This window comes from Camelus bactrianus, unplaced genomic scaffold (assembly GCF_048773025.1).
Source record: "Camelus bactrianus isolate YW-2024 breed Bactrian camel unplaced genomic scaffold, ASM4877302v1 HiC_scaffold_27, whole genome shotgun sequence".
NCBI lineage: Eukaryota > Metazoa > Chordata > Mammalia > Artiodactyla > Camelidae > Camelus > Camelus bactrianus.
The window spans coordinates 600560-744738 of record NW_027413941.1 but is presented as its reverse complement, the minus strand read 5'-3'; positions in this window follow the sequence as shown (position 1 = coordinate 744738).

Genomic DNA, 144179 nt, shown 5'->3' with positions numbered 1-144179 from the left:
TTTCTCTCCAGGAAATCACAAGGAATCTGAAACAAGATATTTAGATGTAGGCTTGGTTCACAAAGGAACTAGGGGCATTAGAGCAATGAGAACCCTGCTGCAGCTTTGCTAGTCTATTGAGAAACAAGTGCTCTTCTAACAACCATGAGAATGCTTAAACTTCCGATCACGTTGGGTAAAGCAGTTTAACACAACCAAGTCTGCACCCACATGACATACAGCACCCGGGCTTGAATGAAGGGAAAAGACGGTCCACATAAAAAAAAAATGTCCTTACATGTCTATGGCGACTTTTAATGTTCACTTCACTAACTGACTTATAATAGTTACCTATAATGTCTAGAAAACAAGAGGCCTAATACATATTCAAGTTCAGTCAAAGTATCCCCTCACTTACCACACTCCCTTCACCCTAAAAAAGACGTAACCCGAGAATTTGCTGAATCTAGGGGAACGTCATCATTTTTTGTGTGAGCTATTCACTAAAATTCTGTCTATTATAGTCGAGAGTATTTGACCATTGAAGAATTCAGTGTTGTGCACAGAGTGTGAAGTTGTAGGAAAACTGGTTCTAGGAGGGGCTTGCTCTTCTCCTATTGGCTTCATTACAGCTCAAGTTCTGATCCTCTGAAATGGATGCCTGACTGGATGGGAGGGAAGGGCAAGAGATTGATAGGTATACACAACCCTGGGTAAATGCTTACCAGGACTTCATGCCCTGTGGTCTGTGTGATTTTTAAATGTCCCTTGGGACGTGTGGATTCTCACGACCTCTTTCAAGACCATGGGTGGTTTTATCAACTGTGACATCTCTTCTCTTTTAGACGTCAGGAATATTGGGCCACTTCTTGGAGCAGAGAATAGAGTACCTTCTTCAAGTTCACGTTGACCCTCCACAGGTTTCTGCTAGGATCAGCCAGGCTCAACATGTCTCATGAATGTCTTCTGAGCCTGGTATTCTGTAAAGAAGTCTCCATGCCACTATTCTCCATTGTAGCAGAACAAGTCTCATCAATGTGTTCGCATCTCCCCTCAATCTGTGCAGCCAGCTTTTCTTCAGTCTTCTCTTCGTGTCTCCCATATAGTTGACTTCTACATTACTGAGCAAGTCTGAAAGTTCCTCAAAGCCTCACCAGTATGCTGATGACGGGCAGATCTTCCACTGTCTGACTTTTCAGTTCCTAGAAACTGACCTGTGATCTAAGCTCATTGGGCAGCAACATTATCTCGAACTTAAAGAGCTCCCCATACAATAGACCTAAGCCAAGCTCCACGGAGGGTGTCAGCCCCTACATGACTCTGACCCACCCACAGAGCTCTGCCGAGTTACCTTGGATCCAGCAGCCACAACAAGCCTCGTGGAACACACAACCATTCCACCTGGAATCCAACCGGTAACTGCCATTCACAAAGGTTGCAGCATCTTTTCAGTGTTGGGGGAGGGACTGCATCAGACGAGAGTTTCCTAAGTTAAAAGTGATTCTCTCCATTAGCATCTCATGGTCCTTTTTTTCTACCCTCTTTTCTTTAGTTCAGATCTCGATAAATAATACAGAGGGAAGTGTGTGCAAGTTATGTTTATTTTTCCACAAGTCTTTAACCTTTCTAACATTTAACAGTTCACAAAGACCGCACTATAGAAATCTAATGTTTGTGTAATAGCCATTCACCCAGAATACATATTCGTCTGTTGCTTTTCTGCTGAAACTCCCACAGTCTCAAGACATGGATCCATTTGTTTCATGGGGGCTGAAAATCCTAGAAATGAAGCCCATCCCAATGTACGCATTACAGTCTGTCTTTTTGCTCTTAGTACAGTTTTGTAGAACTACTTGTCTTTGTTATGGGCGTATGCCATTTATTCTCCATGTAGGGATGAATATCACATTAATTCTTTCTGTTGGATGTAGACTCAATCTATATAAAGGAATATGAATCTATTTTATACAAAATAGGCATTTGGGATTTGTCAGGATATGCCCTTATGAATGAACATTTTTCAATCTTTTTGCTCGCATCTGTTTTCTGAATACATGTGTGTTGAGTACATGCATGGAGCAGTACTGGGTCGGTGCGTGCTGAATGATACTTGACACCCCTTTGAGTATTTTCTTTTGAATTATCATGGTTCCTTTGCATATATGTCAGCCAAATATACTCTTTGGTTTTTGTTTGATATTTTGATTGTTTGCTTGTTGTTTGTTTTGCAAACACATTAGTCCATGCATCTCTCCATTTGCATTAAACAGAGAGTCACATAAGATGATTCTGTTAGTATAGTGCTGAAATTCACCTATGTTTTCCTGCTTCCCTCTCCCAACTTTAGGGATTTGTTGTCCTCCTTGCCTTCCACTTGTTTACTCTCTACAACTCATGGCTCTTCATGCATTTCCATTGATGTTTTCCTTATTTCCATTTCATGTTGCTACTTTTCTCTTCAGTGTAGAATTCTCAATCTTTGTTTAAAGATAAGTTTGAACTGTTGAATTCTATTAAGTTTTGCCAGTCTGTGAAGTTGTCCACATGTGCCAGTATCAGATATGGCGTTCTTGTGGCATAGGCTAATGTAGAATGTAGCTTTATCTCATTCAGATTCCGAAGTATGTCCTGGAACTCCTTCCTGTCCTGCAATATTTATATCAATTTATCAGCTGAAACACTTCCGGAGTTTCTGTTGTGACTACTTTTCTATTCAGGGTAGAATTCTCAGTCTTTCTTTTAGGATAAGTTTTTAAATGCTGAATTCTTTTACACTTTGCCGATCTGTGAATTTGCCAAGCTCTGTCGTTAATGGTAATGGCTGTCTTGAGGCCTAGGCTACCGTATAATGCAGCTTTGTCTCATTCATGATTTGGTCTTTGTCTTGGAAATGCTTCCTGTACTGTGATATTTCTGTCTAGGTATCAGCTGCAACCCCTGTGGGGGTTCTGTTGTCACTGAGTTGCTGTACTCTTCGTGCAACGAAAATTACAGTGTTGATCATGGACTTTGATGATTTGAATGAAAAGAAAGCTGCTTGTAAGCCTATTGGGATTCCACATTATTTGGATGCTGTTTGCTCCTGGTTTCGTCTAGGAGATTGTTTGTTGGCTTTCAGCAATTTTCAGTCTGATTTTTTTCCAAATACCTATACAGGGTTTCATTTTTATATCGAGGTTTTCCCTATGGGGCTCTTATGATTTCTAGTCTTTCATGCTTTGTCTTACCCCATGTTTCAACAGCAATATTGCATTGGTTTTCACTTGTTTTTCTATGTCATCTTCTGATACAGGGATTGCTTTTCCCTTGTGTTCACGGATATTCACGAGTCCCTCTGCATTATCTAGTCTGCTTAGGGCTGAATTTTGCCCTGCTATTATCTCATACATTGAGTATTCTGATTTTATTTGGCTCGTCTCAATGATTCTCTTCCCCATTTCTGGTATTGTGCCTTTTGTGGTTCTGAGACACTGGTTTATTTCAGTGTTTCTCTCACCTCGGTTTTCAATACATGCTCTGATAATGTTTCATAATCTAGTTTTTTGAAAGCTTTTTCTTGGACCTTCAATCTCTTTGAAACAGAAAATGGTACTTCCTGTTTCTTATACTATAATTCTTTATCTATACTGGTCTAGTACTATCAGGTATCTAATGTAGAATTGTAGGGCTTGATAAAGTGAAAATTTTTGTCTATTTGGTGTAGGCAATTCCATGATATTTCTGTGAGGACAAATTTTCCTGCACATTGATTCCATGTCGTTTTCCTGTGTGTGTTGTCCTGTATATCTCTAACTGCTGGTGTTGCCTTTGATGTGATCAACACAACATACTCTCATCGTTTAGAACAATCTCATTTTTATTACACTTATGTCACATTTCTGAAAGTTCAGAGGACCCTTCCCCTTGTGGAAATGGAGCATCTAAATATATTCAGCTTTGCAGGCTGTTGTATGTCATTTTGAAGTGTATTCAAAAGAGCACATTGACAGTGCCCTTGTGCTTTCTACTTCCATAAGAAAGTTCCAATCTTACCAGTTCTTCCCAGAGCTTCTCTATCCACAGAAAAACCTGTGGAAACATATCTTTGGATGCCATGCATCAGGGCCTGCTGCCATTATTGCTCACACTGCCTAGGTGTCCGCAGGGCTCTGCAATGCCAAGGCCATCCAAAATTTAGCATCTGCTTTTGGGAGATAATGCTGAAGGAAATGCTTCATCTTCTCACGCTGCGGACCTAGACAAATGCTCTTTGTTCTCTCATCCTTGTGGCTTGGGACCACGAAACAAAACCCAGGTGTGCCGCATCCTCTGCCTCATACCAAACCCTAATCCCAGTCCAGGCTATGACTTTAGATGATCCAAAGGTTTGGAAACAGATATCAATCCCAAGGCCCCCTGGATTCCTCAGACCAGATGCATGATTTCTCTGATTTAGCCCCCACATGCTCTTTTGGCAAAATGCCAAATTGTTCCTGGTCCTGCAGATGCAGTGCATGTGGCCATGGGACATTTTGACAAAGTCAACTTTGTACACTGGAGTGGTAGCTTTCACTTTGAGGTTCAAGTTCATTTTTCTCTCTTTTTAGGGCCAAACTCAATCCACAGCACACTCCAGATCGTTGAGACAAAGCATGTGTCATAATCCATACTCCTATACTTCATTTTACGCAGCCACTGCTAGCTCAAATTAGGCTGCTCATTTCTTGGCCTCAGAATCAATTTTGGGGACAATTTGTGCTGATTTATTTCAGTTCTGTCAACTTAGCATCTGCTGTGCACTCTTCTAACACTCAGCGCATCGCTTTGAATCCCATGTGTCCGGTCCCCTTAAGAGTGTGCGTCCAATTGAAACAGACATTCACCTTTGCTGCTCCATTACCAGAGGTCAGGTACTGCACTGATTTCCATTCTCTACTTTGCTTCACTTCCGTCGACTTTAAGGCATCATACTGTCTTTGGAATTAAGGGACCACTCTTTGGCAAATCTCCAGAAACAAGGGCTTGGTGAGTGGATGTTTAAAATTCTGTGTAATTGGGAGCGAGTTAGCATATGATGCACTTGTACACTGCCACCTGGGCATCAATAAATCAACACTTTCCATATATAACTCGACGAAATGGGATTCTTATTTATCTCTTTTTTCTATGCAGTCATGATGTTATGTGTTTTTCCAAAGAATACATTTTTGTCATTGAGTTGATACCTCAGGTGCAGCCTTTCAATAGTGTAATAAAATTGATTTACATATTTTGGAATTTATATGAAAATGAAGTTAGTCTTTGAAACATAATAAATCTACTTACAATCCACACTTGTCAAATTCAGGTACCATTTTGTCAGCTCTAAGGGAAATCTAGACAGATAAAATGTAAAATACCACTCGAAAATGATGAAGGGGACAGGTAAACTCTTTAATTTTGATGCCTGCAACACCAATAGGAACCATGAAATAATTATCGTAAGCATGAAATTACCCCCACACTTGCTTTCCCTTGTGCATGTGGTGCCCTTTCCAACCCATGACACATACTGACCAATGTTGTCATTTCAAGCAGTAACATTTCTCTCCAGGAAAACACAAGGAATCTGAAACAAGATATTTAGATGTAGGCTTGGTTCACAAAGGAACTAGGGGCATTAGAGCAATGAGAACCCTGCTGCAGCTTTGCTAGTCTATTGAGAACCAAGTGCTCTTCTAATAACCATGAGAATGCTTAAACTTCCGATCACGTTGGGTAAAGCAGTTTAACACAACCAAGTCTGCACCCACATGACATACAGCACCCGGGCTTGAATGAAGGGAAAAGACGGTCCACATAAAAAAAAAATGTCCTTACATGTCTATGGCGACTTTTACTGTTCACTTCACTAACTGACTTATAATAGTTACCTATAATGTCTAGAAAACAAGAGGCCTAATACATATTCAAGTTCAGTCAAAGTATCCCCTCACTTACCACACTCCCTTCACCCTAAAAAAGACGTAACCCGAGAATTTGCTGAATCTAGGGGAACGTCATCATTTTTTGTGTGAGCTATTGACTAAAATTCTGTCTATTATAGTCGAGATTATTTGACCATTGAAGAATTCAGTGTTGTGCACAGAGTGTGAAGTTGTAGGAAAACTGGTTCTAGGAGGGGCTTGCTCTTCTCCTATTGGCTTCATTACAGCTCAAGTTCTGATCCTCTGAAATGGATGCCTGACTGGTTGGGAGGGAAGGGCAAGAGATTGATAGGTATACCCAACCCTGGGTAAATGCTTACCAGGACTTCATGCCCTGTGGTCTGTGTGATTTTTAAATGTCCCTTGGGACGTGTGGATTCTCACGACCTCTTTCAAGACCATGGGTGGTTTTATCAACTGTGACATCTCTTCTCTTTTAGACGTCAGGAATATTGGGCCACTTCTTGGAGCAGAGAATAGAGTACCTTCTTCAAGTTCACGTTGACCCTCCACAGGTTTCTGCTAGGATCAGCCAGGCTCAACATGTCTCATGAATGTCTTCTGAGCCTGGTATTCTGTAAAGAAGTCTCCATGCCACTATTCTCCATTGTAGCAGAACAAGTCTCATCAATGTGTTCGCATCTCCCCTCAATCTGTGCAGCCAGCTTTTCTTCAGTCTTCTCTTCGTGTCTCCCATAAAGTTGACTTCTACATTACTGAGCAAGTCTGAAAGTTCCTCGGAGCCTCACCAGTATGCTGATGACGGGCAGATCTTCCACTGTCTGACTTTTCAGTTCCTAGAAACTGACCTGTGATCTAAGCTCATTGGGCAGCAACATTATCTCGAACTTAAAGAGCTCCCCATACAATAGACCTAAGCCAAGCTCCACGGAGGGTGTCAGCCCCTACATGACTCTGACCCACCCACAGAGCTCTGCCGAGTTACCTTGGATCCAGCAGCCACAACAAGCCTCGTGGAACACACAACCATTCCACCTGGAATCCAACCGGTAACTGCCATTCACAAAGGTTGCAGCATCTTTTCAGTGTTGGGGGAGGGACTGCATCAGACGAGAGTTTCCTAAGTTAAAAGTGATTCTCTCCATTAGCATCTCATGGTCCTTTTTTTCTACCCTCTTTTCTTTAGTTCAGATCTCGATAAATAATACAGAGGGAAGTGTGTGCAAGTTATGTTTATTTTTCCACAAGTCTTTAACCTTTCTAACATTTAACAGTTCACAAAGACCGCACTATAGAAATCTAAGGTTTGTGTAATAGCCATTCACCCAGAATACATATTCGTCTGTTGATTTTCTGCTGAAACTCCCACAGTCCCAAAACATGGATCCATTTGTTTCATGGGGGCTGAAAATCCTAGAAATGAAGCCCATCCCAATGTACGCATTACAGTCTGTCTTTTTGCTCTTAGTACAGTTTTGTAGAACTACTTGTCTTTGTTATGGGCGTATGCCATTTATTCTCCATGTAGGGATGAATATCACATTAATTCTTTCTGTTGGATGTAGACTCAATCTATATAAAGGAATATGAATCTATTTTATACAAAATAGGCATTTGGGATTTGTCAGGATATGCCCTTATGAATGAACATTTTTCAATCTTTTTGCTCGCATCTGTTTTCTGAATACATGTGTGTTGAGTACATGCATGGAGCAGTACTGGGTCGGTGCGTGCTGAATGATACTTGACACCCCTTTGAGTATTTTCTTTTGAATTATCATGGTTCCTTTGCATATATGTCAGCCAAATATACTCTATGTTTTTTGTTTGATATTTTGATTGTTTGCTTGTTGTTTGTTTTGCAAACACATTAGTCCATGCATCTCTCCATTTGCATTAAACAGAGAGTCACATAAGATGATTCTGTTAGTATAGTGCTGAAATTCACCTATGTTTTCCTGCTTCCCTCTCCCAACTTTAGGGATTTGTTGTCCTCCTTGCCTTCCACTTGTTTACTCTCTACAACTCATGGCTCTTCATGCATTTCCATTGATGTTTTTCTTATTTCCATTTCATGTTGCTACTTTTCTCTTCAGTGTAGAATTCTCAATCTTTGTTTAAAGATAAGTTTGAACTGTTGAATTCTATTAAGTTTTGCCAGTCTGTGAAGTTGTCCACATGTGCCAGTATCAGATATGGCGTTCTTGTGGCATAGGCTACTCTAGAATGAATCTTTTTCTCATTCAGGTTCCGATGTATGTCCTGGAACTGCTTCCTGTCCTGCAATATTTATATCATGTTATCAGCTGAAACACTTCCGGAGTTTCTGTTGTGACTACTTTTCTATTCAGGGTAGAATTCTCAGTCTTTCTTTTAGGATAAGTTTTTAAATGCTGAATTCTTTTACACTTTGCCAATCTGTGAAATTGCAAAGCTCTGTCGTTAATGGTAATGGCTGTCTTGAGGCCTAGGCTACCGTATAATACAGCTTTGTCTCATTCATGATTTGGTCTTTGTCTTGGAAATGCTTCCTGTACTGTGATACTTCTGTCTAGGTATCAGCTGCAACCCCTGTGGGGGTTCTGTTGTCACTGAGCTGCTGTACTCTTCGTGCATTGAAAATTACAGAGTTGATCATGGACTTTAATGATTTGAATGAAAAGAAAGCTGCTTGTAAGCCTATTGGGATTCCACATTATTTGGATGCTGTTTGCTCCTGGTTTCGTATAGGAGATTGTTTATTGGCTTTCAGCAAATTTCAGTCTGATTTTTCCCCAAATACCTATACAGGGTTTCATTTTTATATCGAGGTTTTCCCTATGGGGCTCTTATGATTTCTAGTCATTCATGCTTTGTCTTACCCCATGTTTCAACAGCAATATTGCATTGGTTTTCACTTGTTTTTCTATGTCATCTTCTGATACAGGGATTTCTTTTCCCTTGTGTTCACGGATAATCACGAGCCCCTCTGCATTATCTAGTCTGCTTAGGGCTGAATTTTGCCCTGCTATTATCTCATACATTGAGTATTCTGATTTTATTTGGCTTGTCTCAATGATTCTCTTCCCCATTTCTGGTATTGTGCCTTTTGTGGTTCTGAGACACTGGTTTATTTCAGTGTTTCTCTCACCTCGTTTTTCAATACATGCTCTGATAATGTTTCATAATCTAGTTTTTTGAAAGCTTTTTCTTGGACCTTCAATCTCTTTGAAACAGAAAATGGTACTTCCTGTTTCTTATACTATACTTCTTTATCTCTTCTGGTCTAGTACTATCAGGTATCTAATGTAGATTTGTAGGGCTTCATAAAGTGAAAATTTTAGTCTCTTTGGTGTAGGCAATTCCATGATATTTCTGTGAGGACAAATTTTCCTGCACATTGATTCCATGTCGTTTTCCTGTGTGTGTTGTCCTGTATATCTCTAACTGCTGGTGTTGCCTTTGATGTGATCAACGCACCAGACTCTCATCGTGTAGAACAATCTCATTTTTATTACACTTATATCTCATTTCTGAAAGTTCAGAGGACCCTTCCCCTTGTGGAAACGGAGCATCTAAATATATTCAGCTTTGCAGGCTGTTGTATGTTTTTTTTAAGTGTATTCAAAAGAGCACATTGACAGTGCCCTTGTCCTTTCTACTTCCATAAGAAAGTTCCAATCTTACCAGTTCTTCCCAGAGCTTCTCTATCCACAGAAAAACCTGTGGAAACATATCTTTGGATGCCATGCATCAGGGCCTGCTGCCATTATTGCTCACACTGCCTAGGTGTTCGCAAGGCTCTGCAATGCCAAGGTCATCCAAAATTTAGCATCTGCTTTTGGGAGATAATGCTGAAGGAAACGCTTCATCTTCTCACGCTGCGGATCTAGACAAATGCTCTTTGTTCTCTAATCCTTGTGGCTTGGGACCACGAAACGAAACCCAGCTGTGCCGCATCCTCTGCCTCATACCAAAGCCTAATCCCAGTCCAGGCTATGACTTTAGATGATCCAAAGGTTTGGAAACAGATATCAATCCCAAGGCCCCCTTGATTCCTCAGACCAGATGCATGATTTCTCTGATTTAGCCCCCACATGCTCTTTTGGCAAAATGCCAAATTGTTCCCTGGTCCTGCAGATGCAGTGCATGTGGCCATGGGACATTTTGACAAAGTCAACTTTGTACACTGGAGTGGTAGCTTTCACTTTGAGGTTCAAGTTCATTTTTCTCTCTTTTTAGGGCCAAACTCAATCCACAGCACACTCCAGATCGGTGAGACAAAGCATGTGTCATAATCCATACTCCTATACTTCATTTTACGCAGCCACTGCTAGCTCAAATTGGGCTGCTCATTTCTTGGCCTCAGAATCAATTTTGGGGACAATTTGTGCTGATTTATTTCAGTTCTGTCAACTTATCATCTGCTGTGCACTCTTCTAACACTCAGCGCATCGCTTTGAATCCCATGTGTCCGGTCCCCTTAAGAGTGTGCGTCCAATTGAAACAGACATTCACCTTTGCTGCTCCATTACCAGAGGTCAGGTACTGCACTGATTTCCATTCTCTACTTTGCTTCACTTCCGTCGACTTTAAGGCATCATACTGTCTTTGGAATTAAGGGACCACTCTTTGGCAAATCTCCAGAAACAAGGGCTTGGTGAGTGGATGTTTAAAATTCTGTGTAATTGGGAGCGAGTTAGCGATTGATGCACTTGTACACTGCCACCTGGGCATCAATAAATCAACACTTTCCATATATAACTCGACGAAATGGGATTCTTGTTTATCTCTTTTTTCTATGCAGTCATGATGTTATGTGTTTTTCCAAAGAATACATTTTTGTCATTGAGTTTATACCTCAGGTGCAGCCTTTCAATAGTGTAATAAAATTGATTTACATATTTTGGAATTTATATGAAAATGAAGTTAGTCTTTGAAACATAATAAATCTACTTAAAATCCACACTTGTCAAATTCAGGTACCATTTTGTCAGCTCTAAGGGAAATCTAGACAGATAAAATGTAAAATACCACTCGAAAATGATGAAGGGGACAGGTAAACTCTTTAATTTTGATGCCTCCAACACCAACAGGAACCATGAAATAATTATTGTAAGCATGAAATTACCCCCACACTTGCTTTCCCTTGTGCATGTGGTGCCCTTTCCACCCCATGACACATACTGACCAATGTTGTCATTTCAAGCAGTAACATTTCTCTCCAGGAAATCACAAGGAATCTGAAACAAGATATTTAGATGTAGGCTTGGTTCACAAAGGAACTAGGGGCATTAGAGCAATGAGAACCCTGCTGCAGCTTTGCTAGTCTATTGAGAACCAAGTGCTCTTCTAACAACCATGAGAATGCTTAAACTTCCGATCACGTTGGGTAAAGCAGTTTAACACAACCAAGTCTGCACCCACATGACATACAGCACCCGGGCTTGAATGAAGGGAAAAGACGGTCCACATAAAAAAAAAATTTCCTTACATGTCTATGGCGACTTTTACTCTTCACTTCACTAACTGACTTATAATAGTTACCTATACTGTCTAGAAAACAAGAGGCCTAATACATATTCAATTTCAGTCAAAGTATCCCCTCACTTACCACACTCCCTTCACCCTAAAAAAGACGTAACCCGAGAATTTGCTGAATCTAGGGGAACGTCATCATTTTTTGTGTGAGCTATTTACTAAAATTCTGACTAATATTGTCGAGAGTATTTGACCATTGAAGAATTCAGTGTTGTGCACAGTGTGTGAAGTTGTAGAAAACTGGTTCTAGGAGGGGCTTGCTCTTCTCCTATTGGCTTCATTGCAGCTCAAGTTCTGATCCTCTGAAATGAATGCCTGACTGGATGGGAGGGAAGGGCAAGAGATTGATAGGTATACCCAACCCTGGGTAAATGCTTACCAGGACTTCATGCCCTGTGGTCTGTGTGATTTTTAAATGTCCCTTGGGACGTGTGGATTCTCACGACCTCTTTCAAGACCATGGGTTGTTTTATCAACTGTGACATCTCTTCTCTTTTAGACGTCAGGAATATTGGGCCACTTCTTGGAGCAGAGAATAGAGTACCTTCTTCAAGTTCACGTTGACCCTCCACAGGTTTCTGCTAGGATCAGCCAGGCTCAACATGTCTCATGAATGTCTTCTGAGCCTGGTATTCTGTAAAGAATTCTCCATGCCACTATTCTCAATTGTAGCAGAACAAGTCTCATCAATGTGTTCGCATCTCCCCTCAATCTGTGCAGCCAGCTTTTCTTCAGTCTTCTCTTCGTGTCTCCCATAAAGTGGACTTCTACATTACTGAGCAAGTCTGAAAGTTCCTCGGAGCCTCACCAGTATGCTGATGACGGGCAGATCTTCCACTGTCTGACTTTTCAGTTCCTAGAAACTGACCTGTGATTTAAGCTCATTGGGCAGCAACATTATCTCGAACTTAAAGAGCTCCCCATACAATAGACCTAAGCCAAGCTCCACGGAGGGTGTCAGCCCCTACATGACTCTGACCCACCCACAGAGCTCTGCCGAGTTACCTTGGATCCAGCAGCCACAACAAGCCTCGTGGAACACACAACCATTCCATCTGGAATCCATCCGGTAACTGCCATTCACAAAGGTTGCAGCATCTTTTCAGTGTTGGGGGAGGGACTGCATCAGACGAGAGTTTCCTAAGTTAAAAGTGATTCTCTCCATTAGCATCTCATGGTCCATTTTTTCTACCCTCTTTTCTTTAGTTCAGATCTCGATAAATAATACAGAGGGAAGTGTGTGCAAGTTATGTTTATTTTTCCACAAGTCTTTAACCTTTCTAACATTTAACAGTTCACAACGACCGCACTATAGAAATCTAATGTTTGTGTAATAGCCATTCACCCAGAAAACATATTCGTCTGTTGCTTTTCTGCTGAAACTCCCACAGTCTGAAGACATGGATCCATTTGTTTAATGGGGGCTGAAAATCCTAGAAATGAAGCCCATCCCAATGTACGCATTACAGTCTGTCTTTTTGCTCTTAGTACAGTTTTGTAGAACTACTTGTCTTTGTTATGGGCGTATGCCATTTATTCTCCATGTAGGGATGAATATCACATTAATTCTTTCTGTTGGATGTAGACTCAATCTATATAAAGGAATATGAATCTATTTTATACAAAATAGGCATTTGGGATTTGTCAGGATATGCCCTTATGAATGAACATTTTTCAATCTTTTTGCTCGCATCTGTTTTCTGAATACATGTGTGTTGAATACATGAATGGAGCAGTACTGGGTCGGTGCGTGCTGAATGATACTTGACACCCCTTTGAGTATTTTCTTTTGAATTATCATGGTTCCTTTGCATATATGTCAGCCAAATATACTCTTTGGTTTTTGTTTGATATTTTCATTTATTGCTTGTTGTTTGCTTTGCAAACACATTAGTCCATGCATCTCTCCATTTGCATTAAACAGAGAGTCACATAAGATGATTCTGTTAGTATAGTGCTGAAATTCACCTATGTTTTCCTGCTTCCCTCTCCCAACTTTAGGGATTTGTTGTCCTCCTTGCCTTCCACTTGTTTACTCTCTACAACTCATGGCTCTTCATGCATTTCCATTGATGTTTTTCTTATTTCCATTTCATGTTGCTACTTTTCTCTTCAGTATAGAATTCTCAATCTTTGTTTAAAAATAAGTTTGAACTGTTGAATTCTATTAAGTTTTGCCAGTCTGTGAAGTTGTCCACATGTGCCAGTATCAGATATGGCGTTCTTGTGGCATAGGCTACTCTAGAATGAATTTTTTTCTCATTCAGCTTCCGATGTATGTCCTGGAACTCCTTCCTGTCCTGCAATATTTATATCAAGTTATCAGCTGAAACACTTCCGGAGTTTCTGTTGTGACTACTTTTCTATTCAGGGTAGAATTCTCAGTCTTTCTTTTAGGATAAGTTTTTAAATGCTGAATTCTTTTACACTTTGCCGATCTGTGAATTTGCCAAGCTCTGTCGTTAATGGTAATGGCTTTCTTGAGGCCTAGGCTACCGTATAATGCAGCTTTGTCTCATTCATGATTTGGTCTTTGTCTTGGAAATGCTTCCTGTACTGTGATATTTCTGTCTAGGTATCAGCTGCAACCCCTGTGGGGGTTCTGTTGTCACTGAGTTGCTGTACTCTTCGTGCATCAAAAATTACAGTGTTGATCATGGACTTTGATGATTTGAATGAAAAGAAAGCTGCTTGTAAGCCTATTGGGATTCCACATTATTTGGATGCTGTTTGCTCCTGGTTTTGTCTAGGAGATTGTTTGTTGGCTTTCAGCAAATTTCAGTCTGATTTTTCTCCAAATACCTATACAGGGTTTCATTTTTATATCGAGGTTTTCCCTATGGGGCTCTTATGATTTCTAGTCATTCATGCTTTGTCTTACCCCATGTTTCAACAGCAATATTGCATTGGTTTTCACTTTTTTTTCTATGTCATCTTCTGATACAGGGATTGCTTTTCCCTTGTGTTCACGGATATTCACGAGTCCCTCTGCATTATCTAGTCTGCTTAGGGCTGAATTTTGCCCTGCTATTATCTCATACATTGAGTATTCTGATTTTATTTGGCTCGTCTCAATGATTCTCTTCTCCATTTCTGGTATTGTGCCTTTTGTTTTTCTGAGACACTGGTTTATTTCAGTGTTTCTCTCACCTCGTTTTTCAATACATGCTCTGATAATGTTTCATAATCTAGTTGTTTGAAAGCTTTTTCTTGGACCTTCAATCTCTTTGAAACTGAAAATGGTACTTCCTGTTTCTTATACTATACTTCTTTATCTCTACTGGTCTAGTACTATCAGGTATCTAATGTAGAATTGTAAGGCTTGATAAAGTGAAAATTTTAGTCTCTTTGGTGTAGGCAATTCCATGATATTTCTGTGAGGACAAATTTTCCTGCACATTGATTCCATGTCGTTTTCCTGTGTGTGTTGTCCTTTATATCTCTAACTGCTTGTGTGGCCTTTGATGTGTTCAACGCAACATACTATCATCGTTTAGAACAATCTCATTTTTATTACACTTATGTCACATTTCTGAAAGTTCAGAGGACCCTTCCCCTTGTGGAAATGGAGCATCTAAATATGTTCAGCTTTGCAGGCTGTTGTATGTCATTTTGAAGTGTATTCAAAAGAGCACATTGATAGTGCCCTTGTCTTTTCTACTTCCATAAGAAAGTTCCAATGTTACCAGTTCTTCCCAGAGTTTTTCTATCCCCAAAAAACCTGTGGAAACATATCTTTGGATGCCATGCATCAGGGCCTGCTGCCATTATTGCTCACACTGCCTAGGTGTCCTCAGGGCTCTGCAATGCCAAGGCCATCCAAAATTTATCATCTGCTTTTGGGAGATAATGCTGAAGGAAATGCTTCATCTTCTCACCCTTCGGACCTAGACAAATGCTCTTTGTTCTCTCATCCTTGTGGCTTGGGACCACGAAAGGAAACCCAGGTGTGCCGCATCCTCTGCCTCATACCAAACCCTAATCCCAGTCCAGGCTATGACTTTAGATGATCCAGAGATTTGGAAACAGATATCAATCCCAAGGCCCCCTGGATTCCTCAGACCAGATACATGATTTCTCTGATTTAGCCCTCACATGCTCTTTTGGCAAAATGCCAAAATGAACCCTGGTCCTGCAGATGCAGTGCATGTGGCCATGGGACATTTCGACAAAGTCAACTTTGTACACTGGAGTGGTAGCTTTCACTTTGAGGTTCAAGTTCATTTTTCTCTCTTTTTAGGGCCAAACTCAATCCACAGCACACTACAGATCGGTGAGACAAAGCATGTGTCATAATCCATACTCCTATACTTCATTTTACGCAGCCACTGCTAGCTCAAATTTGGCTGCTCGTTTCTTGGCCTCAGAATCAAATTTGGGGACAATTTGTGCTGATTTATTTCAGTTCTGTCAACTTAGCTTCTGCTGTGCACTCTTCTAACACTCAGCGCATCGCTTTGAATCCCATGTTTCCGGTCCCCTTAAGAGTGTGTGTCCAATTGAAACAGACTTTCATCTTTGCTGCTCCATTACCAGAGGTCAGGTACTGCACTGATTTCCATTCTCTACTTTGCTTCACTTCCGTCGACTTTAAGGCATCATACTGTCTTTGGAATTAAGGGACCACTCTTTGGCAAATCTCCAGAAACAAGGGCTTGGTGAGTGGATGTTTAAAATTCTGTGTAATTGGGAGCGAGTTAGCGTATGATGCACTTGTACACTGCCACCTGGGCATGAATAAATCAACACTTTCCATATATAACTCGATGAAATGGGATTCTTGTTTATCTCTTTTTTCTATGCAGTCATTATGTTATGTGTTTTTCCAAAGAATACATTTTTGTCATTGAGTTGATACCTCAGGTGCAGCCTTTCAATAGTGTAATAAAATTGATTTACATATTTTGGTATTTATATGAAAATGAAGTTAGTCTTTGAAACATAATAAATCTACTTACAATCCACACTTGTCAATTTCAGGCACAATTTTGTCAGCTCTAAGGGAAATCTAGACAGATAAAATGTAAAATACCACTCGAAAATGATGAAGGGGACAGGTAAACTCTTTAATTTTGATGTCCCCAACAACAACAGGAACCATGAAATAATTATTGTAAGCATGAAATTACCCCCACACTTGCTTTCCCTTGTGCATGTGGTGCCCTTTCCACCCCATGACACATACTGAACAATGTTGTCATTTCAAGCAGTAATATTTCTCTCCAGGAAAACACAAGGAATCTGAAACAAGATATTTAGATGTAGGCTTGGTTCACAAAGGAACTAGGGGCATTAGAGCAATGAGAACCCTGCTGCAGCTTTGCTAGTCTATTGAGAACCAAGTGCTCTTCTAACAACCATGAGAATGCTTAAACTTCCGATCACGTTGGGTAAAGCAGTGTAACACAACCAAGTCTGCACCCACATGACATACAGCACCCGGGCTTGAATGAAGGGAAAAGACGGTCCACATAAAAAAAAATGTCCTTACATGTCTATGGCGACTTTTACTGTTCACTTCACTAACTGACTTATAATAGTTACCTATACTGTCTAGAAAACAAGAGGCCTAATACATATTCAATTTCAGTCAAAGTATCCCCTCACTTACCACACTCCCTTCACCCTAAAAAAGACGTAACCCCAGAATTTGCTGAATCTAGGGGATCATCATCATTTTTTGTGTGAGCTATTTAATAAATTTATGTCTATTATAGTCGAGAGTATTTGACCATTGAAGAATTCAGTGTTGTGCACAGAGTGTGAAGTTGTAGGAAATCTGGTTCTAGGAGGGGCTTGCTCTTCTCCTATTGGCTTCATTGCAGCTCAAGTTCTGATCCTCTGAAATGGATGCCTGACTGGATGGGAGGGAACGGCAAGTGATTGATAGGTATTCCCAACCCTGGGTAAATGCTTACCAGGACTTCATGCCCTGTGGTCTGTGTGATTTTTAAATGCCCCTTGGGACGTGTGGATTCTCACGACCTCTTTCAAGACCATGGGTGGTTTTATCAACTGTGACATCTCTTCTCTTTTAGACGTCAGGAATATTGGGCCACTTCTTGGAGCAGAGAATAGAGTACCTTCTTCAAGTTCACGTTGACCCTCCACAGGTTTCTGCTAGGATCAGCCAGGCTCAACATGTCTCATGAATGTCTTCTGAGCCTGGTATTCTGTAAAGAATTCTCCATGCCACTATTCTCAATTGTAGCAGAACAAGTCTCATCAATGTGTTCGCATCTCCCCTCAATCTGTGCAGCCAGCTTTTCTTCAGTCTTCTCTTCGTGTCTCCCATATAGTTGACTTCTACATTACTGAGCAAGTCTGAAAGTTCCTCGGAGCCTCACCAGTATGCTGATGACGGGCAGATCTTCCACTGTCTGACTTTTCAGTTCCTAGAAACTGACCTGTGATCTAAGCTCATTGGGCAGCAACATTATCTCGAACTTAAAGAGCTCCCCATACAATAGACCTAAGCCAAGCTCCACGGAGGGTGTCAGCCCCTACATGACTCTGACCCACCCACAGAGCTCTGCCGAGTTACCTTGGATCCAGCAGCCACAACAAGCCTCGTGGAACACACCACCATTCCACCTGGAATCCAACCGGTAACTGCCATTCACAAAGGTTGCAGCATCTTTTCAGTGTTGGGGGAGGGACTGCATCAGACGAGAGTTTCCTAAGTTAAAAGTGATTCTCTCCATTAGCATCTCATGGTCCTTTTTTTCTACCCTCTTTTCTTTAGTTCAGATCTCGATAAATAATACAGAGGGAAGTGTGTGCAAGTTATGTTTATTTTTCCACAAGTCTTTAACCTTTCTAACATTTAACAGTTCACAAAGACCGCACTATAGAAATCTAATGTTTGTGTAATAGCCATTCACCCAGAATACATATTCGTCTGTTGATTTTCTGCTGAAACTCCCACAGTCCCAAAACATGGATCCATTTGTTTCATGGGGGCTGAAAATCCTAGAAATGAAGCCCATCCCAATGTACGCATTACAGTCTGTCTTTTTGCTCTTAGTACAGTTTTGTAGAACTACTTGTCTTTGTTATGGGCGTATGCCATTTATTCTCCATGTAGGGATGAATATCACATTAATTCTTTCTGTTGGATGTAGACTCAATCTATATAAAGGAATATGAATCTATTTTATACAAAATAGGCATTTGGGATTTGTCAGGATATGCCCTTATGAATGAACATTTTTCAATCTTTTTGCTCGCATCTGTTTTCTGAATACATGTGTGTTGAGTACATGCATGGAGCAGTACTGGGTCGGTGCGTGCTGAATGATACTTGACACCCCTTTGAGTATTTTCTTTTGAATTATCATGGTTCCTTTGCATATATGTCAGCCAAATATACTCTTTGGTTTTTGTTTGATATTTTGATTGTTTGCTTGTTGTTTGTTTTGCAAACACATTAGTCCATGCATCTCTCCATTTGCATTAAACAGAGAGTCACATAAGATGATTCTGTTAGTATAGTGCTGAAATTCACCTATGTTTTCCTGCTTCCCTCTCCCAAATTTAGGGATTTGTTGTCCTCCTTGCCTTCCACTTGTTTACTCTCTACAACTCATGGCTCTTCATGCATTTCCATTGATGTTTTTCTTATTTCCATTTCATGTTGCTACTTTTCTCTTCAGTGTAGAATTCTCAATCTTTGTTTAAAGATAAGTTTGAACTGTTGAATTCTATTAAGTTTTGCCAGTCTGTGAATTTGTCCACATGCGCCAGTATCAGATATGGCGTACTTGTGGCATAGGCTACTCTAGAATGAATCTTTTTCTCATTCAGTTCCGATGTATGTCCTGGAACTCCTTCCTGTCCTGCAATATTTATATCAAGTTATCAGCTGAAACACTTCCGGAGTTTCTGTTGTGACTACTTTTCTATTCAGGGTAGAATTCTCAGTCTTTCTTTTTGGATAAGTTTTTAAATGCTGAATTCTTTTACACTTTGCCGATCTGTGAATTTGCCAAGCTCTGTCGTTAATGGTAATGGCTGTCTTGAGGCCTAGGCTACCGTATAATGCAGCTTTGTCTCATTCATGATTTGGTCTTTGTCTTGGAAATGCTTCCTGTACTGTGATATTTCTGTCTAGGTATCAGCTGCAACCCCTGTGGGGGTTCTGTTGTCACTGAGTTGCTGTACTCTTCGTGCAACGAAAATTACAGTGTTGATCATGGACTTTGATGATTTGAATGAAAAGAAAGCTGCTTGTAAGCCTATTGGGATTCCACATTATTTGGATGCTGTTTGCTCCTGGTTTCGTCTAGGAGATTGTTTGTTGGCTTTCAGCAAATTTCAGTCTGATTTTTCTCCAAATACTTATACAGGGTTTCATTTTTATATCGAGGTTTTCCCTATGGGGCTCTTATGATTTCTAGTCTTTCATGCTTTGTCTTACCCCATGTTTCAACAGCAATATTGCATTGGTTTTCACTTGTTTTTCTATGTCATCTTCTGATATAGGGATTGCTTTTCCCTTGTGTTCACGGATATTCACGAGTCCCTCTGCATTATCTAGTCTGCTTAGGGCTGAATTTTGCCCTGCTATTATCTCATACATTGAGTATTCTGATTTTATTTGGCTCGTCTCAATGTTTCTCTTCCCCATTTCTGGTATTGTGACTTTTGTTGTTCTGAGACACTGGTTTATTTCAGTGTTTCTCTCACCTCGGTTTTCAATACATGCTCTGATAATGTTTCATAATCTAGTTGTTTGAAAGCTTTTTCTTGGACCTTCAATCTCTTTGAAACAGAAAATGGTACTTCCTGTTTCTTATACTATACTTCTTTATCTCTACTGGTCTAGTACTATCAGGTATCTAATGTAGAATTGTAGGGCTTGATAAATTGAAAATTTTAGTCCCTTTTGTGTAGGCAATTCCATGATATTTCTGTGAGGACAAATTTTCCTGCACATTGATTCCATGTCGTTTTCCTGTGTGTGTTGTCCTGTATATCTCTAACTGCTGGTGTTGCCTTTGATGTGATCAACGCACCATACTGTCATCGTTTAGAACAATCTCATTTTTATTACACTTATATCACATTTCTGAAAGTTCAGAGGACCCTTCCCCTTGTGGAAACGGAGCATCTAAATATATTCAGCTTTGCAGGCTGTTGTATGTCATTTTGAAGTGTATTCAAAAGAGCACTTTGACAGTACCCTTGTCCTTTCTACTTCCATAAGAAAGTTCCAATCTTACCAGTTCTTCCCAGAGCTTCTCTATCCACAGAAAAACCTGTGGAAACATATCTTTGGATGCCATGCATCAGGGCCTGCTGCCATTATTGCTTAAACTGCCTAGGTGTCCGCAGGGCTCTGCAATGCCAAGGCCATCCAAAATTTAGCATCTGCTTTTGGGAGATAATGCTGAAGGAAATGCTTCATCTTCTCACGCTGCGGTCCTAGACAAATGCTCTTTGTTCTCTCAACCTTGTGGCTTGGTACCACGAAAGGAAACCCAGCTGTGCTGGAACATCTGCCTCATACCAAACCCTAATCCCAGTCCAGGCTATGACTTTAGCTGATCCAAAGGATTGGAAACAGATATCAATCCCAAGGCCCCCTGGATTCCTCAGACCAGATGCATGATTTCTCTGATTTAGCCCCCACATGCTCTTTTGGCAAAATGCCAAATTGGTCCCTGGTCCTGCAGATGCAGTGCATGTGGCCATGGGACATTTCGACAAAGTCAACTTTGTACACTGGAGTGGTAGCTTTCACTTTGAGGTTCAAGTTCATTTTTCTCTCTTTTTAGGGCCAAACTCAATCCACAGCACACTCCAGATCGTTGAGACAAAGCATGTGTCATAATCCATACTCCTATACTTCATTTTACGCAGCCACTGCTAGCTCAAATTAGGCTGCTCATTTCTTGGCCTCAGAATCAATTTTGGGGACAATTTGTGCTGATTTATTTCAGTTCTGTCAACTTAGCATCTGCTGTGCACTCTTCTAACACTCAGCGCATCGCTTTGAATCCCATGTGTCCGGTCCCCTTAAGAGTGTGCGTCCAATTGAAACAGACATTCACCTTTGCTGCTCCATTACCAGAGGTCAGGTACTGCACTGATTTCCATTCTCTACTTTGCTTCACTTCCGTCGACTTTAAGGCATCATACTGTCTTTGGAATTAAGGGACCACTCTTTGGCAAATCTCCAGAAACAAGGGCTTGGTGAGTGGATGTTTAAAATTCTGTGTAATTGGGAGCGAGTTAGCGTATGATGCACTTGTACACTGCCACCTGGGCATCAATAAATCAACACTTTCCATATATAACTCGACGAAATGGGATTCTTGTTTATCTCTTTTTTGTATGCAGTCATGATGTTATGTGTTTTTCCAAAGAATACTTTTTTGTCATTGAGTTGATACCTCAGGTGCAGCCTTTCAATATTGTAATAAAATTGATTTACGTATTTTGGAATTTATATGAAAATGAAGTTAGTCTTTGAAACATAATAAATCTACTTACAATCCACACTTGTCAATTTCAGGCACAATTTTGTCAGCTCTAAGGGAAATCTAGACAGATAAAATATAAAATAAAACTCGAAAATGATGAAGGGGACAGGTAAACTCTTTAATTTTGATGCCTCCAACACCAACAGGAACAATGAAATAATTATTGTAAGCATGAAATTACCCCCACACTTGGTTTCCCTTGTGCATGTGGTGCCCTTTCCACCCCATGACACATACTGAACAATGTTGTCATTTCAAGCAATAACATTTCTCTCCCGGAAAACTCAAGGAATCTGAAACAAGATATTTAGATGTAGGCTTGGTTCACAAAGGAACTAGGGGCATTAGAGCAATGAGAACCCTGCTGCAGCTTTCCTAGTCTGTTGAGATCCAAGTGCTCTTCTTACAACAATGAGAACGCTTAAACTTCCGATCAAGTTGGGTAAAGCAGTTTAACACAACCAAATCTGCACCCACATGACATAAAGCACCCGGGCTTGAATGAAGGGAAAAGACGGTCCACATGAAAAAAAAAGTCCTTAAATATCTATGGCGACTTTTACTGTTCACTTCACTAACTGACTCATAATAGTTACCTATACTGTCTAGAAAACAAGAGGCCTAATACATATTCAAGTTCAGTCAAATTATCCCCTCAATTACCACACTCCCTTCACCCTAAAAAAGACATAACCCGAGAATTTGCTGAATCTAGGGGAATGTCATCATTTTTTGTGTGAGCTATTTACTAAAATTCTATCTATTATAGTCAAGAGTATTTGACTTTTGAAGAATACAGTGTTGTGCACAGAGTGTGAAGTTGTAGGAAAACTGGTTCTAGGAGTCGCTTTCTCTTCTCCTATTGGCTTCATTGCAGCTCAAGTTCTGATCCTCTGAAATGGATGCCTGACTGGATGGGAGGGAAGGGCAAGAGATTGATAGGTATACCCAACCCTGGGTAAATGCTTACCAGGACTTCATGCCCTGTGGTCTGTGTGATTATTAAATGTCCCTTGGGTGGTGTGGATTCTCACGAACTCTTTCAAGACAATGGGTGTTTTATCAATTCTGATATCTCTTCTCTTTTAGACGACAGGAATATTGGGCCACATATTGGAGCAGAGAATAGAGTACTTTCTTCAATTTCACGTTGACCCTCCACAGGTTTCTGCTAGGATCAGCCAGGCTCAACATGTCTCATGAATGTCTTCTGAGCCTGGTATTCTGTAAAGAAGTCTCCATGCTACTATTCTCCATTGAAGCAGAACAAGTCTCATCAATGTGTTCGCATCTCCCCTCAATCTGTGCAGCGAGCTTTTCTGCAGGCTTCTCTTCGTGTCTCCCATAAAGTTGACTTCTACATTACTGAGCAAGTCTGAAAGTTCCTCGGAGCCTCACCAGTATGCTGATGACGGGCAGATCTTCCACTGTCTGACTTTTCAGTTCCTAGAAACTGACCTGTGATCTAAGCTCATTGGGCAGCAACATTATCTCGAACATAAAGAGCTCCCCATACAATAGACCTAAGCCAAGCTCCATGGAGGTTGTCAGCCCCTACATGACTCAGACCCACCCACAGAGCTCTGCCGATTTACCTTGGATCCAGCAGCCACAACAAGCCTCGTGGAACAAACTAGCATTCCACCTGGAATCCAACCGGTAACTGCCATCCACAAAGGTTGCAGCATCTTTTCAGTGTTGGGGGAGGGACTGCATCAGACGAGAGTTTCCTAAGTTAAAAGTGATTCTCTCCATTAGCATCTCATGGTCCTTTTTTTCGACCCTCTTTTCTTTATTTCAGATCTCTTTACACAATACAGAGGGAAGTGTGTGCAAGTTATGTTTATTTTTCCACAAGTCTTTAACCTTTCTAACATTTAAGAGTTCACAAAGACCGCACTATAGAAATCTAATGTTTGTGTAATAGCCATTCACCCAGAATTCATATCCGTCTGTTGCTTTTCTGCTGAAACACCCACACTCTCAAGACATGGATCCATTTGTTTCATGGGGGCTGAAAATCCTAGAAATGAAGCCCATAACAATGTACACATTACTGTCTGTCTTTTTTGCTATTAGTACAGTTTTGTAGAACTACTTGTCTTTGTTATGGGCGTATGCCATTTATTCTCCATGTAGGGATGAATATCACATTCATTCTTTCTGTTGGATGTAGACTCAATCTATATAAAGGAATATGAATCTATTTTATACAAAATAGGCATTTGGGTTTGGTCAGGATATGCTCTTATGAATGAACATTTTTCAATCTTTTTGCTCGCATCTGTTTTCTGAATACATGTGTGTTGAGTACATGCATGGAGCAGTACTGGTTCGGTGCGTGCTGAATGATACTTGACACCCCTTTGAGTATTTTCTTTTGAATTATCATGGTTCCTTTGCATATATGTCAGCCAAATATACTCTTTGGTTTTTGTTTGATATTTTGATTGTTTGCTTGTTGTTTGTTTTGCAAACACATTAGTCCATGCATCTCTCCATTTGCATTAAACAGAGAGTCACATAAGATGATTCTGTTAGTATAGTGCTGAAATTCACCTATGTTTTCCTGCTTCCCTGTCACAACTTTAGGGATTTGTTGTCCTCCTTGCCTTCCACTTGTTTACTCTCTACAACTCATGGCTCTTCATGCATTTCCATTGAAGTTTTCCTTATTTCCATTTCATGTTGCTACTTTTCTCTTCAGTGTAGAATTCTCAATCTTTGTTTAAAGATAAGATTGAACTGTTGAATTCTATTAAGTTTTGCCAGTCTGTGAAATTGTCCACATATGCCAGTATCAGATATGGCGTTCTTGTGTCATAGGCTACTCTAGAATGAATCTTTTTCTCATTCAGGTTCCGATGTATGTCCTGGAACTCCTTCCTGTCCTGCAATATTTATATCAAGTTATCAGCTGAAACACTTCCGGAGTTTCTGTTGTGACTACTTTTCTATTCAGGGTAGAATTCTCAGTCTTTCTTTTAGGATAAGTTTTTAAATGCTGAATTCTTTTACACTTTGCCGATCTGTGAATTTGCCAAGCTCTGTCGTTAATGGTAATGGCTGTCTTGAGGCCTAGGCTACCGTATAATGCAGCTTTGTCTCATTCATGATTTGGTCTTTGTCTTGGAAATGCTTCCTGTACTGTGATATTTCTGTCTAGGTATCAGCTGCAACCCCTGTGGGGGTTCTGTTGTCACTGAGTTGCTGTACTCTTCGTGCATCGAAAATTAAAGAGTTGATCATGGACTTTGATGATTTGAATGAAAAGAAAGCTGCTTGTAAGCCTATTGGGATTCCACATTATTTGGATGCTGTTTGCTCCTGGTTTCGTATAGGAGATTGTTTGTTGGCTTTCAGCAAATTTCAGTCTGATTTTTCTCCAAATACCTATACAGGGTTTCATTTTTATATCGAGGTTTTCCCTATGGGGCTCTTATGATTTCTAGTCTTTCATGCTTTGTCTTACCCCATGTTTCAACAGCAATATTGCATTGGTTTTCACTTGTTTTTCTATGTCATCTTCTGATACAGGGTTTGCTTTTCCCTTGTGTTCACGGATATTCACGAGTCCCTCTGCATTATCTAGTCTGCTTAGGGCTGAATTTTGCCCTGCTATTATCTCATACATTGAGTATTCTGATTTTATTTGGCTCGTCTCAATGATTCTCTTCCCCATTTCTGGTATTGTGCCTTTTGTGGTTCTGAGACACTGGTTTATTTCAGTGTTTCTCTCACCTCGGTTTTCAATACATGCTCTGATAATGTTTCATAATCTAGTTGTTTGAAAGCTTTTTCTTGGACCTTCAATCTCTTTGAAACAGAAAATGGTACTTCCTGTTTCTTATACTATACTTCTTTATCTCTACTGGTCTAGTACTATCAGGTATCTAATGTAGAATTGTAGGGCTTGATAAAGTGAAAATTTTAGTCTCTTTGGTGTAGGCAATTCCATGATATTTCTGTGAGGACAAATTTTCCTGCACATTGATTCCATGTCGTTTTCCTGTGTGTGTTGTCCTGTATATCTCTAACTGCTGGTGTTGCCTTTGATGTGATCTACGCACCATAATCTCATCATTTAGAACAATCTCATTTTTATTACACTTATATCACATTTCTGAAAGTTCAGAGGACCCTTCCCCTTGTGGAAACGGAGCATCTAAATATATTCAGCTTTGCAGGCTGTTGTATGTCATTTTGAATTGTATTCAAAAGAGCACATTGATAGTGCCCTTGTCCTTTCTACTTCCATAAGAAAGTTCCAATCTTACCAGTTCTTCCCAGAGCTTCTCTATCCACAGAAAAACCTGTGGAAACATATCTTTGGATGCCATACATCAGGGCCTGCTGCCATTATTGCTCACACTGCCTAGGTGTCCGCAGGGCTCTGCAATGTCAAGGCCATCCAAAATTTACCATCTGCTTTTGGGAGATAACGCTGAAGGAAATGCTTCATCTTATCACGCTGCGGACCTAGACAAATGCTCTTTGTTCTCTCATCCTTTTGGCTTGGTACCACGAAAGGAAACCCAGCTGTGCCGCATCATCTGCCTCATACCAAACCCTAATCCCAGTCCAGGCTATGACTTTAGATGATCCAAATGTTTGGAAACAGGTATCAATCCCAAGGCCCCCTGGATTCCTCAGACCAGATGCATGATTTCTCTGATTTAGCCCCCACGTGCTCTTTTGGCAAAATGCCAAATTGGTCCCTGGTCCTGCAAATGCAGTGCATGTGGCCATGGGACATTTTGACAAAGTCAACTTTGTACACTGGAGTGGTAGTTTCACTTTGAGGTTCAAGTTCATTTTTCTCTCTTTTTAGGGCCAAACTCAATCCACAGCACACTCCAGATCGGTGAGACAAAGCATGTGTCATAATCCATAATCCTATACTTCATTTTACGCAGCCACTGCTAGCTCAAATTCGGCTGCTCTTTTCTTGGCCTCAGAATCAATTTTGGGGACAATTTGTGCTGATTTATTTCACTTCTGTCAACTTAGCTTCTTCTGTGCACTCTTCTAACACTCAGCGCATCGCTTTGAATCCCATGTGTCCGGTCCTCTTAAGAGTTTGCGTCCAATTGAAACAGACATTCACCTTTGCTGCTCCATTACTAGAGGTCATGTACTGCACTGATTTCCATTCTCTACCTTGCTTCACTTCCGTCCACTTTATCTAAGGCTTCATACTGTCTTTGGAATTAAGGGACCACTTTTTGGCAAGTCTCCTGAACCAAACGCTTGGTGAGTGGATGTTTAAAATTCTGTGTAATTGGGAGTGAGTTAGCGTAGGATGCACTGGTACACTGCCACCTGGGCATCAATAAATCAACACTTTCCATATATAACTCGCAGAAATGGAATTCTTGTTTATCTCTTTTTTCTATGCAGTCATGATATTATGTGTTTGTCCGAAGACTACATTTTTGTCATTGTTTTGATACCTCACTTGCAGCCTTTCAATAGTGTAATAAAATTGATTTACATATTTTGGGATTTATATGAAAATGAAGTTACATTTTGAAACATACTAAATCTACTTACAATCCACACTTGTCAAATTCAGGCACCATTTTGTCAACTCTAAGGGAAAACTAGACAGATAAAATGTAAAATACCACTCAAAAATGATGAAGGGGACAGGTAAACTCTTTAATTTTGATGCCTCCAACACCAACAGGAACCATGAAATAATTATTGTAAGCATGAAATTACCCCCACACTTGGTTTCCCTTGTGCATATGGTGCCCTTTCCACCCAATGACACATACTGACCAATGTTGTCATTTCAAGCAGTAACATTTCTCTCCAGGAAAACACATGGAATCTGAAACAAGATATTTATATGTAGGCTTGGTTCACAAAGGAACTAGGGGCATTAGAGCAATGAGAAACCTGCTGCAGCTTTGCTAGTCTATTGAGAACCAGGTGCTCTTCTATCAACCATGAGAACGCTTAAACGTCCGATCATGTTGGGTAAAGCAGTTTAACGCAACCAAGTCTGCACCCACATGACATACAGCACCCGTGCTTGAATGAAGGGAAAAGACGGTCCACATAAAAATAAAATGTCCTTACATGTCTATGGCGACTTTTACTGTTCACTTCACTAACTGACTTATAACAGTTAACAATTCTGACTAGAAAACAAGAGGCCTAATACATATTCAAGTTCAGTCAAAGAATCCCCTCACTTACCACACTCCCTTCACCCCAAAGAAGACGTAACCCCAGAATTTGCTGAATCTAGGGGAACGTCATCATTTTTTGTGTGAGCTATTTACTAAAATTCTATCTATTATAGTCGAGAGTATTTGACCATTGAGGATTTCAGTGTTGTGCACAGAGTGTGAAGTTGTAGGAAAACTGGTTCTAGGAGGGGCTTGCTCTTCTCCTATTGGCTTCATTGCAGCTCAAGTACTGATCCTCTGAAATGGATGCCTGACTGGATGGGAGGGAACGGCAAGTGATTGATAGGTATTCCCAACCCTGGGTAAATGCTTACCAGGACTTCATGCCCTGTGGTCTGTGTGATTTTTAAATGTCCCTTGGGACGTGTGGATTCTCACGACCTCTTTCAAGACCATGGGTGGTTTTATCAACTGTGACATCTCTTCTCTTTTAGACGTCAGGAATATTGGGCCACTTCTTGGAGCAGAGAATAGAGTACCTTCTTCAAGTTCACGTTGACCCTCCACAGGTTTCTGCTAGGATCAGCCAGGCTCAACATGTCTCATGAATGTCTTCTGAGCCTGGTATTCTGTAAAGAAGTCTCCATGCCACTATTCTCCATTGTAGCAGAACAAGTCTCATCAATGTGTTCGCATCTCCCCTCAATCTGTGCAGCCAGCTTTTCTTCAGTCTTCTCTTCGTGTCTCCCATAAAGTTGACTTCTACATTACTGAGCAAGTCTGAAAGTTCCTTGGAGCCTCTCCAGTATGCTGATGACGGGCAGATCTTCCACTGTCTGACTTTTCAGTTCCTAGAAACTGACCTGTGATCTAAGCTCATTGGGCAGCAACATTATCTCGAACTTAAAGAGCTCCCCATACAATAGACCTAAGCCAAGCTCCACGGAGGGTGTCAGCCCCTACATGACTCTGATCCACCCACAGAGCTCTGCCGAGTTACCTTGGATCCAGCAGCCACAACAAGCCTCGTGGGAAACACCACCATTCCACCTGGAATCCAACCAGTATCTGCCATCCACAAAGGTTGCAGCATCTTTTAATTGTTGGTGGAGCGACTGCATCAGATGAGAGTTTCCTAAGTTAAAAGTGATTCTCTCCATTAGCATCCCATTGTCCTGTTTTTCCGACTCTCTTTCCTTTAGTTCAGATGTCTATACACAATACAGAGGGAAGTGTGTGCATGTTATGTTTTTTATTCCATGCGTCTTTAACCTTTCTAACAGTTAATAGTTCACAAAGACCCCACTATAGGAATCTTATGTTTGTGTATTAGCCATTCACCCAGAATTCATATCCGTCTGTTGCTTTTCTGCTGAAACTCCCACACTCTCATGACATGGATCCATTTGTTTCATGGAGGCTGAAATTCCTAGAAATGAAGCCCATCCCAATGTATTCATTACTGTCTGTCTATTTTGCTCTTAGTACAGTTTTGTAGAACTACTTGTCTTTGTTCTGGGTGTATGACATTTATTCTCTATGTAGGCATCGATATCACTTTCATTCTTTCTGTTGTAATTAGAATCAAAGTATATAACGGAATATGAATCGATTTTATACAAAATAGGCATTTGGGTTTGGTCACGATATGCTCTTATGAATGAACATTTTTCAATCTTTTTGCTCGCATCTTTTTTTTGTAATACAAGTGTGTTGATTACATGGAAGCAGCAATACTGTGCAAGCTGAATGATACTTGACACCCCTTTGAGTATTTTCTTTCGAATTATCATGGTTCCTTTGCATATATATCAGCCAACAGTACTGTTTGGTGTTTGTTTGTTTGTTTGATATTTTGATTGTTTGCTTTTGTTTGTTTTTGAAACACATTAGGCCATGCATATCTCCATTTTCTTTAAACAGAGATTCGTATAAGATTTTTCAGTTAGTATAGTGCTGCAAATCACCTATGTTTTCCTTTTTCCCTCTCCCATATTTAGGGATTAATGTCCTCCTTTACTTCTTCTTGTTTATTCTCTGCAACTCATGACTCTTCTTGCCTTTCCAATGACGGTTTTCTTATTTCTATTTCATTGCTACTTTTCTATTGAGGGTAGAATTCTAAATATTTCTTTTAGGATTAGTTTTGAACTGCTGAATTCTTTTAAATTTTGCTGATCTGGGAAATTGCCTAGTCCTGCTGTTTTTAGAGATGGCGGTCTTGTGGCTTATGCTGCTCTAAATTGCAGCTTTTTCTCATTCAAGTTTTGGAATATTTACTGGCACTCTTTCCTTTCCTGCAATAGTCCTGTCAAAATATCAGCTGAAACCCATCTGTAGATTCTGTTGTGACTAAGTTGCTTTCCTCTAGGTTCATTTAAAATATCTGGGTTGATCATGAACTTTAATTATTTGAATGATATAACAGCTTCTTGTATGTCTATTGGTATTCCAGATAATTTAGATGCTGTTTGCTTCTGGTTTCTTATAGATGATTGTTTCTTGGCTTTTAGTAATTTTCTGACTGGTTTTTCTACAAATTAATTTCCAGAATTTTTTTTTTATATATCTTGCTTTACCCTCTGGGACTCTTATGAGTCCTAGTCTTTCATGCTTTGTCTTACCCCAGGGTTCAACAGCAATATTTGCATTGGTTTTCACTTGCTTTTCTATGTCATCTTCTGATAGATGTATTTCTGTTCCCCTGTGTTCACAGTCATTCACGAGCCCCTCTGCATTATTTAGTCTGCTTAGGACTGACTTTAGCCCTGCTATTATCTCATCCATTGAGTTTTCTGATTTTATTTGGCTCCTCTTTAGAGGTTCTCCTCCCCTTTTCTGTATTCTTCCCTTTGTGATTCTGAGACACTGTTGTTCTTCAGTATTTCCCTCACCTCCATTTTCAATAATTGCTCTGGTAGTGTTTCACAGTCTAGATGTTTGAAAGCTTTTTTGGGGGCCTTCAATTTCTTTTTAACTGAAAATGGTACTTCCTGTTTATTTTACTATACTTCTTTATCTCTACTTGTCAAGTACTGTCAGGTATCTAAGTAGACTTCTAGGGCTTTGTTAAGTGAAAATTTCAGTCTCTTGGTTGTATGCAATTCCATGATATTTCTGTGAGGACAATTTTTCCAAGACTTTGATGCCATGTAGTTTTCCTTGTGTAATATCTGGTATATATATAATTGCTGGTGATGCCTTCGTTGTGATGAACACACCATACTCTCATCGTTCAGTATAACCTCATTTTTATTATGCTTACATCACTGTTCTGAAAGTCTACAGGATCCTTGCTCTAGTGGAAACGTAGCATCTAAATGTTTTCAGCTCTGCAGGCTGTTGTATGTCATTTTTGAGTGTTTCCAAAACAGCATCGTGTCAGTGCACTTGTCCTTTCTATTTCCATAGGAATGTCCCAATGTTAACAATTCTTCCCAGAGCTTCTCTCTCTGCAGATAAACCTGTGGAAACATATCTAAGGATGTCATGCATCAGGGCCTTCTGCCATTATCATGCAGCCCCACCTAGTTTTCCTCGGTGCCGTATAATGTCATGCCATTCAAAATGTGGTTTCTGCTTTTGGGAGATAATGGTGAAGGAAATGCTTCATCTTCTCACACTGTGGAATAGACCACTATTCTTTGTTCACTCATCCTTGTGGCTTTGGACCATGAAGGGAGCCACAGAGCTGTCCTGCATCCTCTGCCTCATACCAAACTCTAATCCCAGACCAGGCTATGAATGTAGCTGATCCTAAGGCTTTTGAAACTGATTTCATCCCCAAGGCCCCCTGGATATCTCAGACAAGATGCATGATTTCTCTGATTGATCCCCACATGTGCTCTATTGGCAAATTGCCAAATTGGTCCCTGGGCCTGCAGATGCAGTGGATGTGGCCATGGGATATTTCAAAAAACTCAACTTTGCCTGCCAGTGTGGTTGCATTCTTATTGGGGTCTAAGGTCAGTTTCCTCTCTTGATAGGGCCAACCACCATCCAAAACACACTCCAGATCACTGACACTCAGTGTGTGCCATGATCCATAGACCAATATCTCATTTTCCTCAGCCACTGCTAGCTCAAATTTGGCAGCTCAGATCTTGGTTTCAGAATCAATTGGGATAATTTGTGCTGTTTCTTTCAGTTCTGTCAGCCAAACATGTGCTGTGCACTCTACTAACACTCAGCGCATCCCTTTCAACCCCATGTGTGCTGTCACCTTCAGATTGTGCATCCAAGTAAAACAGAGTTTCACCTTTGCTGCTCCATCATGAGTTCAGGTCCTGCACTGATTTTTCTTCTCTACTTTCCCTTCTCCTCCTTCCAGGTTTTCTGAGGCCTCATTCTGTCTTTGGTTGTTAGAGACCACTCTTCAGCATTTGGCCTGGACCACGGGCTGGGTGAGTGGATGCTTATATTGCTGTGTTCATTGGGAGCGAGTGAGCATAAGTTGCACTGGTACTGTGCCAACTGGGCTTTGATAAATCGACACATTCCATATATAACTCACAAAAATTTGATTCTTGTTTGTCTCTTTGTTTTATACTGCCCTGGTGGGAGGGATTGCCCGAAGACACCAGCTTTCATATTGTGTTGATTCCTCAGTTGCAGTCTTTCAAAAGCTTAATAGAATTTATTTACATATTTTGGGATTTATATGAAAATGAAGTTAGGTTTTGAAACATACTAAATCTACTTACAAGCCAGACTTGTCAAATTCAGGTACCATTTTGTCAGCCCTAAGGGAAAAATAGACAGTTAGAATGTAATATAGCAGTGTAAAATGATGAAGGGGACAGGTCAACTTTTTACTGTTGATGCCCCCAACACCAACAGGAACCATGAAATATGTATTGGAACCATGAATTAACACCCACCCTGGGTTTCCCTTGAGAATGTGGTGCCCTTTATCCCCAGTGATACATAAAGGCAATTGTTGCCATTTCAAGGGGTAACATTTCTCTCAAGGAAATCTCAAGGAAATAAAAACAGCATATTTAAATGTAGGCTTGGTGCCAAAAGCAACTAGAGACATATCTATGAGAAACTACTGAAGATTTTCTAGGCTATTGAGAATCATGTGCTCTTCTATCAACAATGAGAACACATAATCTTCCAATCATGTTGGGTAAAGCAACTTAACCCAACCAAGTCGGCACACCCCATGATATACTGCACCCGGGGCTTCAATCAAGGGAAAAGTCGGTCCACATAACATGTGTCTTTACATGTTTATGGCGACTTATACTGATATCTTCACAAACTGCCTTACAATAGTTACCTATAATGTCTTAAAAAACTGAGGCCTAATATATATTCAAGTTCAGTCAAATATTCCCCTCATTTACCACACTCCCTTCACACCAAAGAAGACATAACCCCAGCATTTGCTAAATCTAGGGGAAGGTCATCATTTCTTTGTGTGAGCTAAGTATTCCATTCCTATCTATTTTAGTCGAGACTATTTGACCCTAGAAGATTTCACTGTTGTGCACAGACTGTGAAGGAGGAGGAACTCTGATTCTAGTAGGGGCTTGCCCTTGTCCTACTTCCTTCATTGCAGCTCAGGTGCTGATCATTTGAAATGGATGCCTGAGTGGAGGGGAGGGAAGGGCAAGTGCTTGATAGGCCCAAACCTGGGAAAAGGCTTACCAGGCCTTGGTGCATTGTGGTCTGAATGGTTTGTAAATGCCCCTTGGGACGTGTGGATTCTCACGACTTCTTCCAAGAACATGAGTGGTTTGAACATCTCTGCCATCTCTTCTGTTTTATACATCAGGAATCTTGGACCCGTTCTTGCAGCAGTGAATTGAGTACCTTCCTCAAGTGCATGTTGACCCTCCACAGGTTTCTTACAGTATCAGCAACGCTCAATATGTCTCATGAAAGCCTTTCAAGCCTGGTATTATCTACAGAAGTCTCCATGTCAGTATTCTCCATTGTAGCAGAACAACTCTTATCAGTGTATTCGCATCTCACCTCAGTCTGTGCAGCCAGCTTTTCTGCTGGCTTCTCTTCATGTCTTCCATAAAGTCGACTTCTACAGGACGGGGCAGTCCTGAAATTACCCCAGAGCCTCAACAGTAAGCTGATGACTGGCAGATCTCCCACTGTCTGCCCTTTCAGGTATGGAAACTGACCCATGAACTCAGGCCATGGTCAGAAGCAGTATCTCTAACTTACACAGCTTCCCGTTCAGGAGACCTAAGCCAAGCTCCACAGAGGTCGGCAGCCCCTCCATGACACTGATCCACCCACAGAGCTCTGCCCAGTTACCTTGGCTCCACCAGCCACAACAAGCCTCGTGGAACACACCAACATTCCACCTGGAATCCAACCGGTAACTGCCATCCCCAATGTTGGCTGCATCTTGTCAGTGTTGGGGAAGGGGCTGCATCAGTCGAGAGGTTCCTAAGGTTAATGTGATTCTCTCCATTAGTGTCTGATTGTCCTTTTTTTCCTTCCCTCTTTCCTTTTGTACAGATCTCTATACAAATTACAAACGGAGGGTTATGAGTCCATGTTAGTTTTATGGTTTCTCACTTCTTTAAACTTTCTAACAGTTAACAGTACACAGAGACCCACTATAGTAATCTTATGTTTGTGTAATATCCATTCACCCAGAATACATATCCGTCTTTTGCTTTTCTGCTGAAACACCCACACTCTCAGAACATGGATCCATTTGTTTCATGGTGGCTGAATTTCCTAGATATGAGGCTAATCCCAGTGTACACTTTACTTCCTGTCTCTTTTGCTCTTAGTACAGTTTTCTAGAGCTATTTGTCTTTGTTATACGTGTATGCCATGTATTCTCTACGTAGGTTTGAATAAGACATTCATTCATCCTTTTGGAAGACCCGTAAGCCTATATCACGGACTATGAAACCATTTTATTTAAAGTAAGCATTTGGGTTAAGTCACTCTGTGCTCTTATGAATCAATATTTATGAATATTAAGGCACTCATCTGTTTTCTGATTACAAGTGTGTTGAGTACATGCAAGCAGCGATAATGTGTTGATGCGTGCTTAATGATCCTTGACATCACTTTGAGTATTTTCTTTTGAATTATCATGGTCCCTTTGGATATATGTCAGCCAGTCGTACTCTTTGGTGTTTGTTTTTTTGTTTGATTGTTTGTTTGTTTCTTTACTTTCTTTTTCCTTTGATTCATCATTTGTGTAAAGAAATGCAAGTGATTTTTAACATTAATCTTTTAACCTGCTAACTTGCTAAATTCTTCAATCAGCTCTAGTCGTTTTGTGTGGAAATTTTATGGTTTTCTATATATAGAATCATGTCATCTGCATATAGTGACACTTTTACCTCTTCTTTTCCAATTTAGACCCCTTTTACTTCTCTTTCTTGCCTGATTGCTGTGGCCAGGGTTTCCAAGACTATGTTGAATTGGAGTGGTGTTAGTGGGCATCCTTGTCCTGTCCCAGATTTTAGTGGGAAGGTTTTGAGTTTTTCACTGTTGAGTGCTATGCTGGCTGTAGGTTTGTCATATATAGCTTTTATGATGTTGAAATATTTTCCCTTAATACCCACTTTGGTGAGAATTTTTATCATAAATTGGTTTTGAATTTTATCAAAATCTTTTCTCCATCTATTGAGGTGATCATATGGTTTTTGTCCTTTCTCTTGTTGATGTGAAGTATTACATTGATTTATTTGCATATGTTGAACCACCCTTGTGTCCCTGGGATGAACCCCTCTTGAGCATGTTGTATAATCTTTTTTATGTGCTGTTGGAGTCTATTTGCTAGTATTTTGGTAAGGACATTTTCATCTGTGTTCATCAGTGATATTGGTCTGTAATTCTCTTTTTTGTTGGTGTCTTTGCCTGCTTTTGTTATAAGAGTGATGGTGGCTTCATAGAATGAGTTTGGGAATATTCCTTCTTTTCAAACTTCTGGAAGAGTTTGAGAAGGACTTGTATGAGTTCTTCTTTGTATGTGTGGTAGAATTCCCTGGTGAAGCTGTCCAGTCATGGACTTTTATTTGTAGGGAGGTTTTTTTATTGTTAATTCGATTTCATTCCTTGTGATTGGTTTGTTCAAGTGGTCAGTTTCTTCTTGATTCAGTCTTGGTGGACTGTATGTTTCCAGAAACTTGTCCATCTCCTCTAGGTTATCCATTATTTTCCATGTAGTTTTTCATGATATTCTCATATGATATTCTGTATTTCTTTGTTATTTGTTGTAATTTCTCCATTTTCCTTTCTTATTTTGCTTATTTGTGCTCTCTCTTTTTTCTTCTTTGTGAGTTTGGCCAGAGGTTTGTCGATTTTATTTACTCTTTCAAAAAACTAGCTTTTGGTCTGACTGATTATTTTCTTTATTTTTTTGTTAATCTCTATTTTATTTATTTCCTCCCTGATCTTTATTATTTCCTTCCTTCTGCTGACTTTTGGGGGTTTTTGCTCTTCTGTTTCTAGTTCTTTTAGCTGGTGGGTTAGATTGTTTGTTTGATATTGTTCTTCTTTTTTGAGGAAGGCCTGTATCACCCTAAACTTTCCTCTTAGCACTGCTTTTGCTGCATCCCATAAGTTTTGTGTGTTTGTGTTTTCATTTTCATTTGTCTCAAGGTATTCTTTAATTTCAACTTTGATTTCATCATTGACCCATTGGTTTTTTAATAGCATGTTGTTTAATCTCTATGCTTTCCTTTATTTCTCCTTTGTTTCTCTGTAGTTGATTTCTAGTTTCAATGGCATTATGGTCAGTAAAGATGCTTGAGATAATTTCTATCTTCTTAAAATTGTTGAGGCTTCTTTTGTGACCAAGTGCATGATCAATCCTAGAAAATGTTCCACGCACACTTGAAAAGAATGTATATCCTATTTTGGGGGGTTGTAATGTTCTGAAAATATCCACTAAATCTAATTTTTCTATTGTATCATTTAATTTCTCTGTTGCCTTATTTATTTTCTGTCTGGAAGATCTACTTAGTGATCTTAATGTGTTGTTAAAATTTCTGACAATGATTGTATTCCCATCAATTTCCCCCTTTATCTCTGTTAGTAGTTGTTTTATGTACTTAGGTGCTCATGTTGGGTGCATATATATTAATGATTGTAATATACTCATCTTTTATTGCTCCTTTAATCATTATAAAATGTCTTTATTTATCTTTCTTTATGACCCTTGTTTTAAAGTCTATTTTGACTGAAATCAGTACTGTTACACCTGCTTTTCTGGCATTTCCATTTGCATGGAATATCCTTTTCCCTCCATTCACTCTCAATCAATATGTGTCCTTCTTCCTAAAGTGTGTCTCTTGTATGCAGTGTACAGAAGTTTCCTGCTTTATTATCCAGTCTGCCACTCTGTTTTTGACTGGACCATTTAGTCCATTAACATTTACAGTAATTAATGATAGATGAGTGTTTATTGCTATTTTGAACTTATTTTTGCAGTTGATTTGGTATTTCTTCTTTGTTCCTTTCTTCATCCTTTTGTGGTATGGTAATTTTCCTTTGGATTATCTTGGATTGTATTTAGTTTTTGTGACTCACTTGTAAGTTTTTGGCTTGTGGTTTCACTTTTTTTAAGTCTGTTAACCAATTACTGTAACTGTGTGTACTAAACAGATAGTAATGTAATGTCAAACCCATCCTACCGAGAACAAAACATTTAAAAAAAAAAAGAAAGAAAAATATATTCTATATTTTCTTGTTTCCCTCTCCCACTCAATGGTTTAGATGTCTTCTTTTACCATTTCATGGTTATTCTATTTGTAATTCATGGTAGTTATCACCTTTCCATTTATGAGTTCTCATTTCTGTAGCATCCTGCTTCTTTTCTATTTACAGTAGACCTTGCAATATTCGTTTAGCATGGCTTTAGTGTTGCTAAAGTCTTTTAGTTTTTGCTTCTCTGTGAAATTCTTTATCTCTCCTTCTATTCTAAAGGATAGCCTTGCTGGAGAAAGTATCCTTGGCTGCTTTTTTTTTTTTTTTTTCATTCTTGACTTTGAATATATCTTGCCACTCCCTTCTGGCCTGTAGTGTTTCTGTAGAGAAATCAGCTGAGAGTCTTCTCTTGTAACTCACTCTTTTTTTTTCTCTTGCTGCCTTTAGGATCATTTCTTTATCCTTCAGTCTGGCCATCTTGAATATGATATGTCTTCGTGTGGTTCTCTTTGGGCTCTTCCTGTTTGGGAACCTCTGAGCCTCCTGTACTTGGGTGTCTGATTCCTTCTTTAGGTTTGGGAAGTTTTCAGTCATGATTTCTTTAAATACCTTTGCCATCCCCTTTGTTTTTTCTTCCCTTTCTGGAACCCATATTATGCATAGATTGGCATGCTTTATATTATCCCATAGGTTCCTTAAATTGTTTTCATTGATTTTTATTTGTTTATCTCTCATCTGTTCTGATTGGGTGCTTTCTGTTGTCCTGTCTTCTAGGTCACTTATTCGTTCCTCTGTATTATCTAGCCTGCTTTGTATAGGCTTTAGGTCAGATCTCACTTCAGCCAATGAATTTACCAATTCTACTTGGCTCTTCTTTATAGCTTCTATTTTGTTTTTGGCATATTTTATGTCTCTAAACACTATCTCTTTTAGTTCCTTCAGTAATTTGATACTTCTTTTTTGAAATCTTGATTTAGTAGGCCATCAATGCCTATTTTATTGACCGTAATTTCAGGGGATTTCTCTTGCTCTTTTAATTGGGAGTGCTTCCTCTGCTTCTTCATGCTGCTCATATCTCTCTGGCACTGTGGCTTAAGGAGTATCAGTTATCTATTGTGGTCCTTAAAGGATGTTTATTTATTTATCTATCTAAAGCCTATGTGGGAATAAAACTTAAAAACGAGAGAGAGAGAGAATTTTAAAAGAATGGAGGAAAAGAAGGTTTGAAAACAGTGTATCATAAATAATAGAAGAGCAAGTTGAAGCAGAATAGGAATCGAGTTGAGATGTCTTTTAAAAATGTTAATAAAAAGAAGAAAAAATCAAAACACAATATTTGAAACATGTGAATAATAATAACAGATCAAAACCAAGAGAATTAAAAATGAAATGAGAACTGTAAACATATAGAAATGTTTAAAAAGTAAAGGTTAAAAAGGTAATAGAAAATAAAACAGATATAAAAAGATTTAAAAAACAAAGATGTGTTCTCCTAACGACTGCACTCTTAATGGTTTTATTGAGAGGTCTGTGTGTCTTTGCCCTGTTTCACGAACTCAGCTTGCTCTGTTGATACTCTCGTCTGTGCTGCTCACAGTGTCTGTCGGCAAGAAGATCGCGCCCCTCCAGCACTGGATCAGATGCTGCTCTCCTTTGTGGTGAGCGGGTGGGTCACTCCCCCTCCAGATGCCGCAGTCAGTGCTGTGCCACTTGCTCCATAGGTGGGCTCAGCTTCAAGAATAACAACTTTATGGAGATATAATTCACATGCCATAAAATGCAACCTTTGAAAGTGTGCATTAGGGTTTTAAGTACATTTCAGGGTTGTGTAGCCATCACCCCCAAAAGGAAGCAGTACCCTTTTGTAAGTCACTCCCTAACCTTCCTTTCCCTTAGCCCCCAGCAGCCACCTCTCTACTTTCTGCCTCTATGGATTTGCCTGTTCTGTGCATTTCATATAAGTAGAACCATACAGTATGCTGCCTTTTTTGATTGTTGTCTTTCATTTAGTGTGATGTTGTCAAGGCTCATCCATGGTGTAGCATATATAAGTACCCAAATTCCTTTTTGTGTTCAAATAATTTGCCATTTTTATAAATACACCACATTGCTTATCCATCCATCTGTTGATGATGAATAATTCTGCTGTAAATGCTCATGGACAAGTTTTTGTGTGAACACATATTTTCAGTTCTCTTGAGGATATATCAAAAAATGGAATTGCTGGGATGTATTCTACTTTTAACATTTTGAGGAATTGCTAAAGTAGTTTTTAAAGTGACTGCACCATTTTATATTTCCAGTAGTAATGTATGAGGAGTCCAGTTTCTCCACATCCTCATCAACACTTTTTATTACCGGGTTTATACATACATATTTATATATCATTTATCATATATCATATATATTTGTCACCCTAGTTGGTATGAAGTGGCATGACATTGTGCTTTTGATTTCTGTTTCCCTAATGCCTACTGATGTTGAACATCTTTTTATGTGCTTATTTCCCATTCGATTGTCTTCTTTGGAGAAACATCTATTCAAATTCTTTGCCCATTTTAATTGTATTTGTCTTTGTATTGTCACGTTTTAAGTCTTCTTTGTCTATTCTGGATAAATGTCCCTTATCATATTGGAAATATTTTCACCCATTCTGTGGATTGTCTTCTTACTTTCTTGATGAAGTCCTTTGAAGCACAGAAGTTTTTAATTTTACAGAAGTCCAGTTTACTTGATTTTTTTTCTTTTGTTGTTTGTGCTATTGGTGTCATATCTTAAAAGTATTTGTAATCCAATGTCCTGAAGATTTTCTCATTGTTCATTTAGTAAAAGTTTTATAGTATCATTTCTGTGATTTATTTTCCGTTAATTTTCATAAATGGTGTTAAGGTAAAACTTCAGTTTTCTTTCTTTCCAGGTGTATGTTCAGGTGTCCCAGCATCATTTTTGTAAAGATTATTTTTCCCCATTGGATTGTCATGGCACCTTTGTCAAAAATTAACTGGCTACGTGTAAGAGCTTGTTTATGGACTCTCAGTTCTTTTCTCTCAATCTATTTGTCTGTCCTTTATGCAAGTACCACACTGTATGGATTACAGTTTTGCTAGTGAGTTTTGAATGTGGAAAATTCAAAACTTTGTTCTTTTTCAAGATTTTTTTGACCATTCTGGGTATCTTGCATTTCCATATTAGTTTTAGGATCAGCTTGTTCATTTCTGCCGAAAAGCCAGAGTTGCATTGAATCTATAGGTCATTTTGAGGACAATTGCCATCCTAACAATAAGGCTTCTGATCCATGAACACAGAAGAGCTTTCCATTAATTTTAGGTCATTTTTAACTTCTATCAGTAGTATTTTACTTTTCAATATACAAGTTTCAGACATTTTTCTCAGTATTCCACATATTTTTCTTAATATTCCTAAGTATTTTATTCTTTTGGATGCTATTGTAAATGAAAATATTTCCTTCATTTTACTTTTAGATTATTCACTGCTGTTGTATAGAAATATGATTACTTTTTTATATATTGATTTGTGTCTTACAATTTTGGTCAGACTGGGTTATTAATTCTAATAAGTTTTTTTTTTTCTTTTCTCTCTCTCTCTTTTTCTTTGTGGATTCCTTGAGATTGCAATATATAATATCATGTCATGTGGAATCGAAATAGTTTTATTTCTTTCTTTCTAATCTAGAGGCTTTATTTTCTTTGTCTGGTTGCTTTGACTAGAACCTCTAGTACAATGTTGATTTTGGGAGGAAATAATTCAGTCTTTCACCACTATGTATGATTTTTGCTCCAGGTTTTTCATAGATGTTGTCTGTCAATTTGAGGAAGTTCTCTTCTATTTCTAGTTTTTATCCATTATTCTATTAATATGGCATATTACATGAACTGACTTTTGTACGTTGAACTGCCTTTGCATACCTGGATACATCCCACTTAATTGTGGCCTATTTTATATGTTACTGGATTGGATTTGCTTGTATTCTGTTGAGGATTTTTGCCTTTATATTCATAAGAGACAGTATTTAGTTTCTTGTGATGCCTTTGTCTGGTTTTGGTATCAGTGTGATACTAGTCTCATTGAATGAATTATGAAGTGTGCCCACCACTTTTTTTTAGACGAGTTTGTGAAGCATTGTTTATTTTTCTTTTTGTTTGTTTTTTTGTTTGTTTTTTCTTTAAGTAGTTGATGGAATTCACCAGAAAAGCCATAGGGGCCTAGCATTTCCTTGTGGGAATGTTTTGGATTACTATTTCAGTCACTAATTATTGTAGGATTATTTGAGTTTTCTATTTCTCCTTGGATTAGCTTCAGTCATTTATGTCCTTCTAGGAATTTATCCATTTCATCTAGATTATCTCATTTATTGGCTATATAATTATTCATGGTATTCCCTTATATTCCTTGTTATTTTTGTAAGGGCAGTAGTGACATCCTTCCTTTCATTTCTTTTTAGTAATTTGAATCTTCTCTCTTTTTTTCTTCAGTACTAGTTAAACTTTGTCAATTTTGTTGATCTTTTCAAAGAACCAGCTTTTCTTCTTGTTGGTTATTCTCTGTTGTTCATCAATTCTCTATTCCATTTATTTCTGCCTTTAGTATTTTGATTAGAATGTTTAATTCATTTACATTAATGTAATTTCTTATCAGGTTGAAGTTACCTCTGCAATCTGCTTTCTATATGTCTTTTTTTTTCCCCATTCCTCTATTACTACACATTTTTGATAAAAGGAGGCATTTTCCAGTGTGCCATTTTAATTTGTTGTTTTATCTTTTTCTTCTCCTTCTCCTCCTCCTACTCCTCCTCCTTCTCCTCCATTGCCCTGGAGATTATAATTAACATCTTGTTTTAAAGCAATCTAGTTCACATGAATGCCAACTTAATTTCAATAGTACACAAAAACTTGTCTTTGGTATCAATCTTTTCCTTCCCCCTCCTCATGCTGTCACTGTCATACAAATTACACATTTATGCATTTATAAGCCCATCTACACAGTTTCATAAGTATTGTTTTATGCAGTTGTCTTTTACATCAAATAGAAGAAAACACTTACATGTAATACTATATTTATACTGTTTTTTTTTTTTTTTTACTCATGTAGTTACCTCTAATAGTGCTCTTTATTTTTCAGGTGAGTGTCCTTTCATTTACACCTGCTGGACTATCCTTAGTATTTCTTGTAGGGCAGGCCTGCTAGCAATGAATTCTTTCAGATTTTGTTTTTGTAGGAGGGTCTTAATATCTCCTTTAATTTTTTTGAAGAATCACTTTGCTGGCTATAAAATACTTGGTGACAGTCTTTTCCTTTTATCACTTTGACAATATCATCCCACTGCCTTCTGGTCTCCATGGTTTTTGATGAGAAATCAACTGTCATACTGAGGAGCCTTTGTATATGTTGAGCACTTTTCTCTTTCTGCTGTCAAGGTTCTTTGTTCTTGTCTTTTGACACACTGAGTCTGATGTGCCTATTTTTGATGTCTCTATGTTTATACCACGTGGAGGTTGTTGAGCTGCTGGGATGTACAAATTAATGTTTTCATCAAATTTGGGAAGTTTACAGCCATTATTTTTTATATAAATTTTCTAACCCTTTTTTTCTCTCCTTCCTTCCGGTGCTCCCATTATGTGTTTATTGGCATTGTTGATGGTGTCCCACCTATCTCTGACACAGTGTTCTTTTTTTTTTCATTCCATTTTCTTTCTGCTCCACAGACTGGATAATCTCAGTAGTTTTAAGTTAACTGACTATTTCTTCAACAAGTTCATATCTACAAAGAAATCTCTTATTGAATTTTTCATTTTAGTCATTTTATTTGTATCTCTAGAATTTCTAGTTTGTTTTTAATATAAATTTTACCTATTGATATTCTCTGTACAATGAGATAGTCACATAATTTAATTCTTTAGGCATGGTTTCTGTTAGCTCTTTGAATATATGTGTAATTGCTTATTTATGTCTTTGTCTGGTAAGTCCAGTGTCTGGGTTTCCTCAGGGAGTTTCTATTGACTACTTTTTCCCCTGTGTTATGGCCAAATTTTTCTGTTTCTTTGTACATCTTGTAATTTTCTGTTGAAAACTGGACATTTAAAATATTACAATGTGGCAGATCTGAAAGCCAGATTTTCCTCATCTCCAGGGTTTATCGTTGCTTCCATTGTCATTGCTGCTGCAGCTATTTATTTAGTTACTTTCCTGAACAAATTCTGTAAAATCTGTATTCTTTATCATGCATGGCCATGAGATCAGTGTGTGTGCAGAAAGCCTAGTTGTCGTCACTGTAATAATGATTGGACAGTGATTTCTTTCAATGCCTGGAGCCAATAGTTTGAGCTGTTGCCAGGTGGCTGTGTGTCTGCATGCTTAGGGATGCCCTCAGCACCAGCAGGCTGTCTACAGCTCTTCCAAAGCCTTTAGTACTTTCTTATGCAGAACCTCAATTTCAGCAAGAGTTGAAGGTTTAAGATTTTCTCAGATCTTTCCTTGCCATGTGCCACACATTTGTACAGCATTCTACAATTCTCAGAATTTTTTTGGAGATTTTTAACAGTACCTCCACCCCCAGAATGTCTCATTACTCAATTTTGCCTTCTAAGTTTCCTAGTCAGCATCTAGTTAGCCTCTACTGGTACCACTGCCTCAGGCAGTTGTAATGTTAAATACTCACTGCTGATTGTTTTCCACACACACTCTGGGGACAGGCTGTTTGCACAGCATGAGTTTGAGATAGGTCAAATAGTGACAGCTCTCTGGGGACGGATTTTTTGGGTAACTTCAAATCACTTCTGCCCCTACCTTGATTGTGAGACTTTTGCTTTTAAAGGCCACCATTTAGGTGAGGATACGGGGATGGGGGTAGATCAAGTTACAATGCCACAAAACTCACTATCTTTATGGAGATTTAGCTGGTTTTTTCCCTCAAATAAACACTCCCTGGACTGCTGGAAGCCTTTGTTTAATTTCCAGAGTTCTGCAGAGGTTAATTTTGACAAATTTTGCCATTGTCATTGCTTCATAGAGGAGTAAGTTTCCAAGATTTTTACTCAGATATTCTAGAAGTGTATCCCATGTGCATTTGTTTTTAACTGAATTACTTGCAAGACTAACTAATTCTACAGCTCCAGCCCCATTCACATAAGAGTCCTTCTGCATGGCTTCTCCTACAGGGAGCAGTGTGCAATCTGTTGTCAGTTTATTTTTTTTCTTATTAAAGTGTAGATTTTTCAAAATATGCTCATGAATAGCCCTTTGTCATTTTTACATGATAAAAAACTTCCACTAGTCTGTGGCTATTTTTTTCCGTCTCTTTCCGTTGTTTAATGAAGTTCTCACTTTTAAGGATTTTCAGTATAGCAATATGTGGATGATGATCACATGGGTGAGACATTTAACTACTGTCTAAACCTCAGTCTTTGCTCTGATTCACTGTCTAGAACATCTGAACACATCTACTAAACCCCGTACACCAATGGATGCTGAGAGCCCTAATTAAAAAAATGCTTTTTAAGTAAAGCAAAAAATATTATCTTTGACACTAGAAAAGACAAATCTCAAATTTCCTAACTGATCTTGCTTTCTGTGATCATTAGCTACATCATGTTTATAGAGCTGACAGTTATATTGAGCTACTGATTTTATTTCATTGGATTTTAGAATGCAGAACACATTTCAGGCCCACTTATAGCACCATATGTGTATCTTTAAGGATATGTGCATATGATGATGTATTTATTTAAGTACCTTATTTTATTTTAAGTACCTACTGCTGTGAACCTCATTAAAGAAACCTTGGAACTGCAGAACTGAAATTTTTCATATCACTATCATCCCGTAGCATCTCATTTGTAATTAGATGTTGTGTGGTAGAGTATTTTTCTGCTCCCTAGAAATGATCAATGTTGAAGGGGGAAAAAAAACACTCCTCTAATAAATATCATCCAAATCACACACTTATCTGAAGAATGGCCACCATTTTAGTCCACACCAATCCATCTACTCATACTGACTCAGATTCCTCAACACAGACAATCCACCACTGAAGTCAGGGTCCTCAGCACACGTTCTATCCCCTCCCCATTCCTTGTTCTTTCTGACCTAATTTTGTCCAACGTGTCCTGCCAGGCCATTTGCAGCCTGACTGCAGTTTTTAATTTTTACCTTTGCATTCCAGGCTGCGCCTAGTGACTTCCAGAGAAACGCCAAACACCTGGCTCATCAGGAGGGGTGGGGAGGATTTCAGGAAGCTGTTACCCTAACTCACTTGCAGATCAGTGAGTGGCTGTTGTGACCATAACTTCTATATCTCTGCCATGCCGGCTGCATCCACCCCAGCAAAATAATGTAGCTCCTCCAACCACCTCTGCCTGTATTCATCTGGGTTTCTGCTTTTAGTGACACTCAGATGCTGCTGATGGGCATTATATATATATTTTTTTTTTAATTGAAGTATAGTCAGTTACAATGTGTCAATTTCTAACATACAGCACAATGTTCCAGTCATTCATATACACATATATATGTATGAATTCCTTTTCATATTCTTTTTCATTAAAGTTATTACAAGATATTAAATATAGTTCCTTGTGCTATACAGTAGAAATTTAGTTTTTTTAGCTACTTTTATATATAGTAGTTGATATTTTCATATCTCAATCTCTGATGGGCCTTTTTAAAACCCCATCTGGAACCCTTGCTGCAGAAGAGTCTGAGAAATATATTTTCAACCTCATAGCCTTTTGGTTAGGAAGTTGGAATAAAGTCTGAGCTGGCTTACCTAAATTGTCTGCCTTTGTGAGTAAAGAGGTCTGGAGTTTCAAGGCCCAATTAAATATCACAGCCCTTCAGTAGCAAGCTCTTAAAGCAACCAAAATGCTCCCATCTATCAGAGCATGACTTGCCCTTAGACACTGCTGAACATAACCACCAATGCTGTCTAAAGCATCGTCTTCACCTGGTGCACACTTTCTTTAGATGTCTAACATCCTGATTAACAGGGCAAGCTGGTTTGGATTCCCAAGGTCACAGGGAGCCTTCTGCCTGACTTTGGTATATATATGTTCATTGAAGAGTCCTCTCTCAGATCAGCTAGAGCTGCCTGGTGTGTGGTTTGCCAGAGAATGTGGGTGCAGTGCTCCCCACCAGAATCCTACCAGTTGTTTTACTGCAGGAAGAGAGAGAGCAAAAGAGACAGAACAGGAATTTCTTGTCCATCCTCAATCAAAATCACCCTCACCCAGGGATTTTGCTCTGGGACAAAAAAAAGTACAGGTCAGCAGTGATGTGGTCCCAGTGTACTCCAAAACATGGTGTGGTTGTACTGGGCTATCTTTGTCTTTCATGGACCCTGCAAAGTTCTTGGCTTTGTGAAATGGGGAACTAAGGAACTCCCACCCATGCCTGTAACTCCCAGGGTTTTCACCCTTACGGGTTTTGAGGATTTGCTGGCAACTCATTCTTTTGCACCAGGTCATTTCTCGGTTACACGGCAGTCCTGTGACTTCCTTATCAGAAGTGCTCCTTAAGTTCGGGATTTAGAGAAAGATACCATTTTACCCTGTAAGTTCATGTTCAGGGAGGAGGAGGAAGACAGCACAGATCAGAATAGCTGTTTTGCTTTTTTTTGTTGTTGTTTTCATAAGCCGTCTCCTGTTGTCGAATAGACACTGAGCAAATGAATGACTGTTACACTCCCATTTGAAGGATGAGGAAAATGACATTCATGGAGAGGAGGCAAATTTCCTGAGGTTCCAAAGACAAAAAGGGATGAGCACAGAATAAGATCCCTGCAAATTTCTTGGCTGTCATCAGCCTTTAGGTCAGTGAAAGAGTGCCGTGTGTAGTAGTAAATTCGTAGCATGCTTTTAGAAGGGTGTAGATGTTCTTGTTTTTGTTGATACAATCACACTGTTTTGTCTGGGACACTGAAAAAGGGAAATGGGTTAGAAAATTTTGGTTTCTCATCCTTGGTCCTTCCTCACCCTTACAGATATGGACCCTTCCATCTGTAGCAGGAATAAGACAGCCCCAGCCTTCCCATCTCATGAGATCAGTACTCATTCATTTCATTCCTGCCCACCAGTAGGTGGTAAAGCACAGCATGATTTTCATGTCCTGCTTCACTGATTCTTGTGAAATTAGGTGTTTGAATATAGAAACTCATGAAAGGAAGCTGCTTTTTTTTAATATAAAGTGCAGTAATTTTCTTAGCAGAGAAGGAAATTGAGGATTTTCTTCATTGAAAATCAATAGAGATTTCAAGAGCATCTGTATTTCTGATGTGTAGATGAAAATGACAAAATCTAGAGGGAGTACAGAAACACAAGGAAGATACCAAAAGTGTCTTTAAAGAGCTTTTCTAAGACTGGGCTTATAAAGAGACTGTTAGTTGACAGAGACCCTCTTCTCACCCATAGTCCCTCTCCTTAGGTTGGAAAGGGCCAGCGTTTCCCCTGTGTGCAGTCCTGGTGCTTCAAGTGATTTGTGGGGTAGGGCGGTGCACATGGTGCTTCCTTCAGTTTGTCCATCCTAAGTAACCCCTAGCAGTCAAAGGGTGAGTGTGTTGCAACCTCATGAACCAGATGCCATGCTCTCTGGGGTGTGTGCTCATCTAAGCTCATCCAGGCTCAGGTGGTGGCAGAGTTGAGAGTGGTGGCAAGAGGTCAGCCATGAGTAGCCGGGAGCAACTGGAGTCAGCTTGGACCCAAGAGGCTAGGAGTTGCAGGTGGAAATCCCAGGACTTCCCACAGCTCATTCAATCAGTTAATACTTCTCCAGCACCTGTGATATGCTTGTGCTTCCATTGTGAACAGAACCAAATCCCTGTCCTCATGAATGTGACATTCTAGTGGACATGAGAATGATACATGCAGAAGCAGATCCAGGTCAGGACACATGAGTGCTGTCTATTTTGGAGTGCACAATGTGAGATCCTTTGGGAAGGAATGTATGATACAGGAAAATGGGGGGGAGAGGATGGCCGTATCCCAGGTCTTATTTGGATCCCTGGGATGCACCTTGCCAAGTGAGGGTCCTTGGTTTGCACAGGAACAAATTCAAGAGAGAGACACAGTTCAGTAAAAGTAGATTTATTCAGAGAGATATATACTCCATAGACAGACTGGGCTGTTTCAGAAGGCAAGAGAAAGGCCATGAAGCATGGGGGTTGCGTGATCCAGTTTAAAGTAAATGTAGATACACACTCCACAGACAGAGTGTGGGCTGTCTCCCTCAGCAGAGAAAGCAGCCACGAGGTGTGGGGTTAGTTTTTATGCACTCAGTATCTTCATATGCTAATAAGTGGGAGGAATATTCCAACTGCTTTGGGGAAGGTGTTAGGATTCCCAGAAATTGGGCCACCACTGACCCTTTGACCTTTTATGGTCAGCCTTGAACCTGTCCTGGCACCTGTGGGATTGCCATTTAGCATCCTGCTGTATTTCGGTGAGTGTGTGTTGAAGCTAAAAATCTACTGGGAGTTGACTTTTCCACCGTCTTGATGCTAATGGCTGTGTCATTCTTTTAATGGCTCTGCCCAGCCCCCTTCCCTCCTGTATCATGAAGGAGCTCTGGACTGATTGCACAATTGCAGAGCAGCGGACAGAGTGGAAAGAACTTCATAAGTGGAAGGTGAAGGCAGCATTGGAAGTAGAAATCTCAAGTCAATTATAAAGTAAGGGTCTTCTTTTTGCTGGGGGTACCTTGTGTCACATTAGGGAGATGTGAGCCTTGGGGACATCAGTGTGTCGGTGGCTCACTGTGTATACTGTGTTGCTTCTTAAGTGGCCCGAGGGCAGTTGTCTTATAGGTGACCCATTCACTCAAGCAGGGGTCTCTTTGGGGATTTTCTGCATGTAAGGCTAACATGGGTCACATTGGGAGAAGGACCAGCCAGTCACAGCTTTGTCCACAGTCACCTAGTGCCCTCAAGGCTTTCATCACATGGATGCATCACCTCCCCCTGGATGGGGACAAGGGCACAAGTGGTGGGGCAGCTTCTCAGTGGTGGAGGCATTGCACTACAGACCCAACACTCAACAGCATGGACCCCTGGTTTTGGCCACAGTCTTGGCTAGATGAGGCTGTTGGGTAGCTGATCTCATGAGATGTGGTTGCCATGCTTCCATTCTCACCAAGAGCTCTACTTTTGAAGGTTCTGGTCAGAAAGCCACAAATACTCCCTAGCCCATAAACAAAGAACAGTATCTTTCACTCAGGGAAGGACACATAGAAGGAGAACAGATCATCCCAAGAGCAGGAGAGGCCAAATCAGTCCTGCCATCAGGGGTCTGACAGACAAGCCAGCTCAGTTCCTCTTAGTAGTTGTTTACTTGGAGGATCTCGGATATTTGGGTGACCTGCAGGTGTCAGGAAATTGTACACGAGGGCTTTGTAGATTTTCTGGTCCAGTGTTAACTCACCCCATTGTAGCTGTCGTGCAAGGAAACAAAACTTGGTGGACAACAGGCCATGGCCTCTGCTCTCTGGTGGAGCCAGGAGATTACAATGTTAAGTACAACTGTGGGGGCATCATTTCTATGTTGAGAGGCCAGATGGCCTTACATATCTCTCATGCTGGATGTCTAAGTTGCAGAGGGAAACTAGATTCCATCCAGCTCTCCAGCCAAAGAGGAGACCAGAATTGGCCTCCCCCACAAACTGTGAGCTCTTTGCCTCCACTGACAGCAGCATCTATAGCAAAAAGCTGTGCTGACACCAGCGTTTCCGTGTAAACATCCGAGGAGCAACAGCAATGGCCTTGTGAGGATTGGTGTGCCCAAGGAAGCAGTGTGTGGGATGGAGGGAGGAGTGCCGAGATCAGACACCAGACAGGCAGGCAGGCAGTGATGACATCTGTGCAGCACAGGTGCCATGGAACTGAGCCAAAGGGAGGCGGGTTTTGGAGCAGGGAGCCTGGGCAGTGATGTGTTTCTCATAAGAAGATCCTGGGCTCTGGATCCAAGAAGTCATTGGCTTGATTCCTGACCCCAACCCTCATCTTGGGCAAGTGTTTGAAGCTTTCTGTGCCTCTGTTTCTTGGTGTCCCAAATGGGGACAATAGTAGCAATTACATCTGAGAGTCAGGAGGGCATTTATAGATGTCATTTCATTACTCTCACAGCAGCCCACAAGCACTGTTCTTGGTCCCCCATTTTACACGTGGCAGATGGGTAGCTTTTTAATCAGTAATCACGCAGTTAAGAATGGTCAGAGCCGGCATTTGAATTTGATCCCTGTGTCCAGATTATTTCTATTCTCACTCAGTATTCCTGGAAATCTAGTAAAGTCGGAACAAACACTGCTGGGAAGTGGGTGCTTGAAACATGTTTGTCGTCTTCGCCATTGGGAAGTGTTCAGTTCATGTTCCTCACAGCCCGTCCGAGGCTCCCTGTGTCTCTGGCTGCCCCTGGTGGGGTCTGCAGGGACCTGGGCAGCTTCTCCTTGATCTCTACCCCAAGGTTCTCTGCTCTCTACAGGTTGAGTCTCAACCCTGACTGCTCAGTAGAGCTAATGTCTAAAAACAAAAAAAGGTGGGGAGGGTACAGCTCAGTGGTAGAGCCCGTGCTTAGCATGCAAGAGGTCCTGGGTTCAATTCCCAGTACCTCCATTAAAATAAATAAAACTAACTACCTCCCAAAAAAGGAAAGAAGTATTTAAAAAACAATAAACAGTACAAAGTCCCCACTCCAGGCTGGGGCATACTATTTTTTAAAGGCTCCCAGATGCTTCCCATGTGCAGGAGGGTGAGAGCTACCCCTCCACACCTCTTCTCTTGAGCTTGTCCACTCACACCCATTATCCTCTTGAAACAGGAAAACAACTTGGCTCAGCCTAGAACTTTCTCCTGATTTCTAGACTTTGATTTGCCTAATGGACATCTCTCCTGGAGCCCACAGGCACCCACCCAGAACTGAATCAGTTGTCCCCTCTCATGGCTTGCCCCTCTTCCTGCCCTTCTTATTTCAGGGAATGGCACTATAATTTAAGACACTGCCAAAGCAAGAAAGCTGCCAGGCATCTTTGACCTCTTCCTTCCCTTCCATCACACCTGTGGCCAATCCGTCCACCTGCTTAAATGTTTTCTTCTCTCTCCTCCTGGCGGGGCCTCAGCAGGCCTTCACATGAACCTGCCAATAGGTCTCCCGGCCTCTATCTTGTATCTTTCTGATCACTTTGAATGTCTCCTCTACTTTGGAGGCACACAGAGTCCTTTGTGATGTGCACCTGTGATCTCTCCACCTGGTTGCCTCACCTGCTTCCCACACCCTGTGCTCACTTCTAGACTATTTGGAGTTCCTGGAAGGGACCTGTCTCTCTTTGGCCTCCCACCTTTGCATGTGCAGCTCCCCAGGGAGAAATTGCCTTAACATTATACCTTCACCTGATCACTTCTAGGGCATCTCAGAACTCACCACAGTGGTTCCCTCCTCTGGGAAAGCCTTGGCTACAGTTCTGGCTCTCTGCCCCGAGCACCCTCTGCTGACTCTTATCCAAGCCCTCTTAACACGCCTCCTCAGCCTTCATTTCATGATGACTTCTGTGCACCTAGGAGCTCCCAGAAGCAGGGGCTGTGTCTCTTTTCTCTTTATTCTCAGGGCATGGTAGAGACTCAGGTATAATGGTGGAGGGAACAGTGGTTATTCAGAAATTTCTCTGTAGTTGGGACCTAGTGGTAACAGTCTGGTTGGAAGAAGGGCTTAGGTGATTTACCCTGAAGCCACATTTTCAATTAACATTTCATGTTGTTTTTGTCTACTATTTGAAGTGTTGAGTCTTAAAACAGAATGACGATTTCTAAAAATTACTTTACCGAAGATTGAGGAAAATGGCAGTTTTCCATATTTAAGAATATTATTTAAATTTTGTGTGACTGGGGTTGTGGAATAGAAATGCAGGGGCTAATAAAGCATTCTCATCCCGTTCCCTACCCTCAGGTCCTTCGGACAGAAGAGACAGAGGGATGTGAGGAGAAGACTTGGAGTGTGGACCATGCACTGCTTTTAAATTATGACAGTTACTTGTGCTTTATTTAACTTTCTTTTGTAATGGAGGTACTCGGGTTTGAACCCAGGACCTTGTACATTCTAAGCACGTGCTCTACCACTGAGCTATACCCACCCTTCCCCCCGATATTTGTGTTTTTAGTGGGCATAACGTGCTTGTAGCAGGTACTTTAGCATCAGACACAGTCACCTGCCTCTGACCATCACAATAATACCTTTCCCCTGAGCTAGAGAGCTAGATATTCTGTTTTCACAAGTTCAATAAATTATCTACATTTTCCTTTTTCTTAAAAGAAAGGCATTAACTCATGTTTCTCTTTAGTATCGCCTATAAATAAAATGTGATTTTATTAATCATTTACCAAAGTGTTAAGTGTAATAAATATTAAGTACAGATTTCTGAAGCATCAGTCTTCACTGAAGATCCACTTTCTGCTGTTCTCTCTCTGTGTTAGTCACCATACTTCTGGAGTTCTGGAAGCGGCGCCAGGCAGAACTTGAGTACAAATGGGACAGGGTTGAGCAGGAAGAACAAGTCTGTTCAGAATAGGAGGTGTGGTGTCCCCACGTGGGGATAGATGAGATTACCCAGGAAAAGCAGGCGCTGATTAGATGCACTTTAGTCTGTTTACTTTTGGAGTTGTCCGCATTGGCTGCATGTCGGAATCACCAGGGGACCTTAAAAAATGTTGGTGCTTGGATTCCATGACTGCAAACTCCGATGGTACTTAGTGGCCTGGGGTGCATTCTGGCATAGGGAAGTTTTTAAAGCTCCTCTGGTTATTCTAATGTGCAGCCAAGTTGAAGGAGCACTGCCTGGAATTGTGGACACAGAAGAGAATTGTGGTCCTTCCTTCATAATAACAGTAAAAATGGGGAAAAAGAAAAGGCTGGTAATTGTATAAGAAAAGAGACATTGAATTGTATCCTTTCATAACACCAATAAAAAAAATGCAAAATATAAATTAGCCGCTATGACATAGATGTAGAAAGAAAGACACATTGGTTTTTATAGTTGACTCCCATTTTTTCACATGTGCCTTCATTATTGCGGCCTCCTTTTCATCATAGACTAGGTGCCCTTTTGCTTGAACTAAGTCCTGTTCACTGCTCCCCCTTCTTTTTGGGATGTGCACAAAGCAGTGTGGCTCTCATCCTAAAGTCAGAGAAAGGGTAGAAGAAGAAGGGAAACCTTTGTTGAGGTGCCATCAGTGTTTGTGCACTGAGGTAGGCATTTTATATAATTGGAAATGTAAATTTATTGCTGCCACTCCTGCTGCAAAATTAAAAAAAATAAAACTATATATCTTTGTATCAACCTTCCAGAGCTATGAAATGATGATTTTTTGAGTCATCTGTATTATTGCTTCTTTCCATCAGCTGAGATAATTTAGAGCTGATGGTACTTGCAGTCAGCAGCAGCAGGACAGCAGGTTGTGAGCATGAATAACTCTTGGAAATAAAATGCTTTTACTAGGAGCATCTGAAAATGTCTCCAACTATAGATTTTATAAATTGAATCACAGATCTACAGAACGTTGGCACTGAAAAGGTCTGGAGGGAGCAGGTCAGACTCCTCTTTTTATAAATGGAAAAAAATGAGGTTCAGCTACCAATAGAAAGTGACATTTGCCTTTTAAAATGTAATAAGCTTCTAATAATCCCCATTATGAATAGTTCCCATTGTTTACAACTGAAGATGGCGGTCAAAGCATATGTTTGTGAAAGACTGTAAATTCAGAGATGAAAGCTGAAACTTAGACAAAATTAGATGTTCATAATGTTTTTGAGTCCTGAAAAACAAAAACGTATCATATTGGCAGAATACAAAAAATACTGAAGAAAAGTTTTTTGGTCATTTAAACTGCCAATTTTAAATTTAAAATTGCCAACTAATAAGTTTAAATTTTCATTGGAACATGCTTGTTGAAAAATTGAAGATGAAGATTCATTTCACTTTATCATTCTTCCTTATGTAAAAAAATTTTTAATTTTTTTTTAGTTTTTTAATTGAAGTGTTTTATTTTAATTGCAAATGCATGCTCCATTTTTTAGAGAGGCCAGCATTGTGGTAGTGAGACCTTGTTAATGAAGTTGCCTAAATTCATATTTGAGCACAGCAGCTTGCTTCCTGAGTGATCTTGGACAACTTAACTTCTCTGTGCCATAGTTTCCTATAAAATAAGAATAGGAGAGTTCCTCATGACTGTGGTAAGGACTGGTCGAATTAATGTACAGAATCTACTTGGAAGACTTCCTGGCACAGAGGAGGGGCCATGTACTTAGTTACAGGTATTATTATACTCCTGCTGTTTTTATAATCCAGGTAAACCTTGAGTCTTACTGATATCTCTAAAAAACATCTAAATATAAACTCTAAAATGGAAACTCTAAAACTTCATAGTTGTAGCTAATTAACACACAAAGCCCAACCAAGAAACACACAGTGGAGACCAGTTAGCTGCAGACACCTGTGAAACTTTCTGTCCTGCATGGACTCTAAGCTGTCACTTCAGTCACTTCTGAAATCTAAGGCAAGCTCAGGAATAGAGCTTTACAGCTTGGCCTCGTCAGGTACCCAGACCCCTAAGCTCAGACCATGGCAGGGAAACAGTTTGCTGTTCACATGTGCATTTTCAAAAAATAATATTAAATTGAACACTGTACGTATTTTGTTGTGTGTTTGACATCATTAACAGAAAAGAAAAGAAAAGAAAAAAAAAACGGAAAAAAACCCATGCAGTTAAAAAATAAGGAGGCTATGTCTGAAAATTATTTTTTTTTAAATTATGCTTAGGAATTAGTGACCAGTTAGGAGAAAAATCATTTCATTGGTGTAATCCCTTGATTGACTAAACATTTTTTTAATTAGGAAGAAGAGCGTGTTCCTTTTACCACCTGGAGAAAGTGTATACATATAACCCTTTGTGCAAGTGCTCTTTTTCTGGGTAAGAATCTGCCACAGACTTCTTAAAATCTAATGTGAAATGCTGAGGAAACTGAAAGTCAAGATGGGGAATATGTAGTCTCATAGAGAAAACTGTTTCCAGAGAACACCTCAGACAATGCAGGGCTCCAATCTGGAGGTTCCAGAGTCTCTTCTGCTCACAGTGCTTCCCCCAGTTCTTTTCAACTCATTTGTTCAAATCAGATCAGTGCTTTAGGATTCTCCAGGTTCTGATTAAGAGACCAGATGGAGGCATTAAGAATTCTAAAATTTTCCAAGAGTAACAACCAAGGTAAAATGTCTAAGAATAGCCTAACAAAAGGATAGTAGGAACTGTCAAAAAAAAATTAAATAAATAAAAACTACTGAAAGACATAAAAGAAGCTTTAATCACATGATTCTAGATTAAAAGATCATATCTCCAAAATATCAGAAGTTATAAAATTGATTTGTGCTTTATTGTGAATAAAATCATATTACTAATATAATAATTAATAAGACAATAAGAGTTTTACTAGCTCAAGAATAGCCAGATTAGAAAATAGGACAGGAAGTCCAGATATGGTTTCTGATATCAATAATAATTTAATATATGAGATGGAAGGCATTACAAATCAGGGAGATAAATAAAGGTTATTCAATAAATGGAACATATGATAGCTACTTGGGGGGAAAAGAAAAGATTGAAATAAAACAGTGAACCATATATTGTGAGAAATTCCAGAAATATTTAAAAAAGTAACACAATTAGAAAAAAAACTAGAAATAAATATGGATGAATATACAAACTCTAGATGAGCAGTAATTTTCAGAATAAAATATATAAAGATTTCCATGCATCAGAAGCATCCTAATTTTAAACAAAACACCAGAGGATGTTATTTGTTTACAAATCCGACAAAGGGCTAATTCCTTCAATAGACAGAGAGTTCAGATCACTTTAAACGTAACACCAAAAAATCTCAGGAGCATAGAAGGCAGAGAACATGAACACATATTCACAAAGGAAAAAATAGATGTCACACTCCAATAGTAATTCAGTCAGTGCACATCAGAATGAAATAGTTTTCCACCTCTCAAGTGACACAACTCTGTTTATGAGGATGAAGGGCCAGTGATCACCAATCCCATGCCTAGGCTACTGGATAGTTTTTGTGAAGTATGGTTGATTTACAATGCTGTGTTAGTTTCTAGTGTACTCCTCCAGCCTTCTTAGAGAGCAGTCTGGCAGTTCATATCGAATCAAAAATATTCATATGCTTTAATCCACTAATTCAGCTTTGAAAAACTTTTAATAAGGAAGTATTTCAAAATGGCAGGGAAAAGTCAGTATGGATGAAAGTCACAGACATACTTTTATATGTATATATATATATATAAAATCTCAGCCAAAATATTCTTCCAACACTTCACATAGTAGAATATTTTGCAGTCATGAAAAAGTGTGTCTATGAATATATTTTATGACATGTCAAAGTGTTATGCTTATGATAGGCTTGAGAATAAAATTAATATATAAAATTATTTTTAATATACAAACAATGCACAGATCTGAAGGAATTATGTCTATAAGTAGAAGCATTTTTCTTATTATATTTTTTATTCATTTTCAAAGTTGTATTCTTTTGATTGTAGGTGACAAAATCAATCTCCAATGTGTTTAAACAACAACCAAAAAATGGGGATGCATGGGATTTATTGGTTCCTGTAAATGAAAACCTCAGGTCTGAGGTCTGGCTTCAGTCAAGGAGAGATACTGTAGCCCAGATGATGTCAAGGGCTGCTTTTGTCCTGTCTTCATTCTGTGTCCAAGGATGTCTCAGCATGCTGCTTCTAGGCACTCAGCATCACAGATCACACATCCATCCAAGCCAAGAGAGGTCTCTTTTGGCAATTTCCTCTCTTGATAGAGGAAGCTCACCATTCACATGGGCACCAGCACGTATCTCCTCACATAACAGTGACTTTTACTGTGTTATTTGCCAATTCTCAAATCATGTGTGAGACCAATAGAATGAGGGGTATTATTTGTCTTAAACCAACTGAGATCTACCTCTGGTGCTTCAGAAAGAGTGTGTCAATCAATCTTAAATCACAGGACTAAAGATAGAAGGGAAGTTATTTATCCTAAAGCAAAATCTGGGTCCTCTTCTAAGACTGGGGACAGCTCCAGGACAGCAGTTCTGTCCACTACTGAGTACTTTCAAATTTTCATTAATGAGCAAATATTAAAGTTATGATCAGAAAAGATGATAAGTAAGAAGAAACTTGAGGAAGGGGAATGGAAAGCTTTCCTGTTTCTTAAGAAATATTGAACCCATTAAGTTCTTGGAAGAAAAATGGAAATGTGTCAAGTTTGTATAAGTTCTGAAATGAATTGGAATTGATTTCACAGTCCATGTAGGAGGCAGTGCTATACGGTTAGTGTGTCTTTGGGCTCTTTGAGTATTTCAGTTCTTTCACTTAATAGTTGTTTCATTTGGGGCAAATTGCATCATCTCCACGTGGATCTATTTCCTCATCTGTAAAAGAGATATAATATTACCTTTCCCACAAGGTGGTTGTGAGGATTTTGAAAAATAGATCTGTGCTGAAACAATAGTAAGCATTTAAAGAATCTTAACTATTTTGATTACTTAATACATAATTAAAAAATTTATTATGCAGACTTTTTAAAAATGCATACTATTTAAATGTCCTATATGTGTTGTACAAGAGAGGAAAGCTTAAAATACCTTCTATAATACATTTTTCTCATCCTTAACTTATTTTCACATTTAATCACACACACACACCAAAATGTTATTCCTTTCAAAAGCATGAAGCCTTAACTGTGAAGAAAAGGATAATGAAAGAGAGTAGAGGAGGAAATAAAATGCTTTCTCTACAAACTGATGGCTTAAAACTAAGGAAAAAAACACCTTTTTAAGACTTTGGTCACCATATTCATAGCTAATAATTAGGTAGATTTTTTCACATGCCTGTGATTAATGTTCTAATTGTTTTCACAATTAGTAAATCATTGACTCAGCACAATAATCCTATAAATTGCTATTATTATCCCCCCATTATATGGGTGAGGAGATTGAAGCCCCTAGAGGTTAAGAAATTTGCACAAGGCCCCACAGCTAGCATCAGAGCTGGGATCCAGATGCAGGAGTGTGGCTCCAGGAGGGGCTTGTAAACACTCCCTCTGCTCTCTCCTGCAGGTGCAAGCCAGCCTCCCGCTATTACTGTAAATAACATGATGTGGTTTACTTAGTCTTGAAATTCATATTCTTTGGAGCTTTCTCTCTGGGGAAGCCATCAGGAGCAGCCAGGGACACTGAGACATGCTTCTGGACTATGACCAAGAAGATAGATGGAAGGAAAACAGTTTAAAAATGGGATCTTTAATGTGCATTCTTCAGTGGCCAGAAAAAAACCTGCCTAGTGAGGAACTGAAACCCTATCAGCTACGTGCAAATTATGCTTCACACCCCCGTTGCCCTTGGGTCCACACAGTCAGAACTACAATGGATCAGGGACATGAATCTTGTGCAAATGCAGGGAGTATGAATACCTGCCATTTTAAAATCTCAAGGAGTATGAAAAGCATGTGAAGCTTTCATCAACAGAGATCTGCTGTCACTTCCAGTGTTTCCCTCAGGACATGTCCACAGCTTCACTGGTCCTATTCAGAATGAAGACGACAGCTAGCACCTGCTGGCCCCTGAATCAGTGATAGGTTCCCCCTTTAAAGGAAGCATATCCCCTTCATGGGTTACAACTAGTTCATAACCTAAGTAATTCTATAGATGTAGAAGGGATATTTTCATTGGTTCTGCTAACACAGACCTGTCTCCAAAAGGACATGTCACCAGTTACTCCATTTTCACCCATTTAAAGATATACTTAACAGGCTTCCTTCTTTAGTGCAGTTTTAGGTTTACAGAAAAATTCACAGAAACTGAAGTTCCCATATATTCCCTATGCCCTGCACACAGCTTCTCCTGCTGTCAGCATGTTACATTAGTGGATGCACTCATTCTTTTTGACATCCTTCATTCCTCCTACCCTAAAGATTAACGTGCCTGATATTCACGTCTCTTGTGGCATTTATGTGCGATTTACATCAATTCTCACGTTTATGTGAGGTTTAGATCACATGCATGTTGTCTGTTTAAGCGTGGGTTAGGGCAAGTTTTCTGTGTAAAAATATGATCATTAGTGAGTCTCATGCTGCTGTGTTTTTGGGTTGTCAGGTCCTGTTCACCATTGCTTCAGTTATTGGGATCATTGTCTACGGACTCTCAGTGTTCATTGTATTTTCTGCAAAACTTCCCAAGAACCTGCATGGAAGAGACCCAATCCAGAAGTACCTGACTGTGCAGATGGGCCACGCCCATCACTGCTTCTCTCATCAGTTTTATCATCATTGTGACCCTGAAGGCACTATATGAGAAAGTGGCAATCATGAGGACTGACTCTGGTAAGCTCCTACTGCAGCTGAGGTCATTTCTACACCACTTTTAGAACCAGGTCAAAACAGAAACTGTATCTTTTGGGCACTTCAATTCCAGTAGATTACAGTCTTTAGAAAACGTCAAGTGTAAACGTATTTTCTCTAGCCTATATGAGAAGTGAATTAGCTCCGGCTTTGCATTAGTTAAAGGGACAAAGCAAGCATTAGAATGTCCAAGCTCTGTGTAAAGAGGTCAGTGCTGAATAGTATTTTCAATTACATTAGATCATGTACCCTATTGCTGAAAGTAAATAGTCTCTTTATTGCAAATAATTGGAAGAGGGTCATGGTTCCAGTGGCAGATTTGCTCATGTGTTACGGAGAGGACAAGTAATCACAGTGTTATGTGTCTTTCCCTGATGCTGTTCCTGTTAGTGTAGCTCCATTCTCATCATCTATAGCTTCTATAATAAATGTTTCTTCTCTCTGGCTTTTATCCCAGCCAGCGGCTTAGCAGCCCAAGTTAAGTGCTTCCCACAAGCTGCATGTGGATGGGTCGTTCTCCCAGTGGTCTGCTCAGTAGTCATCTTCTGAAAACACTAAGACCAATTTAAATTCTAAACTAGGAGGATGACCTGTTTTATGTTCCCCAAATTCTTCTAGCAAGTTTCCCCGTGTTTTGTTTGTTTTCTTCAATAGTCCTACCTTCCTGCCGTTCAGGGAGACAAGAAAATATCATTTAGCAGGATGTTCAGAAGTAGTTTTCTATCAACTTACACCTGACGGAGGACAGTTCTTGCCCATTGGATACTGTTGTGCTTACAAATTTTAAGGAACAGCTGACTATTTTTTTTGCCTTGTGGGATATTGTGTTCATAGTGTGAGAAACTCTTACAACAGTGTGTACACTTGAAATTAACATAGTAGCTATGTTAAGGAATTCAAAACAGCTTAAATGAAAACAGTGTGAATTGTGTATATATATATATATTTACCGTGTTAACTCATGTATCCGTGGCTTTGATTAGTCTCAAAGCTGTTCACAGCTTTAGAGATTTAACTTTTCTTTATTCTAGCTTCAGAGCTCCCAAGGACCAGAATGACTATGAGAACAACCTAGCCATGGAGGTGTTCTTGTTCCAGTTTGTCAACTACTACTCTTCGTGTTTCTACATCACATTCATTAAGGGCAGATTTGTGACTTATCCAGGAGATCCGATGTATTGGCTGTGAAAATACAGAAATGAAGTGCTGTGAATACAGCTTTGTGTTCTGACAGTCTAACCTGGTTCATGTTTTCCCCTAGTTGCTCAAAGAAGAGTGTCTTTACTGTCTGTTCCTTAGATTTTTTAGCCATAAAATAATGACTTTATTTCATGTTATAGCTATCTAAAATTTAAATGATATTTTCTTTCTAATATTCCAGTGTGACCCAGGTGGCTGTCTCCTTGAACTGATGACACAGCTGACAATAATCATGGGAGGACAGTCAATCTGGAATAACATACAAGAGGTGTTACTTCCGTGAATACTAAGTCATGTGATCTTGGGGTGAGAACGGCCCACCCATCCAAGTCATTTTCCTGCATGCCCATCTCTAAAACGGGAGAGACTCTGCTTATTAAAGTCTCAAGATAAGATGATCAATCCAACAGTGTAAACGTACCTGCTGTTTAATAATTATGCTTAAATACTTTCTTTATATGTTTAACTTAAATCCCCAAGTGCTATAATTTCTGCTTATTAGCCCATCACTGGGGGCTGACTGATCAGAGCCCTTTGAGAGATGGCCCTTGTTGGGGCCGTGAGCTAAGATTTCCCACAACTTCCCACAACATTCTCCTCCTTTTATACATGCATTTAAAAATCCATAACAGGAATTTGTTGAGTGCCTAGTATGTGCTAGTCACTGTATTAAGTGTTGTACATATATGTGTGTGTGCGTGTGTGTGTATAATTTAGTCACCCAAACAATCCTTATTCTTATCTCTCTTTTGCAAATGAAGATCCTGTGGCTTAAAGAGGGTAAGTGATTTGCCCAAGCTCTCATTGCCAATAAGAGACCACTGTGGGACTCAGATGTAAGACCCTATCTCACTGAATCCATGTTCTTCTAAGAACAGAGGCTCTATTGGGGTCCTAAGGCACAGGATTACATAATGTTTTAAGAGACACTTGTCTAAAATAATAACTACAGAGGTTTTGACTTACTGTTCTCTTCCTAAAAATGAGAAAAGCAGATATTAGCTAAGGTCACACTGTCCTTTAGATTTTCACATAAGCCCAATCCCATATCAATTTGGACAGTCCAGTGTTATCTGCAATTTCTGCACAATTCAAGGAGCTTACTGTATCCACTTTCTGTTGCTGCTGTAACAAGTTTCCCCAAGCGTCATGGTAGTAGGAAGAAAAAAGAAAAAGTCTCCACTAAACAACACAAATTAAACATCCTAGTGTTCTTGAATGCAGAAGCCTGCTGAAGTCAAGGTGTTGGCAGGGCTGTTTCTGAAGGCCCCAGGGGAACCTGTATCTTTGCCTCTTCTGGCTTCCAGAGGCCACCTGTGTCTCTTGGCCTGTGACCTATTTTATCTCTCTCAAGGTCAGCACGGTGTGCCTCTGACTCTGATTCTGTGGTCATATCTCCTCTCCTCTCTCCCCTCTTCTGCCTCCCTCTTCCTCCTTTAATGACCTTGGCGATTACACTGGGCCCACCTCTCTCTTAGAGTTGGCTGGTTAGCAACCTTAACTGCATCTGCAACCATAGTCCCCCTTTGCCAGGGACCCTGACCTCTTCATACGTTCTGTGGATTAGGTCATGTACAACTTTGGGGGGACCATTTTTCTGCCTACCATGCTAACCTTTTTAAGAAAATGTTTGGCTTTCAGTTTCTGTTCTCATGAAACTGTTGATCTCTCTTCTCTCTTGCCTTCCACACCAGCATTCTTCTCCTGGCCAACCTAACTGCAGAGCTCACCCCTCTCTGTTGTGTCCCCCAAAACCACTTACACAAGCAAGCCTTACTGATGTTTGGAGCATGGAGGAGAATCTCAAAAAACTTGAATTTTGAAATAAAAAACATCCATCATTATAAAATCTTCCATGCCACTATAAAAAATTTATTTTTAACTTCTTTTTTAATTTTTAAACTGTTTTAAATTTGTTACTTTTTTAAAACTTTACTTTTTTTCTTATCATCCTTCATTGTAAGCTCCAGAAATCTGCTATTCTGCCCACCACATCCAACTTCCCTTTCATTGTTTCTCCTCCCTTCCCTAAACCTTCCTTCTCTCTCCCTTATTACCAAGTTTCTGTCCATTCTCTTTATAGGGCAGTTAAATTATTTTTTTCTTTCTTTATTTCTGTTTTTGCAAAGTGAACACCTATGGGTGTCAGTGTGTCCTTCCACATTTCTTCACAAGGGCTTCATCTTTCAGGTTCAGTATGGATTACTGGGGTCTGTCTCTAAACAGAGGCATTTCCCTTGTCCCCCAGCTCACCACACCCCTCAAAAAGAAGATTCTGATCTTTGCTGTGAAATGAATCTTTTTTTTTCCTACTGTGCAGTGTACAACACTTACACTGAGCCCACATTCAGATTTTTCCAGAATAGTAAATGTAGCTAATGTGCAAATAATACTATTTTTCTCTGTGAAAAGAAATAGATCAGATAGAGGAAATACTAAACTCAGGTTACTCAAAAGCATTTCCTTAAGGAAATAGGTTAATTATTTAACAGTAAATTTTGTTGAATCTGGTTGTCAGTGAGCTATTTTAACCAATCAAGGAGAAGGATATATTTCCTAAATTGGTACTGAGAAATTCATGTGAAATGAAACTTGCTCACATGAACTAGTTTAAAGTAAAGGATGCATTATAGTATCTGTGGTCTGTTTATTCTTTCACTTAAGTAAGCTCATTGTTGTAGGTTCCAGTGAGCTGAACATTGCCTCCATGTATTTCTACTATGGGCTAAAATATTTAGGGAATATATTTTGAATTATAATTCCCTTGTTTGAAAACCAGGAATGCTGAGTGGTAGCCAAGTTCGAGGGTGGCTTGTGTTTTCCTCACTGCCTCTTCTCTTTGTATAAGGTGCCAGTTTCCTTCTTACTTTTTCATATTAAATCCTAACATACCAAATATCTATCAGTAATTCTTGCTATGCCAAAACTACACCCATCCTCAAAAATACATAGGAAGGGAAAAGAAAACTTATCAAAGTTAGTGACTATTTTCATGCTATTTAAATATGTCCAAAGGAACATAATGAAATGAAATAACTTAACTGCCTACACCCCCCAATTCCATGTGGGGCTCTTGAGTAGGATTCTGGGAGCAAATGAAGAAGGACAGTGAAGCCATGATCCAGGCTCCCTCTGGGGTCTCCCCAGCACTTGGATCGGCACCTGGTATATAGTAGGTCTCAGTCTGACCCAGCTGAGTGAGTGAGTGACTCACAGGCATCGAATGCATAACATCAGTGAATTAACAGCATTATTTGTAGGACTCAGAGAATAAGCTGAGAGCCCTGTGGCCTTCCCAGCCTCACATACTATATTGATATTGGGATCATTTCTGGGAATGTTATTCTGTACTTGACAAAAGGCTAGTATTACTCCAGGGTTAAGCAACTTGCCCTGGAGTAATTTTAGGATAAAATATTAAGAAAAATAGTTAAATGCCCAAAATGGCATAGCATTGTCCTTTGATGTTTAGATAATGTATGGCTGTAATTTTCTTACTTTATGTTTTCTACATTTTCCACCGTGGGTATGCACTACTATATAATAAGAAAATCTCTCTTCTCCAGATATGATTTGGTTAGAGAATGAGGCAGAGACATATAATAAGAGAATCTTAAATACATGTGTCTGTAATTCACTCTTTAAAATCAGGAACAGGAAACTCAGGAATGAAATAGATTCAGAGAATCAAAGATACTTGTATTCAAGATTAGCAAGTGGGAGTGTCCTCAACAGAAATGGTGATTATCTATAATGCAGAGATTAAATGTGATAATGAAGGTACAAAGACAACATGAAGTAGAAAGTGCCACGTGGCAAGCACTGAGTAAAGGGCAATTTACTATGATTATGCTAATCTGTGGTCAATTCCCAAGCAAATGATTGTGTAACCCCTGCTAGAGGGAGAAAGCTTCCAGCCTTGGCCAGAAAGGGGGGAGGATCCAGTGCCTGTATTTTTTAAAATGTCTACAGGTGTTTCACATGTGCAAATTGATATCCCTGCACAAGAACCATAACCCAACAGAAAACCCAAAAGACTGAGGACAATGATGGGTAGACGACAGCGCAAGATTTTCTGCAACAGATGAGTGGTTCCACTCAGGAAGACTGAGAAAGAGGGTCAGAGCCTTAGCTAAGGACAAGCAAGTCGGGACTTCTAATATGACCTAATACCATCAGCGGGGGAGAGCATTTCAGCACAAGAATGTATTGCCAGATGAGTTAGCATGGAAGTTTCATCCTGGATCCAAACCGTGATGGATTTAGGTCCTGGAGAGTAAAAGCCCTGTTTCCGTGGGACATGGACCGGATTCCACAAGAGGCTGAGACAGGAAGTATGAGGCAGCGAAATATTCCCCCAAGAGACTCCCGAGTCTGGGTGCCAGGAAGGGTGATGGATGAGCACGGTCCCAGTGCCACCTGCACTGCAGTGCTCCAAGTGGCTGTGGAGCTGCATACTCCTGGCCGAACCTCAGACCTGACTGCAGCACTCTGGGCTGCATCCTGGGGAGCAGCTTCAGCAGCAGGCTGTCCCCATCATTCTCGTAGGTGATGCAGAGACCCCCACCCCTGTGGCCATGGTGTCCCCAAGCCAAGGGTCTAAGTGACTTCAGCCTTATTTACAGGTGGCCACAGCCAGTTAGCCTGTGCTGCTCAAAAGGAAGATCCCACATTTTGATGTGTTAGGGGGGTTGCTAATACCTGGCCTGCTCTGAATCGTTTCGTCCTGACAGCAACCTGGGCAGTGGAAATTTCATCTCCCAATTTTATTTCAACTTTTTTTGTTGAAAGTATAGTTGGTTTACAATATTGTGTTAATTCTTGGTGTACAGCATAGTGATTCAGTTATACATACATATATATATATATATTCTTTGTCATATTCTTTTTCACTATCGGCTATTAAAATTTTTGAATGTAGTTCCCGGTGCTATAGAGTAGGACATTGATGTTTGATGCAAAAATTACTAAACAAGGTATTTGCAGACTAAACCTAGCCTTGTATATGACAGAGTTGAGTTTATCTCAGGATTTAAATGTGGTTTTGATCTCCAGGATCTCTTTATCTACTTATCATAAGTAAAGAGCCTGTGGACCACTTCTCAGAAAAATGTTTTAAAATCTTAAGATTTAGAGAATAAAGAAGGAAGATAATTATACTGAAAAGCAGATATCAAGATATAGAAATGGACATTTGTGATACAGTAATATCTGAATTATTGGAAGAACGTGTTGAATAAGAGGATCCAGTGGTGGGTCTACTAACCGCAACTTTCTGCCATAGCAGTGAGTGTAAATCATCTTCTGAGATCTGCAACAATTGCATTTTGAATGTAAATAAAGTTAAATAACAAATAAGCCATGAAGTGTGAATTCAGATTCAGGGGTATCTCGAGTCCATATCCCCACCACTTCCCAGAGCTCCCTGCTCTTCCCCTAATGTCATTGAAAGCAGTGGGGAAAGTTTGTGAAGCGAAGGGCATGTTCCATTGCAAAGAAATCTCATAGCAAACTTGGAAGCATGGCCAGGGAAAGGTTAATGCTGAGATCAGAGGCAGTGGGAAACCTAGCAGGGGCAGCTCTTTACAAGTCACATCACATACCCTGTGTGTGTCCGTGTGTGTGTGCATATAGACGTGTGTGCATGTACGGTGTATACACCTGACTTTCGTGTGAAGCTGCCTCTCTGTCCAAATTTGAAATCCATCCAAACGTGCAGTGCAGTCAGCCGAAGCTTTGCCAGACGCTAAGTTGTCTGTTGTTGCTCTGTCTCTTCTCCTGAACTCCATGAGTAAGCCACGTGCCAGCTGTTGCTTTCAGGGACAACAGCTCTGTAGGCTACAGGCCCATGCCTTGTTTCACTGCCAACCCCGATTTCATTTCAGGACAAATTGCTATTTGAAATAGGGGGAAGCATTCAGTTGGCCCACAAGCCTCTGAGTGAGGAAAAAAGGTAACCTTAGAGACAGCTCTGTGGGACAGCATCCAGGAGGGGGCAGAGCACTGGGCTGTAGGTCGAGGCTGTGTTTCTTTTAAGCTCTGCACTGACTTTGAGGCGGCATGTCACTTCTCTGACCCTTGATTTATTCTGCTTAAATTAGGGCCTTGGACCTGTTTGATCCAAAGTTAGAGTAACACTTTTCTGCTAGGTGACCCTCCATGGCTCTCCAATTCCTACAGAGGGAAAAATGCCCACATCCTCACTGTGGTCTCTTAGGCTCCACCCCCAAAACCACCACTGATTTCCTGTTTGCTCTGGCCCACACCAGTCTCCATGCTGTCTGTCCAGCGTGAGGGACCTCCAGGCCCGTGATCACTGTTCTCTCTGCCCACCCCTTTGCCTCATTCTTTGCCTTATTCAAAGGTCATTGCACCATCCCCAATCCTCCCTACCACAAATTCCTCGTCCTCCTTTATTTTCCTCCACAGCACTTATCACCAGCTCACAGACCCTGTCTTTCTTTCTTTTACTTATTTTCTCCGATGATTTTCAGACTGGAAAGGCCATGGTGGATAATAGCAGAGAAATGGGGGAAAAAAGACAAATGAGGGAAGGTATCTTCTAAAAGCTAAAATGCCCACCTGAAAAGGAGGTAGGAGATAAATTAGCAGTCATTACAGTTTTGGTAAACACAGATACATAGTCAGGACTAGTTTTCACAATGTTTGGGGGTAGGGTGGCAGCAATAAAAAGAAATTTATCCTGAAAACAAGAAATTAAATTCTTGGGAAGATGATGTGTTCAGCTTGAACTGTCAGTAATAGTTTTATGACCTTGGTCTGATAATATCCTGCTTTATAATTTGATCTGTTTGGCATCTGGGTCATGAATCTAATGGTGCCGCAGTTTCGGAAGCAGAACAGACCACCCCACGATGGGAACAGTACTGCCATCTGCAGCCCATGGGCAAACTGGGGTTATTTTATGAATACCTTGAAATGAGTAAGTCATCAGTGGAGACTTCGGTGCTGTCAGTTATACTAGAGTATGTTTTGGGTCTCAGAAGCATTGGTTACTGAGCCAAACAATGACCATCATACCGAAACGGAGCCCGCTTTTCTCCATTAGATGCAATTATGCAGTCAGGCTTTCAAATAGGGTGCCTCTGTGTATCTTTGTCAATATTTATGTTGTACAAAGCTGAAGATTTACTGCCAAGGAATGAAATGGAATATTCATGTAGCCCATGTGGCACAGCTGTTGGCTGATATCCTTCTAAACAGAGTCATGTGAGCCCGCCAGCCTGTGCAGAAAGCCTGCAAGAGCATCTTGCGTCATGGCAGCAAGTTTCGCAGGGTCACCCCTTCCACATCTCACACCTGCCTTTCACATTGTTCCTTTTCACATTCTTCTGACCGATGGTTTCTGCCTGGTTCCTTGAGTGACCTCATGGCACATCACTGGCTTGAATTCAGGATGAACTTGCTGATCTCAAATATCGGTTAAGCACAGATCCCCTCCTTCTCCAATGTCTTTGTCCATTTCTGTACATTTGCTTGGGCTCTGTTTCTCTTTGGTTGAGCTTGGTTTTGAGATCTCAGTTGCCTTTAAATGGTTGTATCTTAAAATAGATTTCCATAGGAAAAGCCATCTTTTCTATTATGCATGGGACACTTTTATCTACTAGAAAGCTGATGATGTGCACGTTTTCTATCTGAGACCTTTGAGCTCACCACTGCCTTGAATTAGTTTTTTTTTAAGCTTAGGAGACAGAAAAGGATTTTGGCCAATAGGCTTTGCATTTATGCATGAGGGTTCATGTCTGCAAAGGCACCCCTTTGTGCTTCTGGTTTATAAGTCTAGAGATAGAGGAAGGGTTTTTTTTTTCCTAAATCACATTCTATATATAAAATAATTGCTTTTAAAAATATACATTATACATGGAAACGCATCTGGTTCCCTCAGTGAGTGAAATGTCATCTTGTGGCATCTTCAGTCAGTGATGCTTTGTGGCCTGGGATCTGATTTGAGTTACATTTTTGTTTTTGCTGTCTTTCATGACCTGGTTCCATTAAAGGTGCAGCTGCAGTCCCTGGTGTAGAAGTTATGTTCGTTTATTTTGCTTATTTTCAAAAGGACTATAAGCCAATGACCTGTTATTCCAAAATGAGTCATAATTATAAATATTTCTTATTGGAGCTATTATCAGCATTAAAAATAACAACAACATTCTGGGGGCAGCATAGCATTTATTATTTTAACACACACAGAAAAAGCCTTGGAAAAAATTTATTTTTCTAGTTAAGTCAAATAAAGGGAATTGAAAGGAAAAATTGTAGGCTTTCAGGAGAAATTGATAGGACTTTTAGAACTTTATAGTCTCAGTAAAATACCAATTAAATAATTCAGCCTCCCCCTACCCTGCAAAACAGGATGGAGTAACATCAATTCTAGAGAGATTTTTCAGATATATTAGTTTTCCTATTATCTAAATAATCCCTAATGAATTAGAAAATTCAATCCATTTCTGAGAGTAGGCAGTCTGTTATTCTGTATTCAACGCTGGAGTGAAACCTATTTTTTGTTCTTTTGGTTCATGGGAGATAGAATTTCCAATTGATTTTTGAATTATTTTTGTTCCTCTAAAATAAAGTGCCTTTGGTGATGATCTCCTGACCTCAGTTTCCTCCTCCCAGTTTTCCCCATGATCATTAATGACACCCCACCTGCCTTTTTAGTTATACCTCTTAGCTGCTGAAGGGGAACAGCTTCTGAGAGATGATCCTGGAGCCCTCCACCCGTGCTTCATTTGGCCTCACAGCCAGACACCAACCCTATTCTCCTTCGCCTGAAGTACCTTTCTCTGCTTTTCTGCCTGGAAGGATTCTTGCCAATCCTTGGCAGGAACCCCTCCACTTTTTAGTGATTTTCTGCTCTCCTCTCTAGGCATGAATTGCACTTGATTCTTCTCTTGATGGTGTGTGATTGTGTCCGTGTCCATTGTGCTCCTCGGCTGGACTGACCCTGTTGGAGGCAGTAGTAAGGCTTTGCATCTTCCTGTCCATGTCCAGAGCACCACAGCCTGGACCCTGGTTCTCATACATGTTTAAGTGACTTGAGCTTGGAGTTTCAACACACTCATGTACAACTCTTAGATGATTTGGTGTTAACATTGCCCTCAAGGCCCCCACAAGATTCTATATGGTATATGTTTTTTTCTGAGTGAAATTTCTCTTTTAGTTGTTTTAGTGAATTCTCTACCATTCTTTGAGATTATTAGAGTAACCATGAGTTGTTAACCACAATAGCTCTCCCCCCACCAGCAGATGATCCTGCTGTCTGAGAACTCAGACATGGGACATAAGAGAAATAATCTATCATTCTTAAAATCTGGAAGCCATAAGATACATTTTTGTACTTAGAGCACCCACAACACAAACACCAGTCTGTCAAGAATTTGGTGATGCCTTCCCAGTGGGCAGGTGCCATTAGTGAAATGCAGTGAATGATGAAGTGAGACCTCTTTGTCTCTGTTACTGCCTCTTCCACCTGTGCTGTGTTAACTTGATCTTCCCTTCATATAATATGTTCTCCTTTTAATTTACTACAGTTAATATCAGTTGTTCTTCAACATCTCCTTGCACCTGCCCCCTTCATTCCCCCTCTCCCCAGTGCTATCCCATCCACACCTCTTCTGCACTCTCCAGGACCAGGCCTGTCTCCCCCACGCCCTCACCTCTGCTCTGTCTGCCCACCACCTGCACTGAGATTTCCTTGTCTCTGCAGAATGAACTTTCCAAAATGGCAGCTGAGTAACTGGGGGGATTGTAGACCGCTCGTCTCTTTACTCACTCATTCATTTATCCACACAACAAACATTGAGCACCTGCTATGCCAAAAACTGTATCAACTGCTGGGGAGACCAAGACAGGTAAGACTTGGTGTCTGCACTCCCCAGGCCAGGTGAGGCATGGCGAGTAGTTGATGGATTACTAAGCAGGTGAACGCAAATTGGACTTCCTAGACCTGGAGATATTTGAACTGAATTTTGAAAGATGAATGGAAGTTAGTTCTCTAACATGTGGTAGAGAAAGTGGACACTTCATGCAGAGAGGTGGAGACATATAAGAGTACACGGGCATGAAGCCGCTTGGCCAGACTGAAGAACAAGTAGGGCTAGAACAAAGTATCCACAGGTGGAAATATAAGGTACACAAGGCCTCTGTCATGATGAGTATACCTTATGTATCCTTAAAGAAACAGGTATAAATTGGAATATTTGTAAGCAAGAGAATTGCATAATGTTTATGTTAGAGAAGATCTGGTTATTCTGGCAGCAGAATGGAAGATACTATTTTGGGGGGAGGCCCATATTTGGGGGAAATGTTACTTCAGGGGGCCACCCCAGGTAACCCTGACAACAAGTGGCACACACGTGCAGAGAGGCAGGCCCTGGGCAGAGTGATAGTGACATGGGCGGCAGAAGTGGTAACTGCTGTAGAGGTTACTGCATGGCGGCGGGGCACAGAGCTGCTGAGATGACTTTCCAGCGACCCATCCGGAGAGTGGGTCTGCAGGGGGAGTACAAGAGGAGAAGCTGGTTTTGAGGAGGTGGTTCTGTGTGTGGCATTTTGAGTGTGAAGTGTCTATGGGACATCTGAGGGGTGATGTCCATTGTTAAGCTGGATTCACCAGTCAGGATCTCAGAGATGCTGTGGGTGAGGCCATGGGGGTGATTCAGTCCTCCCAGGCAGAGGATTGAAGACGAGGCCCTGGGGAAAATGGTCATGTACATGGCAAATGGGAGAAGAGAAATCCACCAAGAGAAAGAAGAATAGCAGAGCAGTTGGGAGAAAACTTGTTGAAGCAACACAGGGAAGACTGTAACCTGGCTTAAGAGGGATTTGAACACTGACTAAAAGAAGCATAGTGAGAAAGGTGGGTGTGTGGGGCAAAAAAGCAAGAGCTAAAGCCCACCTTTAATTGCCAAGACTGGGGAAATGGAGGAGGAGAACTATACTTAGGTAGCCTTTAAAAAACTGATCTGTGTATATCTGCCTGGGTTTTTAATTTTATTTAAGTAAAACAAAAATCAAGGGGAAAGAACATTCCACAGAGAGGAAAATATTTGTCCACAGCAAAAGCTACCTGGTAATCAAATAAACAGTTACTGAAAACGCCCACTGGTTTGGAACTCACAGCCACCGACAGTGCAACTCCTTCTCAGTGCCGTGGTGAGGGCCGTGGGGGATGCAGGGCTCTGAGCCCTGGAGGAGTTATCAGCGCATGTACTTCCCCAAGAAACTGGAATTTAAAGGGAAGAATAAAGTGTATAAAGTATCAGAGAGCAATACAGGGCCGTGAAAGAAGGTCAGGTGAGGGTTAGTTTGTTTTACAGTGGGCTTTTCTGGCCTTGCTGTGTTGCTAGGCCTTTGTTGTTTTTGGTCTTTGTTCCAAAAGCTTTTTAGAAAGTTCTTCTCGCTTGAATATCTGAACAGATTAAATCATGTTGGGGTTTTTTTTTCTGGTGTTCCAGTTTTTAATTAAAAAAAGCTATCTGGAATTTATTTTAATGTCAAAAGTGAGGACACTCTACCAGGACTTCCAATGATTTAGCTAATTAATCCAGTAGTTGAATCCACTGATTTGAAGTGTCAGTTGTATAATATTACTGAAATCTCATAAATATCCAAATCTGTTCTTGAAATGTATTCTATTTCATTTATAATCTCAGTGCACTATTTCTAAACTGTTTCCATGACCATAGATTAATACCTCCTAGAGTTGGTCCTACTTTATCCTTTTCCAGAAGGTCCCTAATATTACCAATTCAACCGTCCCTCCTCATTATTTTAATTGTATATTTGTGTATTCTTCTGGAAGAACTTTAGGATCACCTTTCAGCTTTTCTTCTTAAATCCATTTGGGATTATTAACTAAATTTGCATTCAGATTCTAAATTTATTTTGGAGAAAAAGTGTGCTATGTCACCCAAATTTGAGTCTACCCAATGAAGAGTATGGTGCATTCTACTGTTCATTCAACCATCTTTATTTTTCTTTCTTTTTTTAACTCGTTTATCAGAACCATCTTAACATTTTTCACTAAATTATTTCTAAATAGTCTGTGCCTTTGTTTTCATTATAAATGATTTCTGGGATTTAAACTGGGTTGATTTCTAATAAAGTCTTAATTTCTAGCTTCTCTTGAATGAGAAGGAGAAGTGACAGTGTGGGTCCCACTTTCCAATATGGTGATTGTGAGCAGTGCATTTCATTAGGATATCCACTTGCCAATTTGCCAGTAACTGCACCCACTTCACACATTTCTGTTACTTACCTGGCCCCTGTAGGCAGATGAGTTCATGTAGGGTTAGGTGGGTTATGGACACAGATACTGACATCTATGCTGCTACTCTGCTGACTTTGTGGCATCACTAACTCTGGTTCTTGCCTCTCTGACCTCCCTGAATATGACAGCTCCTTCTGGGCTATGGAGCCGCTGAATCTTTCCAACACTGTCTGCTTTTCTGCAACACAAACCTGCCTCTCATGTCAGAAGCAAATGTCAGCTCCTCCTACCCATCCACCCCATCCACGGTCTTGCCGTTCCTGGCACGAGAAGTCCCTATCCCTTGACTGAGCAGTAACCCTAAAGGGACAATAAATTTGCCTCTCATCCACTGTCTTAGTTACATACCTGTGCTAGTTTACTTTAAAGGTCTGCCAGTTAGGAGGGGAGGGTCTAAAAGTCTTTTAGATCTCTGGCCTTATCATTTCTAACTGCTCCCCCACCCCATGGAACAGCTTAACACAGGTCTCTGCTGCCCCATCTGTAACAATGCCATGTAAATTACAGACAAAGAGAAAAGAACTTCCAAGCCACCACCATAATTTTCACTTCCTGTGACCACACAGACCATAGAATTATCAATATAAAAATTCCTGAAGAAGGATATTATGCTTATGAAGACACTTTAATTGCATACCTTTCTGTGACTTGTAACAAAATCATAGACTCTCTGGATGTGCTGCACTCACCTTCCCAGACTCAAGGGAGCTTGCTCACTTGCCTATTTGCAGCATATTTCCTCCAACATTCTCTATGCATAGCTTTCCCAAAGGTACATTTCTTATTTCTATTTAAATTGTTAGATAATTCCACAATATTCTTTTTTTAATCCTCAATTACAAGTCTTCTTCCAGGATTGTATTATTTCAACACTGAGAATGAATAATATGCTTCAAGATTCCCAAGTTTATTATCAGCAAATAACTTTGGTTGGTTAAAGATTTTCAAGTATGTTATTTCTATTAAGGGTATATATGTGAAAGAAACAGGTTGTAATTAGTCTTCTTCCCAGAGATTTTATATTTGTCTTTTGATTGGATTCTTTCACTATTGAACATTATTATTACCATGACCGTCTTTTCTCTTTGGGATTTTGTTCACCATATGCCTCCCTCTCTTTACAGGAGTAAAGGAATATATGTTGTCCTTCCATCCATCCACCACTCCATGATGTGTGTCCATTCCTTCAACAGTTATTCCACTTAGATTCACCACCTTATTTGTGGCCTCTTTTCCACTGGCCCCACTGTTGGCTCTGGGGAACAATATATTGGAAATCAGAGTGGACACGTGGAAACTTGACTACCCAGTAGAGATGCATGGTGCCAGAAAAAGCCCAGGACATTGGATCGTGGCTTCCCATCATGCAAGGAACAGCAATTCTGGCTGTGGTGGACCAATGTGAGTAAAAAGGCTTCACACAGTGAAGACCTTGAAAAGTCCAAAAATGCATTAGCGGTCCTTCCTAAGGAATCCAGTGTTGGGTATTGTTTAATATGAGAGGGAGATGCTAACACTATCATCGTTAAAAATAACATAGTTGTTGTAACTATAATTATTATTTTTAATATATTTTCTTTATAATTATTATTTGTGACTTACAAGGGCTCTTACAGAGGCAGTTGTTAAGAAGTGGGACCATTATACTGTTGCTGGAGTGTTAATTCAGTAGAAGCATGATAATAATATTAATATGTACTCATTCTTTTGATCCTAACATGAATATAAAGGTTACCCAGCAGTGCTTGTATAATGGAGATACAAATCTATCTGTTTGAGATTGTAGAACATAAATAAGAGCAGTCATTCCACCGTATTTTACCATATAGTCCAGACTATCAGTTTAAAGTGGGAACTACCTGATGAGGCCATATAAACACTTTGTGCATCCCCAAACATTCTTTACCTTCCTGGTCCCCTGGGGCAGAGGTTCTTCCAGGGTGTGGTCACATATCACCTCCCCACCACACTCTTGGCCTTTACTACACACTGTTGTTCATTAGCTAAGCATCCTCATGCCCTGAATGTGTCTGAGCTGTGAGGGAACAGAACTCAGCTGTTTACAAACTGTATTGACTATGACCAGTCTGAAGAATCTCTCTCCTTCCCTGCCTCCACTCCCACAGGGCAACTGGGGGCTCACAACCACAGATTCCCATGCCAGCCCATCAGGGAAACTCCTTCCCTAGAAATACCCTTACAACCAGGGCTGTTTCCTCCCTTACTACACTGCCAATTTCACTCCCAGATTACAGTCCCCAACAAAAGGCTGTTGCAGTTTGAATTTCTTTATCAAGTCACACTGGCCCTGAGTCCCTGGCATTTTCCCATGAGCATTCATAGAAACAGAACAGGGCCTGGCAGTGGCTGTGGGCCAGGTTCCTGGGTTAGGGGACTTGCTGGGCACTTCAGGTTTTAGAGTCTGGCCCGAGCTCAGCTCCCAGCATGGCAGATTCCCATCTGCATGATTTCGGGCCAGGCTTCAACTGTTCACAGATTCATTTTATCATTTGTAAACAGAATAATTCCCTGCCGCATATTTTAAGACTGTTATGTACCACAAAGAGTGCTTAGGGAATTCAGTGAGTCAATGCATGGAAGTCACACAACCTGGTCCTCAGGGAATGTTAGTTATCTTCATTATGCACCATCGATAAAATTGGCTGCACAGACTTGGCCAGGTATCAAAGCTACAGGCACATGAATTTGACAATGTGTCACTGTCTGGATCATAGTCACAATTTTACACAGTAAAACAAGATTCCTGGGACCACTTAACTGTCAGCCCACCTGACTCCCCACCTCAAGAACACTCACTTTATCTGATTTGTTGCTACCCCTACTTTTTGGGGAAAGTTGGCAAATCACACACAGACAATGACTGCTAGTTTATGTCCATTTCCATTCACTCAAATTGCCCCATTTTCAGTATCCACTGGGCTGCAAAACATAGACTAATCTTCAGAAATATGACAGCGAGTCCTTTCCAGTTCCACATTCAGAGAAGTATGAATCTGTCATGTTTAATATGTCATATGACACTAAGCAAGGCAGGAAAGCGGGCTACCGTGCTTTAAGGAAATTTTTAGCAATGACATTTGTAACTAAAAGTGTTTTTGTTTCACCTTCAGCTAACCAGAAAATTCAATTGACTCCTATTACCCATTACTCAGGTGTCCTGGTTTGATTGTATTAGGCACATTTTCCTCAACACCCTAGCATGGCTTTGCTCCATCAACACAGATGGATTGTCTCCAAGGCTGCTCCATGTGCATGGGCGTGTTTGTGTACACACGTGCACCCACTGATTGGTGCCACTGATCCATATCCAGTAGTTGTTCTGCCTTATAACTCAGGCATTGCTTTATTATACCCTAGAAAACTGCTTTTAGATCATTGATTGTACTATAGACCATCCTCTTGCCCACATTAGGAAATGACATCTTCCAAGACACAGGTCCTGTGTGCTTGTATATATGTATAAGTAAGAATTAAACATGTATGTCATCCCCTCCCATATTTAATTTGTGCCTTCCCAATCAAATGTGCATAGTAAAGGCTAACTTCCCATAACAGTAGAACTTTAAGGAAGTAAGAAGAAGAAATTAGCCACCAGGGAGAAGACAGGGCATCAAGCAGGAGTTTGGTATCATATAATTTATTCTAAAGCTGCTCTGGCTCAATAAATAAGTGAAATTGACATTTTTGTATCATGCTAGAGCATCTGCTATTGAAGGCTGATTTTAATTTACTTTGATATAAGTGGAAAATTGTGTTGGAACAGCATGGGAAATGAAGCACACTTCATCTATCTGTACTCCCGCAGTGTATTTCAGAGCTGCTCAGTTTTGAGGAAAATTATCTTGTCAGGAGACAATAGAATTGTTTTCCTTGTTGGAATTTTTGTAGCTTCCAGAAGCACATCTGCAGGTGATTATGTAAAAGTCTAGAGTTGAATTAAATAACAGGAAATTTTAGCCTATTGAAATCTAGGAGAAGTGAAATATTTTTGCTTACCACCACCACCAATACCATCACCACCACCACCACAACCACCAGGCAAGCACGTGTACACCCAGAGAGATTTCACATCAGAGGAAATGACAAAGCTAGTTCTGTTACCGAGGCCAAACTTGTTCTGCTCACTGCCCAAAGGGATAAATAAATAAATCAGGAGATGAGGTTTTGGGGCAAGGAATAGTAACTTTATTCAGAAAGCTGGCAGACCAAGAAGATGGGGGACTAATGTCCTGGAGAACCATCTTGCCCGTCAGAATTCAGGCTCCTTTTAAACTAAAAAGGAGAGGGGGTGTGGTTGATTGTGCAAACTTCTTGCTGCAGGCATTCTTTGTTCTTGTAGCCATTCATGTGGGTCAGGCTATGGTGTCCCTGTAAACCTCCAACAAAACAACAGTTATTCTCTATTTTGCAACTTGCCATCTCTGCCTAAGTGCAGAAGTGCGAACATCCTTAAAGGTCAGAGCCCCGAGAATAGGCTTTCCTGTAGGTTTTAGGCTAAAGGCAACGTTGTTTTACAAAAGATGCAGAGCCAGCAAGATTAAGCCTGGAAAACAGGGCACAGTGCTTCAAAGTAAAGGAACAGATCCAATATGGCATCAGATTCATTCTCCTCTATTACAGTTCTAGTTGGGGGAAATTTTGCAATAGAAAATCCCCTTAGTTGTTTTTCTTGATTTGCCTGAGATCTTGTTTGTTGGCTTGTGGTCTCATGGTGTCTAAACTGTATGTTAAGATGAATACTATTAAAATCATATGGTGCAGAAAACATATCTGTTCTGCTTCAAAAAATGACTGAAACATTTAGCTTTGTTTATTCCCATAGAATTTGGATTGAATCTATTTTCGACTTTCTTCTTCCTTCAAACCAGTTTTTTACTGGAGGGTTTAAAGCCCAAATTAAAGAATTTTGGAGAAAACTCATGTAATTCATAAAAGCTTTACATCCGAATTTAAGATTGACCCATATTTATACTTTTAATCAAGGAACATGTTAAATTTTGTTAGTTGATCACTTATGACTTTTTTAATTTTGTCCATGTAATCTTTTGGAAGTTGAGAGGCTTAGACACTTGATCTAACAAAACAGGTATCATTGCTTGACTCTGTGAATGGAAGAATCCCAGTATAGTTTCCTGCTAGTGCATTTTATTAAAAATAATAAAGAATTCTTGCTATCTAATAAAGCAACTGGCAGAAGCAAAACTGAGTGTTAAAATAAATCAGATTGTGGGTTCAATTATCTAAACAAGTGAAGATAGTATAGGGAAAAATTATGAATTTGAAGGAAAATATATTTTATGCAATTAATATTCTATTTTTAAGAAGCAAATGATAAAAAAAATCGAATTTTTAATCATTTATCTACAAAGGAGTTATATAAAGCCAACTTATCTTCATAAGTGTTACATACACAAAAGGGCTATCTAAATCTACATTATTAAAGAAAAAATTATACCAAATTGATCTCCAAGGTTGATTGATTTTCATGATATTTCTAATTTTTGATAATATAACTTTCATATAACATATCCAAGTAGCTCTTGAGTTATCCACAGTACCATAGTCTACAGTTATTCTTACTGTGCTTAAAAAATGTAATAGGCACGGATCAAGCCCTTGCTTTTGAAATGCCACTGGACTTCTGGATATTCCCTTAAGTTAAAGACCAAAAGCAAAGTAACTATTCTACTTTAAAGCAGTTGCTCAAAGATTTTAAGACATTCACTATCTATATTCAGTTTACAGGAAAGAATTAAGTTTTCTGAATCTTAAAAAAATCTACTTCTGAAAGTGAAATTCTGGCTTGTCTGTTGACCATAAATAGAAAGGCTCTAAATTAAAGCTCCCTTTACTGTTTTCTTCCCAGCATAGGCCATGATCATTGCTTTCACACCAGACACGATCTCCTGTCTGGTGTATTGCTGGTCATTCTTTGTACCACCATAGGGGGACCACCTGCATGACAACATGGAGGGACAAAACAACACCCTCTGCTGGTTCAGCATCATGGACTTCAAAGCAGAAGCAAGGAAAATCCATACATTAGGCTTAGTAACCATACCTCATGCAGGTAAGTTCTGTTTACAGGTGTTTAAAAATGCATTTCATCTTTTGTAAGACTTTTATTGTAATATAATTCTGTTTGATATCACAGTTGCAAGAGGGTTTTTTTTTTTCTAGTTTTCTTTTCAGATAAACTTTAAAAAGGAAAAGATATAAAAGTTAATACAGACTAGGGTTAGAAAATTCAAACCAAACCATAAAGCAACATTTTAAAATGAGAGTTTCAAGTGAGTACAGGGAGATGTGTCCAGGAGAAAACTCTTTTTTTTTTCTCTATTTTATATTTTAGTGCTTTATTTTGTATTAAAAAAGTTTCTTTTTTTTTCTTTTTCTCTTTTGAAATTTTTTTTTACTGAGTAATAGTCATTTTATAGTGTTGTGTCAAATTCCAGTTTAGAACACAAGTTTCAGTTATACATGAACATACATATATTCATTGTCACTTTTTTTCACTGTGCAGGAGAAAACTCTCATATGTTAGAAATGAAGAAACTCTTAAGAGTTCCAAAAAGTAAGATGATTCAATTATTATGAGAAATGTGTTATTTAAGCACACCCTGATGATCCTGAATGATGACAAACTAGCACAGTCACTTAACAAAGCAACACAAAGACAAACAATGTAACCTGGTAACCACTAGTTTGTTCTCTACAAGTCTGTTTCTTTTGTTATATTCACTAGTTTATACTTTGTTGTATTTTTTAGATTCCACGTATAAGTGATATCATACAGTATTTGTCTTTCTCTGTCTGCCTCATTTCACCAAGCATAATACCCTGCAAGTCCATCCATGTTGTTGTAAATGGCAAATTTTCATTTTTTATGGCTGATTAGTATTCCATTGTATGTATGTGTGTGTGTATATATGTATCTATATATATATACCAAGGATCAAATGTTAGTTCCATTTTTAGCTTTTTGAGGAACCTCCATACTGTTTTCTACAATGGCTACACCAATTTACATTCTCACCAACAGCATATGAGGGATTACTTTTCTCCATATCCTTGCCAACATTTGTTATTTGGGTTCTTATAGATGACCATTCTGACAGGTGAAAGGTGATGCCTAATTGTGGGTTTGATTTGCATTTCTCTGATTATTAGTGGTGGTGAGCATTTTTTCATGTGCTTGTTGGTCATCTGTATGTCTTATTTGGCAAAATGTCTATTCAGGTCTCCTGCCTATTTTTCAATTGAGTTGTTATACAAATATAATTTATAATGATATATGTAACAAACATAAAAGCTCCTAAATATATGAAGAAAACTTTGACAAAATTGCAGGGAGAAGTAGACAGCTCTACAATAATAGTAGGAGACATCAATAACACACTTTCAATAATAGGTAGAACAACAAGACAGAAGGTCAATAAGGAAATAGTTGGCTTGAACAACATTATAGATCAGTTGAATCTAAAGGATATATATATAGAAAACTTCACTTCACAAAACAACAAAACACATTGTTCACTAATACATATGGAATATTCTCCAGGTTACACTATAAGTCAGGCCACAAAAATGTCTCAATAAATTTAAAAAGATTGAAACCATACAAATAATCTTTTAAATCAAAATGGAATGAAACTAGATATCAGTAGCAGAAAAAAACTGGGAAGATGCACTATTGTGAGGAATTAACACCCTTAAACAACCCATGGATCAGACAAGGAACCATAAGAAAATTTAGGAAAACTGAGTCAAATGAAAATGAAAACTTAGCATACAGAACTTAGGGATTCTGCAAAAGTAGTACTAAGAAGGAAATTTATACCTGCAAATGCTTATATTAAAAAAAGAACAATTCCCAAATCAACAATTTACAACTTAAAAACTAAAAAAGAACAAACTAAATGCAAAACTAGTGGCAGAAATTTAAAAAAAAGATTCAAGCAGAGATACTCAATATGAGAATAGAAAAGCTACAGAGAAAAATCAATAAAACCAAGAGTTGCTTTATTGAAAACATAAACAAAATTGACAAACTTTTTGCTAGGTTGACTATGGAAAAAGGAAACAGACTCAAATAACTAAAATCATAAATGAAAGAAGGGATATTACAATAAATTTTACAGAAATAAAAAGTATTATAAAAGCATTATGAAAAATTGTACACCAAAAATTTGGATATCTCAGATGAAATGGACAAATTCCTAGAATCACAAAACCTACCAAGACTGAACCATAAAGAAATAGAAAATCTAAACATCCAAAACTAGTTAGGAGATTGAATCAATCATCAAAAGACTTCCAACAAATAAAAGCTCAGGGCCAGAAGACTTCACTAGTGAAGTCTACCAAACATTTACAGAGGAATTAACACTAGTTCTCCCCCAAACTCTTCCAAAAATTTGAAGAGGAGGGAGCATTTCCAGACTCATTTTATGCTGTCATCATTACACTGATACCAAATCCTGACAAGGACACTATAAAAATTGCAGACCAATATCCCTGATGAAAATTCTCAAGAAAATATCAGCAGACAATTTAACAGCACGTTTGTAAGTATTATACACTGTGACCAAGTGGAATTTATTCCTGGAATGCAAGAATGGTTCAACATACAAATATTAATCAATTTAATATACCACAGTAGCAGAATAAAGATGAAGGGAACCCTTGATCATCTCAATTTATGCAGGAAGAGCATTTGACAAAATTTAACACCTTTTAATTATGTAAACCCTTAACAAACTAGGAATAAAAGATAACTACCTCAACATAATAAATGATACATATGAAAAGCCCACAGCTAATATACTCAATGGTGAGGCTGAGGGCTTTCCCTCTAAGAAAGCTTAATAAAGAGACTAAATTCTTCACAAGGAAATTCACAAAATACAATTAAATAGAATAATATTCAAGATTCTCTATATTTTCTTTATAGACCAAAAATAAAAAACAAACCCCAACGCAAAAAACTTACACCAGGAACATAATGATAAGAGTCCCTGGTTGAGGACAGCAATGAACAGGAGACTACAGTAGACAGGCGACTAGATTGTATAGTAGGAAATATTTAGAACCATTACATAAAATTTATATTAGTCAATAGACACATAAGTCAATGGAACAGAATAGAAAACCCAGAAATAGCCCCCACCGAAGAACAGGAAACTGATTTTTGACAAAGATACAAAAAGCAACTTTTGAAAAGTCTTTTCAACCAAAGGTACTGGGACAATTGGATATGCATAGAAAAAAATGAACCTTGACCTAAGTCTTACACCTTATGTAAAAATAACTCAAAATGAATCATAGAACTTCATGTAAAACATAAATATATCTAGAAACACATACTTTGATTTCTCAGCATGTTTCCTAGAGAAAGTTTCAAATTAAGGCAGTTTGTGCTGGAAAGTTGATTTGGAGTGATTGCTCCCCTTATGTACATAGGTAAGCCTGTCATCCTAACAAAGAAAGTCTGTTTCCAACAAGGTAGTTGAAGGACAGCTTCCAACACATTCAGATCCCAGATTGGAACATGTGGAGAAGCGTTCATTCAGCTAGCCAGAATAGGCATGGTATATCCAGAAACAATTACCCTGAAATAAAAATCAAGTTCTGTAGAGATGGCTTGAAGCTAAAGGAGGTTTGAGCTGGAAAACCGAGTTAGATAGAGTGCCTCTCATTATGTATTTAGGAAGGCCTGTCAACATAACACAACAAATTTTTGTTCCCAACATGGTAGGTGAATAACAGCTTGCACACACATTTGGATCAAAAAATGGACCATGTGGGAAAGCCTTCATTCAGCTAGACTGAAAGTGAAGGGTACAAGTATAAACAATGTGAATTCTCAGCAAGTTTCCAAGAGCTGGTTTCAAGGGAGAGGAAGTTTGTGCTGAAAAACCAAGATGGAGTGAGTGTCTCCCCTTATATATATAGGTAGGCCAGTGTCACTAACCCATAAACTAGGTGTTACCAACAGGGTAGTTGAAGGACGGCTTCCACAGACAATCAGATCCCAGAATTGAACATGTGTAGAACCGATCATTCATCTAGCACAAAGGACAAGGGTACATCTAGAAACACTTACCCTGATTTCTCAGCATGTTTCCTAAAGACAGTTTCAATGTAATGGCAGTTTGTGCTTGAAAACCGTGTTGGAGCGAGTGACTCCACTTTTATATACAGGTAGGCCAGTGCACCTAACCCAGAAACTCTGTGTTCTCAACAAGGTAGGTGAAGGAGAGCTTCCACACACATTAGGATCCCATAATGGAACATATGCAGGAGCATTCTGTAATTTAGCAGAAAGGGCAAAAGTACATTGAGAACGCTTGCCTTGATTTCTCAGCATGTTTCCTAGAGCAGGTTCCAAGGAAAAGGCAGTATGCCCTGGAAAACAGAGCTGGAATATGTCCTGCCATATATATATATATATATATATATATATATATATATATATATATATAGGCTTGTGTCCACAACCTAGGAACTGTGTGTTCCAAACAAGGTAGTTGAAGGACGGTTTCTAAACACATTCAGATCCCAGAATGGGACATATGCTGAAGAGTTTATTCATCTAGCACAAAGGGCGAGGATACATCTAGAAACAATTATCCTGATTTCTCAGCATGTTTCCTAGTGATGGTTTCAATGTAAAGGCAGTTTGTGCTCAAAAACCATGTTGGAGCAATTGAATCTGCTTATATATATATAGGCAGGCAAGTGCCCCTAAACCAGAAACTCTGTGTTCCCAACAAGGTTGTTGAAGGACGGCTTCCACACACATTTGGATACCAGAATGGAACATGTGGAAACGTTCATTCATCTAGCACAAAGGACAAGGGTACATCTACAAACACTTACCCTGAATTCTCATCATGTTTCCTCAAGCCGTTTCAAGGTAAAGGCAGATTGCTCTGGAAAACTAAGTTGGAGCATGTGCCTCCCATTATATATAAAGGTAGGACAGACCCCCTAACCCAGAAACTCTGTTTTCCCAACATGGTAGTTACATGACAGCATCCACACACTTTGGGATGTCGGAATGCAACATGTTGAGATGTGTTCATTTATCTAGCACAAAGCACAAGGGTTCATCTAGAAACACATACCCTGGTTTCTCTGCATGTTTCCTCCAGCCGATTTCAAAGTAAAGGCTGTTTGCTTTGGATAACAGTTGGAGAGAGTGCCTCCCTTATATGTACAGGTGGGCCAGTGCCACTCACCGAGAAACTTTGTGTTCATATAAATGTAGCTGAAGGAAGGCTTCCACACACAGATGAATCTCAGAATGTTACATGTGAAGAAGAGTTCATTCACGTAGCACAAAAGAAAAGGGTACATCTAGAAGCAATTACCCTCATTTCTCAGCATGTTTCCTGAAGCTGGTTTCAAAGTAAAGCCAGTTTGCTCTGTAAAGCCGAGTTGGAGCAAGTGACTCCCCTTTAATATATAGGCAGGCCAGTGCCACTAACCGAGAAATTCTGTGCTCAGAACAAGGTATGTGAATGAAGGATTCGACACACATTTGGATACCAGAATGAATCATGTAGGGAAGTGTTCATTCACCGAGCACAAAAGGCAAGATTACATCTAGAAACACTTACCCTTTCTCATCATGTTCCTTGAGCTGGTTTCAAGGTAAAGGCAGTTTGTGCTGGAATACCGAGTTGGAGTGTGTTCTTCACTTATATATAAAGTTTGGCTAGTTCCACTAACCCAGAAACTATTTTCACAAAAGTGTAGGTGAAAGACTGCTTCTACACACTTTCAGATCCCAGAATGGAACAAGTGGAGAAGCGTTCATTCTTGCAGCAGAAAGCGCGTGGACATATCTAGAAACACCCTGAATTCTCAACATGGTTCCTAGAGAGGGTTTCAAAGTAAACGCAATTTTGCTGGAAAACTAAGTTGGAGAGAGTCACTCCCCTTTTTACATACAGAGGTAGGCCAGTGCCTCTAAACCAGAAACTCTGTGTTCTGAACAAGGTAGGTGAAAGTTGCCTTACACACACACATTCGGATGCTAGAATGGAACATGTGGAGAAGCTTTCTTTCAGCTAGCACAAAGGGCAAATGTACATCTAGAAACAACTACCTTGACTTCTCAGCATGCTTCCTAGAGTGGGTTTCAAGGTAAAGGCAGTTTGCTCTGGAAAACCAAGTTAGAGTGAGTGCCTCCCCTTCTATAAATAGGTAGGCCAATGCAACTAACCGAAAAACACTGCATTCAGAATAAAGTAGGTGAAAGGCTGCTTCCAATCACAGTCTGATCCCAGAACTAAAGATGTGCAAAAGTGTTCATTCATCAAGCAGAAAGTGCAAGAGTACCTCTAGAAACACCTACCCTGATTTTTCAGCATGATTTCTAGGGATGGTTTCAAGGTAAACACAGTTTGTGCTGGAAAAACGAGTTGGAGTGATTCACTCCACTTTTATTACAGGTAGACCATTACTCCTAACCCAGAAACCCTTTTTTCCCAACAAGGTAGGTGAAGGGTGTCTTACACATACATTTGGATCCCAGAATGTGACAAGTGGAGAAGCATTCATTGAGCTAGCACAAAGGGCAAGAGTACTTCTGAAAATACTAACCATGATTTCTCAGCATATTTCCTAGAGCAGGTTTCAAGATAAAGGCTTTTGTACTGGAAAACCAAGTTGGAGCGATTGTCTCCCCTTACATATATAGGTAGGCCAGTGTCACTAACCGAAAAACTGTGAGCTACAAACAACACAGGTGAAGAATGACTTCCACACACATTTGGATCCCAAAATGGAACATTAGGTGAATCGTTCATTCATCTAGCACAAAGGGAAATGGTACATCTAGAAAGAGTTACCCTGATTTCTCAGCATGCTTTCTACAGTCAGTTTCAAGGTACAGGCAGTTTGCAATGGAAAACTGAGTTGGAATAAGTACCTCCCACAATATACTTAGGTTGGCCAGTGCCCCTAACCGAGAACCTCTGTGTTCCTAACAAGCTAGGTAAAGGACAGCTTCCACACACATTCAGTTCCCAGAATGGAACATGTGGAAAAGCATTCATTCATCTAGCACAAAGGGCAAGTGTACATCTGGAAACACTTACCCACATTTCTAAGCATGTTGCCTAGAGTAAGTTTCAAGGTAAAGGCAGTTTGCACTGGAAAACTGAGTTGGAGTATGTGCCTCCCCTAATATATATAGGGAAGCCAGTGCCCCTAAACCAGAAACTCTGTGTTCGGATCAAGGTATGTGAATCACGGTTTCTGCACACATTAGGATCACAGAAGCATTCTTTCATTCTAGTAGAGTGGGCAAGGTTACACGTGGAAATACTTTGCCTGATTTCTCAGCATGTTTCATCAAGCCAGTTTCAAGGTACTGGTTGTTTGCACTGGAAAATTGAGTTGGAGTGAGTGCCTCCTCATATATATAAGTAGTCTAGTGCCCTTAATACTGAAACTCTGTGTTCTGAACAAGTTATGTGAGGAGGGCTTGCACACACATTCGAATGTCAGAATGGAAAATTTGGAGAAACATTCATTTATCTAGCACAGAGAGCAAGTGTACATCTAGAAACAATTACCCTGATTTCTCAGCATGTTTCCTATAGTCAGTTTCAAGGTAAAGGCAGTTTGTGCTAATAAATGACTTGGAGTGAGGCTCTCCCCTAATATATATAGGTAGGCCAGTGACTCTAACCCAGTAACTCTGTGTTCACAACAAGTTTTGTGAAGATTGGCTTACGCACACATTCGGATCCCAGAATGGAACATGACGAGAAGCATTCGCTAACGTAGCTCAAAATGGAAAGATATATCTTGAAATACATACCCTGCTTCTCTGAATGTTTCCTTGAGCCGGTTTCAATGTAAAGGCAGTTTGTGCTGGTAAGTCGAGTTGGATCGAGTGCCTTCCCTTATATATACAGTTTGGCCAGTGCCCCTATCCCAGAAACTCCACGTTAACAACAAGGTAGGTGAAGGACTGCTTCCACACAGATTAGAAACTCAAAATGGAACATGTGAAGAAGCGTTCATTCATCTAGCACAAGGGGCAGGTGTACATCTAGAAACCCTTATCCTGATTGCTCAGCATGTTTCCTGGAGCAGGTTTCAAGAGAAAGGCAATTTGTGCTGGAAAACCGAGTTGGAGAGAGTGCATACTCATAGGTATGTAAGTAGAGTTTTTCCCCAACCACAGACAGTCTGTGTTTCCAACAAGCTAGGTGAAGGATGGCTTCCAAACACATTCGGATCCTAGAATGGATCATGTGAAGAGGTGTTCATTTGTCTAGCATACAGGGCATAGGTATAACTAGAAACAGTTACTATGATTTCTCAGCATGTTGCCTAGTGACATTTCCAAGGGAAAGGCAGTTTGTGCTGGAAAACAGAGAAGGAATGAGTGACTCCAAACAGGTATGTAAGTAGTGTAGTTCCCCTAACGCAGAAACTCAGTGTTCCCAACAAGCAAGTCGTAGATGGCATTCACACACATTCAGATTCCAGAGTGGAGCATGTGGAGATGCGTTCATTCATCTATCGTACAGGTAATGGTTATATCTAGAAACACATACTCTGATTTCTCAATATGTTTCATAGAGCCGATATCAAAGGAATGCCCATTTGTGCTGGAAAACTGACTTCGGTCCAGTGCCTGCCCACATATATGTAAATGGCGTTGCTCTCCTTACCCAGAAACTCTGGGTTCCCAACAGGCTAGTTGAAGGATTGCTTCAAAATATGTTGGGAACTAACATTGGAGTATGTGGGTATGAGTTAATTCAACTAGCATACATGGCATGGGTATATCTAGAAACACTTATCTGATTTCTCAGCATCTTTCCTAGAGCCGTTTTCAAGGGAAAGGCAATTTGCACAGGAAAACCGAGTTGGAGTATGTGCCTTCATATAGATTTGTAAGAAGTGTAAATCCCTGAACACAGAAATCTGTGTTCCCAACAATCCAGATGAAGGACGTCTTCCACAAACATTCAGATCCCAAAATGAACCATGTGGAGATGCCTTCATTCATCCAGCATACAGGGCATGAGTCCATGTAGAAACACTCTCTGAATTCTCAGCGTTTATCCTAAAGCCGGTATTAATTGAAAGACAGTTTGCGCTGAAAAAACGAGTTACAGCGTGTGCCTACCCATAAATATATAAGTAGTGTAATTCCCCTAAGACAGAAACTCCATGTCCCCTACAAGCTAGGTGAAGGATGGCTTCCATGTACATTCGGATCCCAGAGTGGAGTATGTGGAGAGACACTCCTTCATCTAGCATACAGGGCATGAATATGTCTAGAAACACTTACTCTGATATCTCTGCAAGTTTCATACAGCCAGTTTCAAGCAAAATTATTTTGTGCTGGAAAACACAGTTGGAGCCAGTTCCTTCCCATAGATATGTAGGTAGATTACATCCCCTAGAACAGAAACTGTGATCCCAGCAATCTAGGTGAAGGATGGCTTCCACACACATTCTGATCCCAGAATGTAGTATGTGGAGAGGCGTTCATTCATCTAGCATACAGGGCATGGGTACATCTAGAAACACTCAGCATGTTCCCTAGAGCTGGGTTCAGGGGAAATGCAGTTTGCACTGGAAAACTGAGTTGTAGTGGGTGCCTCCACATAGGTATGTAAGTAGCACAGTTCCCCTAATACAGAATCTCTGTGTTACCAACAAGCTAGGTGAAGGACAGCTTCCAAATACATAGGGATCTAAGAATGGAATATGTGGGGAGGCATTCATTCAACTAGCATACATAACATGGATATATCTAGAAACACTTACTCTCATTTCTCAGCATATTTCATAGAGCCGTTTTCAAGGGAAAGGTGGCTTGCAATGGAAAACTGAGTGGAGCGAGGGCCTTTCCATAATAATATAAGTAGTGTAGATATCCTAACCAATAAACTATATGTTACCAACAATCTAGGTAAAGAACTACTACCACACACTTTCGAATCACAGAATGGAGCATGTGGAAAGGCATTCATTCATCTATCATACAGGGTATGAGTACATCTAGAAACACTTACTCTGATTCCTCAGCATGTTTCTTAGAGCCAGTTTCAAGGGAAAGATAGTTTGCACTGGAAAACCGAGTTGGAGTGAGTGCTTCCCCATAGATATGTAAGTAGCATAGTTTCCCTAAGCCAGAAACTCTGTGTTCCCAACAAGCAAGGTGAAGGATGACTTCCAAATATATAGGGATCTAAGAATGAAGTATGTGGGGAGGCGTTTATTCAACTAGCATACATCACATGGGTATATCTAGAAACACTTACTCTCATTTCTCAGCATCCTTCATAGAGCCGTTTTCAAGGGAAAGGCAGTTTGCAATGGAAAACTGAGTGGAGGGTGTGCCTCTCCATAGGTATTTAAGTAGTGGAGTTCCCCTAAGATAGAAACTCTGTATTGCAAACAAGCTAGGTGAAGGATGGCTTCCACACACATTCAGATCCCAGAATGGAGCATGTGGAAAGGCATTCATTTATGTAGCATTCAAAGTATGAATATATCTAGAAACACTTACTCTGATTTACCAGCATGATTCCTAAACCCGATTTTAAAGGAAAGGCATTTTGCACTGGAAAACTGATGTGGAGCCAGTGCCTCCCCATAGGTATGAATATAGCTGAGTTCTCCTAACACAGAAATTCTGTGTTCCCAACAAGCTCAGTGAAGGAAGTCTTCCACAGCCATACAGATCCCAGAATGGAGCACGGCAAGATCAATTCATTCATCTAGCCTACAGGTCATGGGGACATATAGGAACACTTACTCTGACCATTCATCATGTTTTCTAAAACAGGTTTCAAGGGAAAGGCTGTTTGCTTTGGAAAACCTGGTTGGATCAAGTGCATGCCCATAGGTATATAAGTAGCCTAGTTCCCATAACACAGAATGTATATGTTCATAACAAGCTAGGTGAAGGACAGCTTCCACACACATTCGGATCCCAAAATGGAGCATGTGGAGAAGCGTTCATTCATCTAGTATACAGGGCATGGGTACATCTAGAAACATTGATTTCTCAGCATGTTTCCAAGAGCCGGTTTCAAAAGAAAGGAAGTTTGCCCTGGAAAAGCGAGTTGGAGTAATTTTCTCCCCATTGATATGTAAGCAGAGTAGATCCCCTAACACAGGAACTTAGAGTTCTCAATAAATTAGATGAAGAACAGCTGCCACACATATTCAGATCCCAGAATGGAGCATGTAGAGAGGCGTTCATTCATCTATCATACATTTAATTGTTATATCTAGAAACACATACTCTGATAACTCAAGATGCTTCTTAGTGCTGATGTCAAAGTAAAGGCCGTTTGCCCTGGAAAACTGAGTTCGAACGAGTTCCTGCCCACAGATATGTAAGTGGCGTTGTTACCCTAACACAGAAACTCTGTGTTCCCAACAAGTTAGGTGAAGGATTGTTTCCAAATATATTGCAATCTAAGAATAGAGGATGTGGGGAGGCATTCATTCAAATAGCATACATGGCATGGTTATATATAGAAACACTTACTCTGATTTCTATGCATCTGTCCTAGAGCCGGTTCGAAGAGAAAGACACTTTGTGCTGGAAAACCGTGTTGAAGCAACTGCCTCCCTATAGGTATGTAAGTAGTGTAGTACCCCTAACACAGAAACTCTGTGTTAACAACAAGTTAGGTGAAGGATGGCTTCCACACACATTCAGATCGCAGAAGAGAGCATGTGGAGAGACCTTCATTCATCTAGGATACAGGGCATGGGTACAAGTAGGAACAATTACCTTGAAATCTCAGCATGTTTCCTTGTGCTGGGTTAAGAGAAAGACAGTTTGCGCTGGGAAAAATAGTTGCGGGGTGCCTACACAATGGTATGTAAGTAGCGTAGTTCCCCTAACCCAGAATCTATGTTTTCCCAACAAGCTAGGTGAAGGATGGCTTCTTCAAATACTCGGATACCATAATGGAGCATGTGGAGAGGTGTTCATTCATCCAGTGTATAGGGAATATGTACATCTAGAAACACTTATTATGACTTCTCAGCATGTTCCCTAGTGTCAGTTTAAAGGGAAAAGCATTTTGTGCTGGAACACCAAGTTGGGGCGAGTGAATACCCATAGGTATGCAAGTAGTATAGATCCCCTAGCCCAGAAACTCTGTGTTACCAACAATCTAGGTGGAGGACAGCATCCACACACATTCAGATCCCACAATGGAGCATGTGGAGATGTGTTCTTACATCTAGCATACAGGGCATGGGCACATCCAGAAACCCTTACTCTGATTTCTCAGCATGTTTCCTGGAGCCAGTTTCAAGGGAAAGGCAATTTCCATTGGAAAACCAAGCTGGAGTGAGTGCATGCCCATAGGTGTGTATGTAGCATAGATGCCCTAGCCCAGTAACTCTGTGTTCCCAACAAGCTAGGTGAAAGATGGTGTCCACACACTTTCAGATCCCAGAATGGAGCATGTGGAGAGGCGTTCACTAATCTAACCTACAGGAAATGGTTATCTCTAAAACACATACTCTGATTTCTCAGCATGTTTCCTAGAGCCGTTTTCAAGTTTAAGGCAGTTTGTGCAGGAATACTGAGTTAGAGTGAGTGCCTCCCTATATATATGTAAGTAGTTCAGTCCCCTAACACAGAAACTCTCTGTTCCCTACAAGACAGTTGAAGAATGGCTTTTACACACATTCGGATTGCAGAACGAAACATGCAGAGAGGCATTCACTCATTAAGCAAACATTTCTTGGGTATATCTAGAAACATATACACTGATTTCTCCGCATGTTTCCTAGTGCCTTTCTTAAAGGACAGGCAGTTTGCCCTGGAAAACTGAGTTCGAGCAAGTGCTTCCCCATAGATATTTATGTGGCATTTTTCCTGTAACACAGAAAATCTTTGTTCTCAGAAAGCTAGGTGAACTATGGCTTCCAAACACATTTGGGTCCCATTACGGAGCATGTGGAAATGCGTTCTTACATCTAGCATACAGGGCACGAGTATTTCTAGAAACAATTACTCTGATTTCTCCGCATGTTTCCTAGGCCCGATTTCCAAGAAAGGAGTTTTATGCTGGAAAACAGACTTGGTGTCAGTGCCTCATCATTGATAGGAATTTAGCTTAGTTCTCCTAACACAGAAACTCTGTGTTCCCAACAAGCTAGGTGAAGGAGGTCTTCCACATTCATACGCATCCCAGAATGGAGCATGGGGAGAGCCATTGAATCGTCTATCATAAACAGCATGGGTACATGTAGAATCACTTACAATGAATTTTCAGTATGTTTTCTAGAACATGTTAAAAGGGAAAGGCACTTTGGCTGTAAAACTGAGATTGGTCAGTGCATGCCTATAGATATATAAGTAGCATAGTTTTCATAACCGGAATCTCCATGTTGCCAACAAGCTAAGAGAAGGATGGCTTCCACAAACATGCAGATTCTAAAATGAAGCATGTGGAGAGGCATTGTTTCATCTAGCTTACAGATGCATATAGATGCAGCAAAGACTCTCTACTTTTTCCATTCTCAGATCTGAATGTGTGTGGAAGCCTTTCTTCAAATACTTGTTGGGAACACAGTTTCTCCTTCAGGGATATAACACTACTTCCATATCTATTGGGAGGCACTCTCTCCAACTCGGTTTTCTAATGCAAAATGCATTTCCTTGCAAACTGGCTCTTGGTAACATGTGGAGAAATCAAAGTAAGTGTTGTGAGATGTACCCAGCCCCTGATGCTAGATGCAGCAACGCCTCTATCCTTGTTCCATTCTCAGATCTGAATGTGTGAGGAAGCCGTCCTTGACCTTCCTTGTTGGGAACACAGACTTTCTGTTTGCAGGGAAGTACACTACTTCCATGTGTATTGGGAGATACATGCTCTAACTGCTTTTACAGCAGAAACTGCCTTTTCTTGCAAACCAGCTCTATGAAACATGCTGAGAGATCACAGTCAGTGTTTCTAGATGTCCCCCAGCACTTAATTCTAGATGCAGCAATGCCACTCTCCCTGTTCCATTCTCAGATATGAATGTGTGTTGCAGCTGTCCTTCAACTAGCTTGTTGGGAACACAGACTTACTGTTTGAGAGGAAACATGCTAATTACATATCTATTGGGAGGCTTTCACTCCTACTCGGCTTTCCATTGCAAACTGCCTTATGTTGCCAACATGTTCTAGGAAAAATGTTGAGAGATCACAGTCATTCTTACTTGGTGTCCCCCAGCCCTTAATGCTAGATGCAACAATGCCTCTGTCCTTGTTCCATTCTCAAATCCGGATGTGTATGGAAGCAGCCCTTCACCTACCTTGTTGGGAACATAGACATTCTGCTTGAGGTGAACTGCACTATTTACATATATATGGGGAGGCCCTCGCTCCAACTCGGTTTACCAGTGAAAACTGTCTTTCCTTGTAAACTGGCACTAGGAAACATGCTGAGAAATGACAGTCATTCTTCCTACATGTCCCACAGCCCTTGATGCTTGATGCAGCAATGCCTCTCTCCTTGTTCCATTCTCAGATCTGAATGTGTATGGAAGCCATCCTTCATTTACCTTGTTGAGAACACAGAGTTTCTGCTTAAGGGGAACTATGTGACTTACATATCTCTTGATAGACACTCGCTCATACTCAGCTTTCCCATGCAAGTGGCCTTTCCTTGCAAAGGGGATCTAGGAAGCATGCTGATATATCTGAGTCAATGTTTCTAGATGTCCCCCAATCCTTGATCTAGATGCAGCAACACCTCTCGCCTTGTTCCATTCTCAAATCTGAATGTGTTGGAAGCCTTCCTTCACCTTCCTTGTTGGGAACACAGATTTTCAGTTTGCAGGAAACTATGTGACTTACATAGCTATTCAAAGGGACTCACTCCTACCTGGTTTTCCAGCGCAAAATACTTTCCTTGCAATCCAGATCCAGGATACATGCTGAGAGTCAAAGTCAGTGTTTCTTGCTGTCCTCCAGCCCTTGATGTTAAATGCAGAAACACCTCTCTCCTTGTTCCATTCTCAGGTTTGAGTGTGTGAGGAAGCCTTCCTTCAGCTACCTTGTAGGGAACAAAATTTCTGCTTGAGGGAAAATATGTGACCTAAATATCTATGTGGAAGCCATCACTGGAAATCGATTTTCAGTCCAAACTACCTTTCCTTGTAAACTGGCTCTAAGAAACATGCTGATATATCAGAGTCAGTGTTTCTAGATGTCCCGCAGCCCTCGATGCTAGATGCAGCAACGCCTCTCTCATTGTTCCATTCTCAGATCTTAATGTGTGAGGAAGCCGTCCTTGACCTTCCTTGTTGAGAACACAAAGTTTCTGCTTGACACTACTACCATATTGATTGGGAGAGACTTGCTCCAACTGGCTTTCCATTGGAAATTACTTTTTCTTGCAAACCGGCTCCAGGAAACATGCTGAGAAATCACAGTCAGTGTTTCTATATGTTCCCCACCACATGATGCTAGATGCAGTAATGCCTGTCTCCTTGTTCGGGTCTCAGATTTGAATGTAAGTGGAAGCCGTCTTCACTAACTTGTCGGGAACACTGAATTTCTGCTTGAGGGGAACTATGTGACTTACATATCTAGGGGGAGGCCCTTATTCCAACTCTCTTTTCCAGTGGAAACTGCCTTTCCTTGCAAAACGACTCTAGGAAACATGCTGGTATATCAAAGACAGTGTTTCTAGAAGTTCCCCAACCTTGATGCTCGATGCAGCAAAACCTCTCTCCTTGTTCCATTCTCAGATCTGAATGTGTGTGGAAGCACTCCATCAAATAAATTGTTGGAACACAGAGTTTCTGCTTGAGGGGAACTATGTGACTTAAATCTCTATGGGCAAGCCCTTGCTGCAACTTGATTTTCCAGTGCAAAGAACCTTTCCTTGCAAACCAGCTCTAAGAAACATGCTGAGAGATCACAGTAAGTGTTTCTAGATGTCCTGCAACCCTCAATGCTAGATGTAGTATACCTCTCTTCTTATTCAATTTTCAGATCTAAATGTGTTTGGAAGCCATCCTACAAATACCTTGTTGGGAATACAGACATTCTTCTTGAGGTGAACTATACTACTTACATATCAATTGGGAGGCACTCGCTCCTACTCAGTTTTCCCACGCAAACAGCCTTTCCCTGCAAACCGACTCTACAAAGCATGCTGAGATAACACAGTCAGTGTTTTTAGATGTCCCCAGGCATTGATGCTATATGCAGCAACACCACTTGCCTTATTAGATTCTCAGATCAGAATGTGTGTGGAAGCATTCCTTCACCTACCTTGTTGGGAACACTTAGTTTCTGCTTCAGGGGAACTACACGACTTACATTTCTAGGGGTAGGCCCTCGCTCCAACATGCTTTTCCCATGGAAACTGCCTTTCCTTGCAAACCGGCTCTATGAAACATGCTGAGAGGTCGCAGTCAGTGTTTTTAGATGTTCCCCAGCCCTTGATGCTAGATGCAGCAGAGCCACTCTCCTTGTTCCATTCTCAGATCTGAATGTGTGTGGAAGCCGTCCTTCCCTTAAGTTGCTGTGAACACTGAGTTTCTGCTTGAGGGGAACTATGCTAGTTACATATGTGTGGGGAGGCACTTGATCAAATTCGCTTTTCTAGCTTATATTGCCTTTTCTTGGAACCCAGCATTAGGAAACAAATTGAGAAATCACAATCAGTGATTCTGGATATCCCCTAGCCCTTGATTCTACATGGAGTAACGCCTCTCTCCTTGTTCAATTCTGAGATCTGAATGTGTGTGAAAGCTGTCATTCACCTACCTTGTTGGGAATATAAACTTTCTTTTTGAGGTGAACCACACTACTTTCATATCTATGGGGAGTCACTCGCTCCAACTCAGTTTTCCATTGCAAACTGCCTTTCCTTGAAAACCAGGTGTAGGGAACATGCTGAGAAATTACAGTGTTTCTAGATGTCTCCCAGCCCTTGATTCTAGATGCAGCAATAACTCTCTCCTTGTTTCATTTTCAGCTCTGAATGTGATTGGAAGCTGTCCTTTACCTACCTTGTTGGGAACAGCGAGATTCTGCTTGAGGGGAACTATGCAACTTACAAATCTATTGGAAGATACTCGCTCCAACTCGGCTTTCCTTTGCAAATTGCCTTTCCTTGCAAACAGGATCTAGGAAAAGTGCTGAGCATTCACAGTCATTGTTTCTTGGTGTCACCCAGCACTTAATGCTACATGCAGCATTGCCTCTCTCATTGTTCTATATTCAGATCAGAATGTGTGTGGAAGTTGTGCTTCCCCAACCTTGTTGGGAACACAGTTTCTGCTTGAGGTAATCTATGCTACTTACATATCAAAGGGGAGGCACTCTCTCCAACACCGTTTTCAAGCAAACTGCCTTTCCTTGCAAGCCTGCTCTAGGAAACATGCTGAGATATCACAGTCAGTGTTTCTAAAGGTCCCCCAGCCCTTGCTAGATGCAGCAACGTCTCTCCCCTTGTTTCATTCTCAGATCTGAATGTATGTGGAAGCCGTCCTTCACCTACCTTTTTGGGAAAACATAGTTTCTGCTTAAGGGGAAATGCGCTACTTATATATCCATGGGTAGTCACTTGTTCCAACTCAGTTTTCCAGTGCAAACGGCCTTTCCTTGCAAACCGGCTGTAGGAAACATGCTGAGAAATCACAGTCAGTGTTTCTAGATGTCCCCTAGCCCTTTAACCAAGATGCAGCAATGCCTCTCTCCTTGTTCCATTCTCAGATCTCAATGTGTGTGGAAGCTGTTATTCAACTACCTTGTTGGGAGCAGTGAGTGTCTGCTTGAAGGGAACTAGGCTACTTACATATCTATGGAGAGGCAATCACTCCAAATCATTTTTCCAGTGGAAACTGCCTTTCCTTCCAAACCAGCTCTAGTAAACATGATGAGAAATCAGTGAGTGTTTCCAGATGTCCCGCAGCCCTTGATGCTGGGTGGAGAAACACCTCTCTCCTATTTTTAATTCTCAGATCAGAATGTGTGTTGAAGCAGTCCTTCACCTACCTTCTTGGGAACACAGAGTTTCTACTTGAGGGGAACTACGCTAGTTACATATCCATGAGGAGGCCGTCACTCCAACTCGGTTTTCCAGTGCAAACTGCCTTTCCTTACAATCTGGCTCTAGGAAACATGCTGAGAAATCACAGTATGTGTGTCCAGATATTCCCCAGCCGTTGATACTACATGCAGCAACGCCTCTCTTCTTGTTCCATTCTCAGATCTGAATATGTGTGGAAATCGTCCTTATCCTACCTTGTTGGGAACACATAACTTATGCTTGAGGGGAACAAAGCAACTTACATTTCTACGGGAAGCAGCTCCTCCTACTCATTTTCCCAGCACAAACTGCCTTTCCTTCCAAAGTGACTCTAGGAAACATCTGAGAAATCACAGTCAGTGTTTATAGATGATGCCCAGCCCTTGATGCTAGGTGCAGCAATACCTCTGTTCTTGTCCCATTCTCAGATCTGAATGTGTGTGGAAGCCATCCTTCACCTACCTTGTTTGGAAAACCGAGTTTTTGATGAGGGGGTACTATGCTACTTACATATCTATGGGGAGGCACTCCAGCTCGGCTTTCCAGTGCACACTGACTTTACTTGGAAACCGGCTGAAGGAAACATTTTATTAAATCAGTGTCATTGTTTCTACTTGTAGCCAGGTCCTTTATGCTGGATGAATATGCCATTCTCCACATGCTCATATCTGAGATCTCAATGTGTGTGGAAGCTGTCCTTCAGGTTGTTTATTGTTAACACAGTGTTCCTGGGTTAACTGAACTATGCTACATAAATATCTGTGAGTAGGCACTTGCTGGTACTAAATTTTCCAGCGCAAACTGCCTTTCCCTGCAAACCGACTCTAGGAAACATGAGGGATCAGAGTAAGTATTACTAGATGTACACATGCCCTTTATGATAGAAGAAAGAACGACTCTCCACATGCTCCATTTTGGCATCTGAATATGTGTGGAAGCCGTCCTTCAACTACTTTGTTGGGAACATACGTGTTCTGAGTTAGGGGAATTACACTACTTACCTATATATATGGAGGCACTCGCTCCAACTAGGTTTTCTAATGCAAATGGCCTATCCCTTGAAACAGCTCTAGGAAATATGCTGAGAAATCAGACTAAGTGTTTCTATATATACCCATGCCTTTTATGCTAGATGAAAGAAGGGCATTCCAAATGCTCCATTCTGGGATCCAAATGAGTGTGGAAGCCTTCCTTCATATATCTTGTTGGGAACAGAGTTGTTCTGTGTTCTGGGAACTGCACAACTTAAATATCTATGGGGAGGCATTTCCTTCAACTCATATATCCAGAGCAAACAGCCATTCCCTTTAAAAAGGCTCTAGGAAACATGCTGAGAAATCACAGTAAGTTTTTCTAGATGTAACCATGCTCTTTATGCTAGATGAAATAGCACCTCTCCACATGCTCCATTTGGGATCTGAATGTGTGTGGAAGCTGCTCTCAAAAGTTTGTTGGTCACACAGTTGTTCTGTGTTAAAGGAGTTATGCTACTTACCTATTTATGTGGAGTGACTTACTCCAACTAGTTTTTCCTGCACAAGCTTCCTTTCCCTTGTAAACGGCCCTAGGAAGCATGCTGAGAAATCAGAGAACGTGTTTCTAGATATACCCATGCTCTTTATGCTAGATGAGAGAATGGCTATCCCCATGCTCCATTCTGGAATCCTAATGTGTGTGGAAGTTGTCCTTCATCCAGCTTTTTGGGAATACCAGGATTTATGTTAGGGGAAGTATTCTACTTAATTATCTATGGGGAGGCACTAACTCCAATACTGTTTTCCATCACAAACTGCCTTTCTGTTGAAACCGACTCTAGGAAACATGATGAAATAACAGAGAATTTGTTTCTAGATGTACCCAAGCTCTTTATAGTAGATGAAAGAATGCCTCTCCACATTCTCCATTCTGTGATCTAAATCTGTGTGGATGTGCTGCTAAATTTGTTTGTTTGGAACACATGTGTTTTGTTTTATGGGAACTACACTACTTACCTATCTATGAGGAGTCACTTGCTCCAAGATGTTTTTCCAGGCAAACTGCCTTTCCCGTGGAACCAACTGTAGAAAAGATGCTGAGAAATAAGTGTAATTATTTCTAGATGTAACCATGCCCTTTATGCTAGATGAAAGAAAGCCTCTCCATTTGCTCCATATTGGGATCCGAATATGTGTGGAAGCCGCCCTTCAACTAGCTTGTTGGAAACACAGGTGTTCTGTGTTAGGGGAACTAAGCTACTTACATTTCTATTGGGAGACACTCGCTCGAACTCGGTTTTGAATTGCAAACTGCCTTTCCCTTGAGACCGGCTGTGAGAAACATGCTGAGAAATCAGAGTAAGTGTTCATAGATATACCCATGACCTTTATGCTAGATGAAAGAATGCTTCTCCACAGCTCCATTCTGGGATATGAATATGTGTGGAAGCCTTCCTTCAAATATTTTGTTGGGAACACAGTGTTTTGAAATTTGCCGAACTACGCTACTTACATATGTATGGCGTGGCAATCACTCCAAATCGGTTTTGAAGTGCAAACTGCCTTTCCTTTAAAACTGGTTCTAGGAAACAGGCTGAGAATTCAGAGTGTTTATAGCTGTACAGATGCCCTTTGTGCTAGATGAAAGAATGCCAGTCCACGAGTTCCATATTTGGTTCGGAATATGTGTGCAAGCCATCCTTCACATAGCTTGTTCTTAACACATCGCTTCTGTGTTAAAGTAACTACATTACATTAATACATATGGAGGTGCAGGAGCTCCAACTATGTTTTCCAGCACAAACTGCTGTTCCATTGAACCCGGCTCTAGGAAACATGCTGAGAAATCTGAGTATTTGTGTTAGATGTACCCAATCCCTTTGTGCAAGATGAATGAACACTTCTCCACAAGTTCTATTCTGGGATCCAAATGTGGGTGTAAGGCCTCCTTCACCTAGCTTGTTATGAAGACAGAGTTCCTGCGTTGTGGGAACTACTCTACTTACAAACCTATATAGAGGCACTTGCTCCAACTCTGTTTTCCAGGCAAACTGCCTTTCCCTCGAAACCTGTTCTAGGAAACATGCTGAGAAATCAAAGTGTATCTAGATGTATACATTCCCTTTCTGCTAGATGAATTAACACCTCACCACATGTTCCATTCTGGAATATGAATGTCTGTGGAAGCCGTCCATCAACTATCTGGCTGGGAACACAGAGATTCTGAGTTAGGGGAACTACACAAGTTACATACATATTGGGAGGCAATAGCTCCAACTCGGTTTTCCAGGGAAAACAGCCTTTCCCTTGAAACCGGCTCCAGAAAACATGCTGAGAATTCAGAGTAACTGTTTCTAAATGTACACATGCCTTTCAGCTAGATGAATGAACGCTTCTCCGCATGTTCCATTCTGGGAACCGAATGTTGGGAAGACTTCCTTAATCTAGCTTGGTGGAAAACCATAGTTTCTGTATTAAAGGAACAATGTTACTTAGAGACCAATTGGGAGGCACTCACTCCTACACAGTTTTCCGGATCAAAATTCCTTTCCCTTGAAACCAGCTCAAGGAAACATGCTGGGAAATCAGAGTAATGGTTTTTAAATCTAATCATGCCCTTTATGCTACATGAATGAACGCCTCTCCACATGTTCCTATCTGGGATCCGAGTGTGTGTGGAAGCTGTCCTTCACTTAACTTGTTGGGAACACATATTTTCTGTGTTAGTGGAGCTTTACAACTTACAAGCATATGGGGAATCACACATTCCAACTTGCTTTTCCAGAGTAAACTGCCTTTCCTTTTAACCCGGCTCTGGGAAACACGCTGAGAAATCAGGGTAATTGTTTCTAGACGTACCCATGCCCTTTGAGCTACACGAAGGAACTCTTCTCCACACGTTCCATTCTGGTATCTGAATATGTGTGGAAGATATCTTTAACCAAGTTTGATGGGAACACATTGTTTCTGTGTTGGAGGAACTCGCTACCTACAGATTGATGGGAGGCACTCGCTCCAAAACTGTTTTCCTGCACAAACTACCTTTGTCTTGAAACAGGCCCTATGAAACATGCTAAGAATTCAGAGTCATTGTTTCTAAATGTACCAATCCTCTAAATGCTAGATGAACTTAATGCCTCTCTACATTTTTCATTCTGAGATCCAAATGTGTATGTAAGTTATTCTTCAACTAGTTTGTTGGGAACACAGAGTTTCTGTGTTAGGGGAATACTCTATTTACAAATCCATATGGAGGCACTCAGTCCAACTCGGTTTTCCAGTGCTATCTTCTTTCCCTTGAAACTGCTTCTAGGAAATATGTGGAGAATTAAGCCTAACTGTATCTTTAGATACCTATGCCCTTTATGCTAGAAGAAAGAACGAATCTCTACATGCTCCATTCTGGGATTCTAATGTGTGTGAAAGCCATCCTTCATTTAGCTTGCTTTGAACACAGGGTTTCTGTGGCATGAGAACTACACTACTTACATATCCATGGGGAGGCACTTGCTTCTAATCAGTTTTCTGGAGCAAACTGCCTTTCCTTTGAAACCGGCTGTAGGAAACATGCTGAGAAATCAGAAAATTTATTGCTAGATGTACCCATACTCTTTATGCTAAATGAAAGAACTCCTCTCCACATGCTTCATTTTGGGATCCGAATGTGTGTGGAAGTCGGCCTTAAACTTGCTTGTTTGGAACACAGGAATTCTGTGTTAGGGGAAGTATGCAACTTACCTATCTTTCGGGAGGCAATCGCTCCAAATTGGATTTCCAGTGCAAAGTGACTTTCCCTTGAAACCAACTCTAGGAAACATGCTGAGAAAGCAGAGTAAGTGTTCATATAAGACATCCTTCCCCTAGCTAGTGGGTAACACAGGATTTTGAGGTTAGCAGAACAATGCTACTTACATATCTTTGGGGAAGCACTGTCTCCAGCTCGGTTTTCCAGCACAAACTGCCTGTCCCTTGAAACCGCCTCTAGGAAACATGCTGAGAAAACAGAGTAAGTGTTTCTAGATGTACCCATGCCCTTTATGTTAGGTGAAAGAACACCTCCCTACATGCTCCACTCTGGGATCCGAATGTGTCTGGAAGTCTTCCTTCAAATAGCTTGTTGGGAAAACAGGTGTTCTGTGTTAGAGGAACTATGCAACTGACCTATCTGGAGGCACTCGCTCCAAATCTGTTTTTCAGTGCGAACTGCCTTTCTCTTAAAATTGGCTCTAGGAAACATGCTGAGTTATCAGGTAAGTGTTTCTAGATGTACCTATGCCCTTTATGCTAGATGAAAGAGTGCCTCTCCACATGCTCCATATAGGGATCCGAATGTGTGTGGAAGCTGTCCTTCAAATAATTTGTTGGGAGAAGATGGTTTCTGGGTTAGCCAAAGTAATCTACATATGTATCTATGGGGTGGCAGCGGCTCCAAGTCTGTTTAACAGTTCAAACTGCCTTTACCTTGAAACCGGCTCTAGGAAACATGTTAAGAAAAGAGAGTAAGTTTTTGTTGATGTAACCTTACCTTTTAAGCTAAATGAAAGAACTCCTATCCACATGCTCCATTCTGGGATGTGAATGTGTGGATGGTGTCCTTCACCTAGCTTTAATGAATCACAGTGTTTCTGTGTTAGGAGAACTACACTACTTACATATCTATGAGGAGGCAATTGCTCCAACTCTGTTTTCCAGCAAAAACTCCTTTCCTTTGATATCAGATCTAGCAAACATGCTGAGAAATCAGAGTAAGTGTTTTTTAGATGTACCAATGCCGATTCTGAAAGAAGAAAGAATGTATCTCCAAATGCTCCATTCTGGGATCCGAATGTGTGTGAAGCCGTCCTTCAACTAGCTTGTTGGTAACACATTGTTACTGTGTTAGGGGAACAACACTACTTACATATCTATTGGTAGTCACAGGTTCCAACTCGGTTTTCCAGTGCAAACAGACTTTCCCTTTAAACCGGCTCTAGGCAACATGCTTAGAAATCTGAGTAAGTGTTTCTAGATGTAAAATTTCCATTTCTGGTAAATGAAAGAATGCCTTTCCACATACTCCATTCTGGGATGTGAATGTGTGAGAAAGCCATCCTTTACCGAGCTTGATGGGAACACTGGATTTCTGTGTTAAGGGAATTATGCTACCTACATATCTAAAGGGAGACACTCGCTCTAACACAATTTTTACAGGGCAAAGCTCCTTGCCCTTGAAACCAGTTCTAGGAAACATGCTGAGAAATCAGAATAATTGTTTCTAGATATACCAATGCAGGGATAGGGATGTTCCTCAGCCTTCCCTGAGCCCACCTGTGGAGCACGGACCCAGGCGGAGAGCACAGCAGCAGAAAGCAGCAAAGCGACTGGCACCAGGAGAAGGATGGTGGCCCCTGACTTTTAGGCAGGAACGCAGCCCCTGACCACAGTGCTGGGAGGGGCAGTGACCCACCCTTCTACCTGGCCAGTCTGCAAAATCTGACTGTGGCATCGGGAGGGGCAGTGACCTGCCCACCCATAGCAAAGGAGAGCTGCACCTGACTCAGTGTTGGGAGGAGGCACAATCTGCTTGCTGACAGGCACTGGGAGCAGCACAGACAAGGGTGCCAATGGAGGGCCTCTGGAAACAGCAAGCTGAGCTTCCAAAACAGGATAAAGACAGAAAGATCTCACATCAAAAGCACACAGTCTACAGGAGAACACTGAGCCCCTCCTTTTTTGTTTTTTTAAATCTGTTTTTACCTGTTCTATTTTCTATCACCCTTTTAATTTTTACCTCTTAATTCATTTTTATTTCTCTTGGCTTTGGTGTCCTATTATTGATTACACACAGGTTTCAGATACATCTTTTCCACTTTTCTCCTTTTTTAAAGGTTTTTAAATGACATCTCAACCCGATTGCTATTCTGCATCAACTTCCTGTTCTATCATTCATTATACACTCTTTTCAAACCTTTTTTCTTCATTCTTTTAAAATTCTTTCTCTCTTTTTTTTCTAAGTCTTATTCCTACATAGGCATTAGATAGATAAACTCCTTAAGGACCACAGTAGATAACTGATACTCCATAAAACACAGTGCCAGAGAGGCATGAGCATGATGAAGAAGCAGAGAAAGCATCCCCAATTAAAATACCAAGAGAAATAAACTGAAAGAAAATCAATGAAATAGACATTGATAGACTAATAGATCAACATTTCAAAAAAGGAGTGATCAAAATATTGAGGGAACTAAAAGAGATAGTGTTTAGAGAAATAAAATATGCCAAAAATGAAATTGAAGCTATAAAGAAGAGCCAAGTAGAATTGATAAACTCATTGACTTAGATGAGGAGTGATCTAATGGCTGAGCAAACCAGACTAGAAAATGCAGAGGAACAAATTAGTGACCTAGAAGACAGGACAATAGAAAGCACCCAATGAGAAGAGCTACAAGATAAACAAATTAAAATAAATGAAAATGACATAAGGGACCTATGGGATAATATAAAGCATCCCAATCTTCCCATAATAGGGGTCCCAGAAGGGGGAGAAAGATCAAAGTGGATTGAAAAGGTTTTTGAAGAAATCATGACTGAAAACTTCCCAAACGTAAAGAAGGAATCAGATATCCAAGTATAGGAAGCTCAGAGGGTCCCAAACAGGAAGAACCCAAAAAGACCCACACCAACACATATCATAATCATGATGGCCAGAGTCAAGGATAAAGAAATGATCCTAAAGTCAGCAAGAGAAAAGCAAAGAGGGAGTTACAAGGGAACCGCCATAAGACTTTCAGCTGATTTCTCTACACAAACACTACAGGCCAGAAGGGAGTGGCAAAATATATTCAAAGCCCTGAATGAAAAAAAGATGCAGCCTAGTATACTTTATCCGGCAAGGCTATCCTTTAGGATAGAAGGAGAGACAAAGAATTTCACAGACAAGAAAAAACTACAGAGATTAGCAACACTAAGCCCATGCTAAAAGAAATATTGAAAGTTCTACTCTAAATAGAAAAGAAACAGGATGCTACATAAATGAGAAACTCACAACTGGAAAGGTGATAACTCATGAATTACAAATAAAATAAACACAAAATTATAAAAGAAGGCATATAAATAATTGAGAGTGGGAGAGGGAGGCCGGAAAATAAAGAATTTTTTTTTTAAAATTTCTTGTTCTCAGTAGAATGTGTTTGAGATCATGTTACTATCAGTTTAATAAAAACAGTTATAGTAATGGGTAAATAGACTTAAAAAAAAGGGTAACCACGAGCCAAAAACGTACAAGGGAGTCACTAAAACTAAATAAAATTCATGATAATACAAAGGAAAATTTCCAAACCACAAAAGGAAGAAGAAAGGAACAAAGAGGAAATACCAAATCAACTGCAAAGATAAGTTCAAAATGGCAATAAAGACTCATCTGTCATTAGTTACTGTAAATGTTAATGGACTAATGCTCCAGTCTAAAGACACTGAGTGGCAGACTGGATAATAAAGCAAGAACCTTCAATATACTGCATACAAGAGACCCACTTCAGGGAGAAGGACACATATAGATTGAGAGTGAAAGGATGAAAAAGGATAATCCATGCAAATGGAAAAGCCAAAAAAGCAGGTGTTGCAGTACTGATTTCAGACAAAATAGACATTAAAACAAAGGCCATAAAGAAGGATGTTTTATAATGATTAAAGGAGTGATACAAGATGAGGATATTACACTCATTAATATATATGCACCCAATATAGGAGCACCTAAGTACATAAAACCATTACTAACAGAGATAAAGGGGAATATTGATGGGAATACAATCATAGTTGGAGATTTTAACACCACATTAACATCACTAGACAGATCTTCCAGAGGGAAATTAAATAATGCAAAAGAGAAATTAAATAATACAATAGAAAAATTAAATTTGGTGGATATTTTCAGAGAATTACACTCCCCAAAAATAGGATATACATTCTTTTCAAGTGCACATGGAACATTTTCCAGGATTGATCATGTACTTGGGCACAAAAGAAACCTCAACAATTTTAAGAAGATAGTAATTATCTCAAGCATCTTTACTGACAACAATGCCATGAAACTAGAAATCAACAACAGAGAAACAAAGAAGAAGAAAAGGAAAGCTTGGAGATTAAAATAAATGTTATTAAAAAAAACAATGGGTCAATGAGGAAGTGAAAGCTGAAATTAAAAAATACCTTGAGACAAATGACAATGAAAGCATAACCACACAAAATTTATGGGACACAGCAAAGGCAGTGCTAAGAGGGAAGTTTATAGCGATACAGCCCTTCCTCTAAAAAGAAGAAAAACCTCAAGTAAACAATTTAACCCACCAGCTGAATGAACTAGAAAAAGAACACCAAAAAACCCCAAAAGGCAGCAGAAGGAAGGAAATTATAAAGATTAGGGAGGAAATAAAGAAAATAAAGATTAACAAGACCATAGGTAAAATCAACCAAACCAAAATCTGGTTTTTTGAAAAAGTAAATAAAATCGACAAAACTCTGGCCAAACTCACAAAGAAAAAAAAAGAGAGAGCACAAATTAGCCAAAAAAAGAAAAGAAATGGAGAAATTGCAACAAATATAATAGAAATACAGAATATCATTTGAGAATATTATGAAAAACTATATGTAACCAAACTGGATAACCTAGAGGAGATGGACAAGTTTCTGGAAACATGCTGTCCACCAAGACTGAATCAATAAAAACTGACCACTTGAACAAACTGATAACTAGAAATGAAATCTAATTTGCAATAAGAAACCTCCCTATAAATAAAAATCCAGGACCGGATGGCTTCAATGGGGAATTGTACAAAGCATGCAAAGAAGAACCAATACCAGTCCTTCTCAAACTCTTCCAGAAGATTGAAAAGTAAGGAATGCTCCCAAACTCATTCTATAAAGCCACCATCATCCTGATACCACAACCAGGCTAAGACACTACCAAAAAAGAAAATTATAGGCCAATATCACTGATGAACATAGATGCCAAAATCCTCATCAAAATCTTAGCAAATAGAATCTAACAACACATAAAAAAGATTATACTTCATGACCAAGTGGCGTTCATCCCAGGGACACAAGGGTGGTTCAACATATGCAAATCAATCAATGTAATACATCACATCAACAAGAGAAAAGACAAAAACCACATGATCATCTTAATAGATGCAGAAAAAGTATTTGATAAAATTCAACACCCATTAATGATAAAAACTGTTCACCAAATTATGTATAGAAGGAACATATCTCAACATATAAAAGCTATATATGACAAACCTACAGCCACAATAGTACTCAATGGTGAAAAACTCAAAAGCTTCCCACTAAAATCTGGGACAAGGATGCCCACTATCACCACTCCTATTCAACATAGTCTTGGAAGTCCTAGCCACAGCAATCAGACGAGAGAAATAAAAGGGATCCAAATTGGAAAAGAAGGGATAAAATTGTCACTATATGCCGACAACAAGTTACTATATATAGAAAACCCTAAAAGGTACACACAAAAACTACTAGAGCTGATCAAAGAATTCAGCAAGATAGCAGGTTACAAGATTAACGTTCAAATATCTGTTGCATTTCTTTACACTGATTATGAATCATCAGAGAAAAAAAGTAAGGAAACAATCCCCTTTAAAATAGCACCCAAAGTAATAAAATAACAAGGAACAAATCTAACCAAGGAGGTTAAAGAATTATACACAGAAAACTATGAACCAATGATGAAGGATGTTTCCATGTCTTGACTATTGTAGGTAATGTTGCTATGAACATTGGGGTGCAGGTGTCACCTACAGCCTAAATGTCCATTAACAAATAACTGGATAAAGAAGAAGTGGTACATATAAACAATGGAATACTACTCAGCAATAAAAGCTGACAACATAATGCCATTTGCAGCAACATGGATGATCGTGGAGAATGTCATTAAAGTGAAGTAAGCCAGAAAGATAAAGAAAAATACCATATGAGATTGCTCATCTGTGGAATCTAAAAAAACAAAACAAAACAAACAAAAAAAACCCCAAAAAACAAAAAAACAAATCATAAATACAAACGGAAGTAGACTCATAGACATAGAATACAAACTTGTGGTTGTCAAGGCGGCAGGGGTTGGGAAGAGATAGACTGGGATTTCAGAGTTTTAGAATACATAAAAAAGATTACACTGTACAGCACAGGGAAATATATACAAGATCTTATGGTAGCTCACAGAGAAAAAAATGTGACAATCAATATATATATATGTTCATGTATAACTGAAAAAATTGTGCTCTACACTGGAAATTGACACAACATTGTAAAATGATTATAAATCAATAAAAAATTTAAAAAAATCATTGATGAAGGAAATTAAAGAAGACTTTAAAAATTGGAAAGATATCCCATGCTCTTGGATTGGAAGAATCGATATTGTTAAAATGGTCACACTGCAGAAGACAATTGACCTATTTAATAAAATCCCTATCAAATTACCCAGGACATATTTCACAGAACTAGAATAAATCATAATAAAATTTATATGGAACCATCAAAGACCTAGAATTACCAAAGCATTAGTGAAGAGAAAGAAAGAGGCTGGAGGAATCATTCTCCAAGACTTCAGACAATACTATAGAGCTACAGTCATTAACACAGCATGGTATTGGTAATAAAACAGACATATAGACCAATGGAACAGAAAAGAGAGCCCAGAAATGAACCCACAAACTTTTGGTCAACTAATCTTTGATGAAGGAGGCAAGAATATACAATGGAATAAAGACAGACTCTTCAGCAAATGGTATTGGGAAAACTGGACAGCAGCATGTAAAACAATGAAGCTAGAACACTCCCTTACAACATACACAAAAATAAACTCAAAATGTATCAAAGACTTAAATATAAGACAAGATACAATAAGAGGGAAACATAGGCAAAACATTATCTGACATACATATCAAAACTTTTCTCCTAGTAGAAATAAAAGCAAGAATAAATAAATGGGACCTAATGAAACTTACAAGCTTCTGCACAGCAAAAGAAACCATAAGTAAAATAAAAAGACAACCTATGGAATGGGAGAAAAAATTTGCAAATGAAATCGATAAAGGCTTGATCTCCAGAATATATAAGCAACTCATATGACTCAATAAGAAAAAAATAAATGACACAATCCAAAAATGGGCAGAAGAGCTAAACAAGCATTTCTCCAAGGAAGACATATAAATGATCAATAGACACATGAAAAAATGTTCAATATCACTAATTATCAGAAAAATGCAAATCAAAACTACAATGAGGTATCACCTCACACCAGTCAGAATGGCCATCGTTCAATAGTCCACAAATGACAAATGCTGGAGAGGCTGTGGAGAAAAGGGAACTCTCCTACACTGCTAGTGGGAATGCAGTTTGGTGCAGCCACTGTGGAAAACAGTATGGAGATTCCTCAAAAGACTAGGAATAGACTTACCATATGATCCAGGAATCCCACTCCTGGGCATATATCCAGAAGGACCCCTACTTCAGGATGACACATGCACCCCAATGTTCATAGCAGCTTTACAATAGCCAAGACATGGTAACAGCCTAAATGTCCAACAGATGACTGGATAAAGAAGAAGTGGTATATTTATACAATGGAATAATATTCAGCCATAAAACCCGACAATATAATGCCATTTGCAGCAACATGGATGTTCCTGGAGAATGTCATTCTAAGTGAAGTAAGCCAGAAAGAGAAAAAAAAAGCCATAAGAGATCACTCATATGTGGAATCAAAAAAAAAAAAAAGCATAAATACAAAACAGAAACTGACTCATAGACAGAATACAAACTTGTGGCTACCAAGGGGACGGGGGGTGGGAAGAGAAAGATCGGGATTTCAAAATTGTAGAATAGTTAAACAAGATTATACTGTATAGCACAGGGAAATATATACAAGATCTTATGGTAGCTCACAGAGAGAAAAATGTGAAATATATGTTCATGTATAACTGAAAAATTGTGCTCTAAATAGGAAATTGACACAACATTGTAAAATGACTATAAATCAATAAAAATTTTAAAAAATAAATCTCGAAACTGAATGTGTGTGGAAGCCATCCATCACCTACCTTTTTGCGAACACTGAGTTTCATTGATTTGGACACAGTCATACCTATGTATATATATGGGGAGGCACTCTCTCCAACTCGATTTTCCATCACAAACTGCCTTTACCTTGAAACCGGCTCTAGGAAACGTGGTGAGAACTCAGGGTAAGTGATTCTATATTTACCCTTGCCCATTAAGCTAGCTGAATATATGCTTCTCCACATGTTCCATTCTGGGATCCAGGCCCTAACCTTGAACTCGGACCCTCACCATGAACACTTCTCCTATCCCTAAACCCTGGCACTGAACCTGCCCCAGCCCCAGCCCCAACCCTAACCTTGCCCCAACCCCAACCAGAAACTTGTCCCTGACCCCTAACCTGAACACGAGCCTCACTCTCATCCTGATCCTCACCCTCATCCTCTCCCTCAACCTCACCCTCTCCCTCATACTAAACACGAACATGTAACCTAACCATCACCTGAGCCCGCATCCTACTTACCCGTGCCCTAAACTTGTACCCTGACCCCTAGCCCTATACCCAGCACTACCCATGAAATTGACCCTGACACTGACCCTAGACCTGACTCTGCCCCAAGCCCTAACCCTGGCCCTGGCTATAGTCCTAACTCTAGTCCCAACACTAGCCCTATCCATAGCCGTGACCCAGAAGCTCTGACCCCATCTGCTGACCCTGACCATAAATCCTGTACCTGAAAATGACCCTGACTGACATTGACCCTGAACCTGTCACTGAAACTTGTCCCCACACCAAAAACACTGACCTTAACACTGACCACTGACTCCTATCCAGATACTAATGCTGACCCCTGAACTTGACACTGACCCAGACTCTGACCTAGACCCAGAAGCTGAACAGGACCTTACCTTAAACCTACCGTTAACACTAACCCTAACCTTACCTTAACCCTACCCAAACCCTAACCCTAAACCCTAACCTGAAACCAAGCCTTTACCCTAACCCTAGCCATAGACAGAGCCCTAGCCCTAACCCTGACCCTGAACCAAAACACTGACCCTGAACCTGAACCTGAACCCTGACCCTAAGCCTGAATGCTGACCATAAGCCTGAACCCTGACCCTAACCTTAACCCTAACCTGATTCCAACACCATCCCCGACCCCGAATCGAACCCCAACCCAAGCCTGAACCCAAACCCGAACACTAAAACCCTGACTCTGACCCTAGACCCTAAACCCTAGACCCTGACCTAGACCATGACCCAGACCTTGACCTTTGCCCTGACCCTAGGCCATAATGCCTAACCCAGCTCCTACCCATAGACCCAACCACAGCCCATAAACATGACATAAACATCCAATACTTCCCCAGGCCCCTGTTCCCTAGCACTGACCCCTAACACACTTCGCCTAACCTTTACCACTGACTATTTTACTTTCACCCTGTCTCTACCCCTCATCCCTTAATCCTATTTTCTTGGAATAACCTAAGACTATCTTGATGGAATAAAATCCCACAGAAACATCACAAAAACAATCAACTTGCCTATTAAATTCGATTCCTCCACTTACCTAAAATACTTCTTACCTTAATTTAACCACACAATAAAAAGATTATGCACCTTAAGCAAATGTCTCCACAGAAGATTTTATAAATTTTTAACATTTTAAACCAAACAATGTCTTAAATTTTAACATAAAACTAAATGGTATAATAAACAACAAAATTACAGCAGGAGAAATTACATAATCTGATTCAAATGATCACAAGAAACGTTAAAAAATCTCCACTCTTACTTCATGGAATAAACACTCTTGAAAATAGGGGTAGAAACAAATTATCTTAGTATGATACACAGCATTATAAGAAACAGTAAATAAAAATCTGGAATAAAGCCCAGAGGTTTCCTTTCAACACTTTTATTCACTATTTTCCTGGAACTTCCACAAAAAGCCAGGGTGAAAGACAGTAAGAGTATCAACAAATAAAATTGTTACACTAAAAACAAATCTATTCACCAATCAGATGACATCATATGTATATATATAAGTCTTGAAATCATGAACAATTCACTGAGTAGCTTAACTTTTAAGCTGTAAGCGACTCAAATACTTCAGCAAGTAGACAATACAAATTGTAAATTTATCAGAATTTCTTTCTTGTACACACTAACAATGAATAATATCAAGAATAATTTAACAGAATTTTATTTTACATAATATCAATATTACTAGAATACTTAAGAATCAATTTTATCAAGGTGTAAGACTAGTAAATTGAAATGGAAAAGACATTACCAAAAGAAATAAAATAAAACCTTATAAAAAGAAGACATCCCATGTTGATAACAAAACTAAACATGGAAGGACTGCCCAAAGCGATCTAGAGAGAAATAGACTGAAGCCAGTTTACTAGAAGATTTATCTGCTGACTGAAACTTCCTGTAGTGGAAGCCCACCAATCTACTAAGTATTTACCTTAATTAAAGTGTTTGATTGGCTTCAATTGATGTAGTACAAACTCTTGTAATCCATATTTTCAGAAAGGAAATTGTACTTCCTTAAACATTTGAAAACTGTTGGTGTGTATAACCTGAATCCATACTTAAGCACTGATACAGTTTATATTAAGGGCAGTAATCCTGTGACTGTTAGGATTAGTAATAATCAGAGTGTTGTTTTCTATGTTTAAAATCTCATTTTTTTCATAATTTATTGTTAAAAATATAGGTAGTGCTATGGATAATTTTAGCCAGAAGTACAAATATATGTTGAAAAATGCTGCAAGGAATATTAATGTTTGTAGATTGATATTAATGAATTTTGTTATATCTTGAGTTATTACTCATTTGAGGAAAAACCCTTATACTGGTGGCAGACCACATTAGACAATATGATGATGGGGATAAAAATTATGATCAGAAGAGTTTTATTTTATGTGTGTGATAATGATACTGTTGCAGTCCATGCACAGGGCATAAATAGTAAGTTGAATGTGTTTTTGATACAAATTAGTGCATTTAGGGTTGTCATGATTGGATTACACATTGTAATAGCTTTTATTCATCTTATATGGACAGTTGATGAGCAGGCTATAAATTTTGTAGTGAGTATTGTTAGTATGTCTCAGCTTCTAATGATACTTCATAATACAGCTTTGAAGAATAGTATGTTTAGTGGGCAGTGAGATTTGGTGTAACACATAGGGGTGTACATCTGTCACATTAATAAGATTGGCTCTATTGTATGATGTATGCCCTGTATAAATTCAATCACTCAGAAGAGAAATGGGAGAAGTTCAATTTTATGTCTAGGGCTATTGTTAAAATGGTGGATGCTCTTAGATTAAAGAATTTTGTACTTGTTCATTGACTGGAGTATACTAGATTAATAATAATATCCAATATAAATAGTATTGATGTGGTGTTTATTGTTAGAAAAGACTTGTTGGATGCTTCTATAACTTGTGCATTTAATTTTCTTTTAGAATGGAAATACTAGTACCATGTGAGCTTTTTATTAAAATAATGATTCCTGAGATAATGGTCAGCAGAATGACAGTAAAAATAGGGTTTACTAGTATACTAAAGATATAAAACAATACTCTTAGGGTATGTACCATAGAATGTGGCATAATGTGGTAGCATGAACATTTTAAAATTCTTAGGGGTAGGATCAATTCCTATGATTCTAGGAGCTGATTAAACCTCTTTTATTTACTATTTTAAAAGAGCTCTTTTGGGGGAGGATATAGCTCAGTGGTAGAGTGTATGCTTAGATGATGATGATGATGATGATAATAATAATAATAATAATAATAATAATAATAATAAATTAAATATTTTAAATAACAATAATAATGATAATGATAATGATAATGATAATAATAATAATAATAATAATAATAATAATAATAATAATAAATTTAAACATGCATAAATAAACCTACTTACTTCCCCCCTAAAAGCAGAGCAAAACAAACAAACAAAAACACTTTGGTCAGACATACTTCTTATGTTTGTAGTGGGATGCCTGATGCACTGACAGTTACTGAAACATATACATAGAGCTAGTCTTTGTGTTAAATTTTTTCATAAATAAGGGATGTATAAAAAAGAAATCTAAAAAGAGAACATAAATCCAAAACAGAAATAGATTCATAGACATAGAATACAAACTTTGTGGTTGCCAAGGGGGAGAGAGGTGGGAAGGGATAAACTGGGAGTTCAAAATTTGTAGATACTGACAGGCATATGCAGAATAGATAAACAAGATTGTACTGTATAGCACAGGGAAATATATACAATATCTTGTGGTAACTCACAGGGAAAATAATGTAACATTGTATATATATATATATATATATGTTCATGTATAACTGAAAAATTATGCTCTACAGTGGAATTAGATACAACATTGGAAAATGACTATAACTCAATAAAAATGTTAAAAAGTAAGAGATGTATAAGATGATCATCTAAAAATTGTGTGTAGGATATTCAAATTCATAGAAAGGATATTGTTAGGATGCATGTTTGAATAATAACATTGGCTGTATGTAATTTGGCTGTATCTAATTCTGTTATCCAGGGATTTTGAAATGCCCTTAAAAATAGAATAATTTTGAAACCATTTATTATAGTGATACTGACATATTCAGCTATAAAGATCAGAGAAAATAGACCTGCTACATATTCTACATGGAAGGTATATACAAGTTTTGATTCTCCTGTTAAATCAAAATGGGGTTCTGTTGATTTCTGCTACAGTAGAGGTAAATATAAAAAAATACGGCTAGGGGTTGGGAGGGGAAAATTAATCATAGGTATTCTTGTTTAATAAATGAGAGTATAAATGATTCATTTATCAGTGGGGATAATAAACCAATAATTGCTAGTTTACATTATTTGAGATTGTGCTCTTGCCCATAAAGCTCTGATTAGTGTGTATTTTTAATATTATACTCATCCAGATCAGAGCATGGAATAAGAAGCTAGGCTTCATACAGCCAGTATAAGAAGTGTGCCTAAGTTTACATCAGTGGATAGTGGATAAGTTATGTTAAGAGGAACTGCTAATGTGAAAGCCATGGTTAAGGCCAGCATTGGTGCAATAATATACATAAATTGATGATATTTGGGCCTCTCTAAATTTCCAGAACCTAGGAATTCCCTTTAATTAATGTGAAAAGTGACACAGTGAGCAAACCTGTAATACTTAGTAAAAGAATGTAGATTGTAAATCTGTTCTTAGGAAGAGGACTTAACCTTAAGGAAATAAAGATTTATGTTTGAAGCAATTGTGTTCTGCTACTGTAGCAAACCATGTTCTACACTAGGGTATATATAAATTATTAAAATTTTACTGTATCACCAATTAATTTGATGGTGCTTTTATAAAGTGACCCTTAATTCTTTTGCCCTCTCATACTGGGACAAGTGTATAATAGATACAAACTTACTGGGATCATTCCAGTCTGAACTCATATCTCACAGAACTTTAATCATTAAATGAAACATTTTCAGCAGTTACAACACTGGGATCTTCTGATCCAATTCTGAGGGTATAAAACCTATTGCTGAAATGAATTCTAAATTTGAATTGAGCTATTGTTCTTAGAGTACTTTATTATGTTAATCAATGTATTGGATCAATACATGCTACAGCATTTTGAAAAGCTGGTCTAAATTTTAATCACTTGGAGCTTGTTATATTCATTGGGGCCACCACAACCAAAATTATTAACCCATTAAAAGCTATGCTATCCCTTAAGATTCAGTTATTTATTTTATAGATTAAACACATAAAGCACCAAAGGAACTTCTCATTTTATATGGCTCCCACCTCTTATTGGGAAGGTCAATTTCACTGATGAAAAGAGATAGTAAAAACCTTGTGCCATTCTCCCAGCTGCTTATTTAGAAAACAAGTAATTATTCTACATTTTCAGTGTCAGGAAACCATGGCCATTAAATATGTCCTTTGTTAGGCAGTGCCTCTAAGATTAGAAGTGCTAGAGGTAACCTTCCTTGTAAACATGCAGGACATGTGATTACAAAGTTCCTTTTCCTTTTACAAAGTCATTCCTTAAATGCAAACCTGTGTTGGACTAACAGTTTTTTAAAAATAATTAAGTATTGGTTAGGGTTTATTTTGCTGTTAAACATCAGTAAGTGATTCATCCTGATATAAGCTTATGCAAGGATAAATATTTCTTGCTACCAATATGAATAGCATTGCTTTTACTAACTAATAGATTAGTCCAGTATTAAATTATGAGGTTTATTATTTTGCTATTGATATTGAGATGAATGTGTTCTTAACCTTGAATACTTTCTTAATTGGTGGCTGCTTTTAAGCAAACTACAGCATTGTTTAGGCTTATTCTCTAGAGAAGCTTATATCCTGCATCTACAAACCTGTACCTTTAAAATTACATTAAATTATATTAACAGTTTTGTTTTTAATTAATAATTAAAATTGAACTAAAATTCTTTTCTGAACAACCTGCTATCATCAGACTTGTTGGGCTTATTACCTCTACTCATAAATCTTCTATTATACCATATAGATGAATTTGTTCCAGTAAACTGTTCATAAATACATCATCTGGTTTCAAGGTATTTAACTTATTTCATCTTTCCGTAATGGTACTTTATACTACTAGATTTAATTTTCTATCTTCAATATATTAAGTGGTAAACAAATCTCTAATTTACTTATGATAGTTGAATATGGTAGGAAGCCTGGGCTGGCTTTAGTTCAAATTTTTCATGAAGTAAGGAATCTACTGGGTGTAAACCAGGTGCTTTTCTTTCAACTACACTTTAATGCATCAAAGCACACTCTCTGGTGTGCTCACCTTGTCATGAATCACCTCCTCATTAATGACTTGTACTTGCTAATGGGCTATAAAAAGTTATCACTATTTGAGTAGGGTGATGGCATGAGTGTGCCTGCTTCGTGTCCTGATTGTATTTGTCACACTTCTTAATTTACAACTATGTTCTCCTTTGGTATTTCTTAACCATTTTGTATATATTATTTTGTACTCAAGTTTTCCCTTGACTTGCCATCCAATAGTTTACACTTAGACCTGACATTTTTATATCTGATCATTATGAATATGACTGCTCCTTTTGCGGGTATACTGAAGATGCTGTTACAGAGACAAACCACCAAAAAAGAAAAAACTAAAAAAATAAATGAGTTTAGAAAAGTTGTATGATAAAATATCAATACAGAAAAATCAATTATTAAAATATACACAATATCACTAATTATCAGAGTAATGCAAACCAAAACTACAATGAGGTATCACCTCACACCAGTCAGAATGGCCATCATCTGAAAATCCACAAATGACAAATGCTGGAGAGGCTGTGGAGAAATGGAACTCTCCTACACTGTTGGTGGGAATGCAGCTTGGTGCAGCCACTGTGGAAAACAGTATGGAGATTCCTCAAAAGACTAGGAATAGACTTATCATATGACCCAGGAATCCCACTCCTGGGCCTCTGTCCAGAAGGAACCCTACTTCAAAAAGACACTTGTGTCCCAATGTTTATAGCAGCAATATTTACAGTAGCCAAGACATGGAAACAGCCTAAATGTCCATCAACAGATGACTGGATAAATAAGAAATGGTATAATTATACAATTGAATACTATTCAGCCATATAAATCGACAACATAACGTCATTTGCGCAACATGGATGCTCCTGGAGAATGTCATTCTAAGTGGAGTAAGCCAGAAGGAGAAAGAAAAATACCATATGAGATCACTTATATGTGGAACCTAAAACAAACAAACAGCATAAATACAAATCAGAAATAGACACATAGACATAGAATACAATCTTGTGGTTGCCAAGGGGGCAGACGGTGGGAAGGGACAGACTGGGATTTCAAAATTGTAGAATAGATAAACAAGATTATACTGTATAGCACAGGGAAATAAATACAAGATCTTATGGTAGCTCACAGAGAGAAAAATTTGACAATGAGTATATATATATATGTTCATGTGTAACTGAAAAATTGTGCTCTTCACTGGAATTTGACACATTGTAAAATGATTATAAAGCAATAAAAAATGTTAAAAAAAGAAAAATGAGTTGACTTTCTATATGCTAATAAGTTCCAGAAAGATAAATTACTAAAACAAACTTATTTCACAATTGTACCAAAAAATAACCAAAATGCCTAGAAATAAATTATAAAGGATGTGAAATGCCTGCACATGGAAACTTATAAAACAGTGATAAAGAAATTGATACAGAACACACATCCACAAAATTTGTGCTCATACATTAGAAGAACATTGGTATAACATTCATCAAGCCAAAGCAGTGTACACATTAATTGCAAACTCTATCAAATTCAAATAGCTTTTTTTTCATGGCACAAAAACCAAGAAATCCTAGCATTTGTGTAGAACAAAGAACCCAGAATAACCTAAAAGATCCTAAGAAAGGAGAAAACAGCTAGAGGCATCTTTCTCACTGACTTCACAGAATATGATGAAGCTACAGTCACCTAAGCAGTGTGGTAGTGGCACAAAAACAGGCACATGAACCAGAGTGATAGAATAGAGAGCACAGGAATAAACCCAGTTTATGTTGTCAGTTAATTCACAACAAAAGAGCTAAGGACACACAATGAGGAAAGACATTATCCTCAATAAATGGTGCCAAGAACACCAGAAACCATATCCCCCCAAAATGACATGAGACACTGTCAACATCACACACAAAATTAAGAGTAAACTCCACAAGTTCCCATATAAAGCCCCTTCTCTGCTGGATCCTCTGAAAATGGAAACCCTTGGCTGTAACCACTTGGAGAAAGCTTCTGCCCACTTTTTCCACATCTTTTACTCTCATGATGTTGCCTCCTGTTGGTTCCTGAAGAAGTCTGGCTCCTGCCTGTGTGTACATACCTGAGCATTGTCCTGAAGTTGAAACCACGACGGGTCCTGAAGAGGCCCAGCCTCCACTAGCTCCACAAGGAGCCAAGCCTCTCAGTGAGAAACGTGCACCTCAAGGGTCAGAGAGTGGGCATGGAGCCACCTTCTGACCAGCTGGGAACTGCAGGTGAAACCACTCAGTGTTTACCAAGTGTACTCTAAATTGTCCATACAATTATAAAAATGCACATCTATAAATATTCTAAAGGAAAACATGTAAGAAAATCTACATAACCTTGTCTAAGTGATGAACTTTTTAAAAAAAATCCCCAAATCTATCCACAAAAGTAAAATTTGTATCATGGAATTTAAAAAAAAATAAAAATTTAAACATTGTTTATGATCTTATTCAGAAAACCTAAAGACAAACCACACACTGAGAAAAATAAATCTACACAACACATAACTGATTAAGGATTTGGACACAATTACATCAAAAATTTTATAACAAACAACCCAAATAAAAACTGGCAAAAATCTTAACAAACACCTTTCCAAAGAAAATCATATACCATTAAGGAATTACAAACTAAAATGATGATATAGAAATGCACACTTATTAGAACCACTAAACTCCAAAGAAATGACATTACCTGTGATTTATAGAGAATGAAGAAAAACAGGAACTCTCCCTCACTGCTGGAGGAATCCATGTGTTGCTACTTTGAAAGACAGTTTGGCAGTTTTTTCCAAAGCTAGTCAAAGTTCACCTGAGGACCCAACAGTGTGTCTTTAGTATTTAGACAACTGCTTTGAAAGTGTCCAAACAAAACCTAGCCTGCAATTATGCACAACAACTCTACTCATAATGCCTAAAATCTTTAAAATATGAGGATATCCTTCCATGCATGAATCCATGTGAAGGATGGCAAATTACACTCTAACATAGATCCGTTTAGCTTGAAGATTACAATGGACAGATTTCTTAAAAAAGAACCATGAGGTTCTCTGAAACCCAAGTCAATTTTGCCTTTTTGAGGCAATTTTATATTTATAATGGAAATCTCCATTTGAAAGGTTGTGTCCCCCTCTGTGCCAGGAATAGAAAAATGACTAAATCTCAAACAACAACAACAACAACAACAACAACAACAACAACAACAACAACAACAACAACAAAACACTGTTATTAATGGAGAAGGCTAAGATTTAAATCTGTACAATGAACATACCCTTCGTTTCTTTTGGTTTTAGATGAAGATGGTATTTCAAGTGATGTCTTGGGCCATTTCAGGGAATTACTCAATTTTCTTGGTATCTCCCATGCTTAAAGGAGGTACTCATGTTACTAAGTTTGTTTATACAATTATCTATAGACAGCTAATACCACAAAAGTGTGTACTTATAATGATTTAAATGTTATGATTTAAAATGATTTAAGTGTCATATTATGTACTTTTAATCACAATCAAAATAATCAGGAATGTAGTACTGATACAATGCATGATAGTAATACACACTAAAAAGATCCCTAGTGAAAAAAGCCATAAAGAAAAGTTCTTCCAGATTAAGAGATTATCGTGTATGCTTTAAATCCTTCAAGGTTGTAAAAAGGAGAGAATCTCAGTAACAATTCTAGAAAAAGAAAAAAAAAAAGAAAACAAGCAGTTAGACCTACTGGTAAAAGTTGAAGTGAGCCTACGGATTAAATAATAATGTGGAAAGCATATCACTTCCTCATTTGCACATTATATGGTGGTTCTTCAGGAGAGTGTCCCTACTTTGGGGAAAGCAGACTACAGTATTTGGTGCAAAGTGCCAACTATGAGGACTTTTTATCATTACACAATTTATTGGAAAGTCCAATATTTTCAAAGCAACCATATCAATACCATGGCAGAAAAGTGGATAAGACAGATATCAAACGTTGATATAGAGGCCAATACTTATCCAGACCAAGGTCATCTAAAGTTGTGATGATAATTGCCCTTGTAGAAATCCACTTGCTATTAAGAGGTACTGTGGGAGGGGTATACAAGTAGCCATCAAGGTTAAACAGTATATAAACATCCTTATTGTCTTGAATCAGAGGGGCAGATGTACTGTCATTCTGTCTAAGCATCATCCATGTGAGTTCCTGCCTGGGTCCCCAAGCCATGCATCCACATGTCTATGCAAGTAACTGTCTCACTCCCAACAACATAGCACTGCCAGTAGCTCCTAGACCAGACAAAGAGAAACAGAAAGTGATGGGATATAGTCAGTGGTAGTGGTTTGGAAGAGGCTGGTTTGGCCATGTGTCATCTTCCTAGGTTTGCAGGCCTCTGTGAGTGAGCGAGGAAGCCTGATATCTGGGTACATGTCAAGGTGACCTCAGCTGGGCTGAGAGTGTGGGGCATTGGTGAAGGTTATAACAGACTTTTCAGGGGTACTTCTGCCTACACTTGTGCAACATGGTCTGTTCATCCCCAGCACAGATTAGAGAACAACACAGTTCCCACGGGTGCTGCACAAGGCCAAACCTAAGGTGTAATGGCTTACTGACCCTGCCATCATGTGGTAACTCAAAACAATCATCCATCCAGTAATGTGTGAAATTTCCCTGAGAAATGTGCTTTACAGAATTCAATAAAAATTCAATGTAGATTTTATAGAAATTCAATTATAGTGAAGTAGAAATCCACATATACAAATATATCCCATGCATGCAATAATAATTTTGCCATCATATGTTTCCTAACATAAACACCTATAATGTAGTTTCTTTAAAGGTTAATTGAAATGAAGAGAGAAGTAGTAAGATCTTAAGCTCCTATAGAGAGACAATTTCACAGCAAAAGATATTTGGATGTATGTGGCTTATTTGGGAAGTGATGACAGGAATCCAGAGAGGTGTAGATGGCAAAAAGGGACAGTAAGACAGGGAAAATGGAAAAGTCAAGAAAGGCGAGTTATGGGACTGATTCCCCTTCTGGGAAATGAGGTCAATCCCAAAATGGATATTCTGAAGAACTACATAGAATGCACTTCAGAAGTATCCCTTTGAAGGGCAATGTGGAGATTTATCCAACAACTCACATTTCCCATTGATTGAGAGTTTTTGTAGATGTCTTTAACACCCCTAAAATTTCAGGCTGTGCTTGTGCAAAATGAGCTGCCTTTCACAGTTTAAAGAAAATCCTGAGACAGAATAGATGAAAGGCACTCGAGGCAGGACATAGACGTAAGCTTACTGGTACCAGTAATGCTCTGCTACAGTACATTTGAGAAAAGATGCAAGAGGATGATCAATGAGAATTGGAAATAACTGAAGCCTAAGAATTGGGAAATAGAGTGACCAAATCGGAATAATACTTTCAGACAAAGCCTTGTACTGAAAATAATTTAAGCTTCTGGATTAAGGAAATTTATCTTTTCAAAACCAATAAAAATGTTAAACTAGTACTGAATGACATCATTAGGCCAAATTTCAAGGGAAAGTGGGAACTCAGTGAGGTAAGTGGAGCATGGAAGCTGTTGTCAAACAAAGGAATGTGCCATCAATTTTGAAGGTGTGAGATAAGGGGACAGAGTTCAAAGCCAGAGCTCACCCAAAGAGTCTATGGGGATGCATTGTACTTGATGACCATAGTTAATAATACTGTATCATATATTTGAAAGTTGCTAAGAGAGTAGATATTAAATATTCTCATCATAGGAAAAAATATATATAGCTATTTGTGGCAATAGATGTTAACTAGACTTATTGTGATCATTTGTATCAAATACATAAATATGATATATATATATATATATAATATATCTATTTCAAATCCATGATTTTGTGTACCTGAAAGTAATATAATATTATATGCCAGTTATATCTCAATTTAAAAATAATGTAAAAATGCATGAACTAAAATATCAAAGGTGAAAAGAAGAAAAATAAAGGTAAATTACTTAGGTTTTAATAACATGATATTAACCAATTATGAGAAATAAAAGCAATATAAAATGGGATGTATAATTCTATATTCTTGCCTCTCAAGAACACTGAAGATTAATGCAATGACAACACAGTTCCATTCAACACAAAATGTGATGAAGCTTCAATGGCAAAGTGTCTTTATTAATGAAGAAATATGTTTTGATTGAACATTAAAAATTCCAAGCTTGAAATTCCCATAGTAGAGCCCTAGTAAAGAATTCTTGATGCAGTTTGAGGGGCTTAAACTTTCACTTCAAAAAATAACTTAAGATCGGAATACTCCCTAAACTATATGAGGCAAATGAATAACTGTGCATTGTTTGTTTTTTTTCAGCTTAAAGGGAATAGATGCTATCTCATCTCTCCTGAAAATTATCCATTATTTCACACCTCCTAGAGTCATTAATTAGAATTCCAGCATTATTTGATAATAAAACTAGAATGGGTTTTATTATACATAAAACTATATGTTATATTAGAAAATATAATAACAGTAAAATATATATTAATCACTTATTGTATTCCTGGAACTGTGCTAAACTTGCTCAATGTTAATAAATTAAATGTGATAACTATACACCTTGTTTGATTCTCAATGTGATTGTGCTATTTGTCAATTCATTGACTTCCCAATTCCAAGTCTACCCTTTATTCTCTATTCTGAAAAAATAGAGCTTAACTCCTCAAGTATTTTTCCTTGGCAAAATGGCAATGTTCAGCTTTGTCAGTAGAAGGTGTTAAGAGGACAGACACGGTCTAGTGGAGACCTCCTTTAGATATTGAAAGAATAAACTAGTTATTCTTAACATTTTCTGTACATAAACATCAACAGGGATGCTCTTAAAAATGCTCACACTTGACCTTTGGACCATCACCAGAGTGTCTGATTTAACAGAGCTGGACTTGGAGCTAAGCATGAGTGTTTTTTTAAGGCCTCCTCCCCAAGTGATTTTAATTGCAAGCCAAGGATGAAAACAACTGGAGTACACTTACAAAGAAAGTGTGAACTTGAAGGGAATCTGCCTTCCCTCACTCCCAATGCACTTTATTCAATGTTGATTTGATACAGTATGGAAAGGAGAGAGAAGAGTAGCAAAAAAAGATTCATGACTATCATATTTATTTGCAGCCAGGGGTTTGTTTTTAAGTGTATGTTTTGTTATTATTCAAATATGGTGAGGCCAACAGATAAGGAGATGATTGTCATTGAAAAGATGGTTTGTTATTCACAGCTCCCAAGAGGAGAGGGCATGCCATGACAATGTGGGGCAACACGAGAAAGTACCAGGGTCAGTAAGGAGCAGAGTGAGCAATGTGAAACCTGGGCAAGAGCTTTATTGTGGCTGCTGCTGGAAGGGGAAAGGGAAGGGGTGAAGCAAAGTAGTCAGGTTAAGATTGGTTAGTTTGAATAATTTCAGCAGGCTGTATGGTATGGGGGTGTCCATAGTTGACTGATATCTGATCCTCAGGTGATTAGAGCAGTTGGATAGTGGCCCAGAGTGTGAAGGCTGATAGAGGAGGTGGCTGGAATATAGCCTATTGATTGGTTGGTTTTTTACAAAAGGCACACTTGCAAGGGAGTCCTTTACTATTTCTAAGAATTGGCTAACCCCAGATTGATCAGTCTCTTCAGGGACTGCAAAGTCCCAAGATGCCAAACCATTAAATACAGAAGCTAGTAAATATAGTTACTACAGGGTTGCATCTCTTGGATGGTCCAGGAACTCAAGCCAAAATTTTGGTTTAGGATGACTCTGGACTGGTAATATCCACAGGCACCTTAAAAAATTAAATATGAATCCTTCACAATGGAAGATAATTTTACCCTATTCATCTTACAATTCCAACAAGAAATTTTAAAAGAAATTAAATAACAATAACAATTTAAAAATTGCCAAGCTCAAACGGAAACAATGAGCAAACACCCCTCCAAAAAAAAAAAAAAAAGAATAAAGTGACTAAAAAAATTTAAATGTTGAAAATTATTGAATACAGATTACAAACTCATAAGCTTTCTCTGTTTAAACAAATAAAAGACAAACTTTAAAATATTTGCAAGTAATAGAAAATTATATAGTGACAGCAAATTTCAAAAGGAATGGAAAAGTCTTTAAATGAAAAATGGAATAGCTGAAATTAAAAACCCAAAATATATTATTAAAAGCAGATTAGAGACATCTGACAAGAGAACTGCTGTTCTGGGAGACAAATCAGAATACAATATCCTGAGTGCAACACAGAAGAGGAAGTAGGAGGAGAAGGAGAAGAAGATATGGAAGAGAAGTGAGGCATCTTAGAGGATAAGGCAAGAAAATCTTAAATATAAGAAATGAGTGTTCCAGAACCAAATTGAGATTAATGCAAAAGAAGTTTTAAAGAACTATCAACAACCAGAAAGAAATTAACAAAATGGCAATAATTGCATACCTATCAATAATTACTCTAAATGTAGATGGACTAAAGTCTCCAAACAGAAGACATAGAGTGACTGAACATATGAAAAACAAGATCGATATATATGTTGCCTACAAAAGCCTCACTTTGGATCAAGATACACACTGACTGAAAGTGAAGGAATGGCAAAATATATCCTATGCAAAGGGAGACAAAAAGAAAGCTGGGGTAGCAATACTTACATCAGACAAAATAGATTTAAAACAGAGACTGTAAAAATAGACAAAGAAGAGCATTACATAATGATAAAGGGATCAATTAACAAGAGGATATAACAATTGTATGGGGGAAAGGTATACTTCAAGTGGTAGAGTTCTTGCTTAGCATGCATGAGGTCCTGGGTTCAATCCCCAGTAGCTCCTCTAAAAATAGAGAAAACCAATTACCTTGCCCCCAAGATTAAATAATTAAATCATACAATAATAAATAAAATATTTTTTAAAAGAGTACACAAGACTTGTAAATATCTATGCATCCAACATAGGAGTACCGAAATACACAAAGCAAATATTAACAGACACAAAGGGAGACAGTAAGATAATAATAGTAATGACAAAATTACAATAATATTTGAGGACTTTAACACCTCACTTACATCAATGGCTAGATCACAGAAAAGCAGAAAGGAAACAATGACCTTAAACAGTACTTTAGACCAGATGAACATAATAGATAAACACAGAACATTCCACCCAGAAGCAGCAGATACATATTCCTTTCAAAGACACATAAAGTGTTATAAAAGATAGATCACATGTGAGGCCACAAAACAAAACTCCATAAATTTAAGAAGAGTGAAATTATATTAAGCATCTTTTCTGACCAAAACGGTATAAAATTAGAAATCAATTATAATAAGAAAACTGGAAAAAAAAAGCCACAAACACATGGAGGCTAAAGATCAAGGTTCTAAAAAAGTAAATGAGTCAACAAAGAAATCAAAGAGGAAATTAAAAAATACCTTGAAACAAATTAAAAAAGAAATAGAGCATTCCAAAATCTGTAGGACACAGCAAAAATCATTCTAAGACAAAAATGTATAGATATAAAGGCCTATCTTGGGAAACAAGAAAGCAAATAAACAATCTAACCTTACACCAAAACAAACTAAAGCAAACAAACAAATAAACAAAGAAAGCCCAAAGTGAGTAGAAAGAAGGAAATACTAGAACAGTATGAGGGGAGGAGGAGAGAGAGAGAAGGGACAGAAAGTTTATTAGAAAGAAATAATGGTTGAAATCTTCCCAAATTTATGGAGGGAAATAAATATCCATATTCATAGAGCATAATCCAAAGGGAATGGTTTTAAACTCGAAACTGAGACACATTATAAGCAATTGTCAAATCAAAGATGAAGACAGAGTTTACAAAGTCATTAAAAAAATAACTTGTCACATACAAGAGAACCCATAACTATGAGAGAATTTCCTTTTTTTAACGTTTTTATTAATTTATAATTACTTTACAATGTTGTGTCAAATTCTAGTGTAGAGCATAATTTTTCAGTTATACATGAACATATATAAATTCATTGTCACATATATTTTTCTGTGAGCTACCATAAGACCTTGTATTTCTTTCTCCATGCTATACAGTATAATCTTGTTTATCAGTTCTACAATTTTGAAATCCCAGTCTATCCCTTCCCAACCTCCACCCCCTTGGCAACCACAAGATTGTATTCTATGTCTAAAAGTCTATTTCTGTTTTGTATTTATGCTTTTTTTTTGTTTTGTTTTTATTTTTAGATTCCACATATGAGCGAACTCATATGGTATTTTTCTTTCTCTTTCTAGCTTACTTCACTTAGAATGACATTCTCCAGGAACATCCATGTTGCTGCAAATGGCGTTATGTTGTTGGGTTTTATGGCTGAATAGTATTCCATTGTATAACTATACCACTTCTTCTTTATCCAGTCATCTGTTGATGGACATTTAGGCTGTTTCCATGTCTTGGCTATTGTAAATAATGCTGCTATGAACATTGGGGTGAAGGTGTCATCCTGAAGTAGGTCTCCTTCTCTATATATGCCCAGGAGTGGGGTTCCTGGGTCATATATTAAGTCTGTTCCTAGTCTTTTGAGAAATCTCCATACTGTTTTCCACAGTGGCTGCACGAAACTGCATTCCCACCAGCAGTGAAGGAGGGTTCCCTTTTCTCGACAGCCTCTCCAGCACTTGTCATTTGTGGATTTTTAAGTTATGGCCATTCTGACTGATGTGAGGTGAAACCTCATTGTAGTTTTGATTTGCATTTCTCTGATAATTAGTGACATTGAGCATTTTTTCATCTGCCTATTGCTCATTTGTATGTCTTCCTTGGAGAATTTCTTGTTTAGCTCTTCTGCCCATTTTTGGATTGGGTTTTTTCTTTTATTAAGTCATATGAGCTTCTTATATATTCTGGAGATCAAGCCTTTGTCAGTTTCATTTGCAGAAATTTTCTCCCATTCCATAGGTTGTCTTTTTGTTTTACTTATGGTTTCCTCTGCTGTGCAGAAGCTTGAAAGTTTCATTAGGTCCCATTTATTTATTCTTGCTTTTACTTCTATTGCTTGAGTAGACTATTCTAGGAGAACATTCTTGAGATGTATGTCAGATAATATTTTGCCTATATTTTCTTCCAGGAGGTTTATTGTATCTTGTCTTATGTTTAAGTCTTTCATCCATTTTGAATTTATTTTTGTGTATGGTGTAAGGGAGTGTTCTAGCTTCATTGCTTTACATGTTCTGTCCAGTTTCCTCCATACCATTTGCTGAAGAGACTGTCTTTATTCCATTGTATACTCTTGCCTCCTTTGTTGAAGATGAGTTGACCAAAAGTTTGTGGGTTCACTCATACCAGTCATTCTCAAACTCTTCCAGAAGACTGAACAGGAGGGAATACTCCCAAACTCATTCTATGAAGCCATCATCATCCTGATACCAAAACCAGGCAAAGACACTACCAAAAAAGAAAATTATATACCAGTATCACTGATGAACATACATGCCAAATTCCTCACCAAAATATTAGCAAATAGAATCCAACAACACATAAAAAAGATTATACATCATGACCAAGTGGTGTTCATGCCAGGGAAACAAGGATGGTTCAACATATGCAAATCAATCAATGTAATACATCACATCAACAAGAGAAAGGACAAAAACCACATGCTCATCTCAATAGATGTGGAAAAAGCATTTGATAAAATTCAACACCCATTTGTGATAAAAATTCTTACCAAAGTGGATATAGATGGAACATATCTCAACATAATAAAAGCTATATATGACAAACCTACAGCCAGCATAGTACTCAATGGTGAAAAACTCAGCATCTTCCCACTAAAATCTGGGAGAAGACAAGGATGCCCAATATCACCACTCATATTGAACATCGTCTTGGAAGTCCTAGACACAGCAATCAAGCAAGAGAGAGAAAAGGGATCCAAATTGGAAGAGAAGAGGTAAAAGTGTCACTATATGCAATGACATGTTACTATATATAGAAGACCCTAAAAGGTCCACACAAAAACTACTAGATCTGTTTAAAGAATTCAGCAAGGAAGCAGGTCACAAAGTTAATGTTCAAAAATCAGTTGCATTCCTTTACACTAATGATGAATCAACAGAAAAAGAAAGTAAAGAAACAATCCCCTTTAAAATAGCACCCAAAATAATAAAATACCTAGGAATAAATCTAACCAAGGAGGTGAAAGAATTATACAGAAAACTATAAAACACTGCTGAAGGAAATTAAAGAAGACTTTAAAAAATGGAAAGATATCCCATGTTCTTGGATTGGAAGAATCAATATTGTTAAAATGGTCACACTACCCAAGGCAGTGTACAGATTTCATGCAATCCCTATCAAATTACCCAGGACAAATTTCAGAGAACTAGAACAAATCATTATAAAATTATATGGAACCATCAAAGACCTAGAATTACCAAAGCATTACTGAAGAGAAAGAAAGAGGCTGGAGAAATAACTCTCCCAGACTTCAGACAATACTACAGAGCACCAGTCATCAAGACAGCATTGTATTGGTACAAACACAGACATATGGACCAATGGAACAGGATAGTGAGCCCAGAAATGAGAGAATTTCTCAGCATAAATCTTATAGGCTAGAAAGGAGTAGAATGATATACTCAAAATGCTGATAGAAGAAAAACTGTAAAATAAGACTACTATATCCCACAAAATTGGTATTCAAAAGTGAAGGAGAGATAAAGACATTCTCAGACAAACAAAAGCTGAAGGAGTTCATCACCAAGAAATATTAAAGGGAGTTATTCAAGTTGAAAAGAAAAGACACTAAATAGCAACAGGAAAGTATACCAAAGTATAAAACTCACTGATAAATATAAATATATAAACAAATATGGAATATTGTACACTGTGATAGTAGTTTGTAAATCACAGCTTATTTTGGTATAAGAGTTTAAAGACAAAAGTGTTAAAAATAAACATAATATAAAAAGTTATGAATGGATGCACAATATAAAAATATGTAAAATGTGACAACAAATATAAAGTTGGAGAAGTAAAAGAGTAGAGTATTTGTATGCGATTGAAGTCAAGTTATTGTCAGTTTAAAAAGAGAAATAACTCTAAGATATTTTATGCAAGCCTCATGGTAACCACATGACATGAAAATACCAACAGAGAAGACAGAAGAAAAAGAGAAAACAATCAAAAAGTAACAAAAATCAAGAAAACACAAAGGAAGACAACAAGAAAGAAAAGAGGAACAAAGAACTATAATATAGACAAAGCTATAAACAGTTAATGTCCAGCAACAAATGAGTAGATTAAGAAAATGTGGTCTAATCATACAATGGAATATTACTCGGCTTTAAAAAGGTAAGGAATTCCCACCGTTTAACACAACATGAATGAAACCGGAAGACGTTATATAAGCGAATTAAGTTGGTCACAGAGGACAAACACTGCATGATTCTACTTACATGAGTTGCCTAAATATTGTCAAAGTCATAGATGTAGTGAATAAAATGCTGGTTGCCAGGAGCTATGAAGAGGATGAAAGGGAGATTGGTTGCTCATTATGTTGTCCAGTTGCACAAGATGTGTATGTTCCAGAGAGCTGCAGTATGGTACTATGCCTACAGTTAACAATATTGCACTACACACTTAAAAACTTGTTAAGATATATAAAATAGATAAACAAGTTTATACTGTATAACACAGGAATCTATATTCAGTATCTTGTAGTAACATATAAAGAAAAAGATGAAAATGAATATATGTATGTGTTTATGACTGAAACATTATTCTGTGTATCAGAAATGGATGCAACATTGTAAACTGACTAAACTTTAATAAAAATTAAATTAAAAAGTGTGTGTGTATGTGTATACATATTATATATATATAAATATATATTATATATATATATAGCAGTTTGGCCCACTAAAATGTTTTTGAAGCAACAGTACTGCAGAAATAATGAATAAATGCAACACCCAGATTTTTGTTTTCAAATTTTTGTTCACTTAAAAAAATGTAGCAAACAATGTTCCTTAGAGAAATCACAGATTGATTGCAGGTGTAGGGGAAAAACACAACATGTGGCTCTGAAATAGTTTGGTGCCAGAAAACAAAAGTACACTCAAAGATTAATGAGGTCATATCAAATAGGTCATATCAAATATGCCAAATGGACATATCATGGGCAAGTTTGGGATAATTTTAATATCAAAAAGACTCATGACTATAAGTGATTATATTCACATAACCTAAGCCGGTATCCAGATATAACTTCAGTAATAGGAAACATAGGGAAAGGAAAACAATATAAAAGACACCATGAGAAAATAAACAGGTGGGATATTCTATATGAAAACTAGTTTCTTTTAAAATTCAATGCTGTTTTTAAAATGAATAACACATTAAAAACACAAAATGATACTTCTAGGTTTATATAAACAGATATAACAAATAAATATAGGACATGATACTTGGTTTGACCCTGATTCAAAGATATAAATAAATGATACAGCTAAAAAGGTATGTTAGATGCAATTGGGGAAATTCAAATATTGTCTATCAGGTTATATTAGAGAATTATAAATTACCATTCTTTCCCAGTTACACTAATAACAAATGTTTATTTAGGAAAAGATACTTATTCTTGGGAGATGCATGCTGAAATACTTAGGGGTATTGTGAATTGTCATGAAACAAGTTTTAAATGGTTCATTGAAAAAAGTATGTAGAGAGAGAAAGTAAACGTGACAAAATATTAACAAATTTTAAATCTTAATGGAAGGTATATGGGTGTTCATTGCACTATCTTTCCACTTTTCTGTATGTTTAAAATGTATCAGTTTAATGTTTGGAGAGAGAAAAGAACTGTCCAAGTGTAGAAAGGCATTCTTGCAATGCTGTTAAAAATATTGTAACTCAGGGTACAATCTAAATGCACTGCAAAAATAAATCACTTAAACACATTTAGTACAGATGGTCCAGCCACAGAATGAATTCAGCCAATCAGTGAACAGTTACCACCCAGGCAAGCTCTTGGCATCAATATTACCCTGAGCCCTGAGGACAGAGTGATAAAGAAAATAGAGAAGGCTTCTGCTCTCAGGGGAGAGCCAAAAACAAGCCAACAAATAAATGAACAAATTCATTACCGATAGGACTGGTGCATGGCATGAAGGAAATAATAAATGACAGAGGAGTTTCCCTAGATTGAGGGAGAGGGAAGGTTACATTGGGGTGGCAGTATTGGAGCTGAGGCTTGAGTGACAACAAGGAGCTGCCACGGGGGACACCTCTTAAATCTTCCCATCCTCACAAGTGATAGCAGAGTGTAATGACACTGATGTGAGCATGAGGACGGCTACACAGGTGAAAAAGATGAGCATGGCTGAGGAATATGTTTGCAATTATGGTGCTGTGTGAGAAGAGGGGTCTAGAACATCTTCTCTAATAGGATACAACTCTTCAAAGATACATGTACACACAGGATGATACAATGCAAACCACCAACAGCTTGTCACTGTGTTGACATCACAGGAGACCTTTCTCTTTCTCTCACTATCTGTTTTTCCCAAAGTACAAATGAACATGTGACTTTTATATAGATATAGATATAGATATATATATAGACATAGATATAGATATAGATATTTTAAATGCTTAGCACCCTCCTGGAGGGAAAAAAAAACAGCAGAAATAGCTCAGTAACTCCCTGGCACCCTGAATGAAGTTCAATCTGGACACTTGAGAAGGACCATTCTGATCCCACCTAGTCACAATCCAGGAGCTCTTTGCAGGGAACAGCTTCATACATTTGTGAAATGCTTTGCTTTCTTCCTTGACTCTAAACCTTGGGACTAGGACAGAAATTAGGGGAAACTTCTCATAAGCTACCAACAACAGAAGACTAGCTGAGCCTAAACAAACAAACAAACAAACAAAGCAATTAATTAATTTTTTAACATTTTTTATTTATTTATAATCATTTTACAATGTTGTGTCAAATTCCAGTGTTCAGCACAATTTTTCAGTCATACATGGACATACACACACTCATTGTCACATATTTTTCTCTGTGAGCTACCATAACATTTTGTGTACATTTCCCTGTGCTATACAGTATAATCTTGTTTATCTATTGTACAATTTTGAAATCCCAGTCTATCCCTTCCCACCCTCCGCCTCCTTGGTTAATCTTTTTAAAGTGTGGCTATGACTGATTCAGCATCCTGGTTACTGTCACGGAGGAAAGCAACCTACCAGTTGCTTGTTAGTGGGAGCCTGATGATTGGCTGCTCAGCCACAGATATCCACAAGAGGGCAGCAGAGGAGTTTGCTTGCTCAAACACAATCCCATATGCCCTATCCTCCAGGGCCTCCATTCTTCCCTCTTCACCCTCTCTTTTAGTTCCCCCCTCAAAATGATCTCCTGCTTTTCAGCTTACTGTGGACAATAAATCTGTTGGATCTCCACCTTCTGTAGACAATGCTCAAACCACTCCTGCCACCTACTGCCAACCATAAACAAACTGAGAAAGTAGCATTTAAACCTTTGTCTTCAATTAAATTGCATGGCGAGTGATTTCCCCAAGTCCCAAAAGGAAACAGGGAAACTATGCAAAAAGTCAAGAAGCCTTGGCTGCTTACTCTCTGAGATTCCCCCAACTTATATCAACTTATCCACTTATTTGTGGTGATACTTTTCTTTGGTTTCAGAAAGCTAAATGGACCACTATCTTGGAAGACCTGGAGGGGTCTCAAATTACTGCTGAGTTCAGTCAGAAAGTAAGAGTTAGAGAAAAAGGGTTAGAAGCCATTCCAAGTTTTATCTTGTTAAAATCGTTTGGTCCTGTGTTCAAAATTGTAAACAACTGAAGGATGAAATGTGGCAAATTAACACCAGCAATTAGAAACTATTTGGAAAGAGCAGTCAAGGCTTGAACTGAATTACTAAAGTAGCCTTTGCTCTAGCCACAGCTTTCTGAATGATATAAGACTTGAGCTTCATGACAGAAAAAAAGTCTACTGTTAAAATGCTGAGGTGCCTTAATTTCAGACATCAGCTCAGCATTGTGAGGGTAACATTTCTAAAAGATAGAAAATTCACTATCAAATCACATGGCTTTACAATTAAAACAATTGCAAAAATCTGAACAAAGACAGGACCCCATAATATGGGCTTCCATTGAACAGAATAATTGCTGGCATTACAAAGAAAATTTCACTGGATTTTGGACTGTCTAGACTCCAAATAGAAAGAAAAGCCCCCAAAACACACAGGAGGAATACTAACTTAGCTCTGAGGAAGCAAGCATTCTTTGACCACAGTTCCCACTAAATTCACAGGGTGAGGTTACCCTTGTGATTTGAAGGGCACCCTACCACATTTCTCTTTAATTTTGGAGTGACATATTTCACTTTTAACACTGCTTCCTTTTCTGGCACCTTCTTCAAAGTCACCAAACTGCCAGTGGTGGGTTTTGATAATTTCCCTCATACTTTGCCTCCCAGCCCCTCAGTATATCTATAAGATCCCTTCTGTGTCAACTCAATTTTCCTCTTAGAACAACTACTCCAATAACTTCATGGATTGGGGTATTATACTTCATTGTGATACTGCAGGACTCCTTTCACAGGTCTCCTATTCATTTCTTTCACTTTTGTTACCTCTAATGACTTTACCTGACTTCCTTAATCTTCTCTGTCCTCTTCAACCTAGTACCAATCTTACTGTGGACTTAAGTCAATTAGTGGACAGGACTTTTCTCCTTTCTAGACAAGGAATTTAACTGAAATTGGGCATGTATGAGGTGGAGAACCCCATAATAGAATGCTATGGTAAGTAGAAGTAGTTCTGTCCATGCGCCCCCCAAGAGCCCCCAATATAATATAACACAAGAGAAACTTGATGGGTGCTAATATTTCAAGAATTATTAGATAAGGTACTCCTAGTTCCTACTTGTATCCCATGCAACACTTTCATTCTGGCTGTTTAAAAGCCAAATGGAAAGGATACTGTCTATTCCAAGACTGGAGATGCTAACATGTTCCCCTTCAAATCTAATAGAACTCTATCCTGAGGTCTATTTAAATGTTCCCATAACTATATACTTCAACCCTCAATCCACCCTTATCAGAATTTCCCCTTCCCACTCTAGCCCTTAAACTCTCTATAATCACTCAGCTTTAGGCTTCTTTTGCCCTTCTGTGGATTTTTGGAAATGTAGGGACCCTAAAAGCGACTACCACATGTGGAAAAGACTAATTGAAAACAGAGTGGATATTTTACCAACTCAAATGAATTTGAAAAATACCCAGATAGCTGTTTGGTGTCTTCCTATTCCCCATTCCAAAATTTAGTTTACAGTCACCTTGACACTTATCCAGATGTCAGGCTTCCTCCCACACTCACAGAGCCCTGCAGACCTGGGCAGATGTCACACACCAAACCAGCCTCTTCCTCACTACCACTGAGTGTATTCCATCACGTTTTGTTTCTCTTTGGCTGATCTAGGAGTTACTGGCAGTGCTATGTTGTTGGGAGTGAGACAGTTACTGGCATAGATGTGTGGATGCATGGCTTGGGGACCAGGCAGGAACCCATGTGGATGATGCATAGACACATGGACAGTACACTGATTCCTTTTCTGCATCTCTGCTTCAAGACAATGAGGATAGTTAGACACTGTTTAACCCAAATGGCACTAGAAGCAGACACTCAGCCTGAGATTCTGGACTTGGACCATTTTACTTGGCTTGTAAGACAATGATCCATATATGAGCTGATGACAACCCCTGGTATATCGTAGCACCACATTTACTTAAACCAGGATGACTTCCCATTGTCCACCTTTGTAAACAATGTCTTACTGGAACATAGTTATGCCCATTTGTTTACCTATTGCATGGATGCTTTCACTGAATAGTTGTGACAGAGACCCTATATCTCAAAAAGCCTAAAATATTTACTATCTGGCCTTTTATGAAGAAGTTCCCATAGACACAGAGAATGCTGAGGAAGGTGGAGAAGAGGAGTAAGGAGAAGTACTCCCTATATACTCACAGTCTGGCTTCCTTGGACATCTCCCTGCTGCACTTCTCATCTTTCCCTTATACGCTGCTCCATTTTCTTTCTCACAAATGTGTGCACCCAGTCACTTTCTTATCTGACCAAATACATCCCTTTGGAACTAGTCCAATTGGCTAAATTCCTGTGGAAAGAGGGTATCTATGTTAGGAGAGGGTCCATGTATTAGGGAAGTACAGGCATGCTGAGCAAAATGCCAATAGTGAGCATCTCCAGATAATACAATGAAGGGTTGTTCATTTCCATCTTTAATCTTTATTTTCTAATTATGATAAAAGATTTTCATTTAGCTAAACATATATATTAAGGAAAAGATGTAAAATGTTAAAAGCCCTTTACTAACAAAAATACCCAGGAATCCCCGCCAAGAGGAAAATGCTTGAAATATACTTGTTGTATACAGCCTTGCTTACATTTGTGCCATGGATTTTCTATTTTTCTTGTTTGCTAAGGAAACTTAAGCCGCCTTTGGCAACTTTACACGGGGGGAGAGATGTATCAAGAGGGGGGGGCTATGAAGGCCTTCCAGTGCAGGGCAGCCCACAGAAAGCAGTGGCATGTGTTAAGATGTGACTATTAAATAGCTTTTTCTAATCTCCTCTCACCATGAACTACACACCCATATTCGAAATGTAATCAGTGGATCTAGTATGACTCTGCTAACTGAAAAACAGCATGAATTACTTTTGATTTCAGCTTCAGTTTTATTACCATCATACTAGATGGACCAAGAAAAGATGAACCTCCTCGCTCTTTTTTAGCTTTCATGAAGGAGAGTCAGACTGGTAGGAGGAGCTAGTGAGCAAGGTGTGAGAGGCACTGAGAACCGTTCTTTTATCCCCAGTGTATGGAGCAGGTATGTACTTGTCTTTTACATGCAGTGCAAAATTGATGTCTTTTCTGTTTTTATTGAAATAGAGTCGATTTACAATGCTGTGTTACTTTCTTCTGTATAACACAGTGATTGATATATATATATTCTTTCTCATTATAGGTTATTACAAGATGCTGAATATAGTTCAATAGGACTTTGTTGCTTATCTATTCTGTATGTAGTAGTTAGCAAGATTGATTTCAGATTCAAAGTGACACCTGAGGAAGGGCAAGTGGCCTGCTGTCTGGCATGCAGGGGTCTGTGGCTGGCTTTAGTTCAAAGGAAGCTCAGCTTCTCTGTATGGACCAGTAGCAGCTGCAAAGTGACAGCCAGACACACTGTGTCCCCATTGATGTGCTTCTCCTTGAAAGAGTCCTCCTGGGGGCCTGCCTGTCTTTCTCTGTCAAGCTCTGTGGGCTGGCGTTAGAATTCAGAGAATAAGACAGTCCCTGGCAAGGAGGTTATAGGGAACTGTCATCTATAGGGATTGTTTCTTTTTAATGTTTCTATTAGTCAATTTAAGAAAGCTCACAGTGAGAGCTCTGTAAATCTATATGTAGAGATAAATTTAGTCCCCTCACCCCTGATCTTTATTTCTTAAACTTTACGATCACATCAAAACTATCTTTCTCTTTCTGTCTCTCTGGCTCCCTCTTCCTCCCTCTTATTCTCTCTCTTCCTCTGTCCCCCAACACCCACCCCCGCATTTGTGGGTTTGTTTTTCATAAGAACATTGGAATCATTTGTAGCATGTTTTGTACATACACAACCTAGGTTTAACAATCCCTCTGGGTGATTTTTTTCTGTAGATCACATTTTGAAAACCAACCAGGAACAGGATTGAATAGCTGCAGTTTGTTAATTTGATGTTAAAAATTATGTGACTTATTCACAGCTAAGAAATCACAGGTCTGTTTCTTTAAAACATTTTTTATTGAGTTATAGTCATTTTACAATGTTGTGTCAAATTCCACTGTAAAGCACAATTTTTCAATTATATATGAACATACATACATTCATTGTTACAAATTTCACTGTGAGATAACACAAGATCTTGTATATATTTCCCTGTGCTATAAAGTATAATCTTGTTTATCTATTCTGCATATGCCAGTCATTATCTACAAGTTTTGAAATCCCAGTCTGTCCCTCCCCCCGCCCTGCCCCCTTGGCAACCACAAGTTTGTGTTCTATGTCTATGAGTCAGTTTCTGTTTTGTATTTATATTCATTTTAAAAATTTTTGAGATTCCACATATGAGAGATCTCATATGGTATTTTTCTTTCTCTTTCTGGCTTACTTCACTTAGAATGACATTCTCCAGGAGCATCCATATTGCTGCAAATGGCGTTATGTTGTCAGTTTTTATGGCTGAATAGTATTCCATTGTACAAACATACCACTTCTTCTTCATCAAGTCATCTGTTGATGGACATTTAGGCTGTTGACATCTCTTGGCTATTGTAAATAGTGCTGCTATGAACATTGGGGTGCAGATGTCTTTTTGAAGTAGAGTTCCTTCTTGATATATGCCCAGGAGTGGGATCACTGGGTCATATGTTATGTCTATTCCTAGTCTTTTGAGGAATCTCCATACTGTTTTCCACTGTGGCTGCACCTAACTGCATTCCCACCAGCAGTGTAAGAGGGTTCCCTTTTCTCCACAGCCTCTCCATCATTTGTCATTTGTGGACATTTGAATGATGGCCATTCTGGCTGTTGTGAGGTGATACCTCACTGTAGTTTTGATTTGCATTTCTCTGATAATTAGTAATCTTGAGCATTTTTTCTTGTTCCTATTGATCATTTGTATGTCTTCCTTGGAGAATTGCTTGTTTAGATCTTCTGCCCATTTTTGAATTGGGCTGTTGGTTTTTTCTTATTATGTAGTATGAGCTACTTATATATTCTGGAGATCAAGCCTTTGTTGGTTTCATCATTTGCAAAATTTTTTCCCATTCCTTATATTTTTGTTTTGTTTTACTTATGGTTTCCTTTGCTGTGCAGAAGCTTGTAAGCTTAGTTAGGTCCTATTTGTTTATTCTTGCTTTTATTTATACTGCTTGTGTAGACTGCCCTAGGAGAATATTTTTGAGCTGTATGTCAGATAATGTTTTACCTATGTTTTCTTCTAGGAGGTTTATTGTATCTTGTGTTATGTTTAAACATTTGATCCATTTTGAGTTTATTTTTGTGTATGGTGTAAGGGAATGTTCTAGCTTCATTGATTTACATGCTGCTGCCCAGTTTTCCCAAAATCATTTGCTGAATAGACTATCTTTATTCCATTGTATATTCTTGCCTCCTTTGTCGAAGTTTAGTTGACCAAAAGCTTGTGAGTTCATTTATGGGCTTTCTATTCTATTCCGCAGACCTGGTTTTTATAAAGCTGTTTCTCTCACATTTTCCTGCAGCTTCCTTTAAGTTTTCCATTTAAAGAGGGGGACTGGACAACACTGGTCATTATAATGTAGCTGTTAGAGGATCCTGTTTTACCTTTGTATTCTTTTCTCCTACAATGAAAAATCAGAAAAAAGGAGATGGTTCAGTAGCAGTGTTTGAATTTTCTTGCTGCTTTGCTCTGAAAAAAAAAATTATAGACCTTGTTTCTTAGTAACCTGAAGTCTGCAGATTGTGTTCAAATATGTAACCCAATTTGTTTAGTGCAATTACTGTGGATAAATCTCCATCTAATTCAGTAAGCATGCACTGAAATCCCATTTTGTGCTGCATTCTATGCTCATATATAAGCTTTTACTTATCTGATTTTATTATCAAAACATCCTCCAGACTGCACTTACCATTTTTTTCATATTACCCCTATAATTATTCTTAAAAACTTAGGTTTAGCTAGGTGAGGCTTCTTGTTTAAGGTCACACAAGTAGTAACTGATAAAGCTGGTATTTTTTAAAAATATTTTTGATAGTATTTGAAGCATCTTGAATACTTGACCTATAAATATGGAACTGAATAGTTGAGACATTTGAATATAATATCATGTTTATATAGTCTGATTATGAAATATGCATAGATATTATAGGGAACTTTTATTATAATGCCAATCAGAAATATGCCAGAAGAACCATGGTATAATTGTGTTTTTAGTACTTAATTTTTAAAATCAAATTTGCCTTGGAAAACAATTACTAGGGAATCTCATATCCTTTTCACCTAGATTTACCCACTGGTGGCATTTTCCTAGATTTGCTTCCTCTCTCTAAATATATGTATATGTCTCTCAATATAATATAAAACAATATTTGCATTTTCATTCTTATTTTCATTTATGGGATTAAGTTGCAAAAATCCTGACCCTTCTTAGCTAAGTATCTTGGCCTAAATCTCTCAAGATTCAGGACATCCCCCTGAAACAGAAGAAGAGTGGCAAGTGGGAGAAGCAGCAAATGTGTGGGAACATTGATCTAAAGTGTGCAGTCTCCTTCTCAAAAAGGGGAGGCAGGAGAGTGGGAAAAGTCTTCAGTAGTTTACCTATGAGGATGATGTTACCTGTGCGTTTTTCCATACATAGACTTCATTATGTTCAGGTAGTTTATTTTTATTCTTAATTGTATTTTGTTTCGTTTTCACATATTTGTAGACTTTGCAGTTTTATTCCATCTATTAATTTCCAGTTTCATTTCATTGGGTTCAGAAAAGATACTTTGTATGAGTTTAACCTTTTAAAATTTGTTGACTTGTTTTGTGGCCTAAAATAGGGTCTATCCTTGGAAATATTCCATGCCCATCTGGGAAAACGTGTTTTCTCTTGTTGTTGGATGAGAGTGTTCTGTATATGTCTGTTAGGTTCAATTAATTTATAGTGTTATTCAAGTACTCTGTTTTTTCTACCTATTATTGCAAGTAAGGTATTAAACTATTGTATTATTGTTAAGTGATCTGTTGCTCAATATTGTCAATGTTTATTTCACATATTTTGGAACTCTGAGGTTCAGGTATACATATTTAGAATTGTTTATCTTCTAGATAAACTTGACTCTTTTAACATAATATCCTTCTTTGTCTCTTTTAACAGTGCTTGAAATAACTTTTTTATCTCATATAGATATAACCACAACAGTACTCTTTTTGTTGTTATTTGAATAGAAAATCTTCCTGGGGTGTACAGTAAGGTGGTAGTTGCTCAGGCTGACCTGTCTCCAACCTGTCTGGTGGCAAACCCACACCCATTCACTCCTTCTAGTCTAGGCTTCTCCAGCCTTTCTATCTGTTTCAGTCTTTCTCCAAGTAGCCAAGGGGATTTGTCTCCTCTGTGCAGGACCCCAGGACTGGGATGCCAAGTCTGTGGATTGACCTACTCACTCCTCAGGGTTAGGGTCTATTTGCACAGTCTTCCATTTCCTCTTAGTCCTTCCCTAGGTGCACAGGTCCCAACCTGAAGTTTTTACTCCTCCCTAATTATGTGGAAATATCTCTTGAACTCTTGTTTGTATAGGAGTTCTGCCAGTTTTCAGTCACTTTTCTGTGAGAAGTTATTATCCCTCATCTTGACCCCCCTCCTCTGGAAACAGTATTCTTCTTTGGTAGGTTACCCCCTACCCCATCACTCAGTTTTTAGCAATTTAAACATATCATTCCACTGCCTTCTGGCCTACAAATATTTTGTTGATAAATTGACTGACAATCTTATTGGATGTGATGAGTTACTGCTTTTTGTCACTTTCAAGATTCTCTCTTTGTCTTTTGACAGTTTGATTAAAATATGCCTCAGCATTGGTCTCTGATTATTTATCCTACTGGAGTTTGTTGAATATCTTGCATTTGTAGATTTATATATTTCATTGCATTGGGAATTTTTTAGCCATTATTTCCTCAAATAATCTCTCTGCCCTGCCTCTCCCTTCTGCTTTAGGGACTGTCATAATGTATATACCTGTCTATGTGGCAGTATTCCATAAGTTTGTTAGGCTGTATTCACTTTAACAAAATTATTTCTTCCTTCTGCTCCTGAGACTTGATAATTTCAAATGTCCTGTCTTCAAGTTTGCTGAGTCTTTTTGCCTGTGCAAGTCTAATCCCCTTTATATGTATTCAAATGCTCTTCCCCTGAGCTTTACCACCAAGTCTAATTCTCTGTAGAAAATGTGTAAATTCATTCATTGTATTTTCCAGCCTCAGAATTTCAGTTTGGTTCCTTTTTTAATTATTTTTATCTCCTTGTTCATTTTCTAATTTTGTTCATATATTGTTTTTTCTGATTTATTTTGTTATTTTTCTGAGTTTTCCTTTAGCTTTTTAAGCATATTTTTAAAAAGTTATTTTAAAGACTTTGCCTAAAACAACTAATGCACATGTTTCCTCAGGGTTTTTTTTTTTTTTTTTTTTTTTTTTTTTTTTTTTTACCACTTTATATTCTTCCTTTGGAAGGGCCATATTTTCATTTATTTTGTATGCCTTGTGATTTTTGTTGTTGTTGTTGAAAAATTGGATAGTTATTTATCTATTTATTTATTTAAATGAAGGTACTCAGTATTTAACCCAGGATCTTGGACATGTTAAGTACATGCTCTACTACTGAGTTATTACCCTCCCACCCCTGAAAATTGAGCATTTATGAAAGCAGTCACCTTTCCCATTCTTTGCATACTGCCTTTTGACAAGGAAGTCTTTTCCTAAGCTGGCTCTTGATTTTGAAACTTGGGATTAAGCTTAAGAGAAGTTGTAAAGTCTTTTTAGGCTTTTTTGAGCATGCATCTTCCCTGGGCCTGTGTTTTGCTTTTTCAGTTTTTCCATATATGTGCTCCTTTTAAGTATATTAATTTCCCAAAGGATGTCTCCTTTGAACTTTTGATTGTCTATTGTGTGACTCCACCCTGAAAAGAAAAAGAAAAATTCAGTTTCTCTTCTCAACTTTCTATTCTCTATACTTATTTCTGGTCACCACATACGTGAGCATTTTTTCACAATAAGCAATTCTGACCCTAACTTCCAAGAGTTACTTTATACCCTACAGATTAAGGGCTCAGTCCCACAAGACCTCTCCTCACTTCAGATGCAATTACAAATCCAGGTTGTCACCTGTGCTTCTGACTAACTGGCTGTACATTGGAGTTTCCCATCTCTTCCCCAGGTTCAATGATTTGCTAGGATGGCTTAAGAACTCAGGAAGGATAATTTGCTTACTAGATTACTGGTTTATTTTAAAAAAGGATACAGCCTATAAACAGCAAAATAGGAGATGCAAAGGGAAAGATATAAAGAAAAACATGTGGAGCTTCCATGACCCCTTTGGATGTGCCACCTTCTAACAACATTCACATATTCATCAAGCCAGAAACTCTCTGAACCATTTCAGTTAGGTTTTATTTATTTTTTTAATGGAGGACTTCTTAGGTAGATATGGTTGAGTAAACTATTGGTCATTGGTGATTAACTCAACTTTCAACTCTTCTCTGCTCCCCAGTGGTTGGAGCATCAGGCTAAATGTTGCAACTTTCTAATAACATTGATTCCTCTAGCAAACAACTCCATTGTAGTGATCTAGGGGCTTTACAAAATCACTTCATTAACATAAACTCAGTTGTTGTTGAAAGGTGCTTGTTATAAATAACAAAAGACTCTCCTTTCATCTTTATCAATCTGGAGCTACTTTAGGAATTGAGGACAAAAGACCAAAAGTTACAAGAAAAATAATTTCATCTCTCTCATCACATAG